At 39.2% G+C, this 129,119-nt stretch overlaps 7 protein-coding genes and 1 long non-coding RNA gene across 20 annotated transcripts; 2 read left to right on the forward strand and 6 right to left on the reverse strand.

The window, feature by feature from the left end:
* Positions 1-1,606: 1,606 nt before the first annotated feature.
* On the reverse strand, positions 1,607-13,392 carry ntd5 (ntl-dependent gene 5). 2 transcript variants are annotated; one of them, XM_053626173.1, is made up of 8 exons: positions 13,102-13,392; positions 11,085-11,228; positions 10,591-10,782; positions 6,274-6,394; positions 6,101-6,177; positions 4,727-4,906; positions 2,859-3,056; positions 1,607-2,722 (listed from the first exon to the last, which is right to left on the reverse strand). In XM_053626173.1, exons 1-8 carry the CDS (start codon positions 13,166-13,168, stop codon positions 2,628-2,630), a joined length of 1,074 nt encoding a protein of 357 aa, XP_053482148.1. In that variant the 5' UTR covers positions 13,169-13,392; the 3' UTR covers positions 1,607-2,627. The 2 variants fall into 2 exon arrangements, with proteins under 2 accessions (XP_053482148.1, XP_053482140.1); XM_053626165.1 differs by having other exon boundaries at positions 11,085-11,231.
* An 8,350-nt stretch (positions 13,393-21,742) lies between these two features.
* Positions 21,743-36,900, reverse strand: dbpb (D site albumin promoter binding protein b). Of its 3 annotated transcripts, none has more exons than XM_053626206.1 (5): positions 36,290-36,900; positions 35,864-36,053; positions 31,403-31,783; positions 24,707-24,951; positions 21,743-23,919 (listed from the first exon to the last, which is right to left on the reverse strand). In XM_053626206.1, exons 2-5 carry the CDS (start codon positions 36,015-36,017, stop codon positions 23,701-23,703), a joined length of 999 nt encoding a protein of 332 aa, XP_053482181.1. In that variant the 5' UTR covers positions 36,018-36,053; positions 36,290-36,900; the 3' UTR covers positions 21,743-23,700. The 3 variants fall into 3 exon arrangements, with proteins under 3 accessions (XP_053482181.1, XP_053482172.1, XP_053482189.1); XM_053626197.1 differs by having other exon boundaries at positions 35,828-36,053; XM_053626214.1 differs by lacking the exon at positions 35,864-36,053.
* A 1,986-nt stretch (positions 36,901-38,886) lies between these two features.
* Positions 38,887-47,443, reverse strand: si:dkeyp-69b9.6 (zinc finger protein 865). 3 transcript variants are annotated; one of them, XM_053626225.1, is made up of 3 exons: positions 47,123-47,441; positions 42,831-45,733; positions 38,887-42,710 (listed from the first exon to the last, which is right to left on the reverse strand). In XM_053626225.1, the coding sequence occupies exons 2-3, from the start codon at positions 44,896-44,898 to the stop codon at positions 40,336-40,338; spliced, it is 4,443 nt and encodes a 1,480-aa protein (XP_053482200.1). In that variant the 5' UTR covers positions 44,899-45,733; positions 47,123-47,441; the 3' UTR covers positions 38,887-40,335. The 3 variants fall into 3 exon arrangements, 2 of the variants coding, with proteins under 2 accessions (XP_053482200.1, XP_053482209.1); XR_008386086.1 differs by having other exon boundaries at positions 42,574-42,710; positions 45,035-45,733; positions 47,123-47,438; XM_053626234.1 differs by having other exon boundaries at positions 42,618-45,733; positions 47,123-47,443.
* Positions 47,444-47,446: 3 nt separating this feature from the next.
* LOC128608518 (uncharacterized) lies at positions 47,447-51,445 on the forward strand. The gene is made up of 2 exons (XR_008386090.1): positions 47,447-48,095; positions 50,788-51,445. It is a non-coding gene; the product is annotated as an uncharacterized LOC128608518 (long non-coding RNA).
* An 86-nt stretch (positions 51,446-51,531) lies between these two features.
* LOC128608496 (protein shisa-7) lies at positions 51,532-67,455 on the reverse strand. 4 transcript variants are annotated; one of them, XM_053626278.1, is made up of 6 exons: positions 67,117-67,455; positions 55,321-57,535; positions 55,043-55,209; positions 54,304-54,369; positions 53,931-54,119; positions 51,532-52,473 (listed from the first exon to the last, which is right to left on the reverse strand). In XM_053626278.1, exons 2-6 carry the CDS (start codon positions 56,160-56,162, stop codon positions 51,536-51,538), a joined length of 2,202 nt encoding a protein of 733 aa, XP_053482253.1. In that variant the 5' UTR covers positions 56,163-57,535; positions 67,117-67,455; the 3' UTR covers positions 51,532-51,535. The 4 variants fall into 4 exon arrangements, with proteins under 4 accessions (XP_053482253.1, XP_053482237.1, XP_053482228.1 ...); XM_053626262.1 differs by lacking the exon at positions 67,117-67,455 and adding an exon at positions 64,664-64,979; XM_053626253.1 differs by lacking the exon at positions 67,117-67,455 and adding an exon at positions 64,861-64,963.
* Positions 67,456-76,321: 8,866 nt separating this feature from the next.
* Positions 76,322-91,211, reverse strand: ube2s (ubiquitin-conjugating enzyme E2S). Its single transcript, XM_053626298.1, has 4 exons — positions 90,360-91,211; positions 83,296-83,443; positions 82,994-83,184; positions 76,322-78,260 (listed from the first exon to the last, which is right to left on the reverse strand). Exons 1-4 carry the CDS (start codon positions 90,360-90,362, stop codon positions 77,916-77,918), a joined length of 687 nt encoding a protein of 228 aa, XP_053482273.1. The 5' UTR covers positions 90,363-91,211; the 3' UTR covers positions 76,322-77,915.
* Positions 91,212-92,948: 1,737 nt separating this feature from the next.
* Positions 92,949-99,964, forward strand: josd2 (Josephin domain containing 2). The gene is made up of 5 exons (XM_053626359.1): positions 92,949-93,123; positions 93,441-93,591; positions 96,864-96,989; positions 97,127-97,321; positions 99,228-99,964. Exons 2-5 carry the CDS (start codon positions 93,470-93,472, stop codon positions 99,337-99,339), a joined length of 555 nt encoding a protein of 184 aa, XP_053482334.1. The 5' UTR covers positions 92,949-93,123; positions 93,441-93,469; the 3' UTR covers positions 99,340-99,964.
* A 1,244-nt stretch (positions 99,965-101,208) lies between these two features.
* On the reverse strand, positions 101,209-127,363 carry ttyh1 (tweety family member 1). Of its 5 annotated transcripts, none has more exons than XM_053626313.1 (15): positions 126,410-127,363; positions 122,430-122,586; positions 119,500-119,723; positions 115,926-116,037; positions 115,294-115,619; positions 115,034-115,129; positions 112,681-112,753; positions 111,426-111,501; positions 110,941-110,996; positions 109,896-109,988; positions 109,675-109,767; positions 109,402-109,541; positions 105,889-106,056; positions 104,487-104,565; positions 101,209-102,590 (listed from the first exon to the last, which is right to left on the reverse strand). In XM_053626313.1, exons 2-15 carry the CDS (start codon positions 122,562-122,564, stop codon positions 102,507-102,509), a joined length of 1,755 nt encoding a protein of 584 aa, XP_053482288.1. In that variant the 5' UTR covers positions 122,565-122,586; positions 126,410-127,363; the 3' UTR covers positions 101,209-102,506. The 5 variants fall into 5 exon arrangements, with proteins under 5 accessions (XP_053482288.1, XP_053482296.1, XP_053482304.1 ...); XM_053626321.1 differs by having other exon boundaries at positions 101,209-102,595; XM_053626337.1 differs by having other exon boundaries at positions 102,509-102,590; positions 105,996-106,056; positions 126,410-127,358.
* Between the last annotated feature and the right edge of the window lie 1,756 nt (positions 127,364-129,119).

The following is a 129,119-nucleotide window of genomic DNA, read 5'->3' on the forward strand; positions in this document are numbered from 1 at the left end:
TTATGAGTTAAGTATGGATTAAAAACACAAGAGGGTGTGCTGTAATAGAAAAATAATCCTATAAATCTTAGCTATAAATGGTTATGGGGGACGGGACTCAGATTGTCATGTTACTGTGACACAGGAAAGTACAAAGTCCTTTGTTCTGAAGATTCTCCCATGGTGGAAACTTACTGACCGTTACAAAGCACTGACACCTGAGACTCCTTCCATAAATGTTAAAAACTAATGCAAGCTAAAATGAATCAACATCATCTGACCAGTCAGATTTGAGAATTTCACAACACTGGTATAATCAGTAATAACAAATACATATCATAAATTTCCTGTTGCTTCTTTATTGTTAAACAATCCAGGCAAAACAAATACATTTTTCAAACAAACCAAAGCAGCTGATGTGCAATTTGGCCTCTGGTAAACTTTGCTCAATACACTGTATCCTTGCCCCAGAAATAAGTTGTTTGTCTGAGCTGGCTTGCTCATGTTGTTTTGCAATCGCACTGAATTTTAGAAACAGAACTAAGGAGATTTCTTATAGCTTTTACTGACAGAAAAAGAAAGTAAAGTATGTAAAAAAAAAAAAATTTAAAGGGGAAAAATCACATAAAACAGTAATCTTAGTTTTTCAGTTAGGTCTCCATCCATCCTCTGCACTACTTATCCTACACAGGGTAGCAGGGGAGACTGGAGCCTAGCCCAGGGGATTTGGGGCACAAGGCTAGGGTGCCAACCCATTGCAGGGCACAATCACACAAATATTCACACACTATGGACAATTTAGAAATGCCAATCAGCCTACACAGGCCTTGGTCTGAGGGAAGAAACCAGAGTACCCAGAGGAAACCCCTGAAGCACACAGAGACGATGCAAGCACCACACACAAAGGGTGGAGGAAGGACTCAAACCCTCAACCCTGGAGGTGTGAGGCAAGCATGCTAACCACTAAGCCACCATGTCCCCCCTAAGTTAGTCCTAGTTCATAGTTTTTCTTAACAAAACAATATTCAAACTGTTTATTAAAGGAAAAAATACACTTGATATCAAGCATTAGTCATTACCAATTTCACTTTTTCATACACTTAGACTCACATACATACAATGCACTGTGTGGACCACACTAAAAAAAATCTGGTTTTATTTTTTTGACATAAATTTTATTTAGTGTACACAGTCTTCAGAATTATTACATATATCTTTCACTCATTATCTAGGATCTACAAAACTGTATCTCTACACCAGACTTGTCTGAGCTGACAGGAAGTCTAGTAACTCAAATAATCACTCTTTACAACAATGAGCAAAAAAGCATCTCAGAATGCACAACACAAAAAACCTTGAGGTGGATGAACTACAACAGCAGAAGACCCCATTAGGTTCCACTCCTGTCAGCCAAGAACAGGACTCAGATGCTGTCATGGGCACAGCCTCACAGAAACTGTACAGTTGAAAACTGGATAAAAACCAGGTGATGTGTTTTCTAATCTTCAATTGTCCAGTTTGGGTGAGTCTATACTATATTCTTCCTGGCAGCTTGAAACAATCTGGCCATTTTCCTCTGATCTCTTTTATCAACAAGGCATTTCCACCCAGAACTGTCACTCACTCAATGTTTTTTGTTTTTCACACCATTCTGTGTAAACCCTAGTGGCTGTTGTGTGTGAAAATACCAGGAGATCAACAGTTTCTGAAATATTCAAACCAACCCATCTGGAACGAACATCCATGCCACGGTTAAAGTCACAGAGATCACACTTTCCCCATTTTGATGTTTGATGTGAACATTAACTGAAGCTCTTGACTTGTATCTGCATGATATTATGCACTGTGCTGCTGCCACATGATTGGCTGCTTAGATAACTGCATAAATGAGCAGGTGTACAGGTGTTCCTATTAAAGTGGTCAGTGAGTATATATCATATTGTGCTCTGATTGAAACAATGTTCTTGTTAGAAGAAAAGTAGTGCTCAGTGTTTTGGTAAATGAATTTATTGAAAAATATCTGTTGTGTTACAACATGTCATTGTAGTGGATTTTGGTCATGAAATAAACAGTTGTGCTAAGCTGTGTGTTTGTACAGACAGAGGTATAAAACTTTATGAAAAAGTCAGTTTGAAACTTGCTTGACATATCTTTTAGCAATTGTAATAAGTTTATAAAATAAGAATAAAGCAGCTAATATACAACATACATTTCAACCATTCCGTTTAAGATAACTTTATCAATGCAATATAGAGTAAAGTGAAAAAATTAAAATAAAAAACAACTCAAATTCAAGTTAAATTATGAATGAAGTATATCTATATGCTTATTTTTCTTTTAACTTTCAACTGAAAATATTCCATATTTAATCTAAATTATCTGAATTATTCCATAAGTTCTGTTTATCTCCCCGTTGGTGAACTGTGAACTGTATTCAATGGACCCTAAACAGCATTCTGCTTACTTTCCTGACCTTTGCACCTGTATGAAGCACAGCGTAGTAAAAGGACTTCGGATAATTAAAATCCTCTGCATAAAAAAATGTGTAAAATGATCTAGATCTTAGAACTGGTGAAATGAATAACAAAAAGTTTTAGGCCTGTGTGGTGAAGTGGCATCTAGGTAGAATGGGGTCCAGTAAGAGTATTTCACTCAGAGGTGGAGTCCAGGTCAGCAGGATCACATGGATTAATCTCTGATACCAGTCGGTGAGGGTAGAGTTTATACTGAAACCAGGTGGGTTCTGGAGGAATTGAGAAAAGGAAAATCATGGTTGAGAGTGGGATCAGATGCATGAGCATGTATGATACTATAACTGTATATATTTATATACACATTTACACTTAAACATATAGGTGTATGTGTGTATTTTGTCTAACCACGGTAGCAGTTGGGTGCAGGGAGCAGTCCATCAAAGCAGGTCTCTGTGGCTGTGAAACTGCAAGACTTTTGTGGATGCTTGCAAAAGAACGTTACATTCTCACCGTGAGTGACCATCCCGTCGGTCAAGTCATAGGGCCAGCTCTTAACCCCACCCACTATCACTCTGCTGCGCTGTGCAGGGATTGGACAGCGAGCTGAATAGCAGGTAAAAAAGGTAGAGAAATAAGGACACATCAGATACATAAAAACAGTTTGGTAAGTATGGAATAAAACACGATGGGAGTATGCTGATATAGGAAAAGTATCATCCGGGTGGTGTGATGCAGTCCAAGGCAAAGTGGAGGGTCGTTCCACACAAAGTCGATTGTTTTATTCCTCTTACACCAAAGCAATTTGCCAATGATTGCATGTTTTATTTATTAATGAATGACACATCATACATTTTATTTGTTTGTAGTAATATTTAATGCTGTGGAACATCTGAAAGACAAGATAGCTCATGTTATCGCATACGTTATTGTAGCTATAACAGTTGTTCCCTCACCAGCCTCTTTTTTTTTCTTCTCTAAACTGAAGTGAATATGACCAAAAAAAATGCAGCTTGCCATGGTACAGAGAAGCCAGAAAGTGCAAAGTCTTGGAGACTTTAGCATGGTCAAACTTACTGTTACAAAGTGCTCACACAGGAGACTTATTTCCATAAATGTTAAATAAACTCTCTCCTTACAGAAAGTTTTACCATATCAATGACTATATGTGTATATTTTTTCGTTACATTAACAACACGTTTTATATCCATTTTTTGTTTAGATTATGTGGATCAAGTTCTGGTGAATGAGTTTTTACTATAGAAACAATGTATCAGAACAATAACTGCACTTCAGAACTTCAACAACTGCACGGTCCTGTAGGTTCATTTTGTACAACATCAAGAAAATCAGACCATTTCTCACTGAACAGGCTACACAACTACCAGTCCAGGCTCTTGTCATATCAAAACTGCAGTACTGCAATGCACTACTCTCGGGCCTCCCAGTCAGCTGCATTAAACCCCTTCAGATGATTCAGAATGTAGCAGCACGTCTCGTCTTCAACCAGTCTAAAAGGACCCATGTCACACCCCTCTTCATCTCCCTCCACTGGCTTCCTGTAGACGCCCGCATCAAATTCAAGGCCTTGATGCTCATGTACAAGACCTTGTCTGGAACAGCACCCTCCTAACTCAACACTCTCCTGAAGGCTTACATTCCCTCACACAGTCTGTGATCGATCAGTGACCAACGCTTAGCAGTACCTACTCAGCGTGACTCAAGGTCCCTTTCCAGAACCTTCACACTAACTGTCCCTCAGTGGTGGAATGAACTTCCAACCTCAATCCAGACAGCAGAATCTGTCACTATCTTCAAAAAACAGTTAAAGACCCACCTCTTCTGTGAACACCTAACTAACCTCTAAAATGACAACCCCACATTATCCTTTAAAAAATTTAAATTAAATTACTCTGGCACTTACACCTCTAATCTGTGCACTTTGTTTTTCTAGAACTCAATTAAAAGATCTTGTATAGTTGCACTACTTGTATTGTTCTCTGCTTGATATATCACTTTGCTTGTATTTCCTCATTTGTAATTTGCTTTGCATAAAAGCATCTTCTAAATGAATAAATGTAACTGTAAACAAGCATACTGTCAAAAATGCTGTTATAGATAATTAATCAACACCTTCTGACCATTCAGATTCAAGAATTTAACAGCTGTACGGTATAATATGGCTTAACAGAAAATGAATGCTTATGATTGTACACATACAGTATGTGGATTAAAGCTTTATGTTATAGTTTTAAACTTGATGGATCCTCCCTTACCTCGACAGGAAGGTACTGTGCTCCATGTGCCATCTAACTGACAAGTAACTTGGTTAGGCCCATCCAGTAGGAAGTTCTTTTTGCAAAGATAATAGATGGTGTCGCCCATGTTATATTCAGATTTCTGCACGGCCACCAAGTAACCGTGATTGATTTCCTGTGGTGGCGGACAAAACACACCTATAGGGCAAATAAACATATATAGACAGTTAACTATATGTTTGTGATTGCCTAATGAACAAAATGCACAATATTTGTTTGCAAGCAGAGATAGACAAAAAAAAAAAAACAGCAAAAAAAAAAGAAAAAAAGAAAAAAAGCATAGTTTTTTTTGGTTGTTGTTGTTGTTTTTTAAAGCAAAATTGTAGTGAACTCACTTATGAGTAATTCCATGACCGGGGTGCCATTTAGCTCTTAAATGAATAATTTATTTTCAGTCTGTAAATTGGTGTTGGTACATTCAAGGTGACCTCATCAGTCAATATCATAAAATCAGTGGGGAAAAAAAAAGAAAAATAATGAGAAAACATTTCTTCCCATGATCTTCAGAAAATTCAGATGATGCAACTTATTGTTGAACATGTGACTTGTGGAATAGTCCAAATATTCCATTGGGGGGAATGTGTTCAGGTAACAGGGTGAATGTTGTAAGATGGATTTGTGGCAAAAGATGTTCCAAGCATGAAATTTTAAATGGATTCACACATTACTGTAAAGGTAATTCTATTTTTTAAGTAATCTGATTAGATTTCAAGGTAAATGTGGTTATAGTGGGCTGGGGCAGGCTGAAATGTTTTGTAAGAGCTGTAAATAGGTATTATTAATAAACAGGCACATGGGTTGTTGTGAAGAACACTTTACCTGCGTTTAAAATCTCTTTTAACTTTACTTTACACATATATTTATAAATGTAATTTACAGTCGGGGGATCACCCATATGACCTCAGGCAGAGTGCAGCAGTTGTATTTTTTTTAATCTCCTGCAGGTGGCAGGCAAGGTTTTTGAAAACACAGTAGGAACAGACAATTTAGTGGACGTTCAAACTGATCCAGCAGAGGGCAGTACAGTATCCTCCAATCCTACATACCCACCCACACGGTCTTCATCTCTCACTCTCTCTATTACACTCTAACATCTTTCCCAAATCTGTAACAGAAATACTTACAAATACACACTCGTTTAGATGTGTGCACAGAGACACATAGCACACACAGTGCTGACACTTTTGGTTGATCTCTACCATATTCAACATTCACACACACATTTCATCACCTGACATTTGTCCCTTGTAATTTTTCAAAATGGAACTTTGTTGATAAAGTCAGATAAAGTCTCCAGAAGTAATCACAGACATGCACACATTGCATCCTTACGTTGACAGACGGGGTGTGGGTAACGCCACATCTGGTCCTTGTGACAAAAATTTTCACTGCTTCCAACCAGCACATATCTGCAAAGGAAGGAAAGGATGAAGGAGTGTGAGCAAAATGAAGACTATATATTGCTGTCTTTCTGTTTCTCTGTTGTTTTTTGCTCTGTCTCTCACCCAGGAGCACACTGGTACTGTATGGTGGAGCCTATAGCAGCACTGCCATGAATCAGCAGCAAGTCATGATCAGGCAAAGGGCAAGCCAGTTTAGATTCAGGCTCTGTTTCAGCATTTCTACCTGAGAGGTAAGCAAGAGAAAAGCAGAGATAGATCATAAGTAGTAGGCTTCTTTTGAATAAAATAAATCATTGTTGGCTATGGACAGGGGAGGCTGGTGTCAGTGGGCTAGCTGGGCTAAACCATCATCTTTCAAAGATAAAAAAAAAAAATAAAAAAAAAAGGCTCAATATGAAGTTTCTTTGTTAGCATTCATATTTGAGTATTTTATGTTAACAAATGTCTTATAGCGGATTATTTGGGACTTAGTGGAACCAAAAGCAATATCACTGCCAACAGTCATAAAAAATACAACGTTATAAAGAAGCAAGGCTGGTACTGATTTCTTCTAGCCCAGGCTATAGATTCATGCAGCCTATTTCACAGACTGGAATACTCCCTAGAATTGATCTCCATTTGGGCTCATATTTTTTAACCTCACAGACATATTCGTAACATACTGTCAGCAGTGATTGAGAATGTACATATGAAATACAGCCATGGATGTAATGAACAAGGTAATTCTCCCACTCCAGACCTCCTATTGTGACTAAGCTCACAATGTCCAATCAAAGTACAAATTACTCAACAGGACAAATGGCAAAACCATAAGTTTAGTCTTTTTACAGCTTTTCTGTTTAACATGTTTGGTATTTGGAGAAAACATGGTATCACAGACTTGGAAAAAAAGGAATTAGGAATGCAGCTGCCTATTTGCATTTAAGTGTGTGTAATAGTTTGCTACCTCATTTTCATTTTGGCAACAATGAGATATAATCATGATATAATGCACTGCTCATCCATAATAGTTTCATTATCGAGCTATTGATAGATATTAGATTTTAGCTCTTGCATCTGATATCATGACTAACCATCACTGGTTATGGCAATGTTCCATTACTGTATTCATCCACTTCCTCTCACTATTTCCTCATATGGGAATCCCTGTCACTCTCAAGGGTCCTTCTAATACTTTATTAGTTCAAGTGAGTCATCAGTGTAGATGCCACAAGCAAATCAACCTAATGCAATTTTCCTTTCAAAAGAGCAAAACATTTGTTTGTTTGTTTGTTTGTTTGTTTGTTTGTTTTGCATGAGGTCATCAATTTTGAATATTTCTTTTGCTATGTTCACATTCTTTTTACATACAGTAGCCAACCTCTGCATCTAATATGTTGATAATTTGGAATTCTAAACTTTCCTCTGACAATTCCATAATTTTAAGATATTGAGCTAAGAGCACTATTTTTTCTAACTTTTCAGCAAAATTTTGTGCAATACTCATCACATACTGTATATTTAGTGCCATAATTACATAATAACTTTTTTTTAAAGCCAGGCAGAAATGTATAATCCCAAGGTCTCAATATGACTCCTGATGTAACTGTATCATTATTAAGGTAGTCATTTTAGCTACAGAGTTCAGTCTGATTCAAAAATCTGTTCCTGGCTCCATGACACTTATGCTTATGTGACATTAGTGTTTCATACTTCTGAGTCATTAGAAGTCAGTAAAGGCACAGAAGGGAAAAAAAAAAAGTAAGGAAAAATATGGCAGGTCATCACTGTAAAAGCACTGTAAAATGAAATTGGATTGCACTTTACACTTCATTGTGAAAAAGTTCTGAACAAAATGCAAAACAAATGACTCAATTTCACTCAGTTAACCCCTTAAACTCCATCCACTCTTGTAGCTACCTACATTTACTGAATAATTCATAATAGTGACTGAATAATATGCTTACGATAAATATTATGAATTATTAGTTCAGAGCTTAAGGGGTTAACAAATGAAACTGGCTCATGTTGGAAGGCAAAGTAACTGCAGCCATGTATTTATTTATTTATTAAAATAATATCCTATTTTGGATTCTATACTATTCTATTCTGTTAATTTTGGTGAACATGAATAAGAACAAATTAATATTCATGTTTATTTATTTATTTATACATTCCAATATTTTATGCGTTTTTATTATTACAGTATTATGGAATAATCTGTGCACTTGTCCAAAACTGAATTCTTAAAGACCTTATTAAAGTAGATTTCGACCAGTTATGGAGCAAAAATTGATCTTGATCACTGAGTGTGAGGCATCTACCTCAATGCTTAAACGATGCTGAATGTAACGCCAGAGGACACAAAGGAGTGCAGGAGGATGGATGTTGATGGATGGGAAGATAGATGAATGAGTGGGTGGGTGGGTAGGTGGAAGAGAGGACAGATGAATAGTGTACAGCTTCACAGCGATCCATCTGGAATGATCTGTTCACACATTCACTTGACTCATATCTGGCAATCTCTAACATGCGTGGGTGATTTGCTGGTGAAGAGAGAGGAAATGTAACACATTTACAATGTTGGCATGTGTGTGGATTCTCTGCTCTGTCATGTCACTGAGCTGCAGGTGCTGTCGTAGGAATGCTCTCTAAACGCCCACACCTCCTCTCTGCCTGCCACTTTAGTCCTGGAAATATCTCTCAGCTTACAGTGTGTGTGTGGGCTCCTCAGTAGGCAGGTCAAGCTCATACAGCACTCACTAGACTCTTGTACTTAAATGCCAGAGAGCTTTACACAAATCATAGTGCACCTGTCTTTGTATGTGAGTGAGAGACAGAGGAAATGAGATACGAAGATGGTTTTATGGTTACAATGAGCTTGTTTTACTCTCTAGATTTCTAAACGGAAATATCAGTATTATGTGTACTTCTTATTGTGCAGCGTTGCAGAGCAAAGTCCAAAAATTTTATATATTTATACTCTGATAATAACATAAACATACTTACAATCGGGAAAGGAATTTTGGCCCCTGGCAGGTTACTGCACTGGTCCCACAGTCCTGAACAATTTTTATTCTATAGTGTAGTTTTTGTTCTCTAGGGATCTCTTTGGCCCCTTGTCTAATCAGGAACTTTGGAATCATCCATACCATCTTTACAGCACCTCTGCTCACAATATATACTATACACACACTCTTGCCCAGTAAGCTCATAATTTCATCTCCATGTCGACATCGAATACTATATACTAATATATTGTATATACATACATTTATTTCATAATTGCATAGGATGTCTTTGTATGCTGTAGCTTTAAGATTTACAGCATGACAATGTCCCAGTGCAGAAAGCAAGGCCTATGAAGACATGGTTTGCCAAGGTTAGAGTGGAAGAACTTAGGTGTCCTGCACAAACCCCTGACCTCAACCCCACTGAACATGTTTGGGATGAATTGGAATGCCAACTGCACCCCAGGCCTCCTCATCCATCATCAGAGCCTGACCTCACTAATGCTCTTGTGGCTGAATGAGCACAGTTACACTCCAAAATCTGGTGTAAAGCCTTCACAGAAGAGTGGAAGTTATTATAACAGCAAAGGGGAACTAAATCTGAAAATCTGATGTCAAAAAGCACATTGGTCAGGTGTCAACATACTTTTGGCCATATAGTGTATGTTTTAAGGAACTGTGCTGGATATGTAGCTGGAAAAACAACAAATGGCTGCATGACCCAGACGAAATTTCTGCTATAGACCTCAACACACTCTTTCAATGTTTTATTTTCTAATTGGCTGAAACATCCTTTGGGTCCACAAGGTCCATAAAGAGTTTAATGGCCCTTCTGATGCCCCATACACACATAAGCTTGTTCAGTTAAATTAAAAAAGGCACAATATCACAGATATCACACAAGAAAAACTAACTTAAGTTCAGAAAAATGCCTCTCTTTTTTTTGGCATACAACTCATGCACAACTGTCCAAAGTGACATCCATAATTACATCTGAGGTCAAATATCGATGTGTACAGTTTCTGTGTTAATTTGTCACTATGTGCTCATCTCTGCTGAATCCATTCCAATGTGTATAAATCATATATTGTGCTTTCATTTTCACACTTTTCATCATTAAACTTGTCAATTACAACATGCTGCCTGTTGCTTGAAGGACTTGCTCATGGGAAGAGTTTAGATGGTTGTTGACATCAGTAACACTTATTGAGTATCGCACACTAACTAATAGTATTGTTACTGGGGCAGCATATGAATTTCTTCTTCTAGGAATTTTCACAATTACTGTTGTTAAACACTTTAATGAACATCATCCTTTATTTACAAGTTATCTACAATTTTCCATGCACTACTGAATTATCTAATGTATTGTCTAATGTATCTAATGTAATGTATTGTCAAGGTACTTTTTTAATGGTTTTTTGCCCACCTGTACACAGAGGATCATCACCACTCCATTGTCGGTCACCTTGGCACCGGTGGATAGTAGCATTCAGGCCATTGGTCATGGTGTAACCAGGATGACAGCGCACCTCCAGAAGAGCAGAGAAAGAAGGAGATGGAGAAAGGAGAGTCACATCGAAGTGTTCACTGCTGGGAAGAGGCCATGGACATGTCCGACCTGTTGAAATGGTTTTAGAGTTACACTACATCACTCAGTTGTGCTTTATTAAAGAGTTTATAAGCCATAGTACATACATAACGTATTTGTGAATCCTACAAAGACATGTACAAATTTTTATGTAAACACTTATATTTCTATTCATGAATATTTTCATATGACTCAGATCTGTATACTGTATAAATGTTTTATGAACAATAACCAGTTAACGAAAACTTTACAGTTCATTGTGACCTCTTGCATAACACTTTTACAAATATAAGCACTGTGTAGGTGTTATTGATGTGTTGTAAGAATCTGACCTGGAGCCACGCAGCTGAGTCCGCATGGCCCATCACATAAACATTGGCGCTTGTTGCCACAATCATTGTCTTGTTGGCACTTTTTAGGGCATGTTCGTCTCTTCTCATTATCCAGAATCCTATCTGGGCAATGTTCAATCATCTCTGCTACAGCATGGAAGAAATCATATCAAATATAGAGCATTTGTCACAAAAAAGGTACTTTATATACTATTGGCTATAATATTGCATACATCACCACACACAAAAACATCTACAAACTGAGTTGTTAAATAAGGGTTTCAGGATTTAAAATATACTACATTATGTGTTGTGTATTTTAGAAAATTCCTCGAGGAAGCACTTACAAAATGTACCAGCTAACTGACCTATTGTAAAGCCAAATATTTCTTTGTAATATCAAAGAAATTATAGATTAGGTGTCCATTATAAATTAGTTATTATTTATTATTCACCACTAAGGATCATGGTGCACCAATAAATGTTCTCACCCTCATACTCTTACAATCTTCAAAGTTTCTTGTTGTGAGATTATTTAAACATGATATTCTGCCAGATGGTTAGCATTGTTCAGGCTTAGGAACCATGCCAAAATATTAATGATACAATTATTTGACATTAGAGTGTCTGTGAAGGATAGGCAAGGAGTCCTTTTTAAAATTTCATTACAATTTTCAAATTTGCTATATTTAAAATTGAGTTCTTATAGTTATTATCCAGTTTGACTGGTCATTTGAATAGTAATTCAAAAATGTCTGTGTACAAATAATGTCAGCTTGCACCTAATGTGTTTGGTGGAAATTTCAGGAGTAACAAGCTATACGGTGGTAATAAATAATCAGAATATTACTGTACACATTTAAATATCATTATTTATATTTTAATAGATGAGGTTCATAAAATAAGTCAGTGTTGCTGAAGTGCATGGAATTTATTTCACAGGTAGATGGATCCCTGACTGCAAAATGTTTGAGAACCTCTGATTTAAAGACCACTGGAAGCTACAGTGTGTGTCCTTATGTGCTACTTTTATGCAGGCATTATGGAACAGGATGAATATATGAAAGGAATAATTCAGAAACTTGAATAAATCAAATACTTATGTAATGTTACTGTATCTACACCTTTACAGGTAAAAGCTTCTCTCTCTGTCTCTCTCTTTCTCTCTCTCTCTCTCACTCAATGCAGGATCAAATCTTTGATAATCATTCTGTAAATCTTATATATTATTATATACTGTTTAAAATGATTATATAGTAACATCTAAAAAACACGTCAACTTTTATCTGTGGGAAGCTGATAATGTATATAAAAACATTTTTGAGTTTCATTTTCAATATAATCATCTAAAGCTCTTTATTTTCTTATAACTCAAGCATAATTAACTAGCCTGACTAACATGGTCTAAAAGGAGAAATACAGCGCTGGCGTTAGGGGGGTTGGGAATAGTGGGGAAGGCCAAGAGGGTTCTGTTGGCGGAAGTCCAATTTTGTTACAAAAGTCTCACAGACATGATTCAAAGCATTATATTTGCATTTCAGTGTATTAGGTACAAGTAATTAACTGAAACTTAATCAACTAATTGCATATACCTGCACCTACATTATGGAATTATTAATATCCTATTTGGGAGCTCAAGGCAATGAGAGAAGGAGAAGAAAAGGTTTTGAAGGAAATTAGGAAATTCCAGCAATGGCAGTAATGAAGGGCCTTTTCCTAAATTCCTAAATGACTAATGTACTGTAAATACACACACACACACACACACACACACACACACACACACACACATTTTATATATATAAAATGCACAGTTTTTGTAGAACAGTGCAGTATGCTGACTAGGAATTGCAGTTAATGCCCATCCCATAAATGTGTCATTAACATAAATTAATTTATTTACAAAGGAATAATATATGCATAAAATAATAAACATTCAGGGCATGTTAAGTCATGTTACTCTTTCTCTGTCTCTGTCTCTCTCATTCTCTTTCACATGCACACAGTGTCTACTTACCTGATTGCAGGGACAGGCTGCTGAGCGCCCACACACAGAGCAGAAGGAGCAGTTGAGATGTCTCCATCGTTCCCTGCTGTTCACATGAGATCTTATGACGGAGTAAAGGAGAAGAGTTGGCTATAAAGATGGGGTGGAGGGATGGTAGGAGGGGGTGTTATGATGGGGTGATCATGAGGGCGGAGTGGAGCAGAGGGTATATGCAGGAACACACACACATCTGGTTTGTGTTTTGAACACTAGCTAAAATTCCCATGTAAAAGGACCTTTCACACAATTCCTTTAATGCCTACTGTGCACAGTCACCCACACGGTGACACAATGACACACAAATGCAAAGATGCACAGACACTCTCACTATCATGCAGGCATGCAGCTCATATTCTCCATCTTTCTCTTTTTCTCTCTCTGTCTGCCACAGACCACACACTTACAAGTGTGATAACTGTCTCACACTCTCAATAAAACCAAATAATAAATAACTGTTAACTGTGATGTCACTGAACTTCTGAGGATCTCTTGAATGCACTTGCAATTATCTTCTTTAGCTACAAGTTTCTGCCAAATAAATAAATATGTGTAAATTTGTAAATGAACATCCTTGCATTTTCAGCAATAATTCAGCAAACTCCCAGGTGTATTAATTAACATGATGTCATGACACACAGGTAAACAAGAAAGAAAATCAACAGTATTAATTGTTCAAATGTTTCATTGATTTTTCTTTTTTTTTTATCACCATTTTGATGCTTGTCACATTGTCTCCAAGTCTCTTCCCAACTTGCATGCTTGCAAAATTTTGCACTTGTCTAAGGGACTATCTTTTGTTAAAGCCTATTCTTTGGATGACACAGTATATTCTTCATCAACAATAATCTATTTAATTAAAGAAACAGCTTTGTTTTCTGTCTATATCATATCTACTTTTTCTTCTAGACCCTGATTGAGTATCTAAAGGTAACACATCCTGTCTGTATCTGTATGCCTGATGGGGAAATGGGTGATATATTATCATACAAAAAATAAACACAGTGCTCTCTCTGGAATTACTGGAACTCGATAACAATTCCCAATTAAAGGTCGTGCAAAGGATGTCACTGTTGTTTATCTGCTCAATCCAAATTCAAGAGACATCTACTTTACCCAAAATAACATTTTCAAAAGAATTTTCTTAAATAAAAATTCTCCCATTTGTACACTATCTAGCCAAAGGATTTTTGGACACCTGACCATCACACTCATATGTACTTGTTGAACATCTCATTCCAGATTTTGCCACCCTTTGCTGTTATAATAACCTCCACTCTTCAGGGAAGTCTTTCCACTAGATTTTGAAGTGTGGCTGTGGGGATTTGTGCCCATTTTGTTATGGGGAACACAGAGACAAGGGGACCCAAATGCAGAACACAGACACATGACTGAAAGTTAACAGAATTTATTGAAGGTCGTGCGGAGTGAGGTTGTGTGAGAAAGGTGAGTTAAAATAGGGTGGTCGAGGTCGGGATTCAAACTCAGGTTGGTGGCGTTAGAGCCGAGTGCAGAGTCGGCGAACCACGAGGAAGGCAAGGCAGCACTGGGTGCAGCAGGAAGTGAGCTGAAACTGAACCTGGAACACAAGGAGAAACAGACAAGATAAACACAGGAAAACTTGACAAAGGAAACACTGGACATAACATGAATGGAAGACGGGAAGTGTACCGCACTGAACCCAGAACAATCTGGTGATGAGTGGCTGAAAAACTAGGGCTTATAAATGCTGGGTGAGTAGATGAGAATCAGGTAAGATCAATCTTCAAACAGGCAAGGCATGTAACTGAAGTGTTACGCCCAGACACATACGCACGCAACATACACACAAAAGCAAGAAGGAGAGAAAACACTGGAACACAGGGAAGTAGACAGGATCTGGCTGGACTATGACAGTACCCAGCTCTCAACAGGAGCCTCCGGGACACATGCCAGGTTTGTCCTGGTGAGCTCTATGGAAGTCTTGGATGAGTGAGGGGTCGAGGCTGAAGGAGCGGGGCACCCAAGTCCATTCCTCTGGTCCATATCCTTCCCAGTCCACCAAGTACTGCAAACCAATTCCCCTGCGGGGTACACTGAGAAGCCTCCTGACCGTGTACACCGGGGATACGTGGAAGGATGTGTGGATGCATCAGGATTAATGATGTTCTTGATGGTAAATGGGCCTAGATAACAAAGAGTTTCTTGGAGCTGTTGTTGAGGGGAATGTATTCCGATGAGAGCCATACCTTTTGGCCTAGCTGGTAGCAGGGTGCAGGGGTATAACCACAGTCAGTCAGGTGCCAGTGGCAATCAGAAGAGCGGAGAAGGGCAGACTGGGCCTTCTTCCATATCTTGTGGCAGCTCCTGATGTGGACCTGTACCGACTGGATGGCAATATCGGGATGGGGAAGAGGGGAGGCTCATAACTCAGGGAACACATAAAGGGGGACATACTGGTGGCAGTACTGGACAGGGAGTTGTGGGCATACTCAATCCAAGGAAGCTGAGAGCTCCAGGTGGAGGGGTTCTTGGTGGTGATACATCACATTGCTGCTTCCAACTCCTTATTAGTCCACTCCACTTGGCCATAAGTCTGGGGATGAAAACCCAAAGAGAGACTCACAGTGGCCCATAGAGCATTACAGAAAGCTTTCCATACCTGGGGAAAAAAAAACTGGGGTTGCAGTGAGACACGACAGTATGTCCTGGGGGATACCATGTAGCCTGATGAATATGTAGTTAGTCTGCAGTCTCATGGGCTGAGGGGAGCAACAAAGTGTACTGCCTTAGAAAAACAATCTTTTATGGTCAGGATGGTAGTTTTACCTTGCAAGGGAGGCAGACTGGTGATGAAGTCTAAGGCAATATAGGATCAGGGGCAGTTGGTAGCAGGCAAGAGTGGCAGGCAAATGATGTGAGGCTTTGCCCCTAGCCAGAGACGGAAACTCGAGTCTGTGACTTGGACTCGAGTCACACTTAAGTCCCAAAAAATGACTTGACTTGGACTCGTGAACAACTGACTCAAGACTTGGCTTGGTCAGAGACTCGTGAAAAACACAAGTCTTTTTGGTTTGGCATTCCCAATTACGTTCTCTCTTCACTACCCCACATGACAGCATCAAATACCACATTTTTCTATTCATTCCTCATTCATTCATTCCCCATCAGTATGTGCTAAAGCAGCAAATATCACAACAATTAATCTCTAAACACACCACGCCAGCATTATTATATACACATCTGTACACATGACACGTCTGAAGGCATGTGTTCATGACCCATTGGAAAAGTGCTGCTATATAAATGACCAATAAACAATAACAATATAGCCAAGACTTACCTTGTGATAATCTTCGTGTCATTTAATTTGAAAAGTAATCAATTAATCCAAAGTGAAGCTGCAGTGTTACACAGCTGTCAGGGGCTTGCTTGCTGTCCATTTTCAAGAAGTACAGATGTTTTCATGTCCTTTACATTTAGCCTCATACACTGTTAATTACAATAAATAGCTGAAAGAACTATTGCTAAAAATAGAACAAAGATTTGAGACTTGACTTGGACTCCATCTCAGAGACTTGAGAATTGACTTGGACTCCACCTCAAAGACTTGAGACTTGACTTGTACGCCACCTCACAGACTTGAGACTTGACTTGGACTTGGATCTCAGGGACTTGTGAGCATGTCTGCTCCTAATACACACAGTACAGGCACGGACAAAGGCCTGGGTGTTGGCTTCCATGGTCGGCCACCAGAAACTTTGCTTCAGCAGGCCTAGGGTGCGATTGGAGCCAGAGTGACAGGCAAATCAGGTGCAGTGACCCCACTGAAGGAATATACAGAGTCAGGGACAAACAGACAACCAGGATGACCATTACCTGCATCAGGTTGCTAAGTTGTTCTCTCCTGACCACAGCCTTGATCTCCAATCTGACAACCCTGACAACACAGGAGGGAGGGAGGATGGTGTCAGGATTTAGGCCCTCCTCTTCAAGGGTGAATTGGTGGAAAGGGCATTCGGTTTAGTGTTCTTAGGCCCCGGACGGTAGGTGATGGTAAAACTGAATCAACCAAAGAACAAGGCCCAGCATGCCTGATGGGAATTTAGATGCTTGGCGGACTGGATATAGGCCAGGTTCTCGTTGTCAGTCCAAACAATGAATGGGTGCTCAGCCCCCTCAATGCAATGCTTCCATTCCTTCAATGATAACAGCTAGTAGCTCACGATTACCCACATCATAGTTACGTTCAGCTAGGGAGAGGCGGCATGAGAAGAAGGCACACGGGTGGAGCTTCTGGTCAGGGACAGATCATTGGGAGAGCACAGCACCCACACCTGAGTCAGAGGCATCCACCTCTACGATGAACTGTAGTGAAGGGTCAGGTTGAATCAACACAGGAGCGGATGTAAACAGTTTCTTCAGTTTGGAGATGGTGGACAGACTCAGCCTTGGGATTCATATGAAGGGCGTAGAGGTGGAGGTCAGTCTAGTGAGGGCTGCTGCCACCCAGCTGTAGTTTTAATAAAACTGCAATAAAAATTGGCAAACTCCAGTAACCGTTCGAGCTGCCTGAGGGTAGTGGGTCTGGGCCACTCAAATACAGCCTGGATCTTCTCAGGGTCAGCTTTAACTTGCCCGCTCTCGACCCCAGGAATGTGACTGTGGGAACATGAAACTCACACTGCTGCAAGACTTGACAGACATGGAGGGTGTTCTCAGTGAACATGCAGGAGAAAATCAGGATGTCAACCAAAGTGGCAGGGGGTACTTGTTCTTCACTGTAAGGCCCCAATAATCAATACAAGTGCAGAGAGTCTTATCTTTCTTGGCCACAAAGAAGAAGCCAGCACCCATAGGGAGGATGAAGGTAGGAAGATGCCAGCAGCGATGGACTCAGCTATGTATTTCTCCATGGCCTCTCTCTCAGGGCGGGACAGTTTATACAAACAACCAGAGAGGAGGGCAGCCCCAGGGAGGAGGTTGATTTATGTCGTCCTTGCTAAAAACCTCACCCAGGTCATGGTAGTTGGGAGGCACAGTGGAGAGATCTGGACGAGTGGGCATCAGCTCAAAACTGTGGTAGCTGCAGTGAGAGGTGAGTGACAAAAAGGGCTCCAATTCGTGACCCCCCCTACTGATCAATCTATTTGGGGGTTGTGTCTTTTCAACCAAGAATAGTCTAGCACCAGCGGGGTACCTGGGGAGGAGATTAGGTTCAGCTGAACCTTCTCACGATGGTTCCCAGAAAGCAGATGGAGCAATGGGGCAGTGTGATGGGTGATCCGGGCCAGGAATTTCCCATCCAGGACATTGACAGTAATGGGGGGATGCAGGGACTTTATAGGTAGTCCGGACTGTGATGCTAACTCCTTTTACAGGAAGTTATCTTCAGCGCCTGAGTCAATAAGCGTGAGGAGGGGAACAGAGAGCTGGTTGTAGCACAGAGTGGCAGGAATCTGAAAGCGCGATAGGGGGTCAAGAGTGCAGCTGTTTGGCTCACAGTAGTCCCTTTTCTACTGGTGAGCACCAACTTTTAAAAGCAGGGAGCAATTAGCAGTGGTGTGGCCTGGTTGGCCACGATCGAAGCATGTACCTGCCTGGAAACTTCTCTCCCTCTTAGCAGGAGTAAGCCAGGTCCGACCCAGCTGCATGGGTTAAATGATTGAAATTACTCTTGATTAACCACATGAGAAAACTAATTAGCATAGACTAACAAACACTTCCAAGCAACACTATAGAATCAACAATACTATACAATACAGCAATTCTAGCGGCCAGAATATAGATTCATCAAGTAGATAGTATTCAAGAGTTAGAATCCTACTTTACCAGTAGAGAATAAATTCAAGATAGAAGAACTTAAAGCACACTGAATTTTGAGCTTCCTTTCCTTGGATTGGGTGGTTGAAAACCATCTGAAATTCATTGGTGAAGGAGATGATGGAAGACCACAGTGCTGGCTGCCTGTCCCAGATAGCATGGGCCCAAGCTAGGGTATCTCCCCTCAATAGCCCAATGATGTGGGCCACCTTAGCCTCATCTGTGGCATAGCTTAAGAGATGCTGGGAAAACACAAGAGAACACTGGGAGGAAGGAGGAAGGGCTTCCTAAGTCACCCACATAGGGTTCAGGGTCTGGGACATGTGCTTCACGTTGTGATCGACTGGGAGAGGCACCAGAGGGAGCCACAGTGGTGGGCCATCTGGGTCAGTTGGGGAATGATACGGTTGAGTTGCTTAATAGTTTATCATGGCTTGGTGTCTCGCAGAGAGTACATGAAGCTATTGCTCATGGTAAAAGAGGGTGCCATGGTGGGATAAGGCTGACGACAGGGGAGCTGGCTCTGCTGGGTCCATGTTGGCCAGATTATTCTATAACTTTATTCTTTCTCCACCTGATTGTAATCCCATTGATTGAAAAAACCTTACTCTAATTTCACCTTCAAATTAACTGCTAAACCTAGAGGTTCACATACTTTTGCCATGCACACATATGTAATTTGTACCATTTTCCTCAATACATAAATGACCAAGTATAATATGTTTGTCTCATTTATTTAATTGGGTTCTCTTTATATACTTGTGTGAAAATCGAATTATGTTTAACATCATATTTATGTACATATACAGTGGGGGAAATAAGTATTTAACATGTCAACATTTGTTTTCATTTGTTATTTGTAATAAAGCGGAATGATACAGGAAAAAGGTATTGAACACACTAAGTAAAAGCAGTTCTCCAAGGCAAGGTAAGCCAAGGAACCAGCTGAAATCCGTAAGTAATTATACCTCCTATCTGTGAAAATTAATCTCAGCTGGGTTAGTAAATTGATGGTCTATAACACAGCTTTTCGTTAACAAGGTGTCACACAAGAAGCATCTCATGATGGATAAAAGCAAAGAGCTCTCCCAGGATCTTCACAACATTATTGTTGTGAAACATATTGATGGAATTGGATACAGACGTATTTTAAAACTTCTGAATCCTCCAGTAAGCACCATTGGAGCCATTATCCGCAATAGGAAGCAACATTACTCCATCATCAACTGGACATGCACAGGAGCTCCTCGCAAGATTTCTGACCAGGGAGTCAGAAGAATAGTCAGGAGAGGAGCCCAAGAGCCAAGGACCACTCAGAAAGAGCTCCAGAAACACTTGGAGGCAGCAGGTGCCATCATCACAGAGAAAACAATAGGCAATGCACTCCACTGCTCACGCTCACCCCGCAAGACTCCATTACTAAAGAAAAGGCATGTCGAAGCTCGTTTAAAGTTTGCTACAACTCATTTGGACAAGCCTATGAAATACTGGGAGAGTGTAGTCTGGTCAGAGGAGAGCAAAATTGAACTTTTTGTCTGTCATACTACACACCATGTTTGGAGAAGAAATGTCACTACACATCACCCTAAAAACACTATACCAACAGTGAAGTTTGGAGGTGGAAGCATCATGGTGTGGGGCTGTTTTTCATCACATGGTACTGGCAGGCTTCATATAATTGAAGGAACGATGAATGGAGCCCTTTACCAGGAGATTCTTGAGAAGAATCTGCTGCCATCCACCAGGATGACGAAGATGAGATGTGGGTGGACCTTCCAGCAGCACAATGATCCAAAGCATACAGCAAAGGACACTCTCAATTGGTTTCTGAGAAAAAAATCAAGGCGTTAGAATGGCCCAGTCAGTCACCTGACGTGAATCCAATTGAACAAGATTTAAAGACAATATGTTTAGAAGAATGGGCCAAAATCACACCTGAATACTGCGGCCCATTAATTTCTTCATACAGGAAGCGTCTTGAAGCTGTCATTACAAACAAAGGCTTCTCCACTAAGTATTAAATAAATTTCAGTTAGCGTGTTAAATACTTTTTTCCTGTGTCATTCCACTTTAATACACATAACTTCATTTACGGACTTTAATGTTTGGATTTCTTGAGTGTGAATTTCATTTGAATAACCTCATTGGAAAAATAATTACTGAAAAAAATGCTGACGCGTCCAATACTTATTTCCCCTACTGTGTGTGTAATTTTATATATATATATATATATATATATATATATATATATATATATATATATATATATATATATACATACACACACACACACACACACACACACGCACACACACCACAAAGAATTTGACCTGGCCTAGAAACCTTTTGTCCTCACATGCAGGAAAATTATACAAACAGCAAAACATTTGTCAGAGTATCCCAGTTGGAACACTACAGAAGTGAGTTGCATCATGAGGTCACAGAAACATCAGCTAAACATGCCAGAAATTCTTTAGAAGGTTTACAAGACTGCAGGCCATGTTTTAATGACAAATGGTTGTTCTTACAATTTAATCATAGCAACCGTGACTGCCAAATAATAAAAAATTAATGATTTCACTGTGTTAGGGTTTAGAAGGCATACTGCCCTTCAGAGTAGAGTGAGAGACTGAGAAGGTTCATGCATATGTTTCCCCCGATATGTGGTTAATGTTGTGTCATGAAATTATTCAAAGTAAGGCAAGCATTTTTTGAAATCCATGTATAGTAAAGTATATTTAGGGAATGAGACAATAGTTTGAAGACCTGCAAGCTGTAACTGTAAAACATTAGATACAAAAAATAAACAAGCTTTGTGAATAAGAATTGTTTATTTGTGTTCTCCATTAAAAGACATTTCCTTGAAATACTTTGGCTAAGATCAAAGTGGTCACTGGGATGCATAACTCAAGGACGAGGAGGATGATCATCTTGTATTTCTTGTATATCATGAATCTGTTAAACAAGATGGAAAGTTGCAGGGAAATCATAAGATCACTGCTGACACAAAAGATAGAGGTGAAAGGGGGGCGGGAAGCTGCACTGCTCAAACACCTACATCACCAAAAAAGACTAAGTGGAATCTCTAAACCGAAAATAAAAGTGCAGTTCAGTTCCTCGACAGTTTGTGGTGACCACTGTCAACTACGTGAGTGTCTCAGAGGGTCTATAATGCACTCTTCAGATAAACAAATCCACCTGGCACCAGCTGGCACCGGTGAGTGCTATCAAATAGGAAGTGGCCTAAAATATGCACAATTAAGGAGAGAGTTGTGCATTTACAGGAACAGAAATACAGAACAAAGCTAAACGAAAAACAAAGGTTCATCATATTACAAGTAAACGTAATATTTAGTACAATAAGAATTCAAAGAACTGTATAAGTGATCTAAAGAAAGAAAGAAATATAGAAGCAGAAAGAAGAAGTAAATATTCAAGGTGCTATAACAAGGGAAGTGCGCCATGCCATGATGTCAATGCAATTATATTGAGATTCTCAAAACTGGAACTTGTGAAGATTAGTAAAACTCAAGGACACGATTTGTAACTGTTCCCGGTCAGTCACTGAAATTCCAAAATTCCAGTAATGATGGAGATGTAAAACTGATGATTCCTGGAACAGCTTTGCACACACAAATGCAAGCAACCTACAAAAGCACAATCAGTCCAAAATGCAAACCTGTTTGGAAAATATACTAAATATCTGTATACAATACAGACGGTATGTTGTACACAATCTGGTAAGGATAATTCTTGTCATTTGTATCAGTATTATACAAGCGTATGCTTTGCACAGCAAGGATAATTTCTATAGAGGGTGCAAGTATGCAAGGGATTTAAACACTGTGGCACCAACAGTTCTGGTGATCGCAGACGTAGTAGTGTTAAACTGTGTGGGAGGAAGGATAGAAGATGTCTATTTCAGTAATAGAAGAAAAAGGAAACTGAGTATATGTGTGAAGATTCTTTTCACAATACATTTACAATTCAAATCAATGAACAGAGCGAAGAAAAAAAAAGGAAGAGTCAATATTAGGCATCACTATCCATCCCATTTTCCCCTCTCTTTCTGTCTTCCTCTTTAAGAACCCAATGTTGTCTTTCTCTGTTAGAATTGCTAATCAAATGTAAAAAAAAAAAAAAAAAAAAAGAAAGCCAAAACTCAGGAAATGTCATGTCTTCCAAAAAATGATCTGCTTGAACTCTTTCATCACAAATGCATAAAAAGTAAACAACTAATTAAGTGCTTGAATAAACCCAAATTATAGTGTGTTTTTTTTCAATCAAATAAAAAAAAAAACACTTTAGCTTTCACAGTCTGAAATTATTATCCCACCAATTTGATGAAATCTTTACTCCAGTATTACTTTCCCCCTCTCATCTATTATAGTTCTGTCCAGCCCCCTGCAAGTGCTTTTTAAAATACCAGCTAAAGATGCTTAAAAATACCAGCAATATTTCTACATTCTCTCTCAATCTCACACTCTCCTGAAATATTCTTCCCATTAAAATATTCTCAAAATTCCTCTTCCCATATTGAATGCCTCTATTTATAAAAATATACATTTCTCTCCTTTTTGGAAAAACTTATAATCCTATATTTACTTCTTATCTTGAAAGTATAAACAGGCTTCTTGTCCATTTCCCTGCATTACTCTTAATGTCCATGGTTTTCTCTTTTTTCTCTGTGCCTTTGTGTGAGTTTCAGCTCATGTCCATTGTCGCTCAACACATTCAGCGTTCTGTATACGTCTTTTTCTTCTCTCCTCCTCATAACTGCTCGACGTAGCGGCTCTCATATTTGTTGAGGATGTTGCGGCAGCGGCCAAGCTCCTTGCGCATATTGGCCACTTCCTGTCGGAGCACAGCATTCTCCCGCTCCAGAAAGGCGGCACGCACCGAGATCTGGTTCTCCTTCACTCGCCGCGCGTCCCGTGAGCGCTTAGCCGCCTCATTGTTCTTCAAACGCCGACTCCAATATTTATCATCCTGTACACACAGGGACAAAAAAGAAAGGCAGATGAAAAAGAGATCAATGTAGCCTTTCTTTATTTAAGGAGGGAGATAAGTAGAAAGATCATGAAACATTCAAAACACTACAAGCACTCTTTGCTTTGAGGCACTATGTTGGGTTTCAATGTCTGATGATTATAAAGCTGAATTCAGAACGCATTTCCCTTAGGGATCCATAAAGCGCTCTCACTCTCGAAGTTAATTATCTATCCATCTATCTATCTATGAGGCAAGTGATACAAAGCAGAAGTGGACAAAAATAGAGCTGGAGAGGGATAGACAGACAGAAGTGTGTATGTGTGCAGTGACGGTCTATTCCACAGAGGTGGGGGAAGTAACAGTTAATAACCCTTCTAAAATCACAGAAGAAAGGAGATAAAGATTGAGCTGCATCTGAACAGGGGCTCTGCTGTGATTTAGCAGTTTAGGTCTGAGTGCCAGAACAAAGGCTCATACAGTACAATGACACCACAAGTGCAAGAGAGCAGTGAATTACACCTCAAACACAGAACAGAACTTAATTGCTACTCGAGAATGTGTTATCATTTGCACAGAGCTTTTCAACTTCATTTCCAGGATAATGGAGTAAGTTTCATAAGATCACACTTTTATATGCCAAGAATATAACTTAAAGAAGCTGCCTAAGTGCATTTGCAGATCTATAGCTAAAGGGGATCAAAGGAACTTAAATGGGTTATTTACTTTACCCCAATCAAACTTTGTGGTGCTAATAAATTATATACAACACACTGCAAGTTTTTACCTTTAAGCTGTCAGGGACGAGCATCTTACGGGCCTTTTTGATCACGGGCTGTGGCTTGAGATCCTCTTCAGTAAAGGAATGTGTGCGGGGGTCAAACGCCTCCTGACCTGGGACGCTGGACAGGGCCACATCAGCGGGGTCAGGGTCAAAGGTCGTTAGCATATCATTGGCGTTAGTCATGGGTGGAGCAGTGAGTGGCGGGCAGGAGGATGACGGAGTAGGCTCGAGGCTGCCCTGAGGAGGACCTAAGGACACAGAAAGACAGAAAAGTGTGAGCAGGTAAGGGACACATTAAGACAATTGCTGAACACAAATTTATATACTGTTAAAGTGACTGAAAAGTTCAGACCCTGAACCATGAGATCAGACTACAAAAAAACTAGAAAGCACTGTTCCTCTTAATGTAAATGTAAATCATAAAACATTTGAGACGCAGTTGTAACCACAGTGTAAAACTGTAAAACCACACTGCTGCTGCTGTACATTTACAGTGGAATTTCAACAGTATTAATCTGTTGTTTAAATACATAACTTTATTGTTAATAAAACAGAAAATCTGTTAAATTATATACAACTTATGGTTTTCTAACAGAACTATCATGTTTTTCTCCAATATAGCACTTCATCATTAATTAACCAACCAAAATATCTTAAATAACAGTGTTTTGCAGTATTTATTACCCAAATGCATTATGGGAAAGAAAAAAAAAGACACCTGACAGAAATAGCACACGTGAGTTGGAACCTCATCTCTTTATCCATCTCTATCCTACTAATTATTTGTTAAGTAGCAGTTTCATTTAATTGTCAATTATTCCATTGATCAGTTATTGAAAAGCTTATCATATTTCTGATCATCATAAGATAGCTAACTTACTGACTTTTTGTTGGACCAAAATAGTCAAGTCGGTTTGATTTGCAAGGATGTTTTCTGATCGTGTGTGTTTACATCAGTCTAGCAGCATAGTGAAGAATGTGAGACATATGACACTGTTTCGTTTAATTATTTTCTCGTTTAATAATTGTTTTTGACAGAGAGCATTGTTTTTGTAATTTAAGGATATTAAATTTAAGTTATTAAATATCTTATGGCTGGCCAATACACTATATTCAGTATAGTTTCTTAAGACTCACTGGTGCAAGATTTTATTTGTTGGAATTAACTAAAGATTTTAGTTGTTGTCATTTTGTGATAGAAGAGAGAAGCCGTGTGTACATGGGATTTCCTTTTTTGCAACAGTTTTTAGCTAGCAAATATTCTACGCGTACACGTGACGAAACCAAATCTCTGTTACGTTACATTAAAAGAAAAAGTAAAATGCTTTAAGTACTGTGTTAGATTTGTCACATCTGCAAAATGATTGCAAAGGCACACTGTTTAGCCATGAAAATAATTGACAAAGAACATTTTCTAATGGTTTGTGGGTCTCTGTGTGTGTGTCTCCAGCAGAGTTTGTATTAGTGTTAACATAAAGCAGTCTTTTACTTAAATCTTAGGCACTGTGTGTATTCCAAAACTACATATAAACTCCAAAATACTGAAAGAAAGTAAGTGAGAAAGAAAACCGCTATGTGATGTATTTTCAAATATGTCACTTATTTGTAAAAAAAAAAAATTTTTTTTAAATACCATGGAATACAAATTCACAGTGTATTTTTTAAATAAATATTACTATACTTTAGATATTGGCAACAGTGAAACACTGTTAATTTTACAGTGACCAAATAGCAACTCCAAAGCCAGTTGCTTACTGGTTTGTTTTACAGGAAATTTTTTTATAGTGCAGTAATAAATTGTATAAATCTGTAAACTTTTAAAGTCACATACACACAATCCCCTGTACTAGGGATGTAACTGAATATACATATGAACAAAAGGTGTAGTATTCAAGGGTGAATACTGTGTGTGTTTTGTTGTTCAGAGACCGGGGTATCATGGAATCATAATAAAAAGGAATCATGTTTAACTCAATTAACTCAATCATGGACTCATGATAAAAAGGAATCATGTTTAACTCAATCAGACATTTCTGATGGAGACTGCATCACACTTCTGTAAGTGACTCTCGATAAGAGTACTCAAGTCTCCTGTGATGCCTTTATTGCAACTTGGACACAGTTGATTGCACTAATTACATCAAGAAAATATTGGCCTGTTCACTATGAGTGTAAGGAAAAAATAATGTACAGTACTGTGCAATAATCACATATGTATAAAGAAATTCTGTGATGCAAAAGATAAGCAAATGAAATGTCTCTAAATATCAATGATTAAAAGAGCAGTAAAAATGAAATCAAATGAATATTTGATGTTGCATCAATTCTCTTAGGTAAGGAAATTAAGCGGTGTGTCTCTTCAAGCACCTTGGAGAATTTATAACATTTCTGTCTCTGCAGGTCCCAGACAGCCTCCATGACATGCTTATCAGGAAACAGGTCATGTTGCAAATATACATTAAAATGTATATAACATATTTTGGTTGCTTAAGACTTAATAGTATAGACACAGTACTGTATCTGAGTAACATCCTAATTATCACAGGTATGATGGGACTCAGGACTGAGAAATGCGAGACCGGTCTGCCAAATACCCCAAAGTTGTCGGTATCTATAAAAGGGACTGTGTGTTTTCTCAGAAATAACTTCTGCAATGCTGGCAGCCGATTCTGAACATGATTCTAAGAGGACAGCCCTCAGGATTCAAAAACAGCTCACAAGCATCATGAGCCAAAAAATTTCCTTGCGGTGCTTTAAAACACTCTCGCTTTAGTCTGCTATTAGGAAACTGAATCTTTTTCTCAAAATACTTTTTCATTGCCATTTGTTTCTCTACAGCTCATAGACTGCTTTCTATAGCCTAAAGTACACTCATTCCTGAAAAAATACAAATGAAAAGATTCACAGTGACTTGTGAATACAGAACTACACCCAGGTGTCAATCGACTCTGTACCTGGGTGTACAGAGTCACCCATGTAACTCCTCTCATAAACTTTAATCAATCCATACAGGATTTCGCAGAGATCTTTGTGCTTTTTTGTGATTAAAAATGCTTGATTTTCCTGTGGCTTTTTTCAATTTAATTTGCGATCAACTTGCAGAGTTTCCTGTGATTTTTTTTGCGGTAAACTACTCGAATCGGAGAAACTGCAATTGCATGAAATTGTTCTGCACGGACTTTCGCAGTGAGGTTTGTTAGTAAATGAGACTTTTCAGCTGTACTCATGTTAGACGCACATGAATCAAAGAGGGCTTTGGCTGAATGTGCATTGTGATGATGTCACCTTGGCCCAAATCTGTGGAAAATCTGCAAAAAATTGCTAAATAATTGCAAGCTCCTCCGAATATTGCGGTGTTTGCTTGATTTTACATTCATTTCTGTGATCGCAAAATCATGAAATACTAGCGGGACCATCTAATCATGGCTGTGGTGAATTCAATGAACACACACACCATATCATAGACTCATAGTAAGGGTTCCTGCCATTACACACACTTACATATTAAACATACACACACACCCACACACACACATACACACACACACATCCAAATGTGTGCATTGGAAATACTATACACCCTCTCTGAGGCTTGGGGTATTTTTTGCATCAGAGCCCACATCATATCAAATATTTCAATTCATGTTGCTCTTCTTTACATTTCCACCAGAGGGCAGCAGGTAAATACAGCAAATATTTCACCACTGAACAACAATTCTGTACTTCACTCTGCTCTCTCACACCCACACACAGACACACACAACTTAAAAGAGATCAATATCACCTCACCTACATGGACCTTAGGAATTTATTTAAAATACTAACAGAACATTGCTACCAAATTACAAGTGTGTGATATGATGACCTCTTGAAATTTCAACCGAAAGTCTAAATGATTTGATTAAATAATACCTCAGCATACGAAAATAGAATAAAACAAAAGAAAGGAAGCCAGAATCTCTCTATAATCTCTCTCTCTCTCTCTCTCTCTCTCTCTCTCTCTCTCTGACGCTCAGAGTAAACATTTACTCTAAAGTACAGTTGTTCTCTTGCACGGTCACACACGCACACACATGCACACACAAAGCTAAACCCCTCCCCTTCCTCCTCCACCCCTCTCTCTATCTATCTATCTATCTTTCTATATCTCCACCCCCTTTCCCTCACTCTGCTCCACACTTTGTCCTGGCACGTGATGGAGCATGTGCACATGGATCAAGAGTGTTAACACATGCACACACACACACATCCTGTCATTCTTTATGTATGATTTTGTTCCGTCTTGTCCTTCCTTTCTCTTCTATTACTTTTCCAAATCACTAATGTTAAGCGTCTCTATTCCTCTTAACCCTCAATCCCACCCCATGTCTTTTGTGCACTCTTTTATCTTGTATATAGTCCCTCTGTCAGCATGTGAGGACTGATAGCAGTTTACTTACAGTACATTCCAAACCCAACCCAATCTTAACTGCTTTATAACCAGGATAAACAAGGGCCACACACACACCCACACACACACACACACACATATTAACCAGTCTTCTAAACGATCATTTTAAACACTGCAATATACAGTAAGTAATGTAAATATTTCTTCTCTATCATATTACTCCAGTAATTACTGTACATCGCAGTGTTTAAAAGTCTCAGAAATTATGCTTTTAAACACAGCAATATTCAACAATTATTGCAGTAATATGATAGAGATGAAATATTTGCATGGCTTAATTATGTAAATCCTACAAACTCCTGAAACCTTTTAATTAACATCTCAAATCCTGCAACTGAATACAGAGCCCATATACTCACTACTGCCAAACTGCCAATAACACAAACCCCCTCAGGATTTTATACATTACGAGCGCCAAAGGGAAATGAAATACAGGTTCTGAGACATACATCAGAGAGGAGACTTTCTACCAGTCCTGGACTGTTTTTTTTTTTTTGTCTTATCCACTTATACTAGTGCAGTCAAAGTTTCTGTTTCCAGTTCATTGATACATTTTCAATTAAAATGGAATCACACAGAAAATAAAATAATATTTAAGGTACTTATCACTACAATAAAACAAAGGCTGATGTTTCTGGAAACATACATACCTTGCTGCAGTGGATGTAGTGACACTGAAGTTATATCTAATTCAGATATTGTGTCACAATAAACACCACAGTGCCATATGATTCCTGCTAAGAACGTTACAGCCTTTTTAAATCGATTTTGTATAAATAATAAGATCCCTCATTTTTCAATTTATGAGTGCCTAATATTTCTTGAAATGCAAGTATGTTATATATAACACACTTTTACATTCCTAACAATATGTCTTGGCAGAGTTATTTTTTTAGAGTCTGTTTATGTTTATATTTAAAGATCTGTTAAATAAATATCACCAATCAGATTAAATGATTTGAAGGAATAAAGGCATAAAATGTACACAGTAGAATAACTCCACACTAACCACAGGCTTGTGCGAAATAACAGTATAATCGTCCCTATATTGTATTACATTACATTAACAAACTTGCAAACTGTTAGGCATTTTGGATGGGAGCTCCGCAAAAACATTGGAGTACGCTAGTATGAGTTGTCACTCCAAAATACACCGAAAAAGGAGTCTTTTTTCTCCCCAGTAAAACAGGAGATGAGCAACATGTCATCGACATGTAAATCTGGAATGATCTACAGAGGTGTTTTTAACTGTCTGATATTAACAGACACTTCCTGTTATCCTTATCCCCTTCCCCTAGCTCACATTCTCTCAACACGCACACATTTGCTTGTGCCCTTGCTTTTTGACAAGGTAAATAGAGGATATTTTGAGTTCATTAACGTGAAATAAAATCTATCAATGCATGTTTGACTTAGCGAACATTAGACATGTATATTTAGTCATTTAACATCGGTTATCTATATTTATTACGTATGCCACTGAAAATTTCGGCTGAAAAATGGACGCACTACAGACAGTTTTAGAATTGCCAAGCAGCCTACACCAGGTGTCTTTGGACTGGAGGAGGAAACCGGAGTACCTGGAGGAAACCCCCAAAACATGGGGATACAAACTCTGCACACCCAAGGCAGAGGTGGGATTCAAACCCCCAACCCCGGAGGTGCAAGGCGAACATGCTTACCACTAAGCCACTGTACCCCCTCTCACACTTTTCTTTCTGTTTTTTTCTTTTTTTCCGTTATTTTTTATCTTCTCTCTCCTGCAGTCTCCTGTGATTAACTGTTTAATGCACATCGCTTACACTTATACTGCATTTATACGCATACTGCAGTGATACTGTAGACTCACTTAAAAATCCACAATCCAGCTGTGCTCACAATTGCTACAGTTCCCGACTGCACAGCTAATAATATTATTATGCATGCCCCTACTCTCCTTAAACCTGAAATCTTGGAATGCACGGTTTTTAGGCTAATGGTTTATTTTATACGCTAATGGTTCTGGGTTATGGGGTAATGGTTCTTGTAGCAATATTTTAAAATCATGAGCATGGAACAATCAATATCTCACAAGCCTGCTGTACAGTGTAGATTCTGTTGCATCGTGAAATTATTTTGTTCTAAAATTAGCTGGATAATTGTGAATCATTATTCTTATGCCATCTAAATAATCCTGCCTTTTTTGCAAGCCCCAAGTCAAAGTTAAAGTCTTAGCAGCAACAAAAATTGTGCCCACCAACCAAACTCACTGTGCAAGCAGCCGGCAGATCCCAGCATGCTCTGCTGCACCTGCATGTCCAAGCCAAGCAGCGTAGGTGGTGAGGCGGCAGAAGCTGACGATGAGGAAGAAGAAGAGCAGGGAGAAGGGGATGTGGAGGGGCACTGTGAGCTCTGGGAGGGGATCTGAGCTCCGTGCATGGCCATGCCGTTCTCCGTCAGAAACTCGCCCAGGTCCATGTAGTGCAGCTGGAACAAACCGGGATCAGACGCCACTGTCCGCTCCCACAGGCTCTGGAAGGTGCCTGGTCCTGTCCCTAAACCGCTACCATCTGCAACTTGCCCATTGCTGTTTCTGTCACGGATGGAGCAACGTCCCAGAGAATCCTCATCCATGTCCAACCTGTCCTTATCTGAGATGCAGAGAGGGAAGAAATGCAATGTAATCTAATCTCCATATTGGTGGGTGGAAAACATTATTAATATAAAAATAAAATAAATCATTACTTTTCCCTTTGTAGCTAATGTTTTAAAGTATCGGCATATTAGCTATTTTAGCTACATTCAGTTAAATTACAGAATTTTACAGAATCAATTTTACAAACATAAATTGTTATTATTTTGTCTTCTGGGAAACATAAATATCTTATGTAGTTTCTGAAGGACAGTGCATGAAAAAAATAATAGCAATTTACACTGATCATCCTGTTCAAAAGTTTACATCCCCCTGGATCTTATTGTGTTGCCTTCTTGAGCATCAGTGAATGTTTGCAACTTTTGTAATAGTTGTGTACAAGTCCCACAGTTGTGAAAAGATAGATCACAACATCATATAGTCACTGATGGTCAAATATGCAGAAGATGCTGGAAAAACAAAGAATGTGCAGGACCTGGAGGATTTTTCTGAAGAACAGTGGGCAGTTTAACTGCTCAGGACAAACAAGGGACTCATGAACAACTCTCACAAAACATAAACACAGTCGTTGATCATCCAGGTAACAACATGGAGTATTAAGAATCAAGTGTATGCAAACTTTTGAAGCGGTTCATTTGTGTAAATTCAGTTATTATTGTGTCTTGTGGACTATATGTAAACATCTGTTATATGAAATAGCTTATTCAGAGCAGAACTAAATAAAAAAACAAAAAACAATGCCAGTTTTTATTTTTTCAATTATTAATATTCTGAGATTCTGCAAGTTGTATGTAAACTTATGACCTCAACTGTAAATGTCCACATTATCCAGCTGAGATTATTCACTGAAACAAAGGGTGATACTTGGGAATAAAGTGATTTTCATAGCTGTGATTTACAGTGTTTTCTATCAAAGCATGCTGGTCTTGATTCAAACTGAGATGTAATCCATGCCCTATTTAGGCTCATTTCAGATATGCACAAACTCAGAATTCCTCTCCCGGAGTCCTGGAGAAGGATGCACCAAATCATTAATGAATAATGATGAGGCAATATACATGATGAGTTGAATTATTTATACCAGCATTCCTAGTGGGAGCCTTTATAATAGATTTTACTTTTTATTTCATTTTCAGCTCTGTAAAAAGTCAAGTTCTAAAGGAATATCAATGAAAATATGTACATATAGTGAGAAGTATAGACAGAGCACCTTCACTTACTATGCAATATTGCTAGTGCCATCACATGACTGTAATTATCCTGTAACAGAAGTCAACCAACCCTGTATTCTTGGTATTTGTTCACCTCAGCAGCTTATCTCTGCGTGCAAGGGCATGAGCTACTATGATATACCTGACTTATATACGTAACGCCCATTCTGTAGATCACTCTCGTGCACATGGTTGTGCTAATCTGCACATGTAACTCTAATTTTGCTCAACCACAACATATGCTCCCACGAATAGTACTCTCTCTAAAAGGTCTCAAGAAAGAAAAAAACAAAAAGGCTGGATGATAACCTTGAATCATCTGAACTGGCCACAGCTGCAGGCACAGACAGAACACAAGGAAGCGGTAAAACTAGAGCTTCAATCATACCACATTAGTCTCATCCTCCCTGAAAACAGCAAATCCACTTCTCACAGCAGATGCTGCTGCTATTATAACGCATACTATTAGAGTTGTCATTAGTAGTCGCACTCCACTACTGATGCTCAATAATGATGATATAATAGTCCATTTGACAATTAAAACACCAATTCAATATGCTATGTCATCAGCAACCAGCTCCACATCATTGCCAGAGAGCGTTCTCATCGTGTATGACATATACATGAATTTCATAAAACTGAAAAAACTGCGATAAAACTAAGATCTTTTGACTCATAAGCAACCATCCATTGCTATTTCTACAAAATAGCAATAAAAAGGCTATAACATTCATTTGTCAGAAATCATATGGCACTTTGGTGTTTATTGTGTGACACGGTATCTGAATTAGAAATAACTCCAGCGTCACTACAGCCACTGTAGAAAGGTACATGTTTCTAGTAACATCAGCCTAGTAACATCCAACTCTAGCAATAAATGTCAAATTTAATTCGTGAATTTACATGTGTGTATCTGGAAAAGGCAGAGCTTTTCTTCATTAAATATGGTGTTTATGGTAACATACATTTTAAATATGCCAATAAACTGCTCTTATTTATTTTATTTTATTTTATTTATTGCTTTTCTGAGCCTTGTGACCTAATGGACAACATTCTGAATTGTTGCAGAGGTCCTGTGTTTAAATAATTATTGGCTTCTAGCTATTTTAAAAATTTCATGATTATACATGCCGGGGGGGGGGGATTTGGGGATCAATATACTGATCCTTTTTTATAGCTGAATAGCAATAAATCCCATATATTTGACTGTGTGTAGTTAAATGCTTGTGGGCTGGCATTTGAGCTGCAAATAAACCTTTGGAATTAATGGAGCAGGTGGCTTTTCACTTGGTTTATAATCAGTCTAAGATCAAAAAGACTGATCCTTGACCAGGTTAATCATACACCAATTTTGCATAGTCACTGTACAAAAAAATCTGTCAGTTTTCACATAGGATCACTTGTCATAAAGCAGATCTTGTGGCCAACAGCTGTCAACATCTCCTTCTGCAAGGACATCTGAAAATGTGGGGCACTTTTTGATTGAGTGCACCAAAGCTGAAAAAAAATCTTCACTGATTGTGGCAGATTTTGCCTCTGGATAGACCATTTGTTATGGTCTATACTGTTGTCTATTCTAAAGTAGAATTCAATTCCTACTAAAGTATTTCCCTTATACAGAATCCAGGTTATAGACACATCCTTTTTTTTGTGCACGTTCTTGAACAATTCAGACGTTTAGATATGTAAAGCTAATCAGCAGCCTCTTTGCTCATGCAAACCCTACTGAAATTTGCAAAACCATTTTAAACTTTTCATATACACCACATATACGAAAAACTAATTAGCAATGATGGCCCAATATGAAATTGGCTAATGCTTGTATTATTTTTAGTTTAAGTCTTATTCTAACTATATTTCTAATTGTCTCGTAGTAAGCAAACACCAAAACCAAAATCACAGGATATCTAAAGTATTAAGTAAAACCCAAGGCATGCGCATGTAATGCCCTGTATAAAAGTGACCAATAAACAATTATGGCACAAACCGCAAAAACAATGATGTATTAGATTATTACTAGTACACCAATAACACTACTGCATTCATACTGGCAGAGATACTTTTGGGGGTTTTTTTTATGGTACTTTACAATTTACTTGACAGTAGGTGAAGCAATGCTTGGCAAGAAGGAGTGGGCAGAGTTAAACTTTATGCAAATGAGAACTCATATCAGGTTTTCTAAACATGAACCAGCAAGGCTTATGTAGCAGATCCTCTCTTGCGACCAATCACGCTCATTTATGTGAATTATTAAGCTGTAGGCATTTAATTCAACAAAGGGAATTTTCACAGCTTGAATTTCTCTGATCTAATTTGTGAAATGACCACATGGCTTGTTCAAAAAATAAACCAAATGCAAATTCAAAACAAAAATCAAAAGTGCTCATATGAAGCGCCAGTATCGCAAAACAAAACATAACCACTTTGGTTAAAAGGTAATGTTGCTGCCATTCAGGCTTGTTAATTGCTTATCCGATCCTTTGTATGCAAAGAAACTGATGTACCTGGAGCTTCACCAATTTTAGTTGAGTATCCCTGCCACATACTGTACTGTCAACTGCTGATATCTGCTATGTTGGCTACAGGCTGAAGGTGTTTGATAAATAAAGAACAGCTAGTGTTTTCACTGCAAATAGCTATGTAATTTTTGCAGCCATATCACACTAGCCATGAGCTACCAGGAAAACCATGGCAACTAGTGGCAAGATAAAAACACCAACTGGCAAACCAACACAGAGCGACTTTAGCAACATAGGGCAAAAAAATAAATGATGCCAGTGTGAACTCTGAGTTAGACAGTACAGACTGCAGCCACACGCGTGTAGACGTACCCTTCATTTCACAGCAGTCTTTAAAGCTCTGATCACCTTTGAGTGTGGTCTGTGGTGGTGATTTGAGGTCAGGACCAGTGTTGACTGGTCCAGTGTTCAGTGAGTCTCCTCCTGCATGGTCTAAGCTTCTGAAGTGTATTTTGGGTCCAGAAGGGGGCAACAGGCGCTGTGAGGGAGGCCTTGCCATCATCCAGTTCACTATGGAGAGCTGGACCAGTACACTATACTACTCAACACACACACACACACACACACACAAACAAACAAATCACAGTGTGCTTTACAGTGGAAAGAGCAACTACAGGCATAAGCACCAATCCAGTGACAGCTCATGGACTGTAACTAACAAGGCCCAGACAAACTACAGTATACCAGTGACTAATCAATTATTGTACTACTGTAATCAGGACAAGCATTAAAAAATACTATATTAATAGTCTTTCATTGGAAATGGATATTTACCTTTAGTCTTCTTGAGAGCACAGAGCTCAGAAAAAAGACAACAGTGTCATTTTATTGCATTTGGTGGCAGTCCAATGGATAAAACGCCTTCACTTATTCCGAGGTGGCAAAATATTTGTCGGCTCAAACTTTAAAAAGCTCAATTTTGCGACGTATGTCCGTGCATACATATGTCCCAACAGCCTAAACTGTCAGACAGCAGGAGAAACAGGTCTTGCAGAAAGAAAAAAAGTTGCTCATAGGAAGACAAGGAGTGAAAATCCCAACCATGTTGAAAATAACAGCAGTAATAATGCACATCAACTAAAGCAAAGGAAGCAACGTCGTCCCAGCAAAAACAAAAAACAACGAATGAAAACAAAACCGAAGAAAAAAAAATGCAGGACACGGGTGCAGCTGCGCAGTGCCGGTTGGTTGGACGTTATTGCTTTTTTTTCTGCAGCCGTTTCTCCTCCTCCTCTCTGAGCGAGCACGTGAGCTCCGCGATCAGCCGGAACGAACCCGGGGCAGTCACGTGACGTCACATCTCCCGCGAGCTCAGCAGACGCTTGACTGAATGGAGTGAGGAGAGAGAGGATGGCAAGGTTTCCGTCCACAGCCGCATAATATCCACCCCCCTCCCCCCCCCCCGACACACACACACGTGTATGTTCAGATAGTGAAAGCTGAATGTAAATCTACACAGCATGCTATTTTGTGGCACATATTTGGTTGTAATAATATATTACTGTCATAATAATCCTACTCCATGTACATATACGTACACACCAGGACTGGAAGCCACTTTAATACTTATTAGCTCTCTCGCTCTCTCTCTCTCTCTCTCTCTCTCTCTATATATATATATATATATATATATATATATATATATATATATATTGGTTGGTATGTGTGTAGAATGTGCATACCGGTGTGTGTGTGTGTACACACATTTAAGAGAGAGATTCGTCAAGATTTAGTTTCTTAATTTTATATTAAATATATATGTATATATATAGAGAGAGAGAGAGAGAGAGAGAGAGAGAGAGAGAGAGAGATCGTCATTTATTTTGGTGTAAAATATCTGCTGTATAGTAATGACACACCTCCTCATAACAGAATTATATTTTTATAATTAATCTCAAGTCTTAACAGTTGTCAGGCTAATGCTTGTGATTGTCTGGTATCTTTATGGATCACCTGGCCTATACTGTTCATACTTGAGCAGTATTTTAAACAGCCATTTTAAAGTGCTTTCATGTTTTTATCTGCTTTATACTCATGAATATAAATTGATTTGACACACCGCCCAATCGAAGAATCATTACACACACAAAACGGATCATTTTTGCTCGCAATCCGTGGACTTGTTTGGCGTCTCTCTCTCTCTCTCTCTCTCTCCTCTGAGGAACACACAGGAGAAGCACAAGCGCTTTGCATTGCACGTGTACACAGCACGCGGAGAAGCCTCTGGTCGTGTCGTCGTACTCTTTCCTATTGGCTAAGAGGAACAAGGTTTCCGCCCCTTGAATCCGGTCATTGGCTGCCGCGGTCTAATCAATCCCGCCCCCGTAATCTCGCCAGTCACAGCCGCGTGAGACTACACAGTTAAGACCTCATGTTGGTATGTGTGTAGAATGTGCATACCGGGGTGTGTGTGTTTAAGAGATTCGTCAAGATTTAATTTCTTAAATTTATATTAAACATATAATCTATTAAAACAATTTCTCACCCACTATTAGTGTAATTTAGCTGATAGTCATCCTGCTGTTGACATGGCCCTATTTAAATCTAAAGTAAATTAATCCTCCATGCACTCCCTAAGAACTAATTACTTACATGCTACTTACATTTAAAATAAAGAAACAAATAAATAAAAGCAGCATAAACAACTGCTTTGTAGCCCATAGTGAATTTCCTCCAAGCAGATAGAAAGAAAAGCAATCATGTTTTCTTGGAATTTAACATAAAAATGAGAAACACTTATTCTGCCATCCTGTGGTTAAAGTAGAGATATGCAGCTTCAAAAGCAAATAATGATCGGGTCACTTCTGATGTGTTACCAGGTAGTAAAACTTTCCTAAACATTGCTACTATTACAACAGGTCTACATTAAATCATTGGCATTGGTTGAAGGAGGAAAGAAATGGGACCCCAGGCAATTTCTTCTGGAATTACTATAACCCCGGCAGCATTCTTCATTTTGTGACTTTAGTATTATTTGGGTTAAGAATGAAGCAGAGATAGAACCTTATAATACTAAGGTCATAAAGCTCATGACTGTAAGGCATAACACAAGTCATTAAGCTTATTCATCAGTGTTATAATCATACATGATGAAACATAAAAACGTTGACCATATGGTCAGATCTGTAGAAGTGAGCAGGAATTACTATTAGAAAGATAACCTCTATTGACATTTACTTTCTTGTGGTTTTGGAAAGGTAAATTGTACTCTCTCCTCTATTATTATTTTGACAAAACAAATCAAATAAAATGCAGTAACAACAGAATGAACAACTATATAAGCTTTAAAATTTTTATTAAATGCTTGGGTATCATCAACAACCAGCTTATTATAGGTAAATAAAGTGATAGAAACATACTTGTTGATTTACTTATTATTATGAAAAAAAAAAAAAAACGAGCTATGGGTAGTATGGCCTCACTACATAAGAAATTAAGAGAAAGGTATAAGGGATGCTTTCATAGTTGGCAAGTGGGCAGACTGTCTGACACATAATACATGAACTAAGATATGAAAGTGATAACGTCCACTATCATTCCAAACTACCTGCAGTGTACCTATGATAAAAACATATTTCACCTTTGTTTAAAAAAATCATAACAATAATAAAATATTGACACAATTTACATTACAGTACACTTGTTCCTTCCTAATTCTACCTTAAGAGTCTACATATAAAAGCTTCATCATGCCAATAGATAAAATTTCGAAATGAACAGGCTTTGCTGCCTCATTGTAGTGAAATTTAGATATTGAATTATATTGTTATTAAGGTATCTTCAAACCTGGTCCTCGAGAGCTACTCCAACAGAACTTATTTCTCACCCTACTCTACTACATAATACAGGTATAACCCACATATCTCAATAAATCGGATGCTCTGGAATACTCTGATGTTGTGTTGTGGTTTGTTAAATAAATCAACAATGCACGTAAGTAGCTCTCAATGAACAGGGCTGCATATGTTGGGTTTTTTATTATTATTATTATTATTATTATTATTATTATTATTATTATTATTGTTATTTATTATTTTGGGAAGCCTTTTCCAATTTAAGTGCTGATCCTTCCTTCTTCATACTAGTTTTCACCCCAAAGATGGATACACCCCTTCTGATCCTCTCACTTACTCTCTAGCATGAAGATGAAAGTAAAAAGGAGTGCTTATTGTGGGAATTTTTTTTTTTCAATTTCATTTTATACATCTCCAATTGTATGTAATATGGAACCATCCAATAATCAACATTCATCCAACACATTAAGACCAGTGCTCAACATGCACAGATTTGAACAAAACACTGACCTTCCTAATACCTTCTTTCTTTTCTTCTTATGCTACTAACGCATTGTTACAAAGATCAAATCCCCACACTTGTTCTAAGTGAACTACACATTATACATACCAGCGACAGAATAATTCTACAGAGCAACTGCTGACTTACAGTGAGTATTACCATTAAGGGAAATACTGTATTAGTAAAATGATTATAAATTCACCTAATGTCAGTGAAGGAGCCAAGATGTTGTTCAACACACAAAACTATATAAGACCCTTTTGCAGACTGAGTTGGGGTTTGTTAGTCGGTATCTTTATAAAAGACATCTGCAAGGCATTTGTAATTTTGCTCGTAGCAGTTCAGTTTGGAAGTTCGGTTTATGTGAGGAACCCATGATAGTTAAATAGAAAAGAATAAACTAAGAGCAATCAACCGACCTTCTGATGGTCAGATACCAAGCCTTAGTCTCTATTTTTATCATGCAAAACACAATGTCCTTCTTGCTACTACATATTGAAGTCATTAAGATTAATGAAGCACACTCAGTGACTGTATTGTATTTGCAGGGTTGAAATATTCCCTTTACTGTCTCCTCTTTTAAAGATTTTTCCTGTTGTCAATTTCAAACAAAGAGCACTCCCTCGTGTCAGTTCTGTCAGTTTTCCCCGACAAGTTCTTTTGTGTCTTGTGAGGAGTGCTGCATTCCAGAAACGAGAAGGACAGCGTTTACAGGAAAATGCTCTATTGGATAAGTGAGAGCTTCTATGAATAAGGGCTGAAAGTAATTTGCGAGATTGTTTTCCACAAACTGCACATCTTAATCGACCCGAAGGGTAACTGACTCTTGGGCAATGTCTAGCTGCTATGTGGACCATAAGTGCTGCTCTTCGTGAAAATGTTGTGAGAAAACAAAAGGGACAAGGGAATCGTTTAAGAGGAACTTGAAATGAGAGCAGTCTATATAGTTCCAGTCCTCCTGAAGGGCTCAGTTCATACACAACTCTGCTTCCCCCACTACCTCTTCTAATCCTCAAAAGCATAGCCATTTTTTTCCTAAATTTACGTTGCCTTCTACGAAATGTTTTTCTCATTCTTCTCTGAAGCTTTCTCTTCTCATTTCTCTTCCTTTCCCCAGCTGAGAGATCCATCTGTACCCCGTCCATTCTTGTGGTCTGACCCCATTCGTAGCCTATCTTCTCTCTCCCGTTCCGTCTTTTTTTTTTTTTCTTGCGTCGTCTTAGTTCTTCTTCGCTGGGAAAGCTGTGGTGGTGGTGTGGCTGGATATTAGCCTGATGTTGATGGGAGAGAGAATGGTGCTGATGTTGCTCAGCTGGAGACAGAACAAGAGGGTGGACAGGTAAGTTTGGGTTGAGTGTATGTCTTTGGCCAGCTTGATACATGGGCTCACCTTTTACCCCTGTGTGCTGATGGGATTGTAGGGAGGAACTTGAAGGCAGAGGCTGGGAGTATGGTGTGGCATTAGAGGAGGAAGGGAGGGATGTACTGGCATCATAGAAAAGAGGTGAGTACCCAGCTTGTGGTTGTGGTGGAGCATGCTGATGACTGTGAAGAACCCCACCGTGAGAATCCTCTTCTCCTTGGTTTCCACCAGTTGGTGCAAGCTGGAGCAAAGCATTTGTGGCTGCTTCACTCTCAGATACTGAGCCACCAACACTGGTGTCTTCTCCAGTGACACTAGAGCTCCCTTGAGCTGTTCCTTGACCAGTACGGGTTAGGCCATGCTGAGACAGCCTGTGTCTCGTAAGGCTGTTGGAATATGCAAAGGCCTTCCCACACACTTCACAAGAAAACAGCTTGTCACCTCCGCCTTCGTGCACTGTTTGATGATGTGCAGTAAGATGGAAGTGATGACGGAAAGACTTCCAACATATAGCACATGTGTAAAGTCTGGGAGGAGGATGGGGATTTGACCCATGGGGTTTAACATCTTGTGGGTATGGATAGAATGAAGAGTTACCTTGACCACCTTGGATCATGCTCCCACCAGGAGCTGGGTAATTGTTAAGGTTTTCTCCTCCAGGTGTTGTAGGTACTTCTTCCAGTTCCCCTTTCTGGTGTAGCTTTCCATGTCTCTTAAGGCTCTGGGCGTATCCAAAATCCTTTCCACAAAGAAGACATTTATAGTTTTTCTCTCCAGAATGCACTGTATGATGCTTACTAAGGTGAAAAGCCTCCCTGAAGTATTTGCCACACACTGTACAGTGATGAGGCTTTTCCCCAGTGTGAATTCGGTCATGCCTTCGTAGAGTTTCTCGTCTTGCAAATCCTCGACCACAGATGCTGCACAAATATGGTCTAACGTCCCCTAGACCCCCTGCTGTTCTCTGGGAGGACTGACGTCTTTTGGGAGGCTCTGCACCTGCTGCCCCAGGTTCCTTCTTTTTACGAGGCTTCCGAGGGCGTTTGGGCTTTCCACCTGGTGTCTGCTGGATTGATTGTTGGTGAAGTGCCAGGGTATCCTGGTTTTCACCACCTCTAAATGATTTATCCATTCCGGATGTTGAAGACGGACCACCGGGTGAGCCGAGAGTGCCTAGTCCAAGACCTCCAAGTAGCCCCCCAATAATATCTCTTCTATCGTCTCCTCGACCACTATTGTTAAGCTCACCAGTCATGCAATTTGCTGCTGCAGCAGTGATAGCGGAAATAGCATTATTGACAGAGCTTGTAACATCATCTTCAGAATCATCCAGCAGAGCAGAGAGGGGTAAATGTGGGTGCTGTTGGTGAAGCTGCTGGTTTTGGCTTTGTGGGTGTGGGTGCAGTGTAGGAGCTAAAGGTGCTTTTCGTAGTGCTGGCCCTCCTATGCCTCCACCACATGAGGATGTTCCAGCATAAAGGTTGCCTTGAGAGCGCTGGTCTTTGAAGTTATTGTAACCATCACTCCGGTAAGACCCTGCATGACAAATCAAACAGTATGAATGCTGAATATACAAATATCCCCTTAGCACATCATACAGCACAACTTTATTTGGCGCACACACATACTATCCTGTAAGATAAATATGTGACTCACCCACTGCACTAGTTACCATTCCATCACTGGAAGCCCCTGTCTTACTGTTCTTGCCACCAACTATAGAGTTGCTACTATCACTCTTCGGTCTTGGTCCTCTGCCTGATTTGCCACATGTGCCTGAGGCTGCATGGTTCAACAAAGAGGTACTCTCACGGAAACAGCGGCCACAAGCTGGACAACGAAAAGGCTTCTCTTCGTGTATCTTTTCATGACGGGTGAGGGACTCACGCCGATTAAAAGCACGGCTACAAGTACTGCAGGCAAATGGTCGCGCACCAGAGTGGATTACACCATGCTGAAGCAGGTGTCCCTTTTTTTTAAATCCTTTTCCGCAATCTGAGCAATGGAACGTCTTGTCAGGACTTTGGCATAAGGATGATGCTGAACTATCCTGGGTTGAGTGAGGAATACTTGGATCAGCAGGATGCAAAACAGGATTTACAACGTTACTTCTTGTGCCTGCTGTGCCTGCAGCAGTCAACTCATGACTGCGTAAGTGCCTGCGCAGGCTGGATAGGTGAGTGAAAGTTTTTCCGCACTCTCCACAATGATAAAGTGGTTCGGGTTCATGGTGAGATGAACGAGGGTGCATGGAGCTATGATTGTCATGTTTAGAACTGTTCGTCACAAGAACTGATGCGGATGTAGAAGTGGGAGCAGAGGAAGAGGATGATGACACAACTGAAGAGGAAGATGGGGGGGTTAGGTGGGAAGGAGGATCTCTACCAAGTCCTGACATACCAACACGGCCACCTCCACCAAGGCCAGGTGTAGCATCTTGGCTAAGACCCCCTGAAGTGCTACTACTGCTGGAGTTATGGTTTGCAGAGCCATGACTATTGCTGCTGCTAGTGTTACTGCTGCCATCAGTCTTCCGCTGAGGCAAGTACCCAGCCATTGCTTTCTTTCTCCTGCCTCCTCCACTTCCTCCTATTGCACTGTCTACTTTACCTTCATCCTTGGAGAGGGACAAATGTAAAGGCAGAGGAAGTGGTAAACCAGGTTCCTGTTGCATCAGAGATGCTAGCTGGTTTGAGGAGAGGACAGGGATCCCTTGAAAGTCAAAACTGCTTAATGAGGAAGGTTGAGATGAGGAATGAAGAGGGTGATGTGGATGGGGGTGTGACAGAGTGTGAGTGGGCAGCTGTTGTTGTTGTGGTGGTGGCTGCTGTGGCTGGGGCAAGGTGGTTGAGTGGCTATGTGTGTGTGAGGAGTGTAGCGCAGGGGGCGGAGCAAGACCTGAATTTGATTCAAGACCTAGATGGTTGTGGCTTCCTTGCTGTACCAAAAATTGCTCTAGGCTGGAATTGGCTGGTACTCCGGAGAGAAAATACTGATTAGCAGCTAGCATACAACTAAACTGTTGATGCAAGCTCCGTGCATCAGACTGAGCTCCTGTCAATTGGTGACCAAGGGAAGTTACTGCACTAGTGCTGGAAGGGTTGTTGGAGCTAGAACTTGAAGGAGATGGGGAAGAGGAGGATGGTCCAGGGGATGCTTGGGGAACAGACAGGCCAGGATGTAATGGGGGAGGTGGAGGTGGAACAGATGATACTAGTCCTCCAATTCCTCCTGCACTTCCTCCACTTCCACTACTGCCTGCAAAATGGTCAAATCTCCCAACTCCGGGATGTAGCTGTTCTTGTGCAAGGGCTGCCTCAGCTGGATGAAATGAACGCAAAAACTGAGGATACCCACTCACGTGACTTCCTCCACTGCTACTGCTCCCAGACATTTTGCTTGACTTCCTTGAACTTTGTGAAGATGAAGACAGTGACTGTTGCTGTAGAGGAGGAGGGGGTGCACTCATTTTTGCAAAAATTGATGCAGAATCAGAAAAGGCACTGCTTCTAGATCCTTGCAATGGGCCTAAGCCAAGTCCAGACAAAATAGCCCCAGAGGTTTCTACTTGCTGCTGCTGTTGCTGTTGCAACTGGTGCTGGTGAAGCTGCACTTGCTGCTGGTGTTGAAGTTGTCGCTCTAATCCAAGACCTTTGAACTGATGGGCTTGGTGTCCACTCAGCATCTCTATGATGTCCACATTGTATTTTCCAAATTGGAACATTTCCCAGTTACTGAAACATGGGTGTGCAATGGCAACACCTTCTGCTCTAGGAGCAGTAACAACAATCACACTAAAATTGCCAGATGAGGTGTTACAATGACAATCACTGTTGTTTCTCTAACCTGTTTCAACTCACCCTTGTGTATGGCCTGCTTTGAACTGATCTGCAGTTAGCTGACAATCACCAACTGTTCCCACTTTATAGCCAGTTGTGCCAAGCAGATGCTGCAGCGTAGAATGGGTTTTCGGTATGGATAGTGATATTCCAAAGTTCTGCAACACACAATTCAAAGGCTGGATTTGATTTTTGAGTCTTTAACAGTTCTGTGGTTTAGTGCTTGACGGTTACTCGAGTCATTGACTGTGGTTAAGAAGTTGTCTTTCTTTTCGGTTCTTTTCTTTCATCAGTATCCTTGTCAGTAATGTTTTCCTTGAATTGCACATTGGTCAGTCCGTCATTAACGTTAATGGATTTGACTTGCTCTTTTATGTAATGTAAGTGAGAAGATGTGTAAATCACATATGGTGACACTTTATTTTCACATTTTGAAAGTGCTTATTGATGCTTTTGTTATGAAACAAAACCAAGATGACTAGATAAGACTTTTCTTGGTTACATACTTGAGTTCATGACCATCCTAGATATGGATAGATTTCTCCAAGTGCCATGTGTTAGTTCATGACAGTCAAAGACTGCTAATGTTTAATCCATTCAAGCCCGAGTGATATAGAATTCCTTTTCCAAGTTTCAGCAAATATTCTTGGCATCTTTTCCATTGTTGAAGAAATTACTCTCAGATGCATGGGACGTTTCTCCACACCACGCCTCTTCTCACTGCGAGACAGAAAAAGAGCGAATATAAATGTAAATGTGCGAAGTCGACTGATTTCACAGGCCCCTAGCTTCCCACTGCTCTGTGTGGTTTCATTTTTCCCCCTGCCCCTACAAGCCTAATTTAACTAATGTAGGCTCGATAAATACCTGATACGCTGGATTTGGTACGATGGAGCAGAAAAACAGGAAAATCTATACAAGGCTTGCAAGTGGAGTTGAGAGCCCCATCCATAAACACTGCATGTGACAACAAACACAGAAACAGTGGCAGTGGTTTTGCAAAACCTGAGAATCAGTGAACCATATACTGATTTTTGTGCATTGTTTGATGTGTACAATAATCATAATATGGCGTATTCTTTGTTAAATATGTTTAATGCAAATAATGTTTGTAATATAATACAAAAGTGGCTTTAGAATTATAGGCACTCATCAGCTTATTACATCTCATATTGTATGAAGCTGTTGCCCATACCATTTTGCAACAACACACACACACCCACACACACACGTATATATATGTATAAATAAACAAACAAACAAAAAACTTTAATTACATAAACCCGTTGATAACCCAGAATAAAGGTATGCTTTGAATACTGTTTGGTTTTTATCTTGCCTTAATAGGATAAAATATATTGCCTTGTGTAAACACAGTAAAAAAAAAATTCATATTTAATAAGATGTAAAAATTTGGGGATGGTTTATTTAATAAAGCACATCGCAGTCTATATAACACCTCTAACCGATATGTTTACCATTTGCTTAAGGCTTTTGCGGAGGGTCACGTGAAGAAAGAAAAAAAAGTGCAATTGCATATCAGCTAAATTTCGCAATGCAATCAAATGCAAGCAAAAAGGCATTTCCAAAAGTTGCACTTATTCTCGCACATTAATGTTTCCTTTACACGTCGCGTGCCGCTCGCATTGTGCAGAATAAAAATGATGCTGAGGAGCCGCGCGAGCCGTTAGCGGGGAAAGGTGTGAATTTCAACTAATTATTACATCTGCCGATACCTCTGTGTGTCACACAAAAGGAAAATGTCCGTTTGGACACGCAACGCGGAGCAAAGAAACTGACTTAACCGAGCGCTCACATGCATGACAGTACCGTTACTACAACACGTTACAGCGCGAGAATTTACGGCTGCGCAACACTCAGAAGAAAACCGCCGCCGTAGTTAACATGTCGTTAGCATGCAAAACAGCTGGCTAATAGCACATATTCAGCTAGAGAAGGGACATAGCCTGCTATGTCATCAGTACATGATGCGCAACTAAACATCTGCAAGCATGGATTTATACACAGGAGCAACACGTCGCTGAAACGCCGATAACAAACGCGTCGTTACGAAATAAAAGTCGAGACAATAAAACAGGCCTTTTTTACCTATGCATCCATCTTTTAGATTGGGAAAGAGATGAACGGGGCCTGCTACACTCTCCCACCCTGCCCCTCTTGCTCATATGCCCCCTTGTTCTGCGTGCTGTTTTCCAATCGTTAGCCAGATAGCTAGACCTTATGTTCACCGCAACCTTGCCTCCTTCACACACGCTCTTTGTCTCTTATTTTAAGTGCTAAACATGATTAGCGTAGGTTTGTTCTATTTTAAACGACACCAAGCCTGGTTTTAAGCGATGCATGTTTTCATTTATTTGTCGTCTAAAATATTTAAGACCCTCTATGCTTTTTTTTTTTTTTTTTTTTTTTTTGTGAAAGGAACGAATGACGTGTGAGCGCCACCAGGCGTTTCCGGGTTTGAGAATATTTCCGGTTGATACAAGTGCGCAATATGTTTATAGTTAGTCGGCGTTTCATTCCGTCGCTATTTATTTATTTTTAATCGTAATCGTACTGTAATAATATTGTTTTTTGTTTTTTAAACCGTTTTGTTCGCTAAACTTTGGCTGAAGGTGGTGGTGAGGTCTCGCTGCTATCTCGGAGCTGGCTGCTAGTCATGTAGCGCGCTAGCAAGCTGTCAAACTAATGTTTACTGCGTTGATTAAAGACGAGACATCTCGGGGTTCTTCTTGCGCGTTTATAAGTTTGCGGTGGGGTTTTTTTTTGCGCCGTAACCGTACAGACTTTGATACCGTGGGATGTGAACAAGCAGTGGCCATTTTATTACTGCGTGACAGCTCAAAGTAAAAGCCCATGTCCGCATCAAAATGGCTGCCTCGGGTTTGTTGTTCTTTTTTTTGGCAGCGCGTGTGTCCAGGTGGACAGTGAATACTGACTGGTGTCTGCTGAAGTGGCACATAAACACACAAACTGTGTCGTGTAAATGTTTACCAATGTCGTGTGCTTTTTAAAGACAGTAATCTCAAAGACAGTTTTCATCAGTTGACTTTATTTTACAAAGGTAAACAATCATATTTGCCTTATGTGTTATCGAAGAGGGATATATATATATATATATATATATATATATATATATATATATATATATATAAAACAAAGTGCTGAATAAAACAATAGTGTGATCTGGGTATTTCAGTGAGTAAAATATTTCACTTTTGACCAAACCTCTATTCTGTTGCTTTGTGTTACACTCTTTTACAAAGGTACGTTTAAAGCTATTCAGTGTGGGAGAAGATTTTTATTCCCATGTAAATGATTAAATTGGGTTATTTTCAGGGAAATGCATTATCTAGTTTGACCGTTTTCTGCACGTTTTGAATAAAGCATGTGCTCTAGTGTAATTAAATGTTCGAAATTTCATTATTTAATTTATTTATTTTAAGCATAAGTACTTGATAGAATATTTCTGAAGAGAAAAAATATTCTACCCGGAGCTGCTTCTTTGAAATGTGTAAGCTTTATAAGCGTACATTTAATGTTATTTTGATTATACTTGACATAAAAATGTTGAAGGCCTATGTCAGTACAACTGATGGTTATCTTATTCTTTGCAGTTTTAAGTTTAAACATCTCATAAAAACTTACAGTTATGGCTTGTGGGTACAAAACTGAACAGACATTGCTACAGACTTTTTAAGACCAAAAAAAAAATGCTAAATCAATTTAGCTATTCTAATATTCCCTGAAATAAACATTCAAACAGCTGAAATTTAATTCAAATCAACCTATTATTCATTTACATACACACTATGACATCATATCAACCCATTGGGATGTCATTGCCCCAATGACACTGGCAAGCTTCTTTATGATGGTCACACTATGACATCACGCTAAGGAATGTTTCAGTGCACTCATCAGGATGCACTGAGGATTGGTAAAGAATGAGTGCCTGTATTTGTGCTTGTATTTTGTACTTATAATGCAAAATAATTGAATGAGAAATATAGATACCTAAAAACAAGTTAACACTAAAACCACAGAAGAAAATATCACCATCATAATGTTATGTTAATAGAGTTAATAGAGAATAAACAGCAAGAAAAAATATCACCAATAACCATAATATTAACTGTCATATTAATGACAATAACAAACACGTATGTATAAGAGAGTCTGTAGGAAGATTGTCTCTAGGTTTTGTTTGTAACGCATCAAGATCCATTTTAATTTCTGTCAGAAATAAGTGAATGTAGTCTACAGCCACCACATGAAGAACTTCTTTCACTTCTCTGCCTCAAAAATTACTAGGCGATTTACTCCAAACTACGTTTACTGGGAGAAATACATTTGAAATAACTAACTATCTAATACTAAAATGTTTACCATTACTTGCTGCAAACTTTTAGAAATGTATGAGAACTAAAATGGTTTACACCGTAGCCTGGCCTGTAGGCTAGACTGAGGTCATTACCTCACTGCTTTCCTTTGCTTAACAGGATTAATATCTCAGTCTGTGTACATTAATGTTTACTGTCATCAGTGTTCTCATCACCTTTTAAATAACAATTAATAAACTGTGCCTAGGCAATCTACCACTGACACACATGTAGTATAGCCCTTAATATTGATAAGCATTATTGATTATGATATTGGGTGTGACGCTCTGTCCATTTCTGGATGAAAGCAGATCAACTGTGTGAGATGACTTGTACTCTCCCCATGTTCAGTCATCACTTTAACAGCGCAGACACATGGCTTTAGGGAGATTTCAACAGCAACCCAGCAAGTTTGTTAGTAAGCTCATCTAAGTGTCTGTGCACACCTGAGCTGAATTCTGATGTTGGCCAACCTTGCCAACATTTACTGTGCTGTGCTGCCTAATGAACATAAATGACCCTCAACAAACCTCTCTCTATATAAAACTGTGGACATCTGTTTTCTTCATCTAAGCCACATTTAACAGTTTGAGGCATCCATATAAATAAAAACTTTTCAACAATACATACAGCATATGTAGAGCTTATAATGGCACAAATGTGTGCACATCCTTACAGAACTCTGTTTTAGTATTCTTTCGAATTCTTGGCCAACGTCCTTCAGCCAAGGCAAAATGTTCTTGTGAAGTCCCTGCACTTGAACATGGAAGAAACCGTTGGCTTAGAATCCAAACAAAGTGCCATTGATCATTAATGAGTTCATTTCAGTTGGTGAAAGTCGATGATTGTCAGCTATATCACTTTCCCTCCCCCTCTGGCCTGGGCTACGTTGCCCAATCAGAATGGCTTTTGAAGAAGATAACTACCCTCTTCATTGGGATTTTTGGGTTGAAAGGACAAAATGAAAATTATTGGTTTTATCTTACCCCACACAGATAATGATTTCTGTGAACTTTATCAAAACTAGCTCCAACAAAACAGTCTTCATCTAGTAAATCCACAAGCAATTCTTCCAGAACTTGTGATGCAAAGTTTGATGTGTATGAAAAAGGCAACAATAATCATGGGGCTATCCTAAAGCTGATGCAGTTTAGTTTCCCTTACTCTATGCAAAAAAGTCTTTTTTTTTAATCATAGCAATCATTTTTGGATCAACTTGTTTTTGTGACATCATCATCTCATCACCATATATTCTCTTGTTTTGTGACAGTAGCTCTGATATCCCGCATTTTTGTTGAACTCCTTTTGTACTTGACAGTTTGTCAGTATCCTGATGTGTTTGTTTTAATACACACTTCTGTTTCCAATCTGTAGCAGCAGCAACAATCCAACTATTGGATCAACCCATCTCTGGTTTGAAGGGATCCTCTGATGTAAGCAAATGGCATGCAATGTTTTCATCAGTTTTTCTTCTTTCCTTTCTTCCTTTCTTTTCTTTTTTGATAAGATGAATGTTCCATTGGACATCACTTGAACATATGGCTCTATAGTGGCATTAAATGTCATGTAATATCCAGTAAAAAAAAAAAAAAAAAAACATGACACAGTGACATGAATTTATCTTTCTTCACCTGGTTACCCAGTCTCTTCATGTACAATATTCATTTTTGACAATGTTTTCTAAGGTGGCTATCATCAAACTTATTAAGAAAATTACTATACTGTAATTATGGCTGAAATTTTACAAAGAGAATAAAACAACAACTTTAAAGTTTTAAACATGTCTGCAAGACCATTGTGTTCTCTCTGTATTTACAGCTTCTATTTCCCTTGTGATTTCCTCTACTTCTCCATCTGTTATTCTTCCTTTCATGTCCTCATTCTCTCTATACGTTTTTCCTTCATCTGCTCTCCCTCTCTGTCCTTTTTTCATTCTTTCTCTTACCTATACCATCCTCCCACTCCTTTTACACTCTCCTTTACACTTTTCACTCCCTTGCCTGCCCACTCACTTATTCTTTCTTCCTTAATCCCTCCATTACCTTCCCACTCATCGCACCCTGAAACTCACCCTCCATATCCTCCGTTTTCCTTAACTCTCTCAATCCCCTCCATCCTCTCTTCACACAGTCACTTCATTTTTGCTCCCCGTCCGAACGCCCTGGTTTGAGGCCACCCCGCCTCCACTGCTCCCTCCTCCTCCGGGGATGAAGTGTAGTTGCTCAATAGTATTTTGCCTCTTTGCAGCAAAAGCTAGCCTCCTGGCGCTATGACCTCCTAGTGTTCCTGTGCCCATGACAACCCCGGTTCCTTGCATTTCGTTCCATCCCATTCCTCCGGCTCCGCCTCCTCCCAGGTGACCCGACATGGCAACTGTGTTACGCTCTTGCTCCCGGCCCGAGGTCGGGTGTGAGTTCATCTTGATCATGTGATGGCGATCAAGTGAAGGAGTGGCACAGACATTCTGCTGTGATTGAGCCTTTTGGTGGCTCATGCGGGGTAGAGTGGGCACCATGCCCCCTCCCACTGTGTAGTCGCCCATGCCCATGCTCATACCACCCCCACCACCTCCATAATCGACTCCACCCATGCCCACTTCCTCCTCTAGATGATCAGGTGACATCAGCAGCCTCTCCTTAGATTTGCGCAGGGTGTTCTGGGCATTGGAGTTTTGCTGTTTTGCTGCTGCAGCATTCATGGCCTTGTAGTACTGGTGCTGCTGGTTCTTGGAGAGCCGTGATAAGGTGTTGCCATCCCCAAGGGCAAGGAGCTGATCTGTTGATTTGACTCGGCGAGGAGGTTTGGAGAGGGTGTCGTAGTTCTGGTTGGGCTTGGATTCTTTAGGCTCCAAGGGATAGGGGTTAGGGGTATGGCTGGGGGCAGACTGAGGGTGGGGTATGCGGGGACGGGTGGCATGGGTGGGGAGTGTGCCTCTCCCCCCTATTGTATAGTCACCACCCCAAGGCAAGTGGTGCTGTGATGAGTGGAAGGAAGGAGGGGCATTGTTGGGTCTCCGTTTAGTGGTGCAGTATCCTGAATATTCTTCCAGACCTCCTTTTTCTGTGGTTAGGAAAAAGAGCAGATGTTTTCAAGAGTTTACTCATATAGAGACAATCAGAATTGGTTATTTGTACCATTAACAAACAATATTTTAAAACTTATAATGCCTAATGTATTAATGAAAATTGTTTGATTTATTGTTGTGTTGTATACACAATAAAAGCCTAGTGTAATATTTGTCTGTTTGTTTGTTTGTTTATTTACTTTATTCTCTGTGCTAAATTGTGGTGCCAATAAAGTAATACATATTTTTAGCATAATTGTAGCATTTAATCGATTAATAAAATAACAATGGATGGTATCTAGAGGCAACAGCCTAAAATGTAATCATGATGAAACATCACATTTTTCGTATTGTATAGCTGGTTGTATAAAACTTACCTGGCTAAACATTTTGGGAACTCTTTTGGGAACAAAAACAACCAAAATCTCCTTTAAAAAAAAAAAAAAAAAACTAAACACTGCTGGATATTGATTTATACCTTGATATATGTTTTGTTATTTTGAAATGTTCTTGACCTATGGAAATGGTATAGGTCATGATAACATCAATAACACACAGAGTAAAATCATTTGTTCATCTTCAGTAACCACTATATTCTGATCAGTGTCACTGTGGATCCAGAGCCTATCATAGGAACATGTGATGCGGGAATATGCCCTGAATGAAAGTCCATTGCAGGGCGCCATGCGCCCACACACTCACACACTTGTTCACACTAGGGGCAATTTAGCACAGCCAGTCCACCGACTGGTGTATTTTTGGGAGGTGGGTGGAAACCAAAGAACCTGTGAAAATCTGGACATACAGTAACCTGAGTTCAGGATCGACCTTGAAGCTGTGAGGTGGAAATGCTACCTGCTGAGTCACTTGTGCTTCCCACAGTAAAATCTGTGTCATTATATTAATATTACTACACCTTACACACACTGGTACATCAGAAACTAGTTTAACATAGTATCTGTTACTTTAAAACTCGTGATTTCACTGAGTGATGAAAGACTATCTTTTGAAATCCAGATACTTTGGATTAATATACTATGAATTAATATCATATGAATATATTAACCTTAGTGTGATCACTCATAGAAACCCAAGCTGTATCTCTTAATGTCTTACAGTTGTTTAATTGTATCTGCCTAATTCTGTTGTCCTCTAGTTTTGCTACTATTTCTGAATCTCCACATCATACCCGGTTGCAGCCTGATGTCTAGATGCACTTATTGCTATAATGAGGCCTCCATGCTGTAATCTGGCCTCATTAAAATGGCCTTCACAAATATTTAGAGTTCTCTGACATTTTTATCAGCGAACTCTGATACTCACTTAAGTGAAGCCGTGTGTATATAGTTTTAAGCAAACTTGTAGAGTTATGTCCAGTTGTCCTACACTTAAGTGTCCCACAGTACAATAGAACAGCCAAGACCATTTAGTGAGGATGCTCCAATAGACTCACCCAGCCGTTTTAGGGAAGAGTATCTGTTGAGCTCAGGCTTCATGGCAGCCTCATATGAGGGCGGGAGCTGAGCCAGGTTATGAAGCGAGTGGTGAAACGAGGGCTGAGGCTTCATAGCGTTAGTGTGCTTATTGGGTTTCAGTGTTCCACCAGCGGTCATCTGCATGTTGTTCATCCGTGGTGCACGCTCTGTGGACAGCAGCATACCTATTTTAGTTGACAGGCTAATAAATAGCAAAACATGCATTTATGTATGCACAGACTTAATTATTACATTTTTATGTTGTAGTTTTGTTTTTTTCACATGCACATAAACTAATTCCTTAAAGCATTATAGAATGGAGTGTAAAAGTACAGACTTGAGTTGACTTACCAATGGTGGCAGTGTGTTTGGGGCTGGAACCTGAGGTATGGATGAAGTTATGCTGCAGATTTCCCACTAAAACAGTGTAAACCACGACATGTGAGAAAGGGTGCATGCAAGATAAGCAATCTCTGGGTAATTTTGTATCATTAAATTTTGTAATACAGTTAATGGCTCTACTGATTTATCATTGATTTGTCTAAATAAATGACTGCATACTTACACTGTGTAATACTGGTATACTAAAATTATTATATTTTCATTTATTTTTTACAATTTGCAACATTTTTGTTAAAGTTTTACACAAGGATTAAACCTATTCATGTTCAAGTTCAAGTTACCAAAACCTAAACTCTTGACAACACAGAGCATAATAATTAGAACAGTTGGCACGACTTCATCTGTTTTGGGAGTGCCCCCTCATTGTGAACACCCCGGGTGAAATACTGCTGCTGAGATGACTGATGCCATGAGCATCTGTTCCCTGTAAGTGATTGCTTGTAAAGACTCTGTGTTGCACTACAGAATTCTTGCCACATCCATAGCAATAAAGATCATTCTTTGTGCATGACGAGCTTCTGATTCATGACTCAACACAAGACTATATAAGAATATAATGGAATACATACAACTAACTCATTAAGTACTAAAAGATCTCATTAAATTACTGTATCTTCTAAAAGAACTTAAGTAACTGAAAAAGATCAATCTTTTCAAAAGAAAGAAATCATCTGGTCAGTTGTCTCACATCGGTTGTCTTTGCTCTGCAAAGTAGGGTACAGGTTCTTAGGAGGCCGTCCAAGAGTGCCCTCTCCTCCTCCTCCTCCTCCACCTCCACTGCCCAGGGCGACACTGTTGTTTCTTTCTCCCTGTTGGACTGGGCTAGATTGGTGGCGCAGCATGTCCACCAGAGCTCTGAGAGCACAGACAGACGTTCAAAGGAAGAGAGAAAGTAAACCGTTCAGATTACAGGTATGTTGACTTGATCACTGAGCCCTTAAATTAAATATAGCTGTCTTTTCTTACCTGGGCATATTGAGCTCCCTGTTGCGTGCCTGCCGTGAGGCCTTGTTAAAGGCCACCTTGATGGCCACAGCCACAGCAACAGTGAATGAGATTACTCCACCAATGACATATATGGTATTGTTGCTCTGTTCGATGCGACTGAGGTCAGGGTCAGTGAGGTGATGGGGCGGTTTAGTCCCTGGTGGTGGTGTGTTGGCCCATACTGGCGAGTGGTAATTATGGCAGATGTTCTGATCAAGGCGCCGGGTGCGGTCTGGGCAGCAGAAGCGGTAGTGACATGTACCGCAGCAGTAGATAAAGTCATCCTTAGAGCAGTTGAAGGTAAGATCATACTGGCCCATAACATCATAGTAACCACGGCACACATCCACTTCCACCAGTCTGCGTGGAGGTGGGGCCACCTGTGCCGCTCCGAGCGGAGGTCCCAGGGCATCGGCTGTGTTATTTTTAGAAAGCATGACTTGAGCCTGGGGTCTGGGTGGTGTCTCTAGCCATCCCGTCGACCCCTTCCCTCGCCCATTTCCTCTCCCATTTCCTCCACCTCTGGACTGCAGTAGTAAGAATCCCCGGCTACTGGGCCTGGGGCTGGCGGTCGGGGTGCTGGTAGGTCTGATCGGTGCATTTCTGGTTTCAGAGGGATCCGACACACTGGCTGAGGATGTGTTAAGTGGAGCAGCGATTAACAGGAAGAGGAGGATGACACTCGTTCGGGCTCCTGAGGTGGCCATCATCTTTATGTGACTAAAACTACTATTTGCCCTTGCTGACTCAACCCACTGTTCAGTGCAGAATCCTCCTTTAAAACCCCAGTCCTTAACAACGCATGTAAAAATGTAAGTCATGGGTTTCCAACATAAAACGTTTGTATAAACGTCTGTAACTGTACAGTGTTCTGGGAGAAAATACGGGGCGGGTGGGGGGTGGCAGTGATGATAATGTAGTCTCAGACTCCAGGGAAACTCAGATCCTCAATTCTTCAACAGAACATAGGAAGCCTAAGCAACTGGCCTAATGGTTCTCCCTTGAGGCAAAGTAAACTGAGAGACACTCACTTCTCACCTTATCTTAAAATTTTGCTTTAGAAGAAACTAAAGTTGGTTTATGTCTCAAGAATAAAATGGCTTCCTTTATTAAACAAACACTAGTTAGGTAGAGTTATGCTTTTAAAAGGCTTTTTAGTTATATAATAAATGTATGCATGTCCATTTAGCACAACTTAGTATATAATATATTCTCCTTGTTTTGGCACTTATTAAGATGATTTTGCTTAGAAGCAAATGGCAACTGTAAACACCATAAAAATGTAAACTAACGCACTGTCTTTTTTGTCTTCTGTATGACTTCTATACAATTTGGGCACTCTTTATAGTCAACAGTGGCACTTAAGTCATTAGGAATTTCCCTGACCCGTAATACTCCCTGAATGCAATTTTCTTTTAATCATTTGAAACAGTTTAAGAAGCAACTATATTGTTGAGATAATATTAATAATCTAACACTAATATAGGTTTACGTCTTTAGAGGACTACTTATGGTGGTGAAATCTTTGGAATGGTTAAGGTCAGTGTGATGGGGAATCATTTTGACTGCGCAGCCCTTTAAAGGCTTTTCTCACTGGACATCTAACCAATGCTTTTCTGCTCAGAGCAGAGCAGCACACATTTTACCTGCTTATTTCAAAAATGGTGCTTCTACTATTTGTGCGAAGGAGTGCAATGGTGTGGATGAAATAAAACATATGAATCCCTTTATCTCTAAGAAATCAACTATTTCTTACTAAAACAATTTACACATAGTAATTCCTTACTTAGTAGTTTACAGATATCTGCTGTTGAAATGCGTACTGCTTATTTAAAAATGTAAAAAAAATAAAATAAAAAATAAAAAAGTAAACACTTATTTCACTTATTTGAAATGAAATTGGGAAAACTGAAAAAGAAAATGTTCTTTCTGTTCAAATGTTGGTTCTCTCACTTGAATTGTCTGAAGAACCTCACTTTATTTGAAATCAGCACTCGGTTTGGGTGCGACAACAGATTTGTTGAGCCACGTCTTCAGCAAGAAAAAGGAACCTTTAGAAACATTTGATGCATGTAAACAGTAAAAACTACACTGAAATCCCAATTTTCAATCCTTTTGAATGCCGATTGGTTGGCTTTGGAATCTGATGATCCGTATCAGCGTTGCTGTTTTCTCAGGGTAGTGTGACGAGCTTCTGAAATACAGAACAAATAAGTTGATTACAGACACATCCTAGACAGACAGACATACATATACAGGCGTTAATGCAAGACTGTGGATCGTGGCCATATTTTCACTGCACAACCACAGCCAAATACAATGTAGGTATACTGTACAATAGTAATAAAACACTGGGTAAATTAACGACTAATTAACAGATTCAAGAAGCAAAGCAACAGATACATTTGTTCCTTGCTAAATTCATGAGCAGAAAAATGATAATGCATGCTTTGTGAAAAGCCTTTCAAGCATTTCAAAGCCCATTAAGGATAATTAGTGTTCAGTTGATTATCCTGAAGACTATATCACAAACATTGCAGGGGTAAATTCCAGTATACGCCTGGAGACAAGAAAAGGAATGGTGCATAATAGTTGTGCTGCATGGTGCAGGGAAGGGTAATGGCGGTTTGTTTAATGTGTTACTATGTGCCAGTGTGAGTCAGAGGCATTGAGAGGTCTGAATAGTAGCGATGATCTGAACAAGCAGTGATCAATTCCTTTCATAAGGCACATGATGAGGCTGCTTGTGGGTGCGTTATTATACGTGTCAGTATGTTTATGGCTGTGCATGTGCATGCGTGTGAAAAAAAGAGAGAGAGCAAGAGAGAAAGAGAGTGAGCGAGAGTACGAGAGAGAGAGTTTCTGCTGCTCCTGAGATGTCTAAATTGTATCTGATTTTTTGGGGGGTGGAGGGGTTGCATTTTCAGGGCAGAAAATAAGAGGAATAGGAATAGGAGGAATAAGAGCGAGTAAGATAAATGCAGCAGGAACAAACAGAGCCAGAGGTATGGCAGAAAAGCTCTGTGTGTGGTGATGGTGAAATGCATGTGCAAGTGTGTGGGAGTTCAGCGAGTGGGTGGCAGAGAAGAAGAGCTTTCTGTGACACCGCTTACCAGCACACACATGCACACATAGTATACAGCATGGTATGTTCATGCAGCATGTACCGAGCAACTAGAAAACACATTCAAGCCACACACCAAAACAATCCACAATGAAACAATATTCGGCAACACACGCAGTGAAATGAAGCACAGAGCCATATGCACGTCAACTGAGGAATGTATATACAGGTGCTGCTACAGACGCACAGTGCTTTTGTTTTATCACTTCTGTATTAATTTCTTTATTGCTGTTTGTTACAATTTAATTAAACCATCCCTGCCAAATGCACTCTTGCTACTCTCACCAGTCTTATCTCATCGCTTAGGTAGAGTGATTTAGTTCATTTGCCTGTAATTACTCCTTGTGTATAATATATAAAATATAATAAAAATATATAAAATAGGGATGGGCAATATGGTGAAAATATCAAATCATGACACTTCATATGTAGGATTGCTAACAAATAAGCAGCAGAACAGTACTGTTTCATGTTTCATTTAAAAACCTATAGGTTCCGTGATACTATTATTAACATCTTAGTTACTATTAACATATTACTATTAACTATTAACATTCAAGCCTTTTTTGTTTTACTCTTGATAATTACAACTCATGGAAATCAAAAGTCCAGTATCTCAAAATATTAGAATAAAGAATTTATAATACAGAAATGTCGACTTTCTGAAAAGTATGTTAATTTATGCACTTGATACTTGGTCGGGGCTTTAATCCTTTTGCACGAATTACTGCATCAATGCGGCGAGGCATGGAGGCAATCAGCCTGTGGCACTGCTGAGGTGTTATGGAAGCCCAGGTTACTTTGATAGCGGCCTTCAGCTCGTCTGTATTGCTGGGTCTGGTGTCTCTCATAGATTCTCTATGGGGTTCAGGTCAGGCGAGTTGGCTGGCCCATCAAGCACAGTAATACCATGCTCAGCAAACCAGTTACTAGTAGTTTTGGCACTGTGGGCAGGTGCCAAGTCCTGCTGGGAAAGGAAATCATCTCCATAAAGCTTGGCAGAATGTCTAAAATCTCCTGGTAGACGCCGCATTGACTCTCGACTTGAGAAAACACAGTGGACCAGCACCAGCAGATGACATGAAACCCCAAATCATCACTGACTGTAGAAACTTCACACTGGACTTCAAGCAACTTAAATTCTGTGCCTCTCCACTCTTCTCCAGACTCTGGGACCTTGATTTCCAAATGAAATGTAAAATTTACTTTCATCTGAAAAGAGGACTTTGGACCATTGAGCAACGGTCCAGTTCTTTTTCTCCTTAGACCAGGAAAGACGCTTCAGAAGTTGTCTCTGGTTCAGGAGCGGCTTGACACTAGGAATGCGACACTACAACATTTCTGTATTATAAATTCTTTATTCTGATATTTTCAGATACTGGATTTTTTATTTCCATGAGCTGTAAGCCATAATCAAGATTAAAATAAAAAAAAGGCTTGAAATATTTAACTTTTCCATATTCTAATTTTTTAGATGCACCTATATATACATATATACTCAGCAAAAAAATCCAAATAGGCTTTACAGATCTTTATTGGAAAGGGTTTAAACGAGGTTTTTCATGCTTGTTCAATGAACCATAACCACTTATTGCACATGCACCTGTGGAACAGTCCTTAAGACACGAACAGTTTACAGGTGTTATGCAATTAAGGTAACAGTTACAATAAGTTAGGAACCTAAAGAGACCTTTCTACTGACTCTGAAAAACACCAGAAGACAGATGTCTAGTGTTCCTGCTCACCTGCGTGAACATGCCACAGGCCTGCTGCAGGGAGGCATGAGGACTGCAGATGTGGCCAGAGCAATAAACTACAATGTCTGTAATGTAAGACGCCTAAGACAGTGCTACAGGGAGACAGGAAGGACAGCTGATCGTCCTTGCAGTGGAAAATCACCATGTGTCCCCCCCCAGACGTGATCGAGAACTTGTGAATGCTTTGGAGGAAGAGTGGAGTAACATCTCACAGCAAGATCTGACAAATCTGGTGCAGTCCATGAGGATGAGCTGCACTGTAGTACTTAAAGCAGCTGGTGAACCCACCACATACTGACTGTTTCTTTTAATACTGACCCCCCCTTTATTCAGAGACTCATTATTCCGTTTCTGTTCATCAAATGTCTGTGAAACTCACAAAATAAAAGCAGTTGAATGTGAGAGGACGTATATTTTTTGCTGAGTATATATATATATATATATATATATATATATATATATATATATATATATATATATATACACACAGTACTGTGCAAAAGATTTAGGCACCCTATTTTTTTAGTACAAACTTTTGTTACAGATTTTTATTTTACGGCTTCTACATTATCGAGTCAGTACAAAAAACATTTTAGATTCCCAAACATTTGTTTTCTAGTACAAAATTAAATGTTACAGAAAAATATTTGTATGTTATTAAAGAAAGCAGCATATTACGTAAGAGACAACAAAAAAAACCACAATGAAGGCTGCTGGATTTTGCTGCAAAAATAAGAAGCAAAATCTCCAGAAGAGCCGTGGCTGGTTCTGCAAGATGCTCAATAAAACTTACAGCTCATTTCCTTATAAAATTACACTAATTGTACCGGAGACTACTATTTTTATTATTATTTTTTTTTGTCACTCCATATATTGACTTTGTTTCATTTACTATTGCTTACTGCTCTTTACAGTATTTTTTTTTTGTAGAAACATTTAATTTCCTTTCACACACACGCACACACATACTGCATGTGTGTTTCTATTTCACTAATTGTTCCCATTTGTTGCATCTTTAGTCACAAATCCTAAACACGTTCACATAAACAAAGCACTAAACAAAGGTTCACACTATTTATCCAGCATTTCAGAGCAAAGCAGGCCGTCTCCATGGTCAAGCACTGCTCTTTTTACCCTATTTGTCCCTGATTCACAAATGTCTGTGCACTCAACAATGCTGTCCATTTAGTAATCAGATATTCCGACTATCGATGAAGTGGCCCAAGCTGAGAACACATGCTCTCTTATTAAATAGACCAGCCTATTTTAGGCTTAGTGATCCATTCAGTAGCCATAGGATATCCATGAATGTAAATAATGTTATTCTGTCCTTTTATGTGTAGCATGTTATAAACCTTAGCACTAGGCAAAGGTAGGAAACTGCCTTGGGCCCCCAGAAGCCAAGGGCCCCCTAAAAATGCATATTACATATTTTTATATTATTATTGCTAAATAATATATGCTAAAAATTCAAATATCGATGTTAAAACACTGGATAGGTTCCCGTTCCTATATTTTGCCCAGGGCCCCCTGGTAGTGCTTCGTAGATACTTTACATGCAGTCATAAACTATTATGCAATTAGGGTTTATTTACACTTTATTTTGCTCAAATGCCATTGTTTTAAAACAATGCTATCCTATTGGGGACTTTTAGACTTTATTCCTGTGAAATTGTGAAACTATCTGTAACTAAACAGTTAATGTAATCGTACATAATGTCCCAATATGTCTGTATCTTTTTTTTTTTTATTCCATTACAACACTCAGTGGAAATCTGATCTCTCATATACAATAATGATCTGAACTCAGGCACTCACATTTAATCTAATCCAACGTGCTAATAAAGAAACGGCTCACATGAGAATTTAAATCTGCGTTGCTTTTCATTTATGTGTCTCTACCGATTTTACTTACTTAATCAAGACACAAATGTGATTTAGGGTCCTTGTTGACTTCCTTTGTATTTGTATTGTGCTAAAACTACATTTGAGAAGACTGTCTTTTTTAAGTCTTTATCCACTGTAATTCACAGCTACATTTATGATCAGCTGTACTTCCTAATGACTAAACTGTTGAGGTGCTGTGTATCACTGACACTTATGCAGGGTTGTCATTTTAATTCATTCTCATTCTAAATGATTGCTGTAGTGCTCTATTAATTCAACGACTGAGTCCATTGATCCACTGAAATCAAAGCTAGCACAACTGCATGTGCACAAGTACATGCTTGCATTCAAGGCATAAACTGTTCACAGCTAAGTATTTGGTGCACAATGTACAACATATACAGTATTTAGTTTATGGTATGTAAGTCGGCATGTGTCATGTGTGTAATCCATGTAATATTTTTTTTAAAAACAAAAAAAAACAACAACTTAGTCAATTATATTCCTGAAATCCTGTTTTTTTCTCATGAAGAGTAAATCATAGAGAAATGGCGCTAAAATGCGTAGGCCATTTCGACACCTTAGAAGCTATGTGGAACAGTTCACCCTTCTCTGTAAACTGGATTAGCCTTTCTTATGCACAGTACCCGTCAGCAAGAGACTGTGGGCGATTTGAGAGAGATGTGCCACTGAAGACGTGGCGCATTGACAAAGAGTTTCCAGAACACTGCGACTGCCGAGTTTATCAAGGAGCGACGATCAGACCATCAGATTCCACTGCAGCAGTGTGAAATGTTGGCGTTCTCTTTATTCCAATCTACTAAACAGCACATCTGTTTTGGACATTCTCTCCTTTTTCTCTCCATTGCTCCCACCCTTAATTTCTCCCTCACTTTCTCCCGCTCTCTCTCTCTCTCTCTCTCTTTATGATATTCAGTGCGTGGGTTGAGGCAGCTAGCTCTCTCTCTCAGAATAGCACTGCAGCAGTTCATACTTGTGTGGAGGGAAAGACGGAGAAAGAGAATGACAGAGAGGACAAGAAGACCTTTGTTTCCCCTCTGAGGTGTCTTTCCTTTTGGAAGACACACTCTTCCCCATTTTTTGCACAGCACCACCGGTTTTACTTCGGCTTTGCACGGATGTGATGTTATTGGTAGTTGCATAATATGCAAGTTTCTTTAGTTAGTCCCCAACAGAAGTCATCTATGTTGACACTTTGGCAGTGGCATTAGGTTCCAGTGCAGGGTGCCAGTGCAGTCACAGGGACATTTGCAAATGGGTTGCTTGGCATTCAGTGTCCCTTATCTCACCATTCAAATCATCGGCCAAATGACGGAATTATTTCACGCCATGCGCTCACTTGTACAAAATGCTTTCAGAAGCATTCGTGAAGCCATTTCCATAGAAATATATGGATAAGGATCTGTCTGATTGGGTTGCATAAGAGATCAAATACATTGACTGTAAGACATTGCAGAAGCAAGGGTTGAGTGAATCACGCTGTCTACACTTGACTGGCATTGATGTGAGATAACTCTTCATCTGGTGGGAGTAGAGGGCAGTGGTGCAAATTGTGTAGGACAGCATGAGTCTGTGTTTGTGTGTCTGTGTGTGTGCATGTGTGTGAGAGAGCGAGAGAGAGATCGAGCAAGAGAGAGAGAGAGACAGACAGACAGACAGAGAATGTTCAGGTCAGGAAATGTTTTTCTCTTTTCGTTTGCACTGGACAGGCCTAACATAGACATTTCCTTAAGAAACAAAGGTGCAGAGCAAAATTCCACAACTTTTCCCTTAGCGCACAGTCAAATAACCAGTGTTGAATAAACACCTACAGCGTTAACAATGTGGCCTCACCTTTCTTTAATGTACACTGTAGGGATCAATTTAACGCTGGCAATTTGGGTGTGTATAAAGAGAAAGCGTTCAGAAAGCGTTTTTCATAGATTTTATCCAGACACATAGCACACAGATGACACATTCAACAGTCAGTGAGATATGCAGCTCCACAGGCATGATGCATGAGTGCAATGCGAGTGCAGAACTGAGCAGAGGCGCTTTCTCTGCAGTGATGTGAGCTTCATCCATTACTGGTCACGCAGATGGCTCTACCTTAAGTGAAAAGAATTGATTAGTAGTTATACATGTCTTACACTGGCTGAAGAGTAGCACTGAGCATCTAGTACTGGGCGAGTAGGTGGGCATGAGAGCCAGTGAGGCTGCACCGAATGGCCGCCTGCGTCGGCGTCAATACATGTGTGGATAAAGTAGCTGTTGCGGCTTCACTACTCTTTTACATGGATGTCTGGATTCTTCATCGCTTCTCTGCATACTGGAACAAAAAGTCCAATCAACAGCGTTCTGCTTCTCAGCACCTGACTACACCCTGAGGAAATAATGGTTGCTGTAGTGATATGGGGAAATGAAAGCAAACGCAGAGGCAAGAAATTAAAATAAATAAATAAATAAATAAATAAAATTAAAAAAAAGATTCAAAGTCCTTTGGATTGATAGTACAAAAAAAATGTCAAGTGCAAAGGTTAACTTGGTGACTTACCTGAGTTACCTTATGTTCTCTCTATGGAGAGATGCTGAACCTCTTCGCATTGCGTTCCTCAACATTACATTGCATTTTTAACCCTGAAAACACGACGCACTCTGATTGTTTTTCCCCCACACATGCTAATAAAACTTGTCTTGGGGAGAGAGAGAGAGAGCGAGAGGAAGGAAAAAAATCTAAACATTTCTGCTCACCTGTTTACAACACGGTTTCCTTCTTATCTAGCCAGCGTAGCTGCCTCCATGTCCGTGCTGAATGATGAAGGCTGAAATGACGCCTGTACACATCCCTGACAAGCGATTTTAAAACTTAGCTCTAGAGCTTTAACTGTTTTTTACATGAAGTTATGGCACTGCGAAGGTATTCCGAGGGAAAAAAGCTCCACATTGTTTCCTCGGCGGATTTAAGAAGGCAAAATAACGCAGTTTTGAGTCGTGGTCTAAAACTGCTGACGCGCTTTAACAGTGTTTTTGTCGCTGAGCGTTAGAGAGATACTCCTTCAGGTGGCGTTAGCTCGACGCAGCGCAGCTGTATATAGCCTGGTGTGTAGCGTTACACAGGAGCAGTGGCGGAATGAAGCGGTGCTGCTCTCATACACACAGGTCCACTGGACTCAGCAATGCGGTTTAATTCTCTTCCATGGCGCGCTCAATAAATGCTCGATAAAACCCGCTTCTGCATCGTTTTGCCTGTTTCCTATCTCTCACGCTTTTTTTCAGCGAACATGGCTGGCAAAGCAGTTGGGGGAAGGGGGGAGTGAAGGAGGGGGGGCGCGGTTGCCACAGCAACGGTGTCATTTCACTGGTGACCGTCTCGGGATGATGGAGGACCTGGACTGTAAAGAAATAATAAATAATCTATACCTATAATCAAGAGACGTATTTTCTTAACACAGTGGACAAATACTCCGTTTAGTTGCTCAATGTGCATGATTGGCGTTTTTGGCGTCTCGCGTCGTGTTTCCCCCTTCCCAAACCACAGCAAGCAAACATCTAAGTGGCCATGATGTTTTCTCCTATTTAAAAAAAAAAAAAAAAAAGTAATGTAGTAATTTGATGTGATGTGCGCCATAACGACGCTACCAACAATATCCAAACCAAACAGGTTGCAAGTAGCGAATCGTTTACATTGAATGCGCAAAGTGTCAAATTGATTCATCCTTAAAATAATGTTTTAAAGAAACAGACTGGTAAAAGCTTGCAGCATATATATATATATATACAGCAAAAAAAAATGAACGTCCTCTCACATTTAGCTGCTTTTATTTCCAGCAAAATTTCTTAACATGTGTAAATATTTGTATTAACATAAAAAGATTCAACAACTGAGACCTAAACTGAACGAGTTTCACAGACATTTGACAAACAGAAACGGAATAATGAGTCCCTGAATAAAGGGGGGGTTGGGGTCAATATTAAAAGTAACAGTCAGTATGTGGTGTGTCCTCCAGCTGCTTTAAGTACTACAGTGCATCTCATCCTCATGGACTGCACCAGATTTGTCAGATCTTGCTGTGAGATGTTACTCCACTCTTCCACCAAGGCATTAGCAAGTTCTCGATCACGTCTGGGGGGACACATGGTAATTTTCCACTGCAAGGACGATCAGCTGTCTTTCCTGTCTCCATGTAGTACTGTCTTAGGCGTCTTACGTTACAGACATTGTAGTTTATTGCTCTGGACACATCTGCAGTCCTCATGTCTACCCTGCAGAAGGCCTGTGGCATGTTCACGCAGGTGAGCAGGAACACTAGACATCTGTCTTCTGGTGTTTTTCAGAGTCAGTAGAAAGGTCTCTTTAGTGTCCTAAGTTGCTGTAACTCTGACCTTAATTGCCTAACACCTGTAAACTGTTCGTGTCTTAAGGACTGTTCCACAGGTGCATGTGCAATAATTGTTTATGGTTCATTGAACAAGCATGAAAAACATCATTTAAACCCTTTCCAATAAAGATCTGTAAAGCTTATTTGGATTTTACAAAATTACCTTTAAAATACAGTCTCCGTTTGCTGAGTCGCCTTTTGCTGATCCTTTAAGGATAATAAATAGGCTACAGAAGATTTGTGATGTCATCAAAAATAAAAGTCAACAGAAACCTGATGACTGGTTCCGCTTGCTGCTAAAAGGACATCACAGATAACGGTCGTTCATGTCCACATTCAGCACCACGGACAGCGCGAGACTGAGTTTAAACGTAGGGAAAAGACAGACAACAAATTGAATCCCTGTGTTCCCGCGCGCACATACTGTAATAAAGTTTGCAAATTAATGAAAACGCAAATGAATGAATGACACATTAAGTTGTGACTTCCTTTCCACGGAGCCACCACGCTCACACGCGCGCGCGCGCCCTCGCACGCGTCTGTGAGCAGAAGATCAGAAAATAAATCAGCCACCGTGCAGTTTGAGTTAAAAAAAAAAAAAAGAAAGAAAGAAAGAAAAAAAACCTACAAACAATAATAAGGTTCTTGGTAGGCACAGCACGGCGGGGGAGAAACAGCAGCCTTGTTGCTGTGTGTGCTGCTCTCAGTCAGGTCCGCTCAGGTCAGTGAGGCGCTCTCAGTGAGAGGCTCGTCGCGCGCCGCTTCTGCGCTCTTTCCACTTTCATTTTTTCCCCTCGCTAATATGACCGACATGTTTTATTAATTCGGGGCCTCAGAATCCTTCGATTTCGGTGTCGTTAAGGCAAAACCCTCCCCCAGTCTGAGTTTTTTTGCTTCCCACAGACAGTAATTAGGCAGTGCGCTAGTCTGCTATTCCTATACAGGTGGGTGGGCCGCTGTTCGGGTCTCTCTCTCTCTCTCTCTCTCTCTCTCTCTCTCTCTCAGAGAAAGCGCTCAGCCGTTTCTAAGCGCCATAAATTACAGCCTGCGATCACACACACTCTGGAGATCAGCACGCCACACAAAATCAAGATGTAGAACACAACCGAAAAGTCGCTAAATGCAGCAAATTAATCATTTTTTTTCTACTAATATCACCATAATTATTTTTGCCTGATGGGAAAAACAGGCTGCTAGGCTATAGCATAAATCAATGAAAGGGCTGTTGTTTTAACATTAGGCTACTACAACAGCGAGTTCACTAGGCCTATTAAATCAGTAAATAAAAGAAAAGATTTATTTCAAGAGCTAATTGATTGTCTAAGAGGCTGTTCGTGGTGCATTAGCAGAAAGAATGGTTCAGAGGTTACAGTTTCCCCAGTCCTGGGCTTGTGATAGCTACCTCAACTAAATCCTAACTGAATCCAGTGACAGTGGTCCTTATTCATCAAAGTTACAGTCAAATCCATAGGCAGTTCTGGACCCTATTTATCCAACACCCTTGAAAATAAAGGTTCCAATTACAACCAAAAAGGCCTTTTCAGCCTGATGCCATAGGAGAAGACATTTAAGTTTCATTTAAGTACACACACACACACACACACACACACACACACACACACACACACCAAATAGCAGCCCTGGTGTCCTGTAGGACAACCAAGGACTCTGTCCCAGGCTCGGGTCGTGTGAGGGCCAAGGAAGGTTTAACAAACCATTGCCACACTGCCAGAATAAATATGCAGAATAAACCCATCTGAAATATGTCCATTTGATCAAACTATGATGGTTACAACAAAGTAGGCATATTGATCATATGCAAATCATCAGATAAGTGAATATTTCCCCTATTTTGTAAAATGGTTTGTTCTGATGTGGTTTCATTCTAAGAGCTGCCACTTTAACTTTCACAACTAATTTCAGACATTTTCTTAAGAAAATATTTTCCTAAAAAGCTTTTGCTAAGCTGCAACAAAGTGTTCAAAAATAAGTGTCAGTTCTCAATCAGCTGCTGTGATTGTGATGATGAGAAAGCAAGTACTCAAGTGGCATAGACTAGCTACGTTAGCTAAATAAGGCTAATGAGTCTTGTTAAAAATGTACTTCAAGGAAAATGGCTGGCAATTAGTCCTGCTGTGACGGTCCTTTAATAAGTCTACTACAGTGAACAACCAATTTAGTCCTTCCATTTAGTCCTTGTGTGTGTGTGTTTGTGTATATATACATATACATATATACATTCATATATACATTCCAATACATGTTAATCCAGTGTCATTGTTACAAGCTATTGCTTACAATAGCTTCAGTTTGCTCTGAAATGAGTCAGAGGATTTAAAAAGTTGAGATTCTGTAGCACATAATAAGCAACACAAAATGTTTTACTGAGCATCCATGCTAATGGCATGATAACATTGTGATGGTTTACTTAAAATGTTTTAATTTGTTTTATCAATAATGTACTATTAATTTATAATTTGTGTAAGAGGGCTGTAGGCTACTTTCACAATATGACAATGCCACAATATCAGAAAACTTTTTTTTATTCAACATCCTGCCCAAAATTCCAAAAATTCCATAGGGGTGAATGTTGTGGGATGCAATTAACATGTCATATAACAGATGCCTCATTGGGCGGGGGGGGGGGGGGGGGGGGGGTGTCAAGCATGAAATGTTAAATGGATTCACAGGTAATGTGTGATTGTAGTGGGCTGGGACAGGCAAGAATATTGTTTTCTAAGTGCTGCAGACACATTTTATTTATGTTTTAAGTTATATACCTGAAACATGCAAACAGATTGCTGTGAGGGACACATATGTTTAAAATGTTGTTTACCTTTACTTTCCATACATAGTATTTATGGACTATCAGTATGAAATAAATGACACTCCAATTGAGCAATCACTCCATGACTTTACTTTTATACCATATGTTTTGAATACAGCATTTGTATACTGTTTTGGTGGCCCAAATACTTTGGTGGGTACTTCTGAATTTTTGTTAGTGTTGATGTTTCTCGTTTTCTGTAATGGGAGTACCAGTGGAAACTGATGAAATTTGATTTTGAGCCCTGCGCATCTCAGCAGAAAAATCATTTACCAATCAATCAAGTCAGTGCTTTATCAAAGACATTATTGAAGTATAAACAATGTACTGAATAATTTGTAGTACATTTAAGTGTCCGTAGTGTATGAATGGGTGTGTGAATGTGTGTGTGAGATTGTGCCTTGCAATGGATTGACACCCCGTCCAGGGTGTCCCCCGGTTTGTACCCCATGCCCCCTGGGATAAGCTCCAGGTTCCTTGCAACCCAGTAAGGATAAGTGGTACAGAAAATGGATGGATGAATGGATTTGTTGCACATCTAGCATTTCTCAGTTCTGTCCTGCAGCTACATTTTGCAAAAATAATTTTTTTTCAAGGGGCACAGTGGCTTAGTGGTTAGCACGTTTGCCTCACACCCCCAGGTTTGAGGGTTCAATTCCTGCTGCGGTGTTCTGTGTGCATGTTCTCCCCATGCTTCGGGGACTTCCTCTGGGTACTCCAAAGATATGCGTTGTAGGCTGATTGGCATGTCTAAAAGTGTCCGCAGTGTACGAACAGGTGTGTGAATGTGTATGTGGTTGTGCTCTGCAATGGATTGGTACCCTGTCCAGGGTGTCCCCCACCTTGTGTCCCATGCCCCCTGGGATAGACTCCAGCTTCCCCACAACCCAGAAAGGACAATAAGTACAGAAAATGGATGGATGAACTTTTTTTCATTATATCATTTAGTTAAACAGTCATCCAAAATATTTGGTGTTTAAAGTGACCAGTCAGATTGCTTAAACATAGATTGAGGCATCAGAATCACAGGGTGACTAGCTTTCTCAATTAATCTAAACTATATGACCAAAATTAGGTGTTTACCTGACCATCACACCCATATGTGGTTCCTCCCCAAACTGTTGCCACAAAGTTGGAAGCACACAATTGTATAGAAGGTATGCTGTAACTTTACAATTTTCCTTCAGTGGAACTAAGGAACAAAAACATGATCCAGCATGATAATGCCCATGTACACAAAGTGAGATCCATGAAGACATGCTTTGACAAGGTTGGTGTGGAAAAATTCGAGTGACCCGCACAAAGTCCTGACCTCAACCCCACTGAACGCCTTTGGGATAAACTGGAATGTCGGCTATGCACCAGACCTCCTCACCCAACATCGGTGCATGGCCTCATTAATGCTCCTGTGTTTGAATGATCACAAATCCCCACAACCATTCTCCAAAATCTAGTGGAAATCCTTCCCAGAAGAGTGGAGGTTATTATAACAGCAAAGGGGGAACTAAATCTAGAATGGGATTTTTAACAAGCACATATGGGTGTGATGGTCAGATGTCCACATACTTTTAGCCATGTAGTGTAACTTCCCACCAATGAATCATGTGGCCTGTTTCAGTGTTAGGGAACTCGACTTGTGGTGACTTGTGGTGCTTGATGGTCCAAATGAACCATGAGAGTGGTCCATTTGGCTATGCTGGTTTTTACTTTCTGAAACCTATAAATTTCTCTCAATATCTTTTTTGGCTGAAGGCCCAGAGAGCAAGCGTGGCAGATTTGGCATAGTTGATTTACATGTGTCTTTCAGTGTGGACTGTGCCAACCACACTTGGCACCTTGCATAAATCAGAATAGCAGAGAGCAGCACTGTGTCCTGGCCAAGGTATCTCACTGCTAGGAGTAAGGTTTCATTCAGCTTTGTAGCAATCATTCCAATGCAAGCAACAAAATGGCTAACAAATTACCATTCACAATGCAATATAGTAAGATCTCAACCAAATGTAATAGTACATCTGCATTCGGAGCTTGGGTAGCATACGGTATTGTGCAAAAGTCTTAGGCACATGCAAAAGAATGCTGTAAAGCAAATATGCCTTCAGAAATTATGAAATTACACATGTAATTTTTTTAAATACTATAAAGAGTAGTAAACAGTAATAAACTAACCAGTGTCAGTATTTGATATGACAACCCTTTGCTCTTTAAAAACAAAATTAGTAGTCTCAAGTAGAATTTGTGCAGTTTGATTTTAAGGAAACTAGCTCATAAGTTTTAATGAGGATCTTGGAGAATCTGCCAGAATTCTTCTGAAGACTCATTTGCTTTTTTTCCCCTGCAAAACCCAGAAGCCTTCATTATGTCCTTTGTCTGAGAAGTGATTTGTTACATAATATATTTATTTTGTTGCTGACATACAAACATTTTTCTGTAGCATTTCATTTTTTGTTGGAAAAATAGTGTTTGGAAATATAAAATGTTCATTTATTAATTTTTTTATGGACATTTTTTATCCTAAAAAAAGGTTGTCTAAGATTTTTGCACAGTACAGTACATCTGGACGCAATGCTTCATCCAGTAAAACCACCAGCAAAACCGAACAAGTGTCAATGCCAGACACATCGCCTAGGCCAATCTGCCTGAAACTAACCATTTTAGCTAAGGTGCCTGCATTGGTCTATAACCTCCTTTAACATTCTCAAAGTCCTTACACTGTTGGACAGTGAGGTCCTTCATGACCTGTACCTTGTGAAAGACTGCATTCAGGGCTATGGGCTGCACGTCATCACTGAGCTCCCAATTTGTACTGCTGCCAGACATCACCAACGCAGACATTCACCATCGCGGGTCAACTTGGAACAATCTCTCATACATAGTCATGGACAAGTTTTTCAGTATGGCACATTAGTCACTTTGAGCTGAAGTTGTATATAGTGGAGACCTGATTACAGTCGAGGTCATAAGTTTAGATATGCCTTGCAGAATCTGCTAAATGTTCATCATTTTAAAAAAGAGGGATCATAAAAGTGTATTTAGTTTTTTTATTTAGTTCTGCCCTGAATAAGCTATTTCACATAACAGATGTTTGCATATAGTCCACAAGACACAATAATAACTTAATTTACACAAATGAACCAGTTAGAATGCTTACATATGCTTGATTCTTATGTTGTTACCTGGATGATCAACGACTGTGTTTATGTTTTGTGAGAGTTGTTCATGAGTCCCTTGTTTGTCCTGAGCAGTTAAACTGCCCACTGTTCTTCACAAAAATCCTCCAGGTCCTGTACATTCTTCGCTTTTCCAGCATCTTCTGCATATTTGACTCATTTCCATCACTGACTATATGATTCTGAGATCCATGTTTTCACACTGAGGACAACTGTGGGACTCGTACACAACTATTACAAAAGGTGCAAACATTCACTGATGCTCAAGAAGGCAACACGATACACTAAGAGCCAGGGAGATGTAAATTTTTGAACAGGATGATCAGTGTAAACTGTTATTATTTTTGTTTAAAAGTCTTATTTTTTCTATTAGTACTGCCCTTCAGAAACTACATAAGATATTTATGTTTCCCAGAGGACAAAACAATGTATTTTATCCATTTGCTATTATTTACTCTGTCATTTGAAAACTGTCATTTTTAAATGACCAAAAAGTGGAGAAAATTTTTTTATTGCACGCTATAAAGAATTGTACTGGGGCACTCTGTGGCATGCTGCATCCATATCAGGTGAGGCAAGTCAACAGTACAGTCCTTTTTTTAGTGCTAAAAAGCATGAAGCGTGGTGGTGTAATTTACTTAAGCTCAGTTGATTTGACTGCATCTGAAAGACACCACTATAGCAGTTATGCAGGGTTTTTCTTTAGCACTAAAATGAAGACTGATCTTCACTCAAAACAAACACAAAATGAGCCAGCATTTCACAAAACTAAAAGCTAAATGCCCTAGGAATGAGCAGCAGTCGAATATGGCTGTATTGCAGTCCTGGCAGGGTATCAGCCAGGAAAATTCCCAGCATCTGCTGATGTCTTTGGGTCAAAGCCTTCAGACACGTGTCCTCTCCAGATGGTCTGCAACAAAGTAGTGAACAGGACAAGCACAGAATTAATTCTTATTACTAGCACAATAGTTGTAATAGAATAATCCTACAGGGGTAAGACATTTTTAAATTGTGGTGGAAATGAAGGCAGATAAGCCGGAGGGATGTTCAGCACTGTAAAATCACCTATTTTTATTTTTTAGGAAATAGCATACATTAATGAGGTATAATCCTACTGCTTGACATTTCAACTCTGATTGTGTCAGCTGCAGCCTAGAGTCAGGGGTCTCAGAAAACTCTAAACTGTCATATGGTACAATTTAAAGGTGAGCTTCCCCTTTAAGATACAGTGAGGGTATTTGTACTCCAGGTGGTTTTTTTTCCTTCAGATTTTCTTATTTGCATTGTAATTAGATATGATGTTATTATTATTATTGTATGCTTTGCAGTACAATTCCTTCCATTATCTATTAACTTCTCATTTAAGGTGACATTATATATATATATATATATATATATATATATATATATATATATATATATATATATATATATATATATATATATAAAAATATATATATATATATATATATATATATAAATATATATATATATATATATATATATATAAATATATATATATATATATATATATATATATATATATATATATAAAGCAAATCAAACAAATTTCAACAACAAATCAAATCTACTTGCCTGCATATTTAGACTATACATTTTGAAATGACTGAAATAAAAATATAGCTTAGTATATCTGAACAATGACAAAGGGCACAGTGGCTTAATGGTTAGCAGTTTGCCTCACACCTTCCGGGGTTAGGGGTTTGAATCCTGCCTAAACTCCGTGTGCGCAAAGTTTGCATGTTCTTCCCGTGCTTCGGGGGTTTCCTCTGGGCACTCCTGTTTCCTCCCACACTCCAAAGACATGCTGGTAGGCATTTCCAAATTGTCCGTAGTGTGCATGTGTGTGTGTGAGATTATGCCCTGCGATGCGATGGCTTGACACCCCATCCTGGGTGTTCCCAGGGATAGGCTCCATGCTCCCCTGTGTACGATAAGTGGTATGGATGGATGGACAAAGGAATTATTTACAGATCTGCCACTCATGCATTACTAAGTTATAACAAATATACCAGCTCAGCATATGAGGGTTTGAGAAAACCTTTCATGTGATGAGATTTTGACATTTTCTTCTATATAAAATTCTGATAAATGCATACTTTCCTGAACGGAAATGTTCCTCTTTTTGCACACATCTCAATGGCAACTTATAAAATCATTTCTATCCCTCGCTTTTGTCATCCCCAAAAGTGAAATCACATTCAGATTCAATTCCATCTCCACCGATAAACACAAACACAGTCTTAAAGCAAGCATCATCCACGTCAGTCTCTCTAATCTCATCTCATGAGGTGACATCAGTCATGGCATTTGACAAACAGGAGCCTCGTTGCTCTTGACTCGACTGATCATTGTTTTTACATCTGTGCTGAAATAATTTCACTGAGTGTTGCTCTGTTGGCAAAATTTCCAAAATTTTAAAGCATTAAATCATTACAAATTTGTCTACCACCAGCTGTACAGTTTAAGTGAGCCTGCAGATAATTTGACAACTGGTATTAAGACGTTTTACTAACTTAATCACTGTGAGAGGAAAGCGGACTGAACTAGCAATTAAAACACGTTTGGGCAGACGTACTGCGTTTCACAGCCATGTTTGTTAAACTGGCTTCTCATCTACTTAACATGAAAAGCCAGAAAGTTAATAAAAACATTTCTACACAGATTTCGTGAAATAAAGCCTATCAATTTTTCTTAAAGTTTCTTACAGAGTATATAATAGACATTCTTGAAGCTTTTTACCAGAATTCAAGCAGTGATATCCAAGAAGTTATTCCAGGTACTCACACCCATTGCACATTGTGTTCTAGATGTAATAATGCCAATGTTAAAGGCTACATGATTTATATCCCTCCTTGCCAACATCCAACATTTGCATGCGATTTATTTCAAATCACATGCTAAGTATTATAGAGTGCAAGAAAATTTGGAGAGGAACCTCAAATTATTACACCGATACGAAGTCACTGCAATATACAGCCAAAGGTTTGTGAACACCTGACCATTCCACACGTGTGTGGTTCGTCCCCAAATTGTTGGCAACACACAATTGTATGCTAGAGCTTTACACTTCCCCTTCAGTGGAACTAAGAGGCGCAAACCTGTTCCAGCATGACCGCGCCCCTGTGCAAGTGAGGTCCATGAAGACATGGTTGGCCGAGGACGGATTGGAAGAACTCGAGTGTCCTGCAGAGCCCTGACCTCAACTGCACTGAACACCTTTGGGATGAACTGGAACACTGACTGCACCCCAGGCCTCCTCATCTGACATCACTGCCTGACCTCACTAATGCACTTGCAGCTGAATTGACAAAACACCACAGCCTCTCTCCAAAATCTAGTAGAAAGTCATCCCAGAAGATAGGAGGTTATTACAAAAGCAAAGCAGGAACTAAACCTGGAATGGGATATACATAACCTTTGGTCATGTAGTGTACTTACCAAGCACTCACACCCAAAACTCCTCCATGAACATTAAATAAACATGTTCTTGCTGCTTCACTAGATCAATGATTATACACTTTGTTAAATAATATTTTTTTTTCTTATTTAGTTTTATTATTAGACTTTGATTATGTAGACCATCCACCATACAAGTCCCTTCAAATGAATTGCTACTAAGCAATAACTTATTAGAATGAGCACATCTATATAAAGCCTATCATTCAATTTACACCTGGAACTTTTGTAAGAGCTGTGCTGTTATACAAAACTAATAAACACCTTCAGATTAAAAAATAAAAATAACAGTAGTTGGTATAATGATTTTTTAAAAATGAGGAAAATAAGATAGAATATAGTGTCCAACACAACTCATATGTAACAGAAGATAGTTTATTTTTAATTTAAATAACTTAAATGGACACAACTGCCCCAAAGCCCACAAAGAACCTCACAAAATGGTAAAAGTTTACCCGTATGCATGGTCTTAACAGAGCCCAGAGCCATTAAAAGAGCGCTTCCTTAGGAACTGTAGGCCCTCCCCGTGTTGACAAAACAGACATTGTTGGACGTGCACCGAATGTAAATGCACCAATACAAGAGTGACAAAGATGAGACATTCCCTCGCTAAGAGCAACACAGCTGGAATTCAGCTCTAATTTATGTTTAAGGGGCATTATAATTAGAACATTTTAAAAACAAGTCACATTATTGGATTAAAAATAAAAAGTGTACAATGATTGTGGAACAGCACAAATGCTTCTTAAATCGAAAAGGGACCGTCTCATTCTAGATATAAAAAAATAATTTGTAAGACTTTGATCTGCCCTTTCTGCTTTATGGACATGATCTCCGACAAAAGCCAGAAGCAAAAACTAATCAATACATACATGGTTTAAACTGGAAAATGTGAAGAACAGACAACTTATGCACAAAAACATGGAAAAAAACAAAATAAGAGACATCAGAACATTTTAAAGTTATATTCAGACCACATTTTAACCCATTCTATGCTTTCCCTTCTTACTCTATTAAAACACTACACAGCTGTAGAATATTGTGAAGGGACGAAGCTGCACTTTGTCTACTTTCTGTAATAAATATTACAGATTAGATTCTTCTGGAACGGCATTTAACAATGGAGTCACCCTTAAATCGCTCAACTTAAACAGCCAAATCTATTAAAAATCACTCAACTGTTGGACAGGCAGACATACTATCCAAGTGAAGCAGGATGGAACTCATTACACCCCTTCATAAACCACCAGCTTACTCACCCTCTAAGTGTGTCTATAAAACACCTGGAGATTTCATTCATTTCTTGTTCTTGTGTTTAATTAAAATCCATGGTGCATGTCAGAATGTTTAGCCTGCCGTTGTGTGCTACAGAAACCTAAACAATGAGCCCCGGTAATACAGTTTCCACTTAACCAAAAGCAATCAGTGAAATCAGGAATTTTGTTCCCTCAACATTCTTGCACATGACCAACAGGCACTGGTTGTCTAGGAACTCAAATATTGGCGAAATAAAAATGGTTGGTTGATATCCAGAAGACTTGGTGTTTTTATTTTTAAAGCGGTGGTGCTGCTTTCAAATAGAATAGCCTTACTATCTTGACAGGTGTTTAACTGCCACAGTGAGATATTATCTCTAACCATCTTTAAAGGGTGCCAAGGGGAAAAATACTGACAAAGTTACTCATGAGATTTTCAGGGGACATAAATACATGCTTGATTGAAAACTTTTCCTGTTCCATGTGTGATCTACATTGTCATCATGAAAGTCAGAAACCTGAGAGCAGAGTTTGAATGGAACAAACTGATGAGAGGAATTCATGTTGAATGCTAATCACAAAACCAATCAAAAGGAGAGGTTCTTTTCTAGAACAGAAATCATAAAAAGGAGGAAAAACATGGTCTCAATTCAATATTTATATTGACAAAAAAAAATAAACAAAGGATTATTCACTATTATAGTCGCCTCAAAGCTCGTTTTTTGTCAGTTTTCTTTTTAGCAACTCCAGTATTATTGCTACTGCTTGTGCCACTGGCACTGCTACTATTTGTGCCATTGGCTGTAGCAACTGTATTTGCAACACCAGCTGTAATTGCACGTTTGCTTGGATCTCCTGCATGTTTCTTGGGCTGTGGTCCATCACCAGGCTCTGGAGCTCCTGAGCTTCCTCCCATAGCGTGAATCTCGGTCAGTAGATGGGCACGTGAGGCGTATTCTGCATAGTCCTCCAACAGTAACCTTCCTGCTTCTTCATTCAGAGCCGACTCTGGATTTGGATGGATCAATAAGCATTTAATGGTCTGAGGAAGAGAAAAGAGAGAGAGAGAATGAAGCTCCAAAATTTGTTGCAGCTTCCCAAGCCACGGTTCATTTTCAGGCATTTTGCTCAGCGTCACCTGAGAACTGTAAGCCGTAGGGTGCAAAACAATGAAAACTTTTGCAAACAGACTGAAAATGTGGCAGACATTAACAGAGGTGAGCCATGTGGTTGAGCAAATAACTAGAAAAACGCACTAATGGTCTCCAAATTCCTTCTTCAAATGAAAAAACAAAACATGTTGGTACAAATGGGTTTCAACAGACTAGTTACAGTGGCAAGAAAAAGTATGTGAATCTTTTGGAATTTCATGGTTTTCTGAATAAATTTGTCATAAAATGTGATCTGATCATCTAGGTCAAGGGTACTGACAAATATAATGTGTCTAAACTAATAACACAAAAAATTCTGATCCCTCATGTCTTTATTGAGAACAACCAAAAAAAACCTCATAGTGCTTGTGGAAAAAGTATGTGAACCCTTGAGTTAATGACCTCAAAAAAGCTAATTGGAGTCTTGTTAAGAAAATGACTTTGGAGGAGTGGACTACAGCTACTTTGACTGATAAAAACCCCTCAAACTTTTGGAGTTTGCTCTGCACAAGAAGCACACGCTTATGTGAGCCATGCCTCGCCAAAAAGAGCTTTCAGAGAATCTATGATCAAGAATTGTTGATTTACATAAAGCTGGCAAGGGTTACAAAGTGACCAAGAAGTGGGCGCCCAGTCAAAATGACACCAAGAGCACAACAGAGACTCATCAATGAGAAAGAAACAACCCCGAATGATAGCCGAAGATTTGAAGGCATCATTGGAACTGGCTAACATCTCTGTTCATGAGTGTACAATATGTAAAACATGGAACAAGCAGGGTATCTACGACAGGACACCACGAAGGAAGCCACTGCTTACTAAAAAGAACATTGCTGCATGCCTGAAGTTTGCAAAAGAGCACATGGACACTCCACAGCGGCATTGGCAAAATGTTTTGTGGACTGCTTTGTGGACTGAAACTAAGATTGAACTATTTGGAAAAACCACACAGCACTACATCTGGCGTAGAAAGGGCATGGCATATAATCATGAAAACATCATCCCAACCGTAAAGTATGGTGGAGGAAACGTCATGATTTGGGCCTGCTTTGCTGCATCAGGGCCTGGCCAGTTTGCAGTCATTGAGGGGAAGATGAATTCCCAAGTATATCAGACAATTCTTCAGGATAATGTGAGAATGTCTGTACGTCAGCTGAAACTGTGTAGGAGTTGGGTGATGCGACAGGACAATGACCCAAAACACCGGAGCAAGTCCACAACAGAATGGCTTCAGAAAAACAAAATCAGCCTTTTGGACTGGCCAAGTCAGAGCCCAGACCTCAACCCAGTAGAGATGCTATGGAATGACTTGAAGAGAGCCATACACATGAGACATCCAAAGAATATGACAGAGCTAAAGCAGTTCTGCCAGGAAGAATGGGCTAAAATTCCTCCTGAACGATGTGCAGGTCTGATCCACAGCTACAGGAAGTGCCTGGTTGAGGTTATTGCTGCCATGGGGGGGCAACCAGTTATTAATTCTAAGGGTTCACTTACTTTTTCCACTGCCATTTTGAATGTTGAATGAGTGTGTTCAATAAAGACATGAGGGATCAGAATTTTTTGTGTGTTATTATTTTAGACACATTATATTGGTCAATACCCTTGACTTGGATGAAGATCAGATCACATTTTATGACAAATTTATTCAGAAAACCATGAAATTCCAAAAGGTTCACATACTTTTTCTTGCCACTGTAAGTGATGCGAATGTACGATGTGATGACGTTCTTGAATCGAAACAATAGATCCCTATGGAGCTACTCACACCGAGTGCGATCAATCTCAGCACAACAAAGCGAGATCCCCCCCCGCCCCCGATGAGTGTTTAGATTTTTTCCCCTGTCACCCCACGATGAAATGGGCCCTCCAATTAAATTTGAGCTTTAGATCACGTGCCCGGAGTCGCTGCTGTTGCACAAAAGGGCGAGACTGGTGACACTATAGCACAGAAAGCTGTTTTGAAAACCAGTGTAAACACCGAAGAAAAGTATTCTGGAAAAGAGAAGAGAATGATGTCGAGTTCTTGCCATCACTGGTGTCTGAGACCAGAGAACTTTTTGATAAAAGTCACAGCGACTACAAAAACATCAACAAAAAAGTTATGTTTTAAGATATAGTGTATAATTGTAATGCCCTTTATTTTATAATTCTTATTGTTCCTTTATTTATATATACACATATAGATAAAATGTATATAATATACATCTTATATTTTATACTTTTAGATTTCAAAAACTTTAATTTTTTTATTTATCTTGCACAAATAATAGGGGTTTTGCCTCACTACTGTGTTATTGCATTATATTTCGCATTATTTCATTCATACAAAAATAGCATGAAAAACTCTGTTTTTCACCCATCCTGCAGGCATGCACTAGCTGAAGGCGATCAATCGCTTCGCGTTCAGTGTGAAAGTACTGTTCATCGGCAATTTGTGTCACTTTATCATGTCATACTCAGTGTGAACGGGCCTTTAAACCCTGCTTCCAGTCAGGATCTTTAGTTCTCATCCTCCTCACGCAACCATCATGAAATATAATTTGATTTAGTATAACAGTTCATCCAGGATTTTGTGTTCACAGAAATTAACGAAAAATCAAGTAAACTCCGCAATATTCGCAGCAGCATGCAATTTTTCAAAATTACCAGAGTTTCCACAGATTTGGGCCAAGACGCTCCATGTAACATCACAATGCGCATTCAGTCAAAGCCCCCTTTAATTCACATGCGTCAAACATGAGTACAGCTAAAAGGTCTCATTTACCAAACAAACATCACTGCAAAAGACAGTGCAAAACAATTTCATGCAATCGCAATTTTGCCAATTCAAATAGTTTTCTGCAAAAAAAGCACAAAAAACTCCATCGCAATTTCTGAAAAATGCCGTGCAAAATCAAGCATTTTTGGCCGCAACCATCACAAAAAAACTTAACCAAATACTGTATGAACTGTATAACCTTCAGTGCTCTATATGAAATCAATTGGACACAAGAGACTGGATCATCCATTACCAGTCCTGCCTTTTAACACATGATGGTTAAAAAGTGCTAAAAAAAACTATACTGGACCAATGTAGTGAAGAAACATCACTCTTTCAGTACATCATCCTTTCATATAAGGCATTAATATCCATCTCAAACAAACAAAGTTAGTGGGTCACCGGTTAATCTGGCAAAAACTGACCCAGACTTGGACACAGGTCATGTTGGACAAATAAAGACCAGGGGTCTCATTTATCAGCCGTGCATACACATAGTTTTATGTGTAAACCATGTGTACACACGTGAACTGAATGGGATTTATCAAGTTTTATTTATGCGCTAGGATGCGAGCATTTTTGCACACACTCCTGACCACACGTATGCAGGAACCCCTAGTGGTAGAAAAGTGTAAACGCCAGTAAAATGGTTATGAGAAGCTTGCACACCATATTAACATGATTGAGGGAGCAATTATGGATTTCGGTGCTCACAAGATGCAGACAGATGACATAGATATAAAGCACAATCGTATAAAAAAGGCACATCTAAAGATCGACTGGGATTATGCCTTGTTTGACGATTTGGCTCATGCAGCTTCAAGGAGGGAGGAATGTGTTTTTAGGGAGCACTGGAAAATCTATGCTGAGTGATGAGTGGCTCATCAGTCCATTTTGTTTGCCCAGGACAATTTTAGTTGATCTCTATTCCAGGGTTTTCAGCTAAGGGCACATTTCAAAGAGAAACTGGAGACTGCACTGGCAACCAACTGACTTGAACAATGACACGTCTTACCTTCATTCATATCACTCATACCACCATTCATTACATTTCCAAAACCAGCAGCAGAAAAGACAGCAAAAATGTACATATACGCTCAAAATCTTTTCAAAGCAGGATTTATTTATTAGACAAACTACTCAAAGGGCTAAATAAACAGTACTACATGCACCAATATCATTTAACTTTATCGTCTGTGAAATTCATCTTCTTAGACCTTTTGGTATGTTCCATGATGTCTGTAACAAGCAGCACTGCAAACAGACTACTGTGCTTTTTAAAGGGACGTCATTTACCATATATGGCGATTTGAGGGCGTTTGTTTATGCAAATGAGGCAGCCACACATCAATTTTGAATGTGTAGGATTTATCAATGGCCACTGCATACAGCTGTGCGTACGCACGTGTGATAAATACCAGTTTTCTTGTGTGTATGGGAGGCTCTTATGCACAAATTTAGAACTTGCTCTATGCACGTGTTGATAAAGGAGACCCCTGGTTTTCATATTAAGCAAACAGAATTGTTGGGAATAATCCATGCCTAGAGTGGAGCTGGATGATGCCATTTCAATAATACAAGTGTGGTAAACTATTCAATTCTTGAAATATAATTTTCAATTCACTACTGTGTACAAGGATCGCCATTTTTAAAAACATTAGTTCCACGCTAGCTGTAGCTACCCACTTTCAGCTTAAGGTCAATGCTGACAGTGTGCGAGATATTTTTATCTTTATAATCATGCAGAGAACATAGGTACTGGGGAGAACCAATGACAGAATTATCCACACCAACCCTCATTTACAGTCTTATAACATCGATTAAGAATGCTATAACAAAACGACGGTGATCTGTACAACTTACCAGTAATACATGCCTGAGGCCGAGCTCTGCCTTCCAGTCTCTCTTCAGTACGTTGACACAGATCTCACCCTTGTGTCCGACATTTGGATGAAAAATCTTGGTCAGGAAATAGCCCCGGGGTGGTACAGCAGGAAAATCCTTCCCCAAGACCAAGCGCATTCTGAACACTCCTCCTGCATATGGGGTCCCTTCTGTTCAAGGCAAACACAAAATGCACAAATGCTAAACCTCTTCTATATTCACACCATGTGCATGTATTTATATTTCGCAGAGCACATCAAGACAGGATATTTAATTGCTACCTGGCCCCTCTATGGCAGTGTGAAGTTCTGTGATATCTTCCTCACTGGGGTAAATTTTGATTCCCTCTGGTGGGTCTGCTGCCAGTGCAGACACTTCCTTATACACCAGTCTCAAAACTTGGGGAGGCAAGTTCTCCACATTCGAGTTCTGTACACAAAAACAGACACACAATAAAATGGAAGGTTTGCTTGGGGGGGAAACTTGATCAAGTACAGCATATAAAAGTCACTCTCAGACATTACCAGACAGCAAACTGATAATCAAAAAAATTGCAGAAATGCTAGAATTCTGCTGAATAATTAGAAATTTTATTACAAAATATTTTCTTTCAAAAATTCAGCTGGCAAAACAAACAAACAAAAAAAACCCCACACAAATCTGATAATTTTCTGAAGAACAGAGGTATCTAAATCAAACTCAGACATTTCAGACACTTCGCTCCCACTTTAAGAGGAGATTATTGGGAATTCTTTTACTCTGTAGCCCCAAAAACAGCCACGTCCTGTGCTGTAGCATGAAGACAAATCTCACCACTGGCTTTCAAACAAAGTCGTACTTATGATAGTTGAGAGAGAGAGAGAGAGAGAGAGAGAGATGATGGAGGGTATTGTGATATGAAAACTGCTTCCAGGTGCAGTGATGGACACACAAATGAGAGCAAGGAAATTTCCAGAAGGTCGTGTTAACTATAGTTTCATGCCCAAGACCATTTTAGCACGGTGATATCTGGATTGGGGGGGGGGGGGCATTAAAATAGGTCACAAGTTAATCTCTCTAGTTTGTTAAGATCCAGAAAGAAATGTTAAGATTAAATCTGTTACAGGTTAATCTTACTCACCATATACACTCACCATCCACTTTATTAGGAACACCTGCAAATTCATTCAGTTATCTAAAACAGCCAATCACGAGGAAGCAGCACAATGCAAAAATCATGCAGATACAGGTCAAGAGCTATAGGTAATGTTCATATCAAACATCAAAATGAAGAAAAAGTGTGATCCTTGTGACTTTGATTGTGGCATAGTTGTCAGTATCAGATTTCAGTAACTGCTGATCTCCTGGGATTTTCACAAACAGTCAGAGAATGGTGCTTTAAAAAAAAAGCCTTACTGATGCCTTAGTGAGGTCAGCAGAAAATATCCAGATTGGTTTGTGCTGCCTGGAAGGATACAGTAACTCATATAATCACTCTTTACAACCGTGGTGAGCAGAAAAGCATCTCAGCATGCACAAAACATTGAACCTAGCTGGAGGTGGATGGGCTACAACAGCAGAAGACCACATCATGTTTCACTCCTGTCAGCCAAGAACAGGAATCCGAGGATACCATGGGCACAGACTGACTAAAACTGGACAGTTGAAAATTTAAAAACAAAACAAACAAACAAAAAAAACCCACACAGCACCTGGTCTTTTTCCAGTCTGTGCCCACGATAGCCCCAGATTCTTGTTTTTGGCAGCCACCATGGTTGTAAAGAGTGATTATTTGAGTTACTATATCCTTCCTGTCAGCTCAGACCAGTCTAGTCATTCTCCTCTGATCGACAAGATGTTTCAGTCTACAGACCCTCTGCACACAGGATGTTTTTGTATCACTCTGTGTAAACTCTAGAGACTGTTGTGGGTGAAAATCCCAGGAGATCAACAGTTTCTGAAATACTCAAACCAACCTACCAACAATCATGCCACGGTTAAAGTCACAGAGATCACACTTTTTTTTTTTTTTCATTCTGATGTTTGATGTGAACATTAACTGAAGTTCTTGACCTGTATTATCTACATTATTTATTTATTTACTTTTGCATTGCACTGCTGTGACAATATTTGCTGATTAGATCATTGTATGAATGTGCAGCTGTTCCTAATAAAGTGGACGGTGAGCGTATGCTTGCTTGGTGTAAACAAAATGGGTCAAATTATGTAACTAGCTTGTGCAGGTTGATGGATTGAACCTATACACTATATGGTGATGTATACATATCACCCCATGTGTGTTTTTCCCCCCAATCTGTTGCCACAAAGTTGGAAGCACACAATTGTATCGCATGTCTTTTTTATTCTGTAGATTTACAGCTTCCCTTCACTGGAATGAAGAGGCCCAAACATGTCCCAGCATGACAATGCCCCTATGCACAAAGTGAGGTTCAGGAATACTAAAGCACAGACACACCACATAATGGCCTTGTTTGAGCTCTCACAATTCCGATCAGCCAGAGAAGAGCAAGTTTTGTACCATTGAGCTATACTTGAATTGTTATGGATATGGTATATTTAAGCTACCACTGGCAAATGCTTATTCAACGACAAATCTTTAACACAAATTGCATTGTAATTGCAGGCATTTTAAACAATTTAGTGTTAGATTAAGAGGGCCACAGATTAGGGTTTAAATTCTTAGACTAGCAGTTCTTTTATACACGTTGATGCTTATTACGGAAAATTCACAATATCTTAATTGGCACAGACCAATTTTGGTTTGCCTTGTAAGCCTGGTGCAAAAAAAACAGTGCGTGTGTCAGCCACATCACAGCGCCCCACCGTGGATTATTTTCCTAGAACAGAATGCCTCAGCCTGTTGTGTATCGTACTTAATGCAGGCAGAAATGCCTTGAATATTCAGAAAACATGCCCAGAACTGGTATATGTAATTATTGCAAAAATGAATAATTCACAGTAAACACATCTAACCATATGTTGCTTGTCATAATCTGAAGGATGCTTTGTTGCCCCGTCCAGACAAACATGGGAACATTCTTCGACATACTGAATATTGAACTGTAAAATACATATACATATGAAGGTGCATAATACATATAGTAATATTCATGCATAATTTTGCTCTCATTTATCAGAAGACATCAGAGGACAGGTTTGTCTGTCAGTGGATGCTACACATGTCCCTTTGATTGCATGCCTTCTGTGAATATGCTGCATGGATGATGTAATAGTTTCTCTTACAGTGTGAATATGTCTGCATTGTCATGAGGACCATCATGCAAGTAAGAATTTCAATTAAGCGCTCTTCAATGTCTCAGAAACAGTTTCTAGAATTATCTTTTGCAAGAGTGAAAATGTGTGCATGCCATTTAGCATTTAAGTGACATTACTGGGTTTAGCCAACATGGACACCTATACAATACAAATCAGTTGTATTATTTGAGCAATTTAACAACATTACAGTGATTTGGTGAGAAAAAAAAAAGTGATCCACAGAGACTTTCCTCTGCAGCCCACTTGTTGCCAACTTGAAGAATTTGTTGCTAGGTTTGGGACTTTAGACCTCTTTCAAAAAAACCCAAAAACAACAACAGAGCCTGGCGACAAATAAAGTGCCTTTTTGAGCAGTATTAGTATCTGTCCTGTACTCAGTGCAGCTCACATCACAGCTGTTGGTTAAACGAGTTGAGAGCAAAGGATTGGTCGACTCATCTCCGGTGTTTAAAGCCTAACCAAGCTGCACTTCTACAAGCCTATTGCTGCACGTGAGGTGAAGTTGCAACTTGTAATTCGTTGCCTACAACCGGCAAAACCCGCCGAAAACACCTGTTCAACCTCAATTTCAACTTGGAGGAGTCCAGTTTCTTCTCTGTTTACGGAGTGATGTCAAAGTAGTGGCTTTTGAACAGTTAATGTACAGACACATTACTTGGTTAAAATCTATACTCACTGACTACCATACTACTCACTGACTACGTTTACATGGACAGCAGTAATCTAATTATTGACAATAATTAATAATAAGACAATATTGTGATTAAGGTGTTTACATGAGTTGCTTTTAGAATATTCCTTTCATGTTCCCGTTTTACGTTATAGAACATAGATCGATTAACGGCACGTCATTACGACCCCACGCCACGCCGTCCGACGTTCCCTCCAGAATTTCACGTATCAACATACAGTTCGTCTTCGTTATGGTACCGTGCACAGTTTTGGGTGTTTCATTTTTAATTTTACGAAAGCTTCAAGTGCAGTTAATTATTTGTCATGCTATACATGCAAATAGACGACTGCTTGAAGCCATGGGCTGCGTCTGAAACCGCATACTTACCTTTTATATATTAGCTGAAATACATGTATTTCTCCTACTATATAGTAGGCAAGTGCGTGGTTTCGGACACAGCCGTGCTCTAGTTTTCCGTCAAACGGTTGAGCACTGCCGTGTGTGTGTAAGCGTCCTCTCGCAAAATGCGGTGAAAACTCCCACACGACGTTAATAGTGTGATTAAGGTGTTTATATGTCTGTAATACACGTCGATAATGAGACTAAAATAGGAATACTCCACATGTCTTAATTCGATTTGTGTTTACTTCGAGTATGACTTTAATCAGATTAAGGTCATCAATAATCGCTGTTTACATGCTAGATTCTTAATCACAGTATTGTCTTAATCGGGTTAATATCGGAATATTGTTGTCCATGTAAATGTACTGAGAGTTTTAAGAAAGTAATCGTTAGGACAGCAACTAACGATTATTTTCGTAATTGATTAATCAGCCAAATTTTTTTTTTAATTAATCGGATTTTAAAAATGTCAATACCATTTTTTCAGTTAGTTAAAATAAAATCCACAATATTTGTGGTAGAAATATAAGCTTTTTTTTTTTAAAATAAATATAAACAAATATAACTTGTGTGCTCGACACGTTTTTACTGTTCTGGAGGAGGCAGCAAAAGCTTGGCGCAATCCTACAGCATGACGGATGAACACCTTTGTTTTTACTTTGATCAGGGACTCATTCAAGCTGAAACAGCTCTGTGTCCATCAGTCTTTGACACCTTCCTCATTGAGACATGGACACCCCTCTCTCTTAATGCGGAGACAAAGTCCATCTCTACAGCAGGCAATTATACAATCGATGCTGAAGACGCCAACGTACACGTGACAGCAGCCCCATTCACAAGGAGCGAGATTTCCTCATGATAAAATGACCGTGAGAAGAACACTTATGTCAAGATCACAAGAAAACAAGAAAGAAAAATAACGCACGGCCTCTTAGGGCTTCCATAGAAATGGATTAATTCTTAATCGACATTAGAGCTGCAACAACTAATTAATGAAATCGATAATGAAAATCGTTGTCAACGAATCATTATCGATTAGTTTGTCTGCGCGTGGCGCGGGGGAGATTTACTCATTACATTGCTTCTGTTCCGAAAAAGACGCTTCAGAGAGTAAACACTAAAGTTATGTCCCAAATGGCGTACCATACACTTACACTATGTACTATGTACTCTACCATCTAATGTATGAATTTTAGAAATGTAATATCATCTCAAATGGAACAATAGCTGTTTTTACTAACCGGAATTATAAGCCGCTTCCTAGTCAGTTGTGCATGACTTCATGTGACACTATTAGCCAGAATACCCAGAGTCACTGACAATAACTTTCTTCAGTTTACTGTTTATGTCAGCATTACCTTTTACACCCAATATGACCTCAGTCACCATCAGACGAAGGCGCAATCATCACGTGACTGAGGAAGAAAGTGTGTGACCTCCAAGTCCTCTAAAACAGGAGAGCATTTTATATTAAACACAGTGGAGAAGATCAAACTTTATAAAGCGGAGTTTATGTAGCACGACAGTGATGCTGTCACAAATTGCTTAAAAAGCTTAGTTTCATTTAAATTTATTGTCAGTATATGCTATATCAGTGTAACTTCTGTTGTTTGTTATAACGAAAGTGATGTATTAGTAACGAGACTGTGTTTTGCTCCTCACACGCGATGCAGATGCGCAGATGCACAGTGTGAACGCAAGTAAGACCTGCAAATGTCTAATTAAAACACCATGATCAAAAGTAAACAGAAGTAAAATATTTCTAAAGACAGCAAGTAACAGAAACCACAAGGTGCAGTGAAAGTGAGATTTTATTATTAATTTAAGACTGTAGTTTAATTCAGTGCTTCTTGTGCATCCATAAAAAATAATGCATATACACACTATTACATAATATAAACTATATATATTTATTTTATGGATGCACAAAAAGCACTGAATTAAACTATAATCCTAAATGAATAATATATATTCAGGTGTGAATTGGGTTCTTTTCAGTCTTATATAATTGGACAGTCAGTCATGTAAAGTTTTAGTCTGAAATTTATATTTGTAACACTCAGTTTGTGGATTGTATTTTAAATAAGCAAAAAAAAAAAAGGTACAGAAAGTTTGCCCCCATCCGATAAATCGCTCAACCAATCGATTATGAAAATAATCGTTAGTTGCAGCCCTACTTGACATGTTTGCAAATGTCACAGTAATGCAATTAATATGCAAATTTTTCCGTGACGTCACTTGGCGACTTCTCCAGCATACATTAGCTACTTTCTCCCGAAAAGTGTTGGCAACACTGGATATCCTAACAGTAATTTTTCTTTTACATTCAATAGAGAAAATAAGCTAAGCACAAAGTTTCATGTTGAGAAAATTTTTTGTATGTTTCCATTTTAAGTAATAGTAGGAACAACAACAACTACTACTACTACTACTACTACTAATAATAATAATAATAAAAAATAATAACAACAACAATAATAGTAGTAGTAGCAGTAGTAATACTGGGCATATTTTCCTGAGCAGAAAGAGGTAAAAATAAAACACATATCCAAGTAACCGTCTATCCTGAATAATGAAGTTTATGAGTTAGCCTGCTGTTAGCTTGCTACAGTTTGACTGAGCATCTGTGTCCACTGCTGCAACCAAACTGTTGCCTGGGATCTGAATTCACACAGCTAACAGACTAGTGTAGCAGACTCACTGCTGAGCAATTAGTCATAAATTTAAGTAAATAAAATATTACGTTTAGATGTAGCTTCGTATGTATCCCGAGTTAAATCAGCTCGCATATTTGCTGTGCGATATATATACACACACATATATATACACACATATGGACGTCGTTTAACACTCAGCTAGCTAAAGCTAAGGGGAAAAAAAAGTTAGCTACTGCTAGCTGGCCGGGCGACCTGGGTAGTATGGAATGTAGCTGGCATAAAAAGACAGGAGTAAATAATGTATTTGCACCAGTAGAAGTGATCAGGACATGCTTACCATCTCGATTGTAATTAAAACAGTGAAGCCGAATCCAGTCCAAACAGCAGCTTGTTCCAAGGCTCACCGGCCGGTGGGGGTTTGATGCTAACGTTAGCTAGCTGTATATTAAGTTACACTATAGCTAGTACCGCTCCAGGACAGTGACAGGGTCCAACATAACGTCAACTAATGACAACCTGTTAAATTAATGCACAAAAAGTCTAAATGTTTTTGTTTCGGTTTTTTTTTTAAAAACGCCAAACTCGATAGGAGTCTGCTCGGCTAGCAAAATTAGAAAAACTGCTAGCTAGATGGCTAACACTAACTTCACTATTGGTCTTGCTAGTTTCTCGACGCGAGAAGTTTATTAGCGAGCTCAACAATGTCAATTAAACAAGTTAAATATAAAATTCAATACTGCGTCTCTTGTAATGGTAGCGTTGTTTTAACAATTGGTGATATGCCTATGATATGCTAATATGCCTCAGTAGTTAGCAAGCTAGCGGTTTTTGACACAGGAACAAAAATACGAACACGTTAAAAAAAAAAAAAAGCAGGAGTTGGCCAATCACCGATTGATATAGTACTACATCTCCAAACGCCTAAAAAAAAGTCTAACCAATCATATCGTTTCCCCGTAGTTGCGTAACTGTTCTTGGTAATTTCGCAAAGCGGCTGAAGTGGAGAATGCGAAAAATGCTCTCATGTGATTGGTGCGTTTGAAAAACTCACACCCGCCCCAAATGCAGGCACTACCTACAGCATGCAAATTCATTCCTGTGGACTAAAGATAATGGTCAAGTAAAGCACAAGTAAGCATCTACACCTAAAAGTCTGTTGAAATGGATTGCAATTTAACAATATAATCCTCTTAAACATTTAGCAGGTAAAAAAAAAGAGAAATCAATCAATTTCCAAAAATCAATAATTTTACTGTACTTTACAACCATAGTTAGAAAGTAAATTAGAAAGTTTAAGACTGTGCAGCACACATGGTGGCTTAGTGGTTAGCATGTTCGCCTCACACCTCCAGGGTAGGGGGTTTGATTCCTGCCACTGCACTGTGTGTGTGTGGAGTTTGCATGTTCTCCCCGTGTTGTGGGGGACTTCCTCCGGGTACTCCGGTTTCTTCCCTCAGTCCAAAGACATGCATGGTAGGCTGATTGGCGTGTCCATAGTGTGTGAATGTGTATGTGATTCTGCCTTGTGATGGATGGGCACCCTGTAGGATAAGTGGTATAGAAGATGGATGGAAGAATGTGCAGCATGACAGAACCTATAGAAAAAAATTAGCCCTATTCAGACTGGATTAAATTTACATAGAGTTGTAGTGTAATCTCTTAATTTACAGGTGCTCCTATGTGATTTTGTCCTATGTCCAGGTCGGCCATGTCTGTGTTTTTCTCTGTCAGATTGCCAGATTGTCAATTTCAGATTGAATTACCTACTTCAATTCAATTCAATTCAATTTTAACCTAAAACCTAAAAACTACTGTTTTCTTTTCTTTTTTCTTTTTTCCAAACTCAATGGTTGTTTGATAATTTTAGTCCCATACACATCTGGCATTTTCTATGCAGATGTGACCATATATTATACACTTCCCGAATCTCAAAATGGAAATTGGTTGCTTTTTGATACTTTGTGATTATGAATAATATTTTCATATTGTTGCCTGAACCTTGGTTTGCCCCAAGCTGAAATACAAGCCAGCATCTCTTCTCTACTCTAGTGCCTCAACATACGATTTTCATTTTTCTGAAATTATAGGATTTTCACGAATACCACATTTTTTTGTGTAAACGCTCCTATGAACAATTTACAAATAAATCTGTTCACATCCAGCTTGATTATTATCCGTCCGTTTTCCATACAGCTTTTCCTTCACTGGGAGCCTGGAGCCTGTCCCAGAGAACTCAGGGCACAAGGCAGGGGACACCCTGGACCTATCGCAGGGCACTATCACATACATTCACACACTACGGACCATATGGGAATGCCAATCAGCCTATGACGTATGCCTTTAGATTGGGGGAGGAAACCGGAGTACCCGGGGGAAACCCCTGAACTACGATGAGAACATGCAAACTCCACACACAGGGCAGAGGCAGGATTCGAACCCCCAACCTTGGAGGTGCGATTCAAATCGTGCTAACCACTAAACCACAGTGCCCACAACTTGATTATTTATTTATTTGTTTGTTTGTTTATTATTACTGCAGCTAATTAACGCTATACCTAACTCTAACCCTAATCTTAGGAAACGGTATGGCTCTAATAAAAGCTGCAGTTTTTGTTAAAAAGTAAAGCCAAATATCCCCACAAGGTCAAAACTGTCAGATATTCTTGTCCTTGTGTGGACGTTTGGTCCCCACCAATATATAAAAACATGTCCTCAAAACCACACATTTTTTTATTGAGGGGTAAAATTAAATTAACAGCCTTTACTAAGTGATTACTGGTTCTTGTTTGACTTTAAATTGGTTGTTGGACCCAGGTCTTGTTGCCTCAGCACGCTACTGTAGTAAACGGCGTGCTATTCGGCATGTGGCGGTCAACCCTCTAGGGGCGTTTCCACGGGTGTCGCCATCATCATTATCAACAACAACAACACTGCTACTTCCGGTTTTCGCGGAAGACACTACAGCATCTGAGCTACAGGGAAATAGTAGGGTTGTGCGTTTAGATAGACGTGTTCTTGTTTATCCATGAGTTGTGTAAAAGAGTTTAAATCTGATTTACTGGCCGTTTGTGTTTATGCTTAGTTTACTTTAAAGCTTTACGGTAAGTAGATACGTTAGATAGTACTGCTAGATAGCTAGCAACCTAGCTAAAAAGGTGTAGCAGTGTGTTTGTTTAAAAGAAGGATCACGTGATTTTTACATTATGTACGCGAAATTTTTGAAGTTCAGGTCATTTGTAAATTGTAGGTATATGTTTTGCTTGTATGAACCAATAAGGTATGGTGCAGGGATTAATCTGAGCCTGTCAAATTTTCTCTCTGTGTGTGTGTGTGTGTGTGTGTGTGTCCGTGTGTCCGTGTGTGTGTCCGTGTGTGTGTCCGTGTGTGTGTCCGTGTGTGTGTCCGTGTGTGTGTCCAGCTGGATTTCAGCAGTGTGTATGTGAGAGTATGAGCGGGTTGGAGGTGTTTCATGAGAAGCAAAGGTTGGAGCTGTGTGCTATTCACGCCCTAAACAACGTGCTGCAGGAGAGAGTGTTCACCAAGGAGGCGGCCGACGACATCTGCAAGCGGTGAGAGCACATTTTCTTTCTTTATTTATTTATAACTGCAATCTTTTTCTCTTCGAGCATGGCACTAATGTAGCTGCCTGCTCATAGCTTATGCAATGCTGAAGAAGCATATGTTGTTTGTTTTTGCCTCTTAAATGACACTGGGTGTGAAATATCGGTTTCACCATGCTATCAAGATATAAAATGGATCATTTAAAAACCATACCAACTGGTGGTGAAAATGTACAGGAAGTGTTTGGTCTTTATAGAAGTGTCTTTGCACATTCTCATATGTAACAAGGGGGGGGGGGGTAAACTCCCCTAATCGTTCTTCTTTCTTAGGAAGATGATAAAATCTCTTACACTGTCAGTATTTATCACATGTCACTGTAAGGAACGGAAGCACACTGAGCCCAGTATATGTATACACTGTCAGCCATAACATTAAAATCTCTGACTGGTCATGTGAATAACATCGATTATCTCATTACAGTGGCACATGTTAAGGGGTGGGATACCGTATATTAGGCAGCAAGGGAACAGTCGGTTCTCAAAGTTGATTTCTTGGAAGCAGGAAAAATGGGAAAGTGTAAAGATCTGAGCGACTCTTACAAGGGCCAAATTGTGATGGCTAGACGACTGGGTCAGAGCATCAACAAAACAGCAGTTCTTGTGGGGTGTTTCTGGTATGCAATGGTTAGTACTGACCAAAAGTGATCCAAGGAAGGACAACCTGTGAACCGTGACAGGGTCATGGGCATGCAAGGCTCATTGATACATGTGGAGAGGGAAGACTAGTCCATCTGGTCCGATCTCACAGAAGAGCTACTGTAGCACAAATTGCTGAAAAAGTTCATGCTGGCTATGATAAAAAGGGGTCAGAACACACCGTGCATCACAGCTTGCTGTGTATGGGGCTATGTAGCTGCAGACCGCTCAGAGTGCTCATGCTGACCCCTGTCCACCACCCAATGGGCACCAGAACTGGACCATGGAGCAATGGAAGAAGGTGGCCTGGTCTGATGAATCACGTTTTCTTTTACATCATGTGGACGGCTGGTTGCATGTGCGTCGCTTACCTGGGAAGAGATGGCACCAATGTGCACTACGGGAAGAAGGCAAGCTGTTGGAGGCAGTGTGATGTGCTGGGCAATGTTCTGCTGGGAAACCTTGGGTCCTGGCATTCATGTGGATGTTACTTTGACACGTAGCACCTAACTAAACATTTGTTGCAGACCAAGTACACCCCTTCACGGCAACGGTATTCCCTAATGTATCATATTGTATCACATTGTGGTATGCTAGCTGCACGAGGGAAAACCACGAAGACTTGACTTGGGTAGATAAATCAGCACAGCGCATCATAGACCCTGAGCTCCTGAACCTGGACACTGTATATGCTAGCCGACTACAAACAAAGGCCAGCAGCATCATCAAAGACTCCATTCACCCAGGGCACAGAATGTTTGTCCTCTTACCATCTGGAAAGAGGTACAGGGCCATCAAGTCACACACAAACAGACTTGAGTGCAGTTTCTTTCCCAAAGATGTAGCTGCCGTCACTACTGACACTAAGCTTACCCTTATCTGCTACATGCACCATAGTGCACTTTGTCACTTTATACAGTGTGCAATATATACATCTCAGAACACTTTTCAATAATCAAGGCATCACATTTATGTGCAATCGTGTATATATTTTGCGATGTGCACTGTTTGTTTATTTATTCTTATTTCTTCTTTTTAACTACTTAATTTAAATTCCTTTCAGAGTTTTATGTTTAAATGCTCTTGTTGCTGTCTGAGAGTTGGCAAACTAAATTTCGTTGTATTGTATAAATTGACGATAAATTACCTTACCTTAATGGCAGTGGCCTCTTTCAGCAGGATAATGCACCCTGCCACACTGCATAAATTGTTCAGGAATGGTTTTAGGAACATGACAAAGAGTTGAAGGAGTTGACTTGGCCTCCAGATTCCCCAGATCTCAATCTGATTGAGCATCTGTGTGATGTGCTGGACAAACAAGTCCGGTGTGCCGCAGCACACCTTCAAAGGTCTTGTGTAGTCCATGCCTGGACAAGTCAGAGGTGGTTTGCGGCACAAGGGGAGACCTACACAATATTAGGAAGGTGGTTTTAATATTATGGCTGATTGGTGTATAGTTACCTTTTTTCCCCCCTCACGTGGGGGAAGTCTTTTGTGTAATGAATATAAACTAGGTCTTTCCATATGACCAAGACCATGAGAAAACTGTTCATGTTTTCATGTACTATTGATATTTGCATGAATTCCTGTCAGAATGGTAACAAAACTTCACATGGGTCAGTTTACTCATGTACTACACATTAAACATGTTGCTGTAGGTGGTAGTGTTTGCATATCAAAGCACTTTGCAAACACCAATATTGCAGTAACAATTTAAAGGCAGTAAGTACTGTGTGGAAGTAACTGTAACCATGTGAACAGTGCAACCAGTCCATCCAGGATTTCGCAATTTTGTGATCGCAGAAATAATTTTTTTTCAAAATTTCCGTAGATTTTCCACAGATTTAGACCAAGACGTATCATGTGACATCACAATCATTCGCATTCATGCGCATTCAATCAAAGCCCTCTTCGATTCACCTGCATTGAACATGAGTACATCTAAAAGTTCTTATTTACCAGCGCAGATCACTGCGAAAGACAGTGCAAAACAATTTCGTGCAGTTGCAATTTTGCCAATTCAAGTAGTTTTTCGCAAAACAGCACAAAAATCTCCGCAAATTGTATCGCACATTTTCTTTAAAAAACCGCAGCAAAACCAAGCATCTTTGGCCCCAACAATCACAATCAAACTGTGAAATCCTGTACAGACTGAGTGGACCTGCAACAAATTATTTTTGAAAAGTAATCAAATAATTTGTATAATACAACTATAATCTAATATAATTGATCATACAAAAGTAATCGAAGAAACTCAAAATTTGAAGATTAAAGCCTTCATGCAAATGTTTCCTTACCATTACTCTGAAAATGTCAAAATGAAACCGGCTACATTTTACTGGCCTTATTAAACAATACAATTTCTGTGCTGGTACATCACATTCCTTTTCCTTGGATCGAAGAGTTGTCAACGAATTGTCATCATGGATGTTGTCAATTTGTCAGTCAATATTAATCGTTCCCCTAGTGTATAGTACAGGAACAGACTAACAGCCATTTATGTGAATATATGGAATGAAAGAATTGAATTATTATTATTATTATTATTATTATAATTATAATTTTTAAATGTGTCTTTCCAATAGCCTTGCCCCACAGTGTATGGTGAACCCACACCGCTCTGTGCTGGGTACGGGGAACTATGATGTGAACGTGATTATGGCGGCCCTCCAGAGTCGTGGATTGGCTGCAGTTTGGTGGGACAAACGTAGGTCAGTTTGTTCATCAATTACACAAAACAATAACCTTTTTTTACACACACACATCCATTGCTCATCTTTGTTTGTATTATATCTGTAAATATTGTCATGTTGTGACGTTACGCTGTGCATTTCTCCTCTCGTCTCAGGTCAGTGCAGAGTTTGTGTCTGGAGAAGGTGCAAGGTTTTATTTTGAACGTCCCATCGCGAGTGTCGCTGGGAATTGTGTCTCTTCCACTGAAACGCAGGCACTGGCTAGCAGTTCGGCAGGTCAATGGGCAGTACTACAACCTGGACTCTAAGCTTAAAGGTCCCGTGTGGATCGGCGGAGAAACAGAACTCAGGTGAATTTTGAGCACCTAAAAACTAACTTGCATTAACATAAATGGTGAAACATAAAAATGCAGGACCTTTTAAAATATGCACCTGAGCTTATGAGGTAGTTTAACTACAACAATTTGCATTTTCCTAATTATTCCTTCTGGAGCCTGGAGCAGCTGTGTGACTGGCATTGTCCAGGACAACACACGTTGCCTTTACAACCAAGCTTTTGTTCTAGCTAACACCTGTTCTTTACATTTCGTTGCGGTATGATTGGCTCACACTCTACTGATGAGCCATCATTTAGACACAACCTCATTTGAAGTAGTCAAGAATTTGAAAATCCTACCAAGGAATATGTATTATTATTATGTAGAATATATACAATAGATATTAGTAAATGTCTAATGAATTAAGAAATTATTTTCTTTTACCAGAAAAATCTAGAGCCCATCTAACTGGAAAAGACAAAAATCTTTTTAGCACTCTAATTAAACCCCACACCATATATTTATGTTTTACAGTTAATACTAGCATAGTCTGAGTCTTTTATCTGTAGACTGAACAGATTTACCCTCCAACTTCACTTGACTTTAATAAAGCATTCATTTAGAGTCCTATTGGGATCTGAGAGGGTTCCATAAATAATAAGTTCCACAAAGATTTAGGTTTCCGCATTTAATTGCTATTCTATATACAGGTGCATTTAAAAAAAATTTAATATCCTGGAAAAGTTAATTGTTTTTCATGGAATTTAATTAAAAAAGTGGAGCTTTCATATATTATAGATTCATAAAGTGAAATACTTCAAGCCTTTTTATCTGTTTAATCTTGATGATTACGGTTTACAGCTCATGGAAAAATAAATCCAGTAACTCAAAATATTAGAATTTATAATACAGAAATGTCGACCTTCTGAAAAGTATGTTAATTTATGCACTCGATACTTGGTCGGGGCTTTAATCCTTTTGCACGAATTACTGCATCATTGCGGCGTGGCATGGAGACAATTAGCCTGTGGCACTGCTGAGGTGTTATGGAAGCCCAGGTTGCTTTGATAGCAGCCTTCAACTCGTCTGTATTGTTGGGTCTGGTGTCTCTCATAGATTCTCTATGGGGTTCAGGTCAGGCGAGTTGGCTGGCACATTAAGCACAGTAATACCATGCTCAGCAAACCAGTTACTAGTAGTTTTGGCACTGTGGGCAGGTGCCAAGCCTGCTGGGAAAGGAAATCATCTCCATAAAGCTTGGCAGAATGTCTAAAATCTCCTGGTAGATGCTGCATTGACTCTCGACTTGAGAAAACACAGTGGACCAGCACCAGCAGATGACGTGAAACCCCAAATCATCACTGACTGTAGAAACTTCACACTGGACTTCAAACAACTTAAATTCTGTGCCTCTCCACTCTTCTCCAGACCCTGGGACCTTGATTTCCAAATGAAATGCAAAATTTACGTTCATCTTCCCCATGATTGTGGTTGTGTACTGAACCAGACTGAGAGATTAAAGGCTCAGGAAACATTTGCAGATGTTTTGAGTTAATTAGCTGAGCTCTTCTCAGGTTGACATTTCTGTATTATAAATTCTTTATTCTAATATTTTAAGATACTGGATTTTTGATTTCCATGAGCTGGAAGCCATAATCATCAAATTAAAACAAAAAAAGGCTTGAAATATTTCTCTTGTGTAATGAATCTAGAAAATATGAAAGTTCCTTTGAATTAAATTCTGAAAAAAAAAACAACAACTTTTTCCACAATATTACATTTTTTGAGATGCACCTGTAATTGTGTACGGTCTATGGCAGTAATGGTGATATAAACTGTAACAAAACGCAAGAAATGAAAACACACTCTGCTCAGGGTCACGATCCATCTGTCAGCTTGTATTATTTACCCACAAATGTCTTTCTGTCCATGTCTCCAGGCCATTTCTCAGTGAGCAGTTGTCTCAGGATGTTGCTGAGATGCTTCTTGTAGTCCAAAGAGAAGTGGAGGAGGATGGATCATGGCTTATTTCAGATGGCTGTGAGAACTGAAATCTCAGGACAGGAAGTTCACTCAGACTGTTCATGCACAATACAAAAAGTTTTTGTAAAATAGGACAGTCCTTTGCAGAGCAACACTACCAAAGAGGAAGGGAGCACTCCCACGTACGCTCACACGTACACACAGAGAAGCCTAATTTAATGGTTAACGTAAGGGACATCTCTGCCGTAAAGGATGTTTTTAAAAACAAAGTATTCAGGCAGGATACTGTACGCTGTATGTGGCACAGACTGCTACAGCTACATCACCTGCCTCTCTTCTTTCTCTTCCTTTTTTCATTTCTCTCAGGATAAGTGCTTAAGTTTTAAAAATAACATTTGAGCAGTCTTATTTGTTCTGCATCTATGCACTGCACTGCTGAGGTTGATGAAGGTGTGTATCTAACTATGCACAGAAATGCTAAACACAGTCTTTGTAAGTATAATTAAAGTTACAAGTCATTTCTGTTCATCCAGCTCTGCCTATTTTTGGGAACTTTTTCTCCTGACTCTTCTTTTTATTTGCTTATGGATCTTTTCTCAGTTTGTTCACATCTCAGAGGATACAAGTGGAATGAAATATTCACTAATAAAGTGACTGTTATTTAAAAAAAAATAAAGTGCTGTTTCCTCAGTCTGTGATTGCTGTAGTCTGCACAGTGCTTGCATTAGTGTCATAATATGTATGGCCAGTCCAGTCAATTAGTAATTAAACGTTAAATGAATTTTTGTTGTCTTTACTATAGAATTGAAACAACTTTCAGGTAAAAGTTGTCAATTGATCTGCAAATATATATACAGTGGGGGGAAAAAAGTATTGGACACATTAACATTTTTTTCAGTAAATATATTTCCAATGAGGTTATTCACATGAAATTTTCACCAGACATCAGTATTAACTCAAGAACTCTGGAAATATAAATAATTCACAACATTAAAGTCCATAAATGAAGTTATATGTAATAAAGTGGAATGACACAGGAAAAAAGTATTGAACACACTAACTGGAATTTATTTAATACTTTGTTTATTGAAGCCTTTGTTTATAATGACAGCTTCAAGATGCTTCCTGTATGAAGAAATTAATGGGCCGCAGTATTCAGGTGTGATTTTGGCCCATTCTTCTAAACATATTGTCTTTAAATCTTGTTCAATTGAATGCAAGTCAGGTGATTGACTGGGCCACTCATCTGACCATGCATCAGCTAACTGTGCTTAGAGGAAGAGTAAGTGTTCATTTATACTGAAATATCCAGAAAGTAAGTATAGTATATCTGTTGAAGCTTCACAATAACGATCTAGCTGATTTTTATGGTGCCGTGATATGTGAGGTTATTTAGCATGTCCTTTTTTTATTATAGGTAAAGCTTTTTAGAGTTACATCAATATAAATGTTTTAAATTCTGGTGTCATTTCCATAACAGAATTCAAATGGCAATGGTTTGGTAGTTTATTTAAACTTTTTATTTATTTATTTTTAATCAACCAATGAAAAAGTAGTGATAAGACAATTAAATTAAAACTTTGCAAATTACTGTTTTCTTCATCATGCCACACAACACACAAGGGTCTGGTTATTCCATCTTTGTTAGTTTTGTTTTATTTTATATTTAGTTTCAGTAGTGAAAAAGTAGGCCATTCAAAGGAGCATTAAAACCATAGAAACACAGGGATTTTGGATTAATAAGAGCAGGATAGGAAAGGCCAGGATTAATGCAATGGCAAATTGAGTATATTTAAATGTGTATACATACACACAGAACATCTGAAAGAGGACCCTGAATCACCCACACACAAACATAACATACAGTGTTTGTTTCTTACTTGTTTCAAGTGAGAGAACAATCCTGCAAATTAGGGTGGATACACTTAAATTAGTCGGCACATTTATCACAAATCTATGTGAACAAAAAGTTTCACAATAACTTCTGATGTTACAAAAAATCTACGTGAAAGTTAACTTGTCTAGTTGGGACTGATATTATCAGGCCAAAAAAAAAAAAAAAAATGCAGATCATTAAGTTTTTTATTTATCGAGCTGCATAGTATTACTTAAAAAAAAAAAGTAATTAGTTGTAGAAACGTAAATGTAAAAATAGGCACATTTGTACAATTTTGTGCATTGGATTACTGAATATTTTACAGTAATATTAGCTTTGACTATATGGCAAATAACAAATTATTATTTATATTACAGGGACAAAATAATTATAATATAAACTATTATTATTAATAACTTACATATTTATATATTAGATTTTCTATTAGGTTATTAGGAAACAAAGTAATGATGTTCCTAAGAAGTGCTTTTTTTTCCAAATCATTTTCATTCTGAATCGCTGTAAAGTTATTACTACAGATACGTTGTTTTCAGTACATTAACCCTAATTTGCAGATGTGTGCTTCATCAGCTAAGAAAACAGTATTATTGCTGTGTACATTATGGCTACTACACTGCAAGCAAATGGCAGAGTTTGTTTTGCTGCAACGCTGTCTGGAAATTTATTTCCGTACGTAGCCAGCTGAGAGGCTAGAGAAACACAGCTCTCTCTTTATTGTTGTTGTCATTTTCATATTGTTCTTATTTTAAGCATGAAAGTGCATTAACACTCAAACATAATTTACAGTGAATATACAGTATATTTTCATCATATAGTAATATTGTATATTATATAGTATCAAAGGGTCTACAAAGTAATGCACAACTGCCATCTATTTAAAAAAAAAAAAAAAAGTACAGTCAAATATTTAGAAAACAGAAAAAAAATAAATCCAGTGCCCATTAAGCTGTCATACAGAAAAATTGTGCCATTATTCTCATGTGTTTGTGACTTAGCATACAATATAAAAACTCTCAAACAAAGTAGTAATACATTTAAAAATAGAGTAATAAAGTAACATCAATCTGGTAACGTCAGTACCATCCTGTTTTCTGTCTCCAGTAAACACGACACTGAACCGGTTGAAGGGGGAAATTGTGTCTTACACAACTCAGATATTTTAACTTTCGTTCTGTTCTTTCTTCTTAAATCCCAGTGGTCCTGACGTTCCACAGCAGATTTACAAGTCTAGCATTCCATTGTCTTTTAAATTAGTCTCTCAGTAAAGTGTCCATTCATATTAAAACTAAATATTTGCTAAATATATATATATAATTTTTTTAATACTATACATACACATTAGCGCAAGTACAGGTTCCTTGAAATGGCAGGGTTGGGGTGTGATTGACTACCCGTATAGCCTGTCAACATGCTGGGAGAGTACTGTACTTTCACATGACCACAATGGGATTGGACAACATGGCACCACACAGACAGACAGATCCAGGAGACAGATGCAAAAAAAAGACAAGAATAAAAGCAAATGTCAGTACGCAATGAATGAACATTCAAAGTTGCAAACTGTATAAAAGGAAACTGTAGGGCTTTATTTTCGTGTCAGTGCAAGAGTACTTTGCTTGTTAACACCCAAGTGTTGCTATTTTGACTGTACTCAGGTCAATCTGAATTTGTCCTCTGTAATTATTTTCATGGTCATAAATGAAGGGAGCCGGGGGAGCAGTGCAACATTCAAAACCCACCAGTGCACCAGTGCTTTTTTTAAAAAAAAATACATTTTGGCCTTCCATCTTAACAGACACAATGCTAAAACTGTATTTTTCTCACGTCAAAATAAATAGGCTAAACCGCTTCATCCAAATAACTAAATCAGTCCCTCCAGAATTTTGCGATTTCACGAAAGCAGAAATTAATCAAGCAAACTCGAAGGCAATATTTGAAGGCGCTTGCAATTTTTCAACATTACCACATATTTGGGCCAAGACGCATCATGTGTTATCATCATAACGTGCATTCAGCCAAGCCCTCTTCTAATCATGCGCTTTGAGCATGAATACAGCTAAAAAGTCTAATTTACAAACAAACATCACTGTCAAAGACAATTTCATGCAATTGCAATTTCGTAGCACAAAAAACTGTTTAATGAATTATAATATTCATAACAACCAAACAATTAAGTCCTAGCTCCTGAACGGCAAATCTTTTAGTTTTAGTCCGTTGTAAATCCCATCCATCCTACTGCACTTTTTAAGTGACATGTAAACCTCCTAGAAGTCCATGCAAATTCATTTGAATAAAATAACATTACAGTATTAAAATAACAAATTTATTTCCATCATAGTCAGCAATATCAGTTTTGCTAGGACACCAATATCAGTTCATTTTGCACTTCATATGGAGTTGATAGCTGATGTACTTTCTCTTTCTCGCATAACCTACCATTGATGTATTATGTTTTTCTGCGCTCCCAAAAGATGATCTCAAAATCATCTAATAACCCTACATATGGATATATAAATAAAACTGTAATAGCTGTAAATAGTTGCAGCAAAAAAATTCACAAACCGACAAGGCTCATATCATATTCTATTGTGCTCTGTACCATTCTGTCTATAGCCTATTTATTATTGACATTCTGCAGATTTTCCAAATAAAAGCATGTACATTTGTATCAAGTCTCCAAGAGTTTCCAGCTGGTTATTTCTAAAACTAAAATTGATATGAAATCTGTTGATGGTCACAAAAATACAGAGAATATATACGACGCCATGATCTCATGCCTTGATCACGAAAATAGGGCCCATAATGCCTTATCGGAACTCAGGGCTAAATCATAATACAAGTCATTCATTTCATGTATATAGTTTTACTATAATAGGCCTCATACTGTAAATAACAAATCCTAGTAAATCAGTGTTCAAAATGAAAAATTATGTAATTTTTACGTTTGATCTATTAACATGAAAAAAAACCAAGCTATTTCATATATGGCAACTTCAGCACTCCAACAAACTGTTGTCTCTGAATAGATTTCAATTGGGAATTTGTTTAAGCAAATATACACCCAGGACAGAGGGTCACCAACATAACTTGTGCAAATGTTAAGAAAGACTATAATCCATTCACCAACTTTTGAGAACACCACAATTCTAAAATTTAAGTTAAAGTTTGTTCACTATTTGCAGGTTTATAAAGCCCTTTAGGAGGGGGTGGGGGTGGGTGGGGAGGGGAGATCTAGAACCAGTTAGAACCCTGGCACAGATAAAAGATCAATGAGAATGCCATGAGTCATGATGATGGCACACAGACAGGGGAACTCACAGAGGGGGGTGGGGACTGCCTGTCACTCAGAGGCAGGCTCTCATAGCCAGGGTTGCCATTGGAGGAAGTGTTTGGAGTCCTGCATAGAGACACAGAGAGAGGGGCAAGAGGAAGGAAAGAGGGAGGAGTGGCAGGGAGGGACACAGAGAAGGGCCATGCCACATACAGAGAAAAGTATAGGACAGAAAAACAGGACCAAGGATGGATAAAGAGAGAGAAAGGGTGGAGGAGAGTTAAAGAGATGAACACACACCTCATATAAGACCTTTATTTTCAATAATCTGTTTATGTGGGTTCTGACAGGAAAGAAGCAGGGTGATAGCTAAGGGCAACTGGGAGTGCAAGAGCATAGTGCGGAGGGATCTTAAATGTATAAAATAGGAATTATCTGATTTTGGCACAATAAGAGCTACTCACAAGCCCTCCTAACAACATAAATGCACATAAACTACTGCAGCCCAAGCAAAACACAAATCATGCGATTGCAGTGAAGACAAGCAAAATAAGAGCGTGTGAGAGATGGGAAGGCAGATTGTGGAAGCGCAAATTTGATTAGGAGAAAATACTGGAGAGGGTGGAATTTTACCTAAAAAACATTCAGTCTGATCGCCTCTGGTGGATTTATGTCTGTCTTGAAAAGATGGACAGACTGATAGACAGACACACAGACAGACAGACCTCTGGACTTGTGTCTGTTCGTTTGGCTAAGCTGCACTCGGCATGTCCACCTGTCTGTGTGTCTGTGTGTGTGTGTGTGTGTGTGTGTGTGTGTGTATGTATCTGTCTGTAAAGATATTTGCAGCTATCTACATGTGTCTGCATGGACTTGCACAAAAAACCAGTACTGTGCAAAAGTCTTAGGCACGTCTAAAGGAATTTTGTAAAGCGAAGATGTCTTCAAACATAACGTAATAAGATTCTTATTAATTACTATATTGTGTATTATGCATTAGGCATAAAATAGGCATTTCCTGTAAATCTATATAAAAAAAATATAAGGTACCTAAGGCATTTGCACAGTACTATATGTCTTTGATTGTCAGTGGTAAACAAATATGTTTGTGATTGTCAGTGATAAACAAATATATGTCTGTGATTGTCAGTACATCTGTCTACAACTCTATATGCTCTTAAAACATTAAATGGAGTGTTGACTAGTGACATGCTGACGTGTTGATGTGCATAGCGCTCAACTATAGACCAAAAAGCTGTTTAGCATCTACTAATTTCTACACTCATTTCTTCAACTCTCTAAAAACTAAATGACATGAACTCTGTACATATGATTCTATCTAGGTTGTCTTAAACTCACACTGCATAAACCAGTGCATTCTAAGTTGTATGAATATACATATGTAATCCACTGTCTGTCTGTCTGTGTGTCTGTGCATGTGTTACTCACGGCAACGGAGGTGCGCTAGAAAAGGGGGATGTCCAGCCAGCCCCCTGGTAACTATAGAAGGGGGGCAAGGCCCCACGCTGGGACCCCCTGGCCGTCTGTCTACGTGCCTGATGGGAAGTGAAGGGGTCCTCGCTCTCGCTGTCCGAGTCGTCATACTCCTCTGAGTCTCTGCGCCGTGAATTGGGGAGATGGGTGAAATAAATGAGTCACAGTACACAAAGACAGCATGCAACATAATGAGTGTTAGCATGCTCAAAAAGAATGAATTTCTAGATATACATGTAGCAATACCACAAACTACACATTTGATATATTCCCTTATAAAATACACAAAAGGGTTATTAATAAAAAGGCCATTCAGAGTTTAATGTATTAATCTGTCTCTTATAAACCTAAAAAACTACTACATCAGTCCCACTAACTGATGGATTCCTCTACAGTCTACAGAACATATGGCAGAACAGAAAGATTAAAAGCATTTGTTTTTTATATATACATAAATAGTTACATATACACTCATTGGCCACTTTATTAGGAACACCATACTTTTTGTTATATTTGTTATGCATGTTAACAAGATTACATCACGTAATTGTTGCAGATGTGTCAGCTGCACATACATACTATGAGTCTCTCATATTACCACATCCCAAAGGTGATCTATTGGATTCAGATTTGGCAGGTTGGGTCCATGAATTCATGCTGTTGACACCAAATTCTGACCCTAACATCTGCATATTGCAACAGATTCAGCAGATCAGGCAATGTTCAACTGTCCAGTTTTGGTCAGCCAGTGCCTACTGTAACCTCAGACTCCTGTTCTTGGCAGACAGGAGTGGAACCCAATGTGGTCTTCTGCTATTGTAGTCCATCCACTTCAAGATTAGACATGTTGTGTGTTCGGAGATGCTTTTCTGCTCACCACCGTTGAAAAACAGTGATTATTTGAGCTTATGTATCCTTTCTGTCAGCTCAAACCAGCCTAGTCATTCTCCTCTAACGTTTTCACCTGCAGAACTTCTGCTCATTGGATGTTGTTTGCACTATTCTGTGTAAACTCTAGAGACTATTGTGTGTAAAAAAAAAAAAATCCCAGGAGATCTGGCACTAACAATCATGCCGCAGTTAATGTTACTGCAATCACAGTTTTTCTCCATTCTGATGTTTGATGTGGATATTAACTGAAGCTTGACCTGTATCTGCATGCTTTTTGTGTATTGCTCTGCTGCCACATGATTGGCTGACTGGATACCTGCATGAATGAGGTGTTCCTATTATAGTGACCATTGAGTGTATACTCTAGATATTTGTTTAACTCAATGTGCTCTAGTGTGAAGTGTTCTACTACCATACTGATGTTTTTTTTTTCTTGCTTTACTTCAATATTTCAATATGTGCACAATTTGATATTTTAATGATACTGACCTGAAGGTAAGATAGAGCAATGTGACACAGCTGTTCCAAAATATAAATACATACAGCACCCTCCACTAATATTGGCACTCTTGGTAAATATGAGCAAAGAAGGATGTGAAAAATTGTCTTTATTGTTTAACCTTTTGAAAATGTGTTCAAATAATTCACAAAAATATGCTGCTCTCATGGATATCAAACAAGTGCAAACACAACACAGGTTTATCCAAAAAAAATCTTTGTTAAATATATTTGTGCAACAATTATTGGCAACCTTATGAATTCATATGAGAAAAATATATTTGAAGTTTATTCCCATTTATATTTTTATTTTTTTTAGTACAGCTGGGTGACTAGGAACAGGAAATTTTTCAACCATGACTTCCTGTTTCACAGGGGTATAAATATGAGGTAACACATTCCCTTAGGGCCAAATTCCCTTAGTCATTCATCACAATGGGTAAGACCAAGGAATATAGCTGTGATGTGCAGCAAAAGGTTGTTGAGCTTCACAAAATGGGAAGTGGCTATAAGAAAATAGCATAAAATAGCACCATCAGGGCAATAATTAAGAACTTCCAGTCAAATGGAAATGTTATGAATCAACCTGGAATTGTACGCATGTCTATATCGTCTCAACGCACTGTGAAGAGGATGGTTCGAGTGGCCAAAAAATCTCCAAGGATCAAAACTGGAGAATTGCTTAGTTAGTTGCATCTTGGGGTCAGAAAGTCTCCAAAACTACAATCTGAAGTCACCTACATCAACACTAGTTGTTTGGAAGGGTTTCAAGAAAAAAGACTCTACTCTCAAACTCAAGTGTTTTCAGTTTGCCAGACACTACCGGAACTTCAATTGGAATCGGGTTCTATGGTCAGATGAAACCAAAATAGAGCTTTTTGTCAATAAACACTAGAGGTGGTTTTGTCGATCACAGAGAGGTAGCGATATGGAAAAGTACCACATGCTCATGGTAAAATATGGTGGTGGGTCTTTAAAATGGGCTGTGGTTGGGTCTTCCAGCAGGACAATTATCCAAAACATACATCAAAATCCACACAGAAATGATCATCCCAGTCCCTGACTTGAAACCCATAGAAAACCTGTGTGGTGAACTGATGAGGAGAGTCCACCAGCATGGACTTCGAAATTTGAAGGATCTGGAGAGATTGTGTATGGAGGAATGGTCTCAGATCCCTTGCCATGTATTCTCCAACCTCACCAGGTATTATAGGAGAAGACTCAGAGCTGTTATCTTGGCAAAGTGAGGTAGCACAAAGTATTGACTAAAAGGGTGCCAATAGTTGTTGCACACCTATATTTAGCAAAGATATTTTGGGGATAAACCTGTGTTTGCAATTGTTTTGATATCTATGAGAGCAGAGTATTTTTTTTTATAAATTTGTGTAACAAAAGATCAAAAGGTTAAACAGTAAAGACAGTTTTTCACAGCCTTCTTTGCTCATATTTAACATGGGTGACAATATTAGCGGAGAGCACCGTATAATGTTTACTTTAATAACTAACAACATTTAAATTTAATACAGTTCAAGTGGATTTTTAAATGTTGAACTGTTACTATAGGGTAACACACTGTATTATTTTATTATATTGTTCAAATGATGGCCTTATGTACTAGTAAAGGATGCAAAGAGCATAGTTCATCAGGTGAGGGTTTTTTGTTTTGTTTTGTTTTGTGCAGGATTTTGTTTCTGAAAATGTGAAGGAAATGACCAGTATATTCATCTATTAGCAACAGGATGTCTGAAATATCATTACAAATCATTGGGAAAATGTAGTGTAATTCCTCCTCTAGAATAGAAAAAGAACAGAAAAAAGTGAATAATAATGTAATCTTGTTTAAGAAATACAATTTGGCTATATATATATATATATATATATATATATATATATATATATATATATATATATATATATATATATATATATATATATATACATACCCACACACACACACACACTGTATATAACTTTTGAATCCTGCTAAAAATTAGACCACAGTAACATTGTCATTCAACACATTTATCACAAAGAACATTCACACTTTTAATACAAATCAGCAGGAAGAGTTCAGGTTACCTGGAAAAGCTCCTCCAGGCTCCAGGAAGGGAGCAGAGGATGGCTGTGAATGCCAGAGCAGAGAGGAATGAGTACAGTGAGAGATAGAGCAATCCCTCCATCCCATCATAGCACAGGCCTTTAAGAGAGTCAATATAGTCCTGAAAGACAAAGACAGCGACAAAGAAATAGAGAGAGACAGTGAGATAAATCACGACACACACACACCTTTCATCTAAAACACATTTTATGTCAAAGTAATGTGCTTTGGGGAAGGCAAGTTGCTATGGTTACCTTGTTGAGGCTTCGGCAGTTGAGCAGCGCCACCAGCTGGTGGAAATTTCCCTCGGTAGAGTTGAGCATCTGCTGCACCTCCCTCAGCGGCTTCTACAAGGAAAAAGCTTTCAGACAGCGGCCATTTTCTCGCTCCCTGGTTCCATACATGGTTTCTGACTGCAGATTTCGACACAGCGATTTCAGAGATGCATGGATTTAAGTAGCACATGTTCACTCACGTCTGCTTTGGGGAAACGTGGGAGAGCATCTCTCTCTAAACTGGAGAGGTGAGAGTGAATGCTAGACAAAGCTCTCTGGGACTGGGTCAGCAGCTACAGCCAGTATAACACACATGCACACGCATACACATACACTGTTAGAGCCATAGAACAGATTTGGAGCAAAACCTTAGCAGACAAAAAATACTAATTAATTTATTCTGCTGCAATGTGATATGGGGCCTGATTCAGAATTCTTCTGTCCACCTGTATGTATATATACACATTATTCTCGAGAAGCATCTTCTGAAATTGGTCCATGTTTGCAAATGCATGTATGCACAGGCACATGTTTTCTTTGTTTTTGCATGAAACACATATGTCTGCACACAGTCCAGCATTTGAAGCATATGCTGTGCTTGAAACCGGTCCAATATTCGATAAGGACTAGGCTAGTTGTCCTGCTATGTTTTTTCTCTATTAATCCACAGTATGTCTCTCTTAAGCCTAATAAAGACTTCCATTAATAATAAAAAAAAAGTGTCAGAAATACAGTGTCCTCTAGAATTCTTGGCACTATTTATCAAAACAAATAAACGTTAGTATATAAAAACGACATGCCATAAGGGATATTTTGAGCTCAAGCATACAGGGACATTGTAGAAGTTTAGTTAAACATGCTTTTGTTTTATTTAAATTACTGGCACCCTTATCACACCAAGTATCTTGCTGTAATGTCTAACAAGGTTGTAATGGGATCTTGGTCCACTCCTCCATGAAATACTTTTTGATCTCCTCTATATTTTTAGTTTTGTGCATGTGGATGTCCCTCTTCAATTCACAGCTTCAGTAGGGTTCAAATTAATTAGAGTACAAAAAAAACTTTTTTTAATACAGACTCTGTCTGACTGGGCTTTCATTTCAAGCCCGTGATGCCTGAAAGAGCTACATTATGGTAAAATGCCAAGATCATAGGTGCTGAGAGTCGACTCAATGGTTGCCTTCAGTTCTTCTATACGAGTATCTTGATAAATCAATATCATCTGTATTATAATAGAGTGGCTACCTGCTGGAAGGGGCTGGTCATTTTTCTGCTGCAGGTCAAGTAGTAATCCAGGATTTCTGGTGACAGAGACATTTGTTAAGGCGTGTATGTGTGTGTATGTGTGTGTATATGTGTGTGTGTTTTCATATCTTGATGGGGATAAAATGTCACCGCAAGGACTGAAATATCTGACAGTTTTGACATTGTGGAGACATTTGGCCGGTGCCATTTATTTATTTATTTATTTATTTATCAAAAACTGCAGCCTTTATTTGAAAAACTAAAAGAGCCTAAATGTTCAATTAAAAACAATAAAATAAATCAAATATATATATACACATAAAGGTTTGGGGAAAATGTCGGTGTAGGCTGAGCATTAATTATACATCTTAAGGATTACATCAGTGCAAGGTCTACACAAGGATAGTAAAACAAATGTGTGTGTGTGTGTGTGTGTGTGAGATTTAGACAAAATAAAAAAAGAAAGTGGTGACAGAGCATAGCACCTGTACTTGTCCCAGCATTAAAGTGTGTAGAGTTGAGAACGAATGTGTTTGGGTCAAAGCAAAAATCACTGAGTGCCTGCGGAAGAAAAGAAAAATACAGAAAGAGAGAAAGCGACAGAAAGAGAGGAAGAGAAAACACAGGGGAAAGATGTTAACGATGTGACACGGTGACCGAATGACATACTTCCCTCATCTCCCCGCTGCCGCCACGGTGACTGCTATTGATCTGCAGCACTCACTGACATAGATACAGAACATCTCTCTCACTCTCACTCTGTCTTTCCCCTAGTGTTCCCACACACTCTCCCTCTCCTGGAGTGCTCCAGTTTTCTGTTCTTCTTCCAATCATGCTGCCATTGCTGTAGTCTCTGTGGGTTTTTTTTTTTTTTCGTTTTTTTATCCACACTTGCTCTCCTTTGTGGTATGTGAAGACATGTAATTAATCACTGTTATCTTTAAATAGGACTCAGAACAACTATAAAAGCCTACAAGTACAATAGGGGGAGGGAGAGAGACAGAGATAAAAGGATTGAAACACTAACATACAGGAGAGAGAGAGAGAGAGAGAGAGAGAGAGAGATATGACTGTTCATGTCGGCTGCCTCTGGACAGTGGGCCTCTGTGTTAAGAGCCAGCTACTGCCATCTCCTCCAGTCACTCTTTCTTCTCCTCCTGTCCCAGGCCTCTCACTGCCTGATTAACAGAGTGGTGGTCCACTGGGCTTCTTCCTCTCTCTCTTTTGCTCTCTCCCTCTTTCTCTCTCTCTCTGCTCAGCTTTTCTTGATGTCGCTGTTAAGACCTCTCATCCCCATCTTCAACTCAGCTTGCCTTTTTCCCCCCACTGCACAAAGAGCCACTCAGTATGACACACACAGTCTTTCTCTCTTGCAACTCTAACCCTTTTATTGCCTTTTTGGGACAATGCCAGGATTGCAAAGTTTCTAAGAGGACAAGCTTTTCACAGTTTAACACGCATACACACACACACACACACACACACACACATTCCTCATATTCTCTCATACGCCACACACCCTGAACTTAACTGTTGAAACTTTTAAGATTCACATCTGTAGCACTTTGGTTGGATTATTTTTTTTTTATTGTTTAGGACAAAGAGCTCTCCCAAACACACACACACACACACACACACACACACACACAGCCGCTATTATATTCTGAATACCCTGTGGAGAGTTGTTTTTCAAGCTAGGAGTTAGAAATGGGCAGCAGAAGCCTCATCCTGAATACTCACCACCACTGTAGCTGTCTCCAGGCCAAGAGAACCCCAACTCAAAAACAGAGCCAACCAGGCCAGTACTGTCATCCTGCAAACACACACACATGCATACACACACACACACACACACACTACAGTCACCATCTGACTTTGCATGTCAGCTGGCCAAATAAAAAGCCTGTTTTTTTGAAAAAAAAACAAACAACTTCTATCAATCTGAGACCAAGGGCACCCTGGACAGGGTGCCAACACATCGCAGGGCACAATCACGCACACTCACACCCTCATTCACACACTACAGACACTCTGGAAATGCCAATCAGCCTACAATCAGTCTTTAGACTGGGGGAGGAAACCGGAGTACCTGGAGGAAACCCCCAAAGCACAGAGAGAACATGCAAGCTCCGCACACGCAGGGCGGAGGCAAGAATCGAACTTCTAACACTGGAAGTGCTAAGCAAACGTGCTAACTACTAAGACACTGCCCAACCTCAGCAACTGACATCAAATCAGCATGGCTGCTCATAGCATGAACAGTAAATAAAGTTGCAAAAATCCACACCGATAGTTTTTCCCGGTTGCGTCCGTTGTGGCTGAGAAGGGTCCGCTGTCATTATACAGTATGAGAGCGGCCTCTAGAGGTGAAATAAAAACGATCGCTGACAAATTTTGTTGTGTTATTTGTGTTTTTTTATTAATCTTGGATGTCTCTATTTTTATTTGTTATTTGGACCGTTACTTTTTGGTTCAGTATGGATGTAAATCTTTTATTTACTTTAATATTTATTAATAGTTAATATATATTCATATATTATATATTTAGTTAATTAAAAACTTACAGTACATTTTCATGGTACAGTCAGTACTGTTTATTTTTGTAATAAATGTTCAGCAATATTTTACTTTGAGTGTTATGTTTTCATTCAGTATCAATTTAAAAAACTATCAGTTGAATAATCGGTTATCGGCAGGTACCGCCCGACTTAGTTATCAGTATCGGTAAAATCCACCATCGGCCGAACTCTACAGTTCACTGTATCGAGAAAGTAAATATACAAGACTCATCACGGTCAGCTGGCTAGCTTGTTGCTAACAAAAGATGAACAGTAACAAAATCTCTAACTCTGAAAAGCAAGCCTTACTGTACATCTCTCTCACATATTTGAAAATCTAGTTTGTGGTCAGATTTTTTTGAACAAAAATGCTTTTCTAAATGTAAATATCTATGTTTCAAACTGAAGGCAAAAAATTAAATAGCGATTAGGGATGCACCGAATGTTCGGCAACCGAAATTATTTGGCCGAAAATAGCAAAAAAAGCATTTTTGGTGTTCGGCCGAATAAGTGAAAAGGCCGAATAAATTTGACCGAACAATGACATGTTTGATGACGTGCCAAATAGCCTAGTAACCAGAGTGAGATGCGCGAATTTCACGACCTCCACTTCTGGCAGCGCGCTCGGAGAGATGAGAGGGCACGCGCATGTACAAGCTACGTGCACGAGCGCATGCTCTTCGGATGTTGACAACTGTGACATTGTTTACTGTGGACACATGCGTTTGTTTTGCTTCTGTTCCAGAGTATTCCGTCACGTCGCGAGACGTAAGGGAGTAGAGTACGGAAGCAGGTAAAGACGTATTTATTTAAGGGAACATAACATTAACAACGTATCTAACTATACTACATCTACTATAATACTTTGCGAGTTGTACAGGGATGCGAGCGGTATATATCCCCAATATAATCAGCCATATAGAACCCAATAGAACCATTTTTTGCACTCTTGTCAATGCACTTTTTAATGCACTATTTTTGTTGTAGGCTACAGAGTGTTCTTTCAGCAGTCAGTTATAGGCCTAACATAGGCTATTCAAGAGGGGCTCAAAGATGACCACATAAAAATATTTTTATTTTACTAATTTATTTATTTAAAGTTATATTGTGCCTTTTTGGTAGCCTATGCCTGCTGGAATGAAAAAAAAATGTTCAGTGTTAAATAAATATTTTGAAATTGTAGTTTTTGTAATTGATTTTTTTCTTTGAAAAGCAAGACAAAATAGTAAAAAGCACATTTTGACTATTTAATTCATGCCATGGTGAAAAAAATGGTCAAATAAATGGAAAAAACGCAAAAAGATGCGTTCAGTATTTGGCCTTCGGCCAAGTTTTTCATTATATTCGGTTTCGGCTTCAGCCAAGAATTTTCATTTCGGTGCATCCATAATAGCGATAGATGTGAGGGCATGTTAACAGTAGTCCAAAATGATCTGTTACAGATCAAATAACCCTTTAGAAAGCAGCTTTCCACCATATTTTGGTCACAATAAATTGGGTCAAATTGTTGTATAATATCAGTGTTCGACACTTACAAAATGAGGAGCCATCGGGCCTGTTTAGCCAAGCCTAGCAGAATAAAGAGACACACCACCAGATCCAAAAGGAGAAGCAGCACATAGGAGAGCCACCTAAACAAAGCAAAACACATAGCACACAATGAACATGAGAGGAGTGATCAATATAGATTACATATAAACTGAATTAGGTTTACAGGATTTTCAGAGAACTCGTACAATATGCATATTCAGCCTAAATCAACAGCAACATATATAAACAGCCCTCACTACTTTACCTGTAGTCCTCATTCACCATGAGTGTGCTAGCTGCCCACCCTGGGGAGAAGGGTGCAGGGGCACTGTTTGAACTTGAGGTCACAGCCTGGGGTATAGAGGGGAGAATAGGGGTTACAACCCCCACCATGCCATCACTTCCATTAGTAGTGACAGAGCTCAGCCCCTTTCCTAGTGTGAGGGAGGAGAGAAGGGACATCACGTGCTCAGAGAGTCGTCTGCAGGAGCGAGTGGACACCAGAGCTGGTTTATTCCCTCCAAACACATCCTCCAGCGACGTCAAGGGACCAGAGATGGACTGCCGCAGAGATGTTACGGTGTCTGAAACCTGGGCTCAGGAGAAAGGGAACGGATAAGAGAGAATTGAAAATACGGAGGATGAGGGAATTAATCGGAGAGACACAGATACTGTGTCTGAGAGACACAGACTGACTGCATAAGCAAGCAATTAATCCTGCAAAAGCCAAATCAATACATTGTATGGACAACCATACCCACATGAATAATGAATCAGATTATTCTCTTATTTATTTATTTATTTCACATGAACGCACAGCTAAGGCATGATGGGCCTTTATTAATTCTCTTGGATGGACAGCAGTCTAGATCACTGATCGAATGAGTGTTTTCTCACCAGCATATCGATGGAAGCCAGTGTGTGATTGGCAGTGAGCAGAGACGAGGTCAACTGATACATGCCGTCTTTCGCCTCACTGTTACCGTAGAAACCAAAGCCTATAGCAACGCTGCGAGAGACCAAAACACAGAAGAATGGCGTCAAGGGAGAATAAAGGTGGTGTGTTTAATTCAGTAAATGACTCAGCATTAGTGAATAAAAAGCACTGGCCCCAGGAATAACACTGAAATGGCGACCATTAAAAAAACGAATTCCGGAAAAACCAGCTTCACTGTACTTCACTCTCACATATTCAGAAATTCACTGTTTGACCCAGATTAAGCATAAGACAGTTGGGGTGAGCATACATACATATTTGTGTTGTGTTACAAGCAACATACATGTTGCTGATCTTAGTACATGTGTGTGAACGTAAGACCACACCCACTGTTTTTGGTGAGTACGTCATTACAGCTGAGCGGCATCTGGTTGTCAACATTTTGTCAGCCCAGGGGACACGACATATCACTTCAGACTGGACAGTCACTCAGTAAGAGCACTTCTACAGAGTGAGCACTTTGTCATGTGGCTTGTCTTCTCGCATTCAGAGATCGAGTGCAAGCCTGGCTTAAGTAATGCAGCGTTTAACTGGTAATGGAATAATCAATACAAATTTTCTGAGGTCGGACTAAGATTTCAGGGACAGGAAATGGAAAGAAAAGACTTCCATTCCAGTGATTCTCTGCACTGAATAATTATTTGAAAATACTTGCCGTTATTGCAGATGATAATAATAATAAAAATAATAATAATAGTAATAACAACAAACAATAATATTAATAATAATATAGATCATGATGATGATTATTATTATTACATTTCTATGCAATATTATTTCTGTCCTGTCGTGTGTTTGTAAGTTTACTTTATTCATATAGTTTCACGTTTAAATGTTTGCATGTACAATAAAGCCTCTTGATGCCTGTCCCACCCCATGTCAGGCTAAATTTATACCGCTGCCTACACCACAAATCCACACTGGAAGAATAAAGAGGTCAACATGGAGGGGAAGAGGATGATGTCATCTTTGTAAACCCACAGGCTAAACAGATGCAACATTAGAATGCCTGCGTTTCGTGATATCACATACAATCAGAAGGCAGATCTGCCAGATTTAATCCTGCTCTGCTTTCTGCTTCAAGCATGACACACACTCCATACACAATTCCTCCCTTTATATAGGTTTCTGCTTGCTATAGCCATAGCAGACACACACAACCAGGAATCTCAAACAAGTTTGAAGGTTTAAAGTACTACAGGAAAAGAGTGAAAGGGTGAATCTGGGTCTTTTGATTACTATTACACGATAAAACCTGTCTCAATATATAGTAATTGCTATTAGTGCTTGGACTGTAATGCAACAGAAGTAACCTCAAGTGTTTGTGCCAAATTTCAGCTGGAAAACTCTTGTGCCAAGGGATTACTATCTAACAAAGATAAAAAATATTTGCAAGCTGTCACGTTTCGTGACGTGAGGAAGTTCAGGACGGAAGCAAGCACAGGATGAACAGGTCTTATTTAAGAGAGAGACAGGCAGACAAATCCAAAACGTGATCCACAAACGTAATCCAGTAACATGCAAAGTTCAGGCGATCGGCAAACAGGCATACACAGGGCTAGGCAGGAATCAAGGTCGTGGTCACAGAAAATAGGGTCGAGATACAAAACATAAAACATAAGCTACAGCAAGGGACTGGTGGCGGAGAAACCAGCATGAACTAAACTAACGAACCTAAACATGACATGAACTATGAACTAAGACTAAGACTATGAATCGAAACATGAAACTATGAACTGTGACTGTGGTTATCTATCGTAAGGTCTCTAAACTAATCTACTATCTAACTCAATATTCCGCGTTGTGTGCTGGGAGGCGCGCGGTATATATGCAGACATAATCAGCGTTGTAATTGCTGACGGCTGAGGGAAATTCAGACACACACGAAACAACAACCAATGACAGAACGGGGAGGAGACATAACAGAAACATAAACAAATGCACGGGTCGAAATATCACGATTGTCAACAAGGGAAAAGCCGGTGCTCGCACACCTGCTTATGCATGCGCGCTCGCTCACATGCTCCACAGCGCGCTGCTTAAAGGGGAACTCGTGACACAAGCAACTGTTTTAGAATACGGAAACCACTGTTTGGGGATTTTTTGTCCTACATCCAAATGAAGTCAGTGAAAATATATTTTAAAAAGCCAAGTTTAGAAATATATTGATGTTGAGAACAGCACTGTTATGGGCAAGTATGAAAAAAGCTTTTACTCTCCTGTGGAGAACAGGCAGTCAGCTCACAGTGCAAAATAGAGATAATTTAATTTCCACCAACATTCATTACAACTCTATTAAAAGTCTTAAAATAAAATGAACACAAATCAGGTACCCCTAGTTTGCAGATTAAGCCCATTTTACAACAGCCACTGCATGTGGGACACATCTCAACTAGTCATTGTGTTGTTGCTGCCTCCTTAGCATGAATGGGGAGGCATACAGAACATGTGCGTATGTTTGAATCTTAGCTGTGTGTATGATGCAGCATGTCAGAGAGGGTCTACCTGCACTGCTGTTTGTTGAAGTAAAGGAGGTGATCAGTTATCAGGAGAAATGGAAATGAATTTTCTTAATGAAGCACATTGGTAGTGCCCTTCTGGTTTAACAATTAAGATTTCATGAAACGGGGGGTGGGGGGTCTACAGTGGCTCAGTGGTTTCGGGGGTTTCCTCCCCAGTACGAAGACATGCGTTGCAGGCTGATTGGCATCTCTAAACCGTCTATAGTATGTAAGTGTGTGTGTGTGTGTGTGTGTGAGATCGTGCCCTGCGATGGGTTGGCACCTCCCGTCCAGGACTCCCCCCCACCTGAATCCCCTGGGATAGGCTCCAGACTCCAGACAACAGAAAAATGGATGGATGGATGGATTTCATGAAACAATTTCAAACATTGTTAGACAAAGAACAACAATCACTGGTCAAAATTTCAAAATTTTCATTTGGGAGCTGAAATAGTTGGTTCAAGATATACTGCAATTTGTAAATAGTGTGGGCCTTAAACTAAAATGTTTGGTTTTTTTCATAATTAAGTCCAGTAAGGAGAAAACATTTGAGTGTGCATGCTGTTTGATGCATTCTTTTAAAATAATCTCTCGCTCTATCTTGTGCACCTGTAGTATACAGCATATCTGATTAACACGTTTCTATGTACTGAAAAAATAAAAGAAAGCTTGTTAATTTTTATTATAAACAGACTTATTAGAAGCCTAAAGGCAGTTGTTGTATTCTGTCAATAATCACTTCAGCAATAAATATATAATGGACAGTGAGTGTATTTAGACCAGCATGCTCAAAATGTAAGGATTTTCCAGGGGTTTTTTTCTAGTTCCCTTTCCAAACTACAGGTAGTTTTTGAGTACAATACCATCATAAACCATGGGGAAAGTATTGAAATATTATTGTGATAAAAAAATCATGTTTAGACGTAGGTACTGCAGTATACAGATGTGATGTCACATGATTAAGGTACATTACCAGCACAGAGTCACAGCTGCCACAGACACCCATGTGACACAGCAGATGCGCCTCCCCTTCTTGCCACCATATCCATGGCCACCACTGGCATCGTCATCTTCCTCTTCCTCGTCCCTTCCTGCATCACCGCGGTGACAGCAGCAGTAGTGAATCAGGAAGGATAGGACAACAAGAAGCGAGAGGATGAGCGCGATGGCTGAAAGACTGGAGAGAACCAGGAGAGTCTGTGTGCAGCAAAGGAAGAAAGGAAGAGAATGAGAAAGAGAAATGGAGGGAGCGATGTTAACCGAAAATGCCACACAACATAAATATGTGTAATGCAGTTTGTCAGTTGACAAAAGTGAAAAATTGCACCCAAAGCTTTTAGATTTGTACAAGCATTCTCCAACAGCGTATTCTGTATATTCATTGCTTTCACCCAAACTATAGATGGCAGATGTGTTGCTTTTTTCATGTATATATTTTATGTAGAGGTTACAGGAGTATAGGCCACAATATACAGAGGCAGCAGATAGCTCCCATAAAATTCAACATAAAATGGAGGCCATCTTTTGTATTTCATTGGCTGATGCAGAATGGAGGCTCCTGTGCATTATAGCAAACCGAATGAGGCAGAAGTGATTTAATTACAGCACATTCTTAGCATGTCAACACATGTGCACGCACATATGGACAAAACACTATACAAATTCATACATCACAAATCTGCAGTATTATCTGTGTCCATCTGGCTATTCTGTCTATATCTCTTGCCCTGTCCTTTGGTTCCTATTCCCCCATCCCCCATTCATCTATTCCCTGTCTCTTACCACAGTCATCCCTCATTCTCACCTCCCTCTCGTGCACTTTCCCTCACGCTTGCCTTCCCCACTTTTTCCTTTCTATCCATGCCAGTGGATCTCTATTAATAATATGTGACCTACTTAAATACATTCATCGCTTCACGCTGTTGTTCTATCCCTCTTGCTTTCTTCCCTCTTTCACAAAGGGATCTCTCTTCCATCATCGGTCTTGCTCTCCTCCACCTCCCTTTTCCATCTCGCCTTCTTTCTCTCCTCTTGCTTCCATGCATGCCTCACAAGCTCTACCTCTCGTTCATGGTCAGGTCAAAGGTTCACCATGGCTCAGTTTCTACACCGAAAGGATAAACATCGCCATTCTCTCTCCTGCCCACACAATGTGATCCATGGAAAGCATCTCTTCTGTTCTCATCAACTAAAATTAGACTATTGCTGTGAATCACACAATGCACTGCAATTTGACACAGCCTTCCACGTCACTGCATCTCAATCCAGCTCGGAAGCCACAGTGCCAGATCTCGCAACAATTCACAACACAGCCAATCTCTGCAGCTGTGCACTGGTGTTGAACGAACGCCTGCAGCCTTAAGCCTTAAGGCTTTTAGATGAGCATCAAAGCAGCGGTAAAATAGTTTTTTTATATTCTGACACTACCAGGACTTTGTCACTGACTGTTTTTGGTCGCAATGGCATTCAACTTTGCTGCCAATGAGTATGTCACGTTACGTGTTCAAAAACAGTACATCTCAACTCACGACCAAAGAATTTTTACCATGTGCAATGTTGGTCTGCAGCAGCAAACTTGGACCAAAAATCATATAGTGTAAACCTGACTTTAGACAAACAGATATACCATTATTGTTCAACACTAATTCAATTCGGGCATGTGTCTAATAAACATGCCTACTAAATAACATAAATCTCTGGAATCACATAAATCTCTGGAAATGTGGCTTCTATCGAGCTACACATGATTTTCTGGAGATGCTAGTGATCCTGACCCTTTCTGCTCTCCGGACCTGCCTGATCCATCCTGATGCCCTACCTCTAGATGGATCTCTCATCAACTGGAGGCTACAGCCTGGAGATTGCTTAGGATGGACCTCAATTCCACATGGACATTCTCGCTGTGGTTGCTGGGACTACGGTTTCTACTATGGCCTTGGGACTGCAATTACCACATGCAGTTTTGCACTCAAGTCTCCTTTGGTGAACAGTGGACCAGTTCAACAAACAGACTTCATGTTAAAACCATAATGAACTATCCTTTACTTTCACACTATCCGTTGTTACCCAGATGAGGATGGGTTCCCTTCTGAGTCTGGTTCCTCTCAAGGAATTAGTTAAGGAAGTTAAACTCTTAAGGAGTTTTTACTTGCCACCGTCGCCACCGGCTTGCTCAATAGGGATAAATTCATACACTTAAAATCTGTATCCTGTGTTTATATGTTTCTGTAAAGCTGCTTTGAGACAATCTCCATTGTTAAAAGCGCTATACAAATAAAAATTAATTGAATTGAATTGAAATGACTGCGACTGCATGTGGAGTGAATAATAATTTTCATTTTGAACAGTGTTTGAAATTCTAGGTTATCTGCTTACTTTATTTCACAATACAAATACAAGCCAAAATACTGTGTATCCAGCACTGGGTATTGTTCAAAAATATAAGCTGGCAATTAATCAAATTATCCATGTTTTTGCATCCATGTACTACGTGAGTTCATTATTAATGCAATTTTTTTTTTAATCCTTAGAGACTGTCATAATACATTTACAACATGTCTATAGCATTAGAGTAGTTAAATATATCATGCTGCTGCTCTTATCCCAAAGCTACAACGCATTAGTGTTTAATATTACTCTTTCCTACTGGATTCCTGTAGGGAATTGCGCCATAATTTTGGTCTAATGCTCAAATCTAGACAAAACGAGAGAGGAAAAGAGTGAAGTACTGAGGAAAAAAAAATAGACACAAAGACAGAAATAGTATGTATGTGTCTCCACACGATGAGTCTGCCCACTGGTACCAGCTGTCAGGTGTGAAAATTGCATCTGATATAGAGAAGGAAACAGGGGGGAAAAAAGGGAGGGAAATAGTAATGCAGCTTTCTATGAAGGAAAGAGAACCTGTTGGTATTCCCAGCTGTCTGGCGTGAATACGTTGTTTCGCATCTGCATGGTCAGATCGAAGCGAGGGAGCGCGTGGCACATCTGCACCCATATCGAAGGCCTGTAACTGGGAACAGTCTCGATGGCAGCCATTAGTCCTGATGACTACCTTTACCTTTACCAGAGGGAAGAGAGAGAGAGAGAGAGAGAGAGAGAGAGAGATGAAACTTCAAATGAAACAAGCTTGTATTATATTAATGATATGCATTATACAGTATATAATGAAGTGTTTTTTTTCCTTTTACCAAGAGAAAAGGCATGTCAATTAATTCAATCAAACAGAACAAGTAGAGGGGAAGTCAGAGACTAGAAGAGGAAAAAAGGGAAAGTAGGTTAAGCAGAGAGGCAGGGAACATCCAATTGCCACACACATAAACACACCAGCTTTTAATTAAAATGACTGCAACCATGGGACTGGGCGAGGCAGAACTGATTAAGAGATCAAAGAGTCTGTTTATATGTGTATATTTCCTTTGCTAAAACACAGAGGTTTTAACTGATTTTTTTGGGTCTGATTATACAGAGATCATGGACAAGCTATCCTAAATCTATTTAACCTGAACCCCAAATGGTCAAGATGAAAAACAGCAAAATATGTCATTTAATTTACACCAATTAGATATTTCATGTTACACAAGGAGAGTTACACATGTAACTCTCCAGTTACAATTACTGAGAACAATTCATATTACATAACGTTGCATAAAATTTATCGCAGTACCACGTGATACATGGTCAGTCATAAGATGTGAAAATTTCATTTCTATGCGATGCTGGAATTATCTTTTTTATAGATATTTTGAGAAACCACACAATTATCTGTGTGATACAGATAATATTAATAAGCCACACATTAATATTTCATAAAGTATTAAGGTAAGTCAAGGTGAGTAAGGCAAGGACTAAGATCATGACGGCACGTAGATACTAATAATCATTACCTAACTGAAACCTTGGTGAAGCATAACTGCCCTGTGCTGCCCAAAACTGCTTTCAAATTAGTAGATAGAGATGCTCTCCCAGAAGAAGAACAGCTACAACGTATCAACATTTCACATGGTCAAAAGAATGAGAGGTACACCACCCATCAAAAGCTTGGCTACACCTTGCCTTTCAAAATACAGATCCTTTTACAATGTTAAGAAACATTCATTATCTAAGGGTTTCTCCCCTGAGAAACGCTTCTTTCGAAGACTGTGGAGTCTGACTGATATTTTGCTACTGTGCCAAGTTATTAACACATGTGACAGTGATTGGCTCAAAATGAACCAGCAATGAAAAGATTCACTCACTCACTCTCACTTTCAGTAAACGCTTTATCCTGGTTAGGGTCATGGTGGATCCCTATCCTATCTTCCATCCATCCATCCATTTTCTGTACCGCTTATCCTACACAGGGTCACAGGGAGCCTGGAGCCTGTGCCAGGGAACTCAGGGCACAAGGCAGGGGACACCCTGGACAGGGTACCAAACCATCACAGCACACAATCGCACACACATTCACACACACACTACGGACAATTTGGAAATGCCAATCAGTCTACAACACATGGATGTGTGGAGTACCCGGAGGAAACCCCCAAATCATGGGGAGAACATGCAAACTCTGCGCACACAGGGCTGAAGTAGGAATCGAACCCCCAACCCTGGAGGTCCGAGGAAAACACAACAGTGAAACATGCATTAAACTACATTTATCAGTTGATTCAGAGATTAACTTACAACAGAATACAAATGAGAATACAAATCAAAATACAACCGAATTTAAATGCTTGTGTCAAAGAAATTCACTTAGCAATATAAAGTACAAGGTATTATTATTAATAATAATAATCCGTCAAGTTGATTTTAGCTTGGAGGAGTTGGCCAGCCTTGCAACATCACTCCAGTGAGGGTCATATACCTAAAAGCATGATGCACTTAAAGAAAAAAAGAAGAAAGAAAAAAATCACTGTCACTGAGCTCCAGCACCACCACCATCAACACACACTCTCACGTGTGGCTTGACGTGATGCTTTCTGTCAGCTTGTTATCACAGTGTTGTGCAACACATAACGGAAGGTGAGTCTGGTCTCGTGTGACAGAGCAAGAAAGCGAGCAGAGTTACAAACCCAATCCTGGAACCAGTTCAACAAGACACCATATTTAATATGTTTCTTTATATGATACTACTAGTCTTATGCACTGTGTGTAGTCTTACTAATGAAGCTGCATAATCATTTGTGTTACGTTTGTGATGTAGTGTTCATTGTACTGCACATGTATTCCACTGCACCTATTCACAATTAAATAGCTTTGGCACTCTACAGGAGTGAACTGCACTTAAAACTGCGACATGCCATTAACAAATTCAACAGGATAATAACTGCTTCATAAACTGTCTTAAATCCTTATTGACCCTCATTAAACCTTTCTGATAGTATAATACATTGAAATGCATTCACATAAAATGTAAAAATCAGTGCATGTTGTAATTATTCATACAACATTAACATTTTAAAACGCTCTTAGGCCTGCATCTGACTAATGATCTGGCAGGTCTTTATCTCAACTGCTCAATGAGGGGTTTCCTACGGTGTCCTCAATATTTAATCCCCATGAAGACTTAAAAAAAAAACACACAAAAAAAACCAGCCTTCAATATTTTAGGGCTACATGCTGGAACAAATGCACCATAGCAGACTAGTCATGGTCATGATCCTGATGTATGTTTGTTACAAGGCCCATGGCAGTAATAGTCAGCAATGGTAGTGTACAATTTTTTTCAAGTGTGTGTTCAGGTTGTATAAAAACATCAACATTGTTCGAAACTACATACAACTGTACTTAATGATATATCAGAAGAGCATGGCACCTATAAGAACTATAACCTTTGACATATGAATTTAGTATGGTTTCAGATGCATGTCGTTTTGTTTGCCATGCTCCCTAAATGCCTGATCTGTTCAGCTCATTAGCTGGTCAAAGTGTGAAAAATATTACCGCAGTGGTTTTGTTCATTATATTAAGTAAAACAGGGGGCTGTGAATCGAATTGGAAAATCTGAGTTAGTATTGAACATATGACAGACCAGGTTTATTATGCCATAAAATATAAGAGCCGATCACATTCCAGTATGCAGAGCATGCAACACTGGTTTACTAAGGTATAAGAGATGGGATGTGTAGGGTTGGGGGCATTTTTTCAATTTGCATATTTATAGAATGTGGAAGTCTTGATGTGGTTAAAAGCGTAGACTGTTTCTGTGTCCCATTCTGTACTGACATTTTAGTGGGGAATTTTTTTTTTGTGTGAAAAATATTACAATATAACAGTGGTTTTGTCAATTATGTTAAGAAAAGCGGGGTTGCGCTATAAATTGAATTGAAAAATCTGAACATGTGATGACCAGGGTTATGAGGTCATAAAATATAAGAGCCAATCACGTTCCAGTATGCAGAGCATGCAACACTGGTTTACAAAGGTATAAGAGATGGGGTGTGATGACATGTAGGGTTGAGGGCATTTTTCAATTTGCATATTTATAGAACGTAGAAGTCTTGATGTGGTTAAAAGTGTAGGCTGCCTCATTCTTTTTGTGCATGAAAAAATATATAAGAAGAATATTCATTCTGTTTTAAGTTGGGAATCCTGAAGCTCCCGTTACGTTTTGTGGACATTACGGTTACTAGGAGATCCTGAAATGTAACTTTTAATACATCGATACAAACATAATTTTGATCCAGGATGTTGATTCATGTTGATCCGTTTTAAAATCATTTGAATAGGTCACTGAAAAGCACCAAAATCTCAGTGTGGGTTCAATTTGATTCAGGCAGCACACAGGAATGTCTCAACATGGAAGATTCTGCCTTCAAACAGGGAAAAACCTAAACGAACAGAACTGATAGGAGAATTACAGAGATATAAATGATATTGCTTGGTAAATATTTGCTTACCTTTAATTGTACTTTCGGAAGTTTCTCGTTGTCCCACGCCTCTGTCAGTGTATTTTCGATTAGATGCCACTCAGTGAAATGTACTGCTGACCGACCAGTCGCTTTGTTTGCCTTGTGAAAAGAAACATAATAACTGACAGACGTCGCGGCATTAGTGAGAAAAACAACACGTTTGTAAACGGCGATAGCCACAATTCAGTGGTTTAATCTCAGCTGGAGTAGAAAGGCTACTCGAAGGTTGATGGCAGACAGAAATGGGTCCGCGTAGGCGAATAAAAAAAACGACGGATTTTTCAGTGAAAAATAACTGAGGAAGCTTTTTAGTGTCTGGATAAGAAGCTCCTCAGAAAGCTATCAGTCCTCCAACATCAACTTCATCATGGCACTTAGCAGCAGCATCCGGGATGGCGGTCTGTAATTGTCTCTGTAATCCCCTTTGCAGTTTCAAAACCACCGACATTTATTCTCTTAAGAAAATATTCTTTTTTACAAAAAAAAAAAAAAAGAGTCAAACGTAAAAAGAGTGGACAAACGCTGAGGGCAGCGTGAGGATGTGTTGAAGTAAAACTGACATTTAGGCTGTGTGCTAAGCTCCCTCAGAGATGTTACAGAGGGAAATAAAGGCAAGTGAAGTTACACACACACACACACACACACACATACACACACACACACACGTTTGTCTTACTATCCTTGTGAGGACCTTCCAATGACAATTATTGAAGCAGGTATAATTAATTCCATGCCTACGCCTAACCCTAACATCATCCTCAGTAACCAGAAGGAAATATTTTTGGCTCCTTTAGTGTTTACATTTTTATGTTTTATTTTTTATTTTATTCAAATGTCCAAGCAAGTTTTAGCAAAACTATCAGATATTCATTGTATCCCTATATATTCCTTGTAATCTTTGTGTGAACATTTGGTCCCCACCAGGATATAAAAACATGCCCCATACACACAAACACACACACATATCTCTCTCTGTCTCTCTCTCTCTCTCTCTCACACACACACACACACACACATATAAAGGAGGGGGCTCTATTTAGAGAATACAGCCTCTGATGGAATGGAGGCTGGAAGTCAGAGAGCACTTTTAGAAGAGCTGAAAACACACACACACACACACACACACACACGAGCTGAAAACCATAAATACCACAAAGAAATCATCCCCAGTGTACGCAACATGAGTGAATACATACAGCATCGAATTACTAATCACTGGAATTTTGATGGATGCCGATGAGAAATGAGGCCACAAAGTAACAAGTAACACCAAATCTGATATAATGTGATGCTTTTTCACACAGAAAAGGTATTTAAAAGCTACAATAACATCCAGAGTATTTGACATGAGGAGATCATTGGACTGGCGTATGCGAATAAGGGAAGTCATAATGCTGTTCTGCCGCTCTGCCAGGGTTCCACCAACATGGACGAATTAGAAAAACACAATGAAGACAAATGGAGCAGTGAGCAAACAGAGAGAGGGAGAGGGAGGGAAAGAGAGAAGAGAGATGTGAGGATGGGGGCATGACTGTGTGAAAGATAGAGGAAGCACAGTGGGCTTTTCTAAGCTTTTGAAAGAACGAGGATGCCAAAGCAGGGAAGAAAGAAATGATTATGCATGAAGAACTTTGGCAACTGCAATATACAGTATATGATAAGCACATCAGAAATCCCTTCACACACACCCTGTAATAAGACAAGAATGCCCACAAGAGATACGATGAAAAGAATCTTTCATATATTAGGAAACATAAGGGAATTATTGAAAATGCTTAGCATACAGAGACAAACAGGCACACACAACAAAAATATTTTAATATATAGATAAATCACAAAAGTGCGTGAACACATATGAAAAGCACAATGTTCAGCATAGTTTGGTCACTGCTAAATAATTCACAGCTTTGACCATAAAAAACATTTGAAATACACTGCAAATTATTAATTCATGTCCAGTCAATTTTGACTTGACCAAGTTATAGCCTTACAGTAAATTGGTCTATTATATTTTATGATGTATTTAAAATTGAAAATTTTTATTTTATTAAGATTAAAAAAATACAGACAGTGAATTGCTCTATTTTGTTTTTGGGTGAGGGTGCTTTTTCTTTAAAACCCTTCCAAACAACTTGTGGTGATGTAGGTGACTTCGGATTGTAGTTTTGGAGACTTCCTGACCCCAAGACGCAACTAACTTCTGCAGTTCTCCAGGTGTGATGCTTGGCGTTTTTTTGGCCACTCGAACCATCCTCTTCACAGTGCATTGAGACAATAAAGACACACATCCAGTTCCAGGTTGATTCATAACATTTCCAGTTGACTGGAACTTCTTAATTATTGCCCTGATGGTGGAAATGGGCATGTTCAATGCTTGTGTTATTTTCTTAAAGCCACTTTCCATTCTGTGAAGCTCAACAACCTTTTGCCGAACATCATAGCTATATTCCTTGGTCTTACCCATTGTTATGAATGACTAAAGGAATTTTGCGTGTGTTACCTCATATTTATACCCCTGTGAAACAGGAGGTTATGGTTGAACAATTTCCTGTTCCTAGTCATCCAGGTGTACAAAAAAATTTTTAAAATATAAATGGGAATATACTTAAAATATATTTTTCTCATATGAATTCATAGGGGTGCCAATAATTGTGCCACACATATTTAACAAAGATTTATATATATATATATATATATA

Source organism: Ictalurus furcatus, chromosome 1 (assembly GCF_023375685.1).
Source record: "Ictalurus furcatus strain D&B chromosome 1, Billie_1.0, whole genome shotgun sequence".
In the NCBI taxonomy this organism is placed as follows: domain Eukaryota; kingdom Metazoa; phylum Chordata; class Actinopteri; order Siluriformes; family Ictaluridae; genus Ictalurus; species Ictalurus furcatus.

Bases quoted from the DNA above. Each gene is read 5' to 3' on its own strand.
- dbpb (XM_053626197.1), bottom strand. From the start codon at position 36,017: ATGATGGCAAGGCCTCCCTCACAGCGCCTGTTGCCCCCTTCTGGACCC. The intron at 24,952-31,402 runs GTGAGTTTGGTT...CTGTGTCCTTAG, and splicing joins ATCTGCCGGCTGCTTGCACA to GTCCTCCTCAGGGCAGCCTC. The intron at 23,920-24,706 runs GTAAAAACTTGC...CTGTGTGTACAG, and splicing joins TCGTCCCTGACAGCTTAAAG to GATGATAAATATTGGAGTCG.
- ttyh1 (XM_053626313.1), bottom strand. From the start codon at position 122,564: ATGGCTGCCATCGAGACTGTTCCCAGTTACAGGCCTTCGATATGGGTG. The intron at 110,997-111,425 runs GTGCTATGCTCT...CTCTGTCACCAG, and splicing joins TAATGCTGGGACAAGTACAG to AAATCCTGGATTACTACTTG. The intron at 109,768-109,895 runs GTGAGTGAACAT...TTTTCCTTGTAG, and splicing joins CACGTTTCCCCAAAGCAGAC to AAGCCGCTGAGGGAGGTGCA.
- ube2s (XM_053626298.1), bottom strand. The intron at 83,185-83,295 runs GTAGCAATTAAA...TGCCTTGAACAG, and splicing joins CACTGCCATAGAGGGGCCAG to AAGGGACCCCATATGCAGGA. The intron at 78,261-82,993 runs GTAAGTTGTACA...TCTCTTCCTCAG, and splicing joins GCCTCAGGCATGTATTACTG to ACCATTAAATGCTTATTGAT.
- LOC128608496 (XM_053626278.1), bottom strand. From the start codon at position 56,162: ATGACTTACATTTTTACATGCGTTGTTAAGGACTGGGGTTTTAAAGGA. The intron at 54,370-55,042 runs GTGAGACAACTG...ACACTGTTTTAG, and splicing joins GCAGAGCAAAGACAACCGAT to TGGGAAATCTGCAGCATAAC. The intron at 54,120-54,303 runs GTAAGTCAACTC...TGCTGTCCACAG, and splicing joins CAAACACACTGCCACCATTG to AGCGTGCACCACGGATGAAC.
- ntd5 (XM_053626165.1), bottom strand. From the start codon at position 13,168: ATGGAGACATCTCAACTGCTCCTTCTGCTCTGTGTGTGGGCGCTCAGC. The intron at 11,232-13,101 runs GTAAGTAGACAC...TCCATGCTGTAG, and splicing joins CAGCCTGTCCCTGCAATCAG to CAGAGATGATTGAACATTGC. The intron at 2,723-2,858 runs GTTAGACAAAAT...CAATTCCTCCAG, and splicing joins TGCACCCAACTGCTACCGTG to AACCCACCTGGTTTCAGTAT.
- si:dkeyp-69b9.6 (XM_053626225.1), bottom strand. From the start codon at position 44,898: ATGTTCCAATTTGGAAAATACAATGTGGACATCATAGAGATGCTGAGT. The intron at 42,711-42,830 runs GTGAGTCACATA...TTTGTCATGCAG, and splicing joins AATGGTAACTAGTGCAGTGG to GGTCTTACCGGAGTGATGGT.
- josd2 (XM_053626359.1), top strand. From the start codon at position 93,470: ATGAGCGGGTTGGAGGTGTTTCATGAGAAGCAAAGGTTGGAGCTGTGT. The intron at 93,592-96,863 runs GTGAGAGCACAT...TCTTTCCAATAG, and splicing joins GCCGACGACATCTGCAAGCG to CCTTGCCCCACAGTGTATGG. The intron at 97,322-99,227 runs GTGAATTTTGAG...CCATGTCTCCAG, and splicing joins GGCGGAGAAACAGAACTCAG to GCCATTTCTCAGTGAGCAGT.